This window comes from Culex quinquefasciatus, chromosome 2 (assembly GCF_015732765.1).
Source record: "Culex quinquefasciatus strain JHB chromosome 2, VPISU_Cqui_1.0_pri_paternal, whole genome shotgun sequence".
NCBI lineage: Eukaryota > Metazoa > Arthropoda > Insecta > Diptera > Culicidae > Culex > Culex quinquefasciatus.
The window spans coordinates 151,332,711-151,440,947 of NC_051862.1; the positions used below are offsets into that span (position 1 = coordinate 151,332,711).

General features: G+C 37.3%; 4 protein-coding genes and 1 long non-coding RNA gene across 5 annotated transcripts; 4 read left to right on the plus strand and 1 right to left on the minus strand.

Moving 5' to 3' along the window:
* The first annotated feature begins 7,697 nt into the window (after positions 1 to 7,697).
* Positions 7,698 to 14,236, plus strand: LOC6045161 (neuronal acetylcholine receptor subunit alpha-2). The gene is made up of 8 exons (XM_038258298.1): positions 7,698 to 7,721; positions 8,557 to 8,711; positions 8,770 to 8,814; positions 8,876 to 8,985; positions 12,976 to 13,361; positions 13,427 to 13,579; positions 13,634 to 13,818; positions 13,878 to 14,236. Exons 2-8 carry the CDS (start codon positions 8,691 to 8,693, stop codon positions 14,109 to 14,111), a joined length of 1,134 nt encoding a protein of 377 aa, XP_038114226.1. The 5' UTR covers positions 7,698 to 7,721; positions 8,557 to 8,690; the 3' UTR covers positions 14,112 to 14,236.
* Positions 14,237 to 21,303: 7,067 nt separating this feature from the next.
* LOC6045160 (protein bicaudal D) lies at positions 21,304 to 87,817 on the minus strand. The gene is made up of 10 exons (XM_038250502.1): positions 86,881 to 87,817; positions 42,693 to 43,058; positions 36,822 to 36,959; positions 36,588 to 36,745; positions 36,220 to 36,527; positions 35,965 to 36,158; positions 35,690 to 35,901; positions 35,158 to 35,624; positions 34,917 to 35,091; positions 21,304 to 26,461 (listed from the first exon to the last, which is right to left on the minus strand). The coding sequence occupies exons 1-10, from the start codon at positions 87,088 to 87,090 to the stop codon at positions 26,302 to 26,304; spliced, it is 2,388 nt and encodes a 795-aa protein (XP_038106430.1). The 5' UTR covers positions 87,091 to 87,817; the 3' UTR covers positions 21,304 to 26,301.
* Positions 52,311 to 53,811, plus strand: LOC6045157 (tubulin beta chain). The gene is made up of 2 exons (XM_001862523.2): positions 52,311 to 52,889; positions 52,948 to 53,811. Exons 1-2 carry the CDS (start codon positions 52,368 to 52,370, stop codon positions 53,794 to 53,796), a joined length of 1,371 nt encoding a protein of 456 aa, XP_001862558.2. The 5' UTR covers positions 52,311 to 52,367; the 3' UTR covers positions 53,797 to 53,811.
* Positions 87,818 to 87,892: 75 nt separating the features above from the next.
* LOC119766109 lies at positions 87,893 to 88,852 on the plus strand. The gene is made up of 3 exons (XR_005276946.1): positions 87,893 to 88,030; positions 88,575 to 88,687; positions 88,754 to 88,852. It is a non-coding gene; the product is annotated as an uncharacterized LOC119766109 (long non-coding RNA).
* Positions 88,853 to 92,892: 4,040 nt separating this feature from the next.
* LOC6045156 (protein ref(2)P) lies at positions 92,893 to 100,359 on the plus strand. Its single transcript, XM_001862522.2, has 4 exons — positions 92,893 to 93,481; positions 98,065 to 98,620; positions 98,754 to 100,015; positions 100,078 to 100,359. Exons 1-4 carry the CDS (start codon positions 93,301 to 93,303, stop codon positions 100,221 to 100,223), a joined length of 2,145 nt encoding a protein of 714 aa, XP_001862557.2. The 5' UTR covers positions 92,893 to 93,300; the 3' UTR covers positions 100,224 to 100,359.
* Positions 100,360 to 108,237: the final 7,878 nt, after the last annotated feature.

Here is a 108,237-nt window from a genome sequence, read left to right on the forward strand (position 1 = left end):
AATCGAATAAGTTGAAATCTACGCTCTACTCACCCTTCAAACTAGATGGATTGGCGAGGCTTCGTTAAACCACAACTTGTACGCGGTCATACGGGCAACTCGAATACGCCGGGTCGTTTGGGGGCTGCAGCTGAGCATTATCAGCTAGCGATTTTGCACCGCTAGTTCCGGTCTGGACCGCAAAAACACCACATCTCCAGCCTCGACTTCGTTGAGCTGGGTGTGGCAAATCTGTCACCATTGCTGCCACCCGGGAACTGGAATGTAGGTTTTGATGGAATCGATGGAAATCGCCTTGCAGTCGAAAAGCTGTCGTAACCGGAACCAGTAGTCCCAGACGGCGGATGATTACGGGTGTGCTTGTAGTTGAGACACTCCTACCGGCTCAAAATCTAAGCATCTGACGTGGTTCTGGCGATCGAGATGCATTTCTGCTACACGCTCACCTGTTGCAGCCGGTCTTAAGAACTGCACACGGTGCCATCGCAGTCGTTATTTTACCGGAACGTTTCAAAAACAAAGACTTTGTAAAAAATGTTTCTGCCGACTGTATGACGTTTCATCTGGCTTTTGTGTTTTTTTTGACATTCTGTTTTGCATGTCTGTTCTGTTGGATGAAACACATGGGCGTAGTAAAAATTGGGTTTCAAAACTATTGCTGCTAGGGCTTGCGCTGTTAGCCAAACCAGGGATGTCAGATGCACAAATTTGTACTTGGGCAGATTTCTTTAGGTGATTAATTGTTTATTGATTTGCTTGACTTTTTATCTGTAAGTTCGACAAATCTTGAATTTTCATATCTTGCTTTTTGAGGTTTTAAAATACCCCTGACTCAAGGCGGTTTCTTAAACATTCAAAAAGCTAAAATGGCAAAATTTGAATTTTGAAATTCTGAAATTCATGTTAAAATAAATCTAGGTCCTTTCACAAATTTTACACAAAAACGCTAATTTTTACTCAATATTTTTCTCAAATATTGTTAAATATATTTACTTGGGTTTGGGACCATTCATAAACCACGCGGACACTTTTTTGGTAATCTCGAACCCCCCCCCCCCCCTCCTCCCCCCTCGTGGACAATTGCCCATACAAAATCATTTTTGTACGGAGCATGGACAATCGCCATACCCCCCCCCTCCCTAAAGTGTCCACGTGGTTTATGGATGGTCCCTTTATCAAATTTTAAATTTCTAGATTTTTTTTAGAGGTCCTGCAAACAAAATTTAAATTTTGACATAAAAAAAGGCCGATTGCCAACCTTTAATTTGCGTGTGTGACATTGCGTGTTGTAAGTATTGGAAAAGCGTGACAAAGGGGGGGAGGGGAGGTAAATTTTGGCTGATTTGAGCGTGACGTACTTTATGGATGAAGCCTTGGTCAGGAATAGAGTTATCTACGTGCGCATGTATTGCGTGTTTGTACACGAAGGGTTTTTAGGTTAAAATTTGTACCCGACAGCAAAAACAAATGGTAAGCTAGTGTGCGTGAGATGAGGCTTAGATAGCTCTATAGAGTTATCTACGTGCGTATGTATTGCGTGTACGTACACGAAAAAGATTGAGGTTAAATTTTGTACCCGCCAGCAAAACAAATGGAGTGCTAGTGTGCGTGAGCTCGGGCTTAGATAACTCTATAGTCGACTTTTTGCCCATGCAGCAAAACTTGTTCGTCGATAATACTGTCACTGCCATCGGCATTGTTGACGAATGAAACGAAAAGAAAGCGCTGACAAAAACAGAGCAACAATCAGAACAGGAAAAAACACAAAAAAGCATCTATAGATTTCTTCAAAAAACATTAAAACACATCAAAAGTAGTTTAAAATTGTGGTCAGAAATTAAGCTGCCAGCGGCCCAACGGCAAGCAGTCCAAAACTCCGATCAGCCGGTGTTTTTGGAGAGCCCAGAAGGAGATGCGGAATTTTCTAGATTCAGTTAATGGAATCGATCCGGCTGGATTTTTTTAGATTGTGGACATCTCCAGCTTTGTGCACTCGAGGAAGAATGTAGAGCGAAATGAATCAAAATTAGCTCAACCTCAAACTGTCCCTCTTGTCCCGGAAGAATCTCCTCAAAGTTCGAATCGCACGCGCACAAGGGGTAGAAGAAAGTGGTTTGATGCTTCCGAGCGTATTCTGCGATGTCGACTTCCGGATGCCCGAGGTTGGTATGGACAATTGCGTAAGCTGCGTTGGTTGGCTGACCGGTAGAAGTCAGATGCTGATACTTAAGATTACGGCCACTCCGGAATGGTCCAGCTGATGGGAATACGTTGGCAGAAAATGAGAGGTTCCGCGTGGAAGCGCTAAAAAGGTTGGATACTTTTAGGATCAAGATTAGGCAAAATAACAGTCAAAACTTTTTGAAAAATCTAAAAGCAACAATCCTAGCAAAACAATGCCAAAGGGCCATTGTGGGTTTGTAAACAAAGAGTGTATCCCTTTCATTCCAGATGTTAACATCCTCTAGCGTGAGCAGGACACACTCTTTGTTTACAAACCCACAACGGCCCTTTGGCATTGTTTTGCTTGAATCATCGGTGGACTTGTTTTCACGTCTGACTTTCTCTTACTGATGTTACACCCGTACACCGCTTCCAAGTCGCTTATCGTTACAAGCACAACTAAATTTGACACGAAATATACTAATTTTAAATCGAATCAATCTATGATTGTTTTTGAACGACCGCTTCCTAACAACAACACACTTGAACTGTTTTATTTTGATTAGCTGTCACTTGGCAGTCGCAATGAAAATTTACATTTATTTCAAATTTACATTGACTGTTATTTACATTCTTTCAAGATTTACATGTTTCAGATTTGTAAATAAATGACAAAAGCTGTTCTGTTTACATCTAATTCACAGATTACATGCGATTAATTTTTACATGATCGCCTTTTACATCTGATTTAGCATTTTACATATGATTTTATTTTTACATGTACCAAGTTTACATTTAAAACATAGTTTACATGACGTGGAAATTTACATATTTTTTTCTGTGTAGAAAACCCTAAACACAAAGGGTATTATGTGACCTGCGAACGACTACTCAAATTTAACTAATCTTGGGGCTTTGAACACGATTAAGACCACTACAGACTTCCAAACAGACAATGTTATTCAAACCAAGATGGCGGCCAAGATGGCGGCTGTATAGAAAACCCTAAACACAAAGGGTATTATGTGACCTGCAAACGACTACTCAAATTTAACTAATCTTGGGGCTCTGAACACGATTAAGACCACTACAGACTTCCAAACAGACAATGTTATTCAAACCAAGATGGCGGCCAAGATGGCGGCTGTATAGAAAACCCTAAACACAAAGGGTATTATGTGACCTGCAAACGACTACTCAAATTTAACTAATCTTGGGGCTCTGAACACGATTAAGACCACACACTTCCAAACAGACAAGGTTATCCTCTACAACCCAACCCCGCCTTTAGACGGGCTTCGATTTAAAAAATCGCCAAAAATCCATTGTTCAACAAATTTTTGATCTTTAAAAAGCATTGGAAAGAAGAGCCCTTAAATTTTAAATACTGTGTGGGTTGGAAGTACTTGATTATTGTGAGTGACTTCGTCAATGTTTTTAAAAATGTATTTTTAAAATGCTTTGGTTGTGTTTTTTACTAACATTTCCTAGACTTTAAGTAAAAAGAAGAATGCAGTATTTTTTCTAGTGCCCCAGACTTTGCCTCTTAACATTTATTTACAATTTAAATGATTATGGTGCCATTACAAAGCAGAAAATGTTGAAAACATGCAAAAATAAATAAAAAAGTTACTGTAAAAACATGAAAAATAAATAGGCAAAATGTAATGATAGGAGGTGGTAGAAAAGACGAAACTACTACCTAAAACAAACATAAACCTAACAAAAAATAATTTAAATTAAAATACTTAAAACGAAACAAGAAAAGATAAAACAAAAGAAGTGATGTTTTTCGTAGAACAAAAGTTGCTCAAAATGATAGAAAATTCTAATTTGGCTTCACAAATATTGATGAAATTATTTGAAATGAATTGTTTTTTGTTTTTTTACTAATTTGGTATTTTAATATTTTAATGTTTTAGTATTTCAGTATTGAAGTATTTAAATATTTTAGTACACTCAATCCCCGGTGGTTGGTTACTTTTTCGTTTGAATCTTTTTTAGTTTTTACCCCGTTGGTTTGACAAAGTCGAACTAAAAAGTGACGAACGGTCACTTTTTTCACGGGACTCACACATACTATCAAACAAAATGGTAGTAATTGTAAGCACTGTGTGAAAAGCGTGACAAACTAAAAAGTGACCCCTTTCAACAGTTGGTTTCAAATCATCGGGATTTCAGTGTGTTATAGTATTTTAGTATTTTCGTATTTCAGTATTTTAGTATTTTAGTATTTTAGTATTTTAGTATTTTAGTATTTTAGTATTTTAGTATTTTAGTATTTTAGTATTTTAGTATTTTAGTATTTTAGTATTTTAGTATTTTAGTATTTTAGTATTTTAGTATTTTAGTATTTTAGTATTTTAGTATTTTAGTATTTTAGTATTTTAGTATTTTAGTATTTTAGTATTTTAGTATTTTAGTATTTTAGTATTTTAGTATTTTAGTATTTTAGTATTTTAGTATTTTAGTATTTTAGTATTTTAGTATTTTAGTATTTTAGTATTTTAGTATTTTAGTATTTTAGTATTTTAGTATTTTAGTATTTTAGTATTTTAGTATTTTAGTATTTTAGTATTTTAGTATTTTAGTATTTTAGTATTTTAGTATTTTAGTATTTTAGTATTTTAGTATTTTAGTATTTTAGTATTTTAGTATTTTAGTATTTTAGTATTTTAGTATTTTAGTATTTTAGTATTTTAGTATTTTAGTATTTTAGTATTTTAGTATTTTAGTATTTTAGTATTTTAGTATTTTAGCATTTTAGTATTTTAGTATTTTAGTATTTTAGTATTTTAGTATTTTAGTATTTTAGTATTTTAGTATTTTAGTATTTTAGCATTTTAGTATTTTAGTATTTTAGTATTTTAGTATTTTAGTATTTTAGTATTTTAGTATTTTAGTATTTTAGTATTTTAGTATTTTAGTATTTTAGTATTTTAGTATTTTAGTATTTTAGTATTTTAGTATTTTAGTATTTTAGTATTTTAGTATTTTAGTATTTTAGTATTTTAGTATTTTAGTATTTTAGTATTTTAGTATTTTAGTATTTTAGTATTTTAGTATTTTAGTATTTTAGTATTTTAGTATTTTAGTATTTTAGTATTTAAGTATTTTAGTATTTTAGTATTTTAGTATTTTAGTATTTTAGTATTTTAGTATTTTAGTATTTTAGTATTTTAGTATTTTAGTATTTTAGTATTTTAGTATTTTAGTATTTTAGTATTTTAGTATTTTAGTATTTTAGTATTTTAGTATTTCATTAGGATTTTGTATACAGCCGCCATCTTGGCCGCCATCTTGGTTTGAATAACATTGTCTGTTTGGAACTCTGTAGTGGTCTTAATCGTGTTCAGAGCCCCAAGATTAGTTAAATTTGAGTAGTCGTTCGCAGGTCGCATAATACCCTTTATGTATAGGGTTTTCTATACAGCCGCCATCTTGGCCGCCATCTTGAATGTCTGCGTCTCTTTGAAAATTCCGCCTATCAACCTTTAAATTCGGATTCAGCTGGATCGATTTAGTCTAATTCATACTTTGTTCATTTTGTTTTCTTTGTTTGACAAAAATATCCCAAAATTACAATTTTATGCTTGCTTTCCTTAGTGGCAATACCGGATTAGGCCCTTTGGCCATGTCGGTTGGAGACCACTTCACTAAAATGCTAATAACTTTTGGGGTTAACTCGGATCGTCTTGCACTCTTCTACAAAGTTGTTGGGCATTAAATTTCACATAAGAATATCACGTTTGGCAAATTTTGGACACTCGCAACGCCACCTACAGGGAGAATTACGAAACTGTGCCGTTTCTCCATACATTTTGACGATTTTTCCCATACAAACTTCATGCCCGAGTATCAATGGGTTAATGTTGACCGATTTCGCTCAAATTTTGCACAGAGGCTTAGAATACCCTAGGGATCAGTTTTCGGCTTGTGGAGCGAGGTTTTGAAACATTTGCCCATATTCTGGGCACCCTACTCCATATGCATTATTTAGCATGAGGAACAGTATTGCTAAACATTTTAGTAATATTCATTAGTATACTTATTAAAACAGTGGGGTGGCCGTCTTACCCCGCCTGGCCGTCTTACCCCCAGCTCCCCTACTGGAAGAAAATATTCGAAAATCTGTCTCTTTTGAAGAAATTTTCTGATCGATTTGGTGTGTTCAGCAAAGTTGTAGGTATTTCTGAGGACTATTCAGAAAAGCTAATTTTTAAAAACAATCTATAGGAATCTTTTTTTTTATTTTTGAATTTTTTTAATCTGATCTGATCTGATCTGTAGAGAACAACAACTCGCGAAATTTTGCCGCCAAACTTAGAAAAAATGCGTCTTTCAGAAAAAAAAATCTTGCCCAAAACATGTTTTCGAGTACAGTTTTTAATGTTGGGTTAATGTCTGGGTATCATCAATTTTCGTTATTAAAATATGCAACTTTTGGTACCCTAACATGTATAGGTCATCGCTAAAATTGTTAAAGTTATCGCAATTTTAGTGAAAAAAGTTGATTTTTTGCCAAATTCGTTATTTTTCTGGTTTTGCGCGTGGCGCGTCGAAAAACTCAGTTTTTATTTTCAAAAAATCATATCTTGGAAACGTACAGTTTGACATCGCCAATTTTTTGATAAATTATGTGAAATTTTCCGAGGAATGCGATAAAAATATTTTTAGATATAGGCTCTTTGGTCCAGACACGGTCGAAACGCCATTTTAAGTTTTCATATGACTTTTTCAAATGTTAAGCAAGATTTTTCAAACTATATTTCTCAAATAGCCGAACTAATTACCTTTCTTTTGCGTCTAAGACAGCTAAAATCGGATAAAATGACGCGGAGATATAATTTTTTGAAAAAAGCGGTTTTTGCGAAAAATTACGAAAAATGCAATTTTCCGAACCACCCTAGCAGGATGTAGGTCACCCTAATGGCCAAACAAAAAAAAAATACGGGTCTAATTATTTTGGCCAAGGAACTCCCAGAAAAATTTTGAGCCCGATCGGAGAACCTTTTTTTCGGTTTAGGCTCTTTTCAAATGGAATTGCTGCTATATATTTTTTGCCTTCCTCACCTTACTGAGGAAAGGCTATAAAATCACTCAAAAAAATGAACTTATTAGTTTGACCTCACGTATACAAATCGACTCAGAATCATGTTCTGAGCAAATGTCTGTGTGGATGTGTGTTGGTGGGTGGACAAAAAAATTGTGTGATTTTGACCGTTTTAGTCTCATTCGATCCGTACAAGTGCTGAAAAGTTCAACTTTTCAGCACCCATTTGAGTGCTGAAAAGTAGAACTTTTCAGCATTTATTTTGAAAAGTGTTGCTATTCGATTCTGTTATTTTTGGTACAGAAAAGTAGGCTATTTCGTCGTTCAAGAATGACAGGAAAAGTAAGTAGTTTCACGACGGAATTGCAAAAAAAAATAAATTAATTCATAATCTTTCAACCAATATCCGATCAAGTACCTTAAAACCTAGCATCGCAAGACTCTTCTTCCACCGAGTGAGAGAGTGTCCGTGGCAATGTTCCGGGGGAGTCCGTTGCATACATCGGTAATACGCCGTGTGTTTGCGCTCATAAACAAGAGGAAATTACCTAGAACATGCTATAGCCCGAGACAGTTGTTGAGTGAGATAATCAAGCTGATATAGATTAGCGAATCGCCCGCTCGCTCGCTGACTGTTTGTGAGGGTAGAACAATTTTATCCCGTACGGCGCGTACTGCATGTGTGTTTTTGTTTGTTAGTACACCCTCTACGGCTGGAAGAGTCATTAAGCATGGAGTTGGCTTTTTACCGTTGTTTAGACAAATTGACTCGAGAATGTGTTCAATCCACTTGTCTGTGTCGATTAGTTGCCTGCACGATTCGCAAGGGTCACGTGCAGAATGAGTTAAGTCACTTGACCAACTATTACCCAAGTAGGCTGGAGAATTGGACCAAAATTAAGGGTCTGTTTTTCCGAGTCAAGTTCGTCGTAATGCATCTACCTTAAGTAGGTGGCTTGTCTGGACATTGAATGAGCTGAGTTTTACATATTGGAAAAAAAGCGTCTGGGTGATACTTACAGCATCAGGTTACATTATGCAAAGCTGTTTGTATGATTTCGTTGAAACATGGAATGAAAACAAATCTTATCGGTAGCAGACAAATTACAGAAAACAGATGGTTAAGACTTGAAATTCCACCATCAGACATCAATACTCCCACCAAATGCATCAGTTGCAATTCGGAAGAGCTTCATGGGTGTTCACAATGTCGAACAAATATTTAACTTCTGTTCTTCTAATCTCAGTGATTTTCTCAACTGTTGTTCTAATAACTGGTTAATTTATTCATTTTTAACTATCACGAGAAAATTATAAAACACTTTGATCTTGTTCAACAGATGCCACTGACTGCGATTCCGATCCAGAGCATGCCGAAGGCCGACTTAGAAAGCAACTACTGTGTAATTCCTACAATCGAGACAACCGCCCGGTTAAGGATACCAAATTTTCGGTGAACGTTTCGATCTCACCGATGCTGATTAGTTTCAATTATGTTAGTATTTTAAATCCTCATACGATGCCAAATAACTTCTTAATTTGAGTTTCTATAGGATAGTGACGATAACACGCTAAACATAAATATGGCGCTAATGATGGTGAGTTTCCAGATAAAAAAATTAATTGCTCAAAAATGTGATCTGATACGTTTTTTTGCAGCGCTGGACAGACGAATTTCTCAAATGGGATGCAAAAGATTATGAAAATATAACCAGCTTGATCGTGCGGACAGATGAAATTTGGATCCCTGACTTTCGACTCTTTTCATCGTAAGTAAACACTCATTTTTTATTCTAAATAAAATATCAGCAGTTCTAGATGAAAGTTAACCCTTGCAGATGGTAACAACAAAATTCATGCCATTTCAATAACAAATACTGTTAAAATAACAGAAAATGTTGTGGAATCTTCTTGAAAAATCAATATTTGCATAAGGGTTTAATAACAGTTAATGTTATCATAACAAAATTTGTTATTTGTCTGATATTGGTTGAAAGCCAAAACAACTTTGGTATAACATTTTTTGTTAAGAAAGAATACCTCTAACTGTTATTGGGATGATCGGATTAGTTGTTAAAATAACAAAAAATAATAACAAAGATTTGTTCGAAGAATAAATAAAAGTGTTATTAGTCTGTTATTACAATAACAATCCAATAACAAAAAAAATCATAACAACGCATAGCAAATCTTGTTATAAATAACATAAAATGTTATCAGCCTAGTATTTTAGAATATCAAAGCATGTTATTCCCATGTTAGGGGAACAGCATCTAATTCCAGCATGCCTCTAATGTTGGCAGGTCAGATCTTTGACATTCAATAAAAGCTAATAAAAAGCGTTTTCAACTGAACTCGAGTGATAAATAGCTCAATAAGAAGTGAGCAAGCAAGTTTCTATCAAAAGTTTAGCAAAATTAGCTGTTTAAATAGTGAAAATCAGCAAATTGGATGGAGTTAGGAGCGAGTGCTTTACCTGCCAAACATACGAGAGTTTCCGCTATTTCCGTCTACTCCGGAAAGAAAAAAATGCATCCATTTAGCTCAAAAATGTAGTTAGGGTTCTTTGGCCGAAATAATTAGACTCGTATTTTTTTGTTTGGTCAATAGGTGAACTACGCCGTGTTAGAGTGATTCAAAAAAATGCCATTTTCGTCGATTTTTACAAAACCACTTTTCTCAAAAAATCATAATTTCGCTCCATTTTAACGTGAAGACTTCCATCATTATAATGATTTTTCCTTCAAAGATATAAATTTTGCGTCGCTTTCAATATTTTGACAAAATACCTTCAACAAGTTTTTTTAGAATGGCTTCATCCATAAAGTACGACACGCTAAAATCAGCCAAATTTTTACCCCCCTCCCCCCCTTTGTCACGCTTTTCCTATACTTATAACATGCAATGTCACGCTTGCTCAGACCCCCCCTCCCCTCCTATAGCGTGACATACTTTATGGATGACGCCATAGTGCCCTACACATGCCGATTCCTTTTGGTAACGATTATCCCATTCCTTGTTAAGTTATCAAGTTAATCAATGATTGCCAACTAGAACGTCAATGACTGTGCCACAAAATTATATAAATTTTGAAGCACAATTGATTTAGATCAAAAATTCCTTCAGTGGCCTCAAGAAGGCAACAACCGGCACATTCTGATTCCTTTTGGTGCTGAAATTCGTTAAATTGAATTTAATACACAATTTTTTATAGTGATGATTAATTTTCTTCGAAAATGATCAACGCACAGTGGGGCGAGGTGGCAATCTAGCGGGACAAAAATAATAGCGCTCTGGGGTTACGTCCAAAAGCTTCGGTGTCTTCAGCAAAGTTGCTTAGAAAAATCAGGGCTACATTTTGAAACTAAAATGTTGTCCCAATTTTGGCCGCATAGGTGGCGCTGAAATCTAACTTAAATGAATATTCATGTCCTAAGTCCAATCCTTGTGAAGTTACAGCGGTTTCAAAAATAAAAATGTTGAAAAAAAAGGTTTATTGATGGTTTTTGACAATTGCTATATGACAGACTTGTTTTTCCAGTCTCGAAAATATTTTTAACAAAAAGCTCGTCATTGAAAATTTTTATCAGATACTCTCAATTTTATGTATTTGCCTCTCTCTCAGCAACATATTATACTATTTTGGAAGTCCAAAACTAAATTTCAATATTTTTGGAAAATGATAACCCTTCCGGTTTGTATCTCCGTGGAAAGTAATGTTCATGTTACCAAATTAGTTAAGGGCTAAAGGCAAAGGGCTATATTTTCATTTTCCTTTGTTTTGTCAATTTTTCAAACAAAAGTATGATTCGACTATTTTCTGTCATTCACTATGACCTAGTGCTATTTTTTGAAGTTTTTTTTTTAATTAATGTATTGTGCTTAAACATAAATCAAAATATTGAAAGTCTTTTTCAATAAGGCGTTTTAGGTTCTCGAATTTATCATAATTTTATTATTGATTTTTTTATTTGGATTAAATTTAGCTTTAACTTTTGCTATGATCAATTTTTTGACATCGCAATTCGGACGCTGAGTTAAAATTCCACATTAATTTGGTGATATAAATAAAACTTCATTTCTGAAAAAAAAAATCTTTCAGAGGCTGTGAGCATGCAATTTCAATACATTTGAAGCCAATTTTTATGATTTTGCTAATCTTTTCGAAAAAATATACTTTTACGGGTAAAAAAGTAACTTCCTTTTTTATCTTTAACTTTTTCTGAAGCACCCAGACCGTGGTGTAAGGGTAAGCGTGGTTGCCTCTCACCCAGTCGGCTTGGGTTCGGTCCCAGACGGTCCCGGTGGCATTTTTCGAGACGAGATTTGTCTGACCACGCCTTCCGTCGGAAGGGGAAGTAAATGATGACCCCGGTCTAACCAAGAGGGTTATGTCGTTAGCTCAGTCCAGGTGCAGGAATCGTCTCCCTGGGTTCTGCTTCGGTGGAGTCGCTGGTAGGCAGTTGGACTAACAATTCAAAGGTCGTCAGTTCGAATCCTGGGGTGGATGGAAGCTTAGGTGTGAAAAGAGGTTTGCAATTGCCACAAGAATTAAGCCTTCGGATACCTAGTTTCGAGTAGGAATCTCGCAATCGAGAACGCCAAGGCAATGCTGTAGAGCAGGGGTGCCCAACGTTTTGGCCCTGCGGGCCAGATCTGATTTTTCGGAAGCAGTGGCGGGCCGGATTAAATGTTTGATAAAAGTTGAAAAAGTAAACACATTTTTTCAATTTTCATATGATTGGGCTCTTTTAAAGCAAATACATAAAAAAAAACTAGTGTTGCAAATATGATTCATATACCTTGATTTTCAAAATGAAAAACAAAGATAACATTCAAAAATGTGTTTATTTGACTTATTTTAATTTTTGCTTGTTTCAAATTGTATAGATATTGTTTTTGTCGATTGAAATTAAATACCTTGATATATATTATTTTTATATAAAAAAAAACATTCAAATGTCAATGATCGTTGTAACTTTTGAAGTTTTTGTTACATTTTTCAATATTCAGCGATCTATTTCAGTTTGAATAATTTGATTTTAAAGCTTTTTTTCAAAAAAAAAACTTTATCACTAAATAGTTGTTCTGGAAAAATACATTAGTTTTGCTTACTTATTTATTTAAAAAAAAATAGAAAAAACTTGAAATTGAAGTAAACACAGTAAACACTGAAAAAAGTAACATTTAGTATCTTTTTGTTAATTTTAAGACAACAATCCAAGTTTTTTCACAAATTTTCACAATTTTACGAAATCGATAATTTTGTTCTCCTGCACAATTTTCAGTTAGAAAATATCAATATAAAAATTATAAGATTAAATTCAAACATGAAGAATGTTCTTATAATATGTTAAAACTAGATCTCATGCTTATTTTTTTAATTCAGACAATAATTTTATTTATTTAATACTTCATAAACAGCCTTAAGGGCCGGTCATAGAAATATTTTAAAAAGCCGTCGCGGGCCGGATAAAATGGTTTTACGGGCCGGATCAGGCCCGCGGGCCGGACGTTGGGCAGGCCTGCTGTAGAGCGAATAATTTGATTTTTTCTAAAGCTTTTTAAAATCATGACCTTTTTTCTTGACTTTGAAAATTATTATCATCGGCTTAATGTTTACCGAAATTGATGGTTGAATGATTTGTTTATTTTTTATTAATAATCAATAATGTGGTTAATTTTTAAGATTTTTGAATAATGTAAGTGAAAATTATGTACGGCCGTTGCTAATATTGTTCAAAATTAATGTCCCCTAGCTACTACAAACCGGACACCGAGATGAGCTGCACCAACCCGCGCTGCTTGACCTTCAACGATGGCCAGGTTACGTGCGTGCCGGCCTGCGATTTTACAGCGCGGTGCGAGGCCGACTACACCCGCTGGCCACTGGACTCGCAGCAGTGCCGGCTGTACTACGGCTCCTGGATGGAGCACTCGGACGAGGTGGACTTTCACTCGCGGGTCAGCTATCTGTGGTCCCATCAGACCAACGCCAACACCCAGTGGCGCATCGTGTCCAGCAAGGTGTCCAAGCAGACGTTCGCCGGCAAGGGTAACGTCACCTACCCGACGCTGGTGTACGACTACGTCATCGAGCGCCACTCCAGCTTCCATCTGGCGGCACTGTTTACGCCCATTTTAAGTGATTATCTGGAGTTTTTAAGTGTGTTATATGGGTCATGATTTAAACGTGTTGATTTATTTCAGTGTTGCTCTGCTTGAACCTCTTCATCACGTGGGTCAGCACGGATTGCCTGGAAAGGAAGGTTCTGCTGGCCGTTTCAATCTTTTGTCACTTCCAGTTTATGGCCCTGCTCAAGTGGACGGTTCCCAAGAGTGGTGACTCTGTTCCTGGATTATGTAATTATACATAAATTCATTATTTTAACTCAGCTCATTCAACATTCTTTTCAGTGCTCTTCTTCCGCAACTCGCTGATAATCACGTGTTTGCTGCTGATCCACACCGCAATCGGAACGTGGGTCAAGAAGCTGAACCGGGCACCGCCTGCTTTGGTCACGCTGTTAACAGGCACTGCCATGAAGAACAAAGTAGGCGAACTGTTTCTGGCTGGGGACTATATGAACGTTGAGTATAAGGTGAGTCATCTTCACGTAATTTTTAAAATTTAAATTTCAATATTGTTTTTTTTTTACAGAAATCGGAAGTTGAGCAAAAACCTGCAATCGACTCGGAACACCACACGGTCACCTGGGAGGCGTTCAGCAAAGTTATGGATCGCGTGCTGTTTATCGTTTATCTGGCCTCGTATGGTCTGTTTTGTGTGATGTACATTTCGTTTCAGTACGCCAAGCAAGATAACTACGAGCTGCACATCCTCGGATACAGAGATATCAATCAAATTGAGGAAATTTTCGAAATTGATGGGTAGAATAAATATTAAAATCTGGCATGGCATGATAATAAAAGAAAAATACAAAGTTTTCATAGTAAATATCGAGTAAATCGAGTGTAGACTTTTTCACAAAATTTAAAATAAAATTAAAAGTGAATCAACTGTTCTGGTAAAAAAAAAATTTCTTTTTATTAATTTTTTTTGTTAGAAAATCGAGCACATTTTCTGTGTTGGTCCAAAATATTTATTTTATTTTACAGACATTATTTTGTAGAAAATATTTTGGTTAAAAAGATAAATATAAAAAGAAATATTCACTTTTTTTTTACATTGGCAATCGAACGATTACAACCGAGCCACGTAGCCTAGTGGTAACTCTACCGCTTCGCAAGCGGTAGATCGGGGTTCAAATCCCGGCTCGGACCAATACAACTGGTGAAGGGAGAAGGGAAAACTCTTCTGGATTCGATTGCTTAGTAAAGGGAAGGTAGTGTATCGTCACAAACTGGACCTTATCAAGACACCTTAGGAAGACAACCTATGGAATGTTAACATTAACCTTAACATGTTAACATTAAGTTGATTATTAATAAACTGTCACTGAACCCGCTTTGTAAATGCCGGTCCCGATACTCTTCACTGGTGTTCCCCTCAGTAACAGGGAAGAAAAAAAAATCGAACGAATAGTTACTGAGATATTGTCACACAGAAAAAAATCATGGTAATATTACATTTGGGAAGGGGTACATCTTTTATGGCACAAAAATGTGTAATGTTACCACTATTCTGGTGTAATGTCGCTATTTCAGTCTAAATTGAGGTAAAATTACATCATAAAGAGGTAATATTCAACCTACCAAAATTACACCTTCAAATTTACACCATTTTCTAATGTACAAACAATTGCAATTGTTTGTCGAATAAATTAAAATTACCTAGAAGAAAAAAAAATACTTAACCTAAAGACCTAACCCATTCTTTAGAAGGCCTTCAATTATAACAATTTCAAGAAAATCCATTTTTAAACCAACCATGAATCTTCAGAAAGCATTGCAACATTTGGATCGTGATTTTACTTGTTTTTATGTGATTTTGCCAATGTTTTGAAAAAAAAGTATTTGAGCAGTTCTCTCAGATTTCGGTCATTCGATTTTTTTTTTGTATTTTTTAATTCGGCTGAAACTTTTTTGGTGCCTTCGGATGCCCAAAGGAGCCATTTTGCATCATAAGTTTGTCCATATAGTTTTCCATACAAATTTGGCAGCTATCCATACAAAAATTATGTATGAAAATTCAAAAATCTGTATCTTTTGAAGGAATTTTTTGATCGATTTGGTGTCTCCGGCAAAGTTGTAGGTATGGATATGAACTGTACTGAAAAAAAAATGATACACGGTAAAAAAATATTGGTGATTTTCAATTTAACTTTTGTAAGTAAAACTTGATTTTTAATTATTTCATTTTTTGATATGTTTAAGGGGACATCTAATGCCAACTTTTCAGAAATTTCCAGGTTGTGCAACAAATCTTTGACCGAGTTATGAATTTTTAAATCAATACCGATTTTTTTCGACATTTTTTAACTTCATTTTTCGATGTAAAATCAAATTCAAATCAAAAAGTACTTTAGTGAAATTTTGATAAAGTGCACCGTTTTCAAGTTAGATCAATTTTTAGGTGACTTTTTTGGAAACAGTCGAAGTTTTTCATTTTTTTTTAAATTGGTGCACATGTTTAAAAAAATATTTTTGAAAAGCTAGGAAAATTCTCTATATTTTGCTTTTTTTAACTTTGTTGATTCGAACCTTAGTTGCTTAGATATAGCCATGCAAATGTTTAAAAACATAAAAATTGATGTTTTCCAAGTCTCACCAAAACAACCCACCATTTTCTAACGTCGATATCTCAGCAACTAATGGTTCGAATTACAATGTTAAAACATGAAACATTCGTTTTTTCCGATCTTTTCGAAAAAAAATATTTTCAAAAATTTAAAATTAAGATTCACATTTTAAACGGGCCAAAAATTCAATATTACGCCCTTTTTAAATGTTAGCCTTGATAAAAAAAAATTGAAAATATTGTTTTCGAAAAGATCGGAAAATTTCACGAATATTTCATATTTTAACATTGTAATTCGAACCATTAGTTGCTGAGATATCGACGTTAGAAAATGGTGAGTTGTTTGGGTGAGACTTGGAAAACATCAAATTTCATATTTTAAAACCTTTGCATGACAATATCTCAGCAACTAAGGTTCGTATCAACAAAGTTCAAAAAAGCAAAATATAGAGAATTTTCTCAGCTTTTCAAAAATATTTTTTTCAAAAGTGGGCAAACATGTGCACCAATTTAAAAAAATGAAAAACTGCGACTATTTAAAAAAAATCGACTAAAAGTGGATTTAACTTGAAAACGGTGCACTTTATCAAAATTTCAATAAAGTACTTTTTGATAGAAAATTTAATTTTACATCAACAATGAAGTTGAAAAATTTTTGCGACCACTATTTCGATTTTTTTCAAAATCAGTATTGATTCAAAAAATCATAACTCGGTCAAAGATTTTTTGCACAACCTGGAAATTTCTGAAAAGTTGGCATTTGATGTCCCCTTAAACATTTCAGAAAATGAAATAATTAAAATAGTGTTTTTTGCAAATCAAGTTTTACTTACAAAAAGTTAAATTAAAAAACACCATTTTTTTTTAGAGTGTATCATTTTTTTAGTGTAGCCCTTATCCATACCTACAACTTGCCGAAGACACCAAATCGATCAAAAAATTCCTTCAAAAGATATAGATTTTTGAATTTTCATACATATTTTTTGTATGGAAAGCTGCCAAAATTTGTAAGGAAAATTATATGGACAAACTAATGATGCAAAATGGCTTTTTTGTGCATCTTCTGGTATGCACAATCATGGACACTATTTTTTAAAATCGAAAACGGGATTTTTAAAGCTAAAATTAAACATTAAGTGACTATATCTTGAAAACGTTGCAATTTATCAAAAAATCTGTAAAGTACATTTCAAATGCAAATTTGATGATACATAAAAAATGTAGTCAACAATTTTTTGATTATGTCGGCAAAAATCGCAATTCGCAATTCGCAATTATCAGTGTAAGAACGGGCCTTGACCGATCTTATGCACAAGGTTCCCGACGAACACGCACTGCCCTTACACCTACATCTCACCCTTGCTCTGAGTCAGTACGAGCAGCACGCTAGAACACGCTTTGAGTGTTCGTGCCAGGCATGCACACCTTCTTTTCCGGTTACGCATTTTAACTCGGCCGGGGGTGGTACATTAAGTAGGGTTTGATGTAAGTATAAGCGCCTAACCATTTATAGTGTGCCTATCAACTTTTATTAAAGCAAAAAACTGTTTTATTTTTAGTTTGAATTCAAAAACTAATTGTTATTTACTGTGTATTGTTTTCTCCTGAAATCTTCCATATTGTTGAGTCGTGTTTATCTGTTGCTATTTCTTTTGTCGCGGTGTTTTATTACAATATTTTGGTTCTAAGCATTTTATAAAAGTTTTTCAAAAGTACAATAGTAATATTTGTGTTAATCCTTTAATCATTCCATAAATTGAGTAAGGGTGAAGTTCCAAAACAATAGACAGTGAAGGAAATATACCACACAGAAAAAAAAATCATGGTAATATTACATCTGGGAAGGGGTACATCTTTTATGTCAGAAAAAAGGTGTAATTTTACCTTTGGAAATGTGTAATTTTATCACTTTTCTGGTGTAATGTCACATTTTCAGTCTAAATTGAGGTAAAATTACATCATAAAAGAGGTAATATTCAACCTTCCAAAATTACAGCTTCCAAATTTACATTATTTTTTTCTGTGTAGGTAAAGAATCAATAGTAAACGAAAGATAGTAATTTATGAAGTAGATAAAGAAATTAACAATAGATAATAAATAGAGGTAACAAACAAGCTTAGATTGTATTGAGGGCAATTTACAGGGAAGATGAGGAATTATTCAAATAGATAAATAAAGAAAAGGCATATGATAAACAAAATTGACATCGCTGCCAAATTAAGGGAAAGCAGGCAGTTTGTTACAGCAGCATCAATTGGTAAAACAGAGTGAAAAGCGTTGGTAAATAAGAGAATCAAATAAGTAAAATCGAAATCAAAAGGAGGATAGTAAACAGAAGCCGTTTTAGAAAATCTGTGAAACAAAATAAACAGAAGATAGCTGTTAGCTGAAATGGAAAGAAGAGAAACCCCGTTCTGCGATGCTCAGGTACATCCACAGCAGTTGACTCAACATACTGCGAATCAAAACAATACCGTCTACAATCACAAATTACTTCCCTTTCCCACATTGACGCGCCCCTTTCTTCTAGCCGTCTCTACTCTGACCCTCGCTGGTCAAAGGTTTACGAGTCGTTTCCACTGGCCACCAGCTAGGTTACACCTTGTCATCATGATGACTAAACCAAGCCAACGTGGAGGTAAGAAAATAGGACACTTGCAAGGAACAAGGACCATGCTGTTTTGTCCAAACAGCACTACGAATGTAGTTGGGCTCCTTCCAGGATGTTCCTCGCCTAGGTGTCAACCGACGAGTATCATCAGTATCATGCACCCTTGGCCTGCATTATGTCGGCAAAAATCTTATCTATACTTCTCTATGGCTCAAAAGATGCGTTTATTTGCTTCCTAGAACATTTCAAAAAAAAAATCGAAAATGAGAAAAAAATGAATTTTGGAGATTTAAGGAGACAAGGGAAATTCTCCACAGTATCCTCAAGTAAATTCCGCCTAGTAGTCGACGGTCTATGTTGCTTCTCTTTGCGTGGACTCAATTTCAATTATGCCTACGAATTATGTAATCTTGTAAAGTAAAGAGCATTCAATAACATGCATTCAACTTTAAATGTCGTTCTATTCTTGGTTCTATATCAGTCTAAGTCCCTTTTATTTTTAAATTATAATATACTTATTCAGCAATTCCATTTGAAAAGAGCCTAAACCGAAAAAAAAGTTCTCCGATCGGGTTCAAAATTTTTCTGGGGGTTCCTTGGCAAAAATAATTAGACCCGTATTTTTTTGTTAGGCCATTAGGGTGACCAACATCGTGCTAGGGTGGTTCAAAAAATGGCAATTTTCGTCATTTTTCGCAAAAACCTCTTTTTTTCGAAAAATCATATCTCCGCGTCATTTCATCCGATTTTAGCTGTCTTAGACGCAAAAGAAAGGTGAGGAGTTTGGCTATTTGGGAAAAATAGTAAGAAGTTTCAAAAATCTACCTTACCATTTGAAAAAGTCGCATGAAAACTTCAAATGGCGTTTTGACCGTGTCTGGACCAAAGAGCCTATGTCTGAAAATATTTTTATCGGATTCCTCGGAAAATATCAAAAAATTGGCGATGTCGAACCGTACGTTTCCGAGATATGATTTTTTCTGATTTTTTCTTCGTTTAAGACAGCTAAAATCGGATGAAATGGCGCGGAGATATGATTCTTAGAAAAAAGTGTTTTTTTGCGAAAAATGACGAAATTGCCATTTTTCGAACCACCCTAGCACGATGTAGGTCACCCTAATGGCCAAACAAAAAATACGGGTATAATTATTTTGGCCAAGGAACCCTCAGAAAAAAATTGAGCCCGATCGGAGAACTTTTTTTTCGGTTTAGGCTCTTTTCAAATGGAATTGCTGGTACTAATAATTTGTTACCAACCCAGAGCACGGAGGATCGAGCCCCGCCGTGAGCTTATATCATCGATAATTACATTAATTTTAGAACTGAGTCCTGAATTTTATCTCGTTGGGAGCAGATGGGAATCAAACCTAGGAACATTCGCATACAAAGTAAAAACATCGTAGCCATTTAGCCACAACTGATTCACCTTCAATCACGTTTTTGCAACGGGATTTTTTCAAACATTGCTATTTTTTTAAACAAATACATAGATCTAGTGTTTTTTTCTCAAAATTTATTTTCCTTAAAAGAGCACTCAGCTAGCAAAATCTAAACTTAGAACATGTACCTTCCCTGAAAAGGCTTATGAATTGATCTCAGTTCAAAGGTTCTCCAACTCTCTGAATTGCAAATGTAACAACTGTTAAATTCTAATAAACACTAATTCTGGAGTTTTTTTTAAAGGTCCTAAAACCAAATTTTCATTTTTTGCTTTTTGGGTGTTTTTGAATACCCCTGACTCAAGGCGGTTCTAAAAACACCCAAAAAGCAAAAATAAAAAATTTGGTTTATAGGACTTTTTCTAAAAAAAACTCCAGAGTTCAATTTGTTGGGTGGTGACGCGCGGTCAATTATGTGGCATTGTGTGTGAAAAGAAGAGAATTTTGCTTCGTGTTCCATCCTGGTTAGCTTGCCCACAAGCAGAAAAAATCGGTTCAATTTGTTGGGTGGTCACGCGCGGTCAATTATGTGGCATTGTGTGTGAAAAAAAAAAAAGAATTGTATTTCGTGTTTCATCCTGGTTGGCTTGCTCAAGTCCTTCCTACATCATCGTTGATCGGGAGGCACGACGTCGCGTGAATTGTTGCATCAAAATAAGTTTAAGTATTACTGTAAATGACTGTAAAAAAGTCCTTCCTATATCATCAATGTCGTCTGGGTAATCGTGATGAAAAATTACATTTATTTAGTATTTAAATACCTGTGCGCGTGTGTTGGAGTGCTAATTAGAAAGACCTTCCCATAGCATCGTTGCTCGGAAGGCTCGCCGACGGATTTGTTGTGAAAGTCCTCCCCATAGCATCGTAGCTCGGGAGGCATCGAAAAGCCAATACCTTATCCTACTAACCCAAAAAAAATAATCACGTGATGCTTGAAGGAGATGCTGTGGATTCAACGGTCTCAAGCGGTATCAACAAGTATATAGCGAAAAACTATGTGCTTGATGAGTCTGCAACTTCAACTATCGGACTAACATTCCTCCCTTTTGTTGAACTGCAGGCTTCTTGGGAGGGCGCCGGTATTGACTAATAAAGTCGGGGTCTTCAGGGGTTAAACAGTGAACGGATGGTTGGCTCCCACTGATCATTTTTGATTCATTGTTTAACTTCAGCTGATCTGTCAATAACGGAGTAGCAGCTCATTGGCAGTCAACCATGCTCATGCTCATGCTCATGCTTTTTCTAAAAAAAACTCCAGAATTGAATTGAGAAATTTTGAACAAATATATTTTGAGGGACTTTCTTTCAATTCTACCGAATCAAAAACTTCAACCATTCTTTTATCACTTTTAAGTTTACTTTTCATTTTCTCTCTCTGTGTGTGTAAGACTTTTACAATATATTGGTTTTACTTTCTTCTTCTGCTCCATCTTTTTTTTCTGTTCCATTATTACACATTACGTTCATTTTTAATGAGATACAATAAATTAATATAAGTTAGCAAATGATATATTTATTCGCCACACACGCACACTCATTTTTTTTCTCTCTCTGTGACTGCATATTTTAGGGAAGTGGAGTAGCGAGGGGTAGAACGTTGCGTTGCTGCCAAACTTAGAATTGCTTTTTTTTTAACGAACACTACAAGCTCGTGTACGGCTTTACACTAACAATAGTTAATAGAGTTAACCAAATACACCTAAAAACGAACAGCTCGAAAATCAATCAAACTTTCGGTATGTGTTTTCAATAATATACCTACGATAATGATAATTTTAGCAGCGTGCAAAACTTAACCTTTTCGAGAACCGTCTCTTTTGTCTCAGGTGAGGATCAATCGTCTTTAGAATATCTCTTCTTTCGGTTTGTGTGTGTATTAATTTCAGTTTTGTTCAACCTTTGGGTTGGTTTGTTTAAGAGGGTGGGGGATTAATCGTTATCGTGTTTTTTTTTTGTTTTTTTTTTGCTCAGTTCTTTGTGGGCGTTTGTTTTCTCTATCTTTTTGTTTTGCGAATAAGTTTGTGTTGGTTGAAAAACATGCATAACGTCTACTATTTTTTTAATGTTATTGGTTGGATAGTTTCTATTTTCTGTGAATTGGTTTAAACAATTACATAATCTGTGTGTGTTTTGGCTTTCTTACACGCTACGCTTGTTCAAAACTTCGAAACTTGACTCTAATCAGTAACTCGTTTTTTAATGTTAACAGAGATGGACTTTTTTATTTGTTTGCAAAGAAAGGGGAAGGACGTTTTGGATAATCTCATACTTTCCATTAGTTAAGACAATTGCTAAGCTGTATCTACAAAAGGAATCTCATTTCGTTTTTAAACTGCTTTTAAGGTAGATTTTTCTCGAAATGCTAGTTAGTAGAAGTAAAAGTGGGGAAATATTTTCTACTTGGCGAGAAATGTACTAGGTAATGGCCAATCGGGTTATTTTGATACTTTTTTTTAACTGTGTGGCTACGACTATCTCAGTAGGTTATCGCTACTAAAACCGCTCTCTCTCTCTAGAAAGTAGAAAGTTTGACGACATTTTCCTTGGAAAGAAAAAACAATATTTTTACAAGCCTTTCTTTCCACACGATTTCTACACAAGCTTTGTTGGTTTGGTTGGTTGGTTGGTGTAAAAAGCTCACAACAAGCGAAACTTAAAAAAGCTCACCGAACATATTGTTGACGTTTCGGCGCCCCCGTGATCTTCATCAGGGTAGACCTTTCAAAGAAGCTCAAAATTAACGCAAACAATTGATCGTTTTCACACATGATATTTTTAAGGATGGTACTTTTTGTTTTGTTTAAGTCTAATTCAATAATCAACGAGCATTAATTTACACAGAACATTTTGGATGGTTTTGGTGCTGATTTTGCTACTTACACAAATGTTTCAGATTGCGCACACTTTCTCTCGCAAGTTTGGTTTTTGAGTTTTACTTTTACTTCGATCTCGTAAAAAGGGACGGTGATTAACATTATTTTCGTTATTTTATTGGTTGATTTTGTTTTTCTGCTGGAAAGCGACGAACCGCACCGTTGGCTTGGTGTGGCCAGTTCGCTGTTTTTTATTCGCTTTCCACTGATTTTCACAATTCAATTAAAATAAATAAATGGCTCGGTGATTTCCTTCGTTTTTCTGACCTTGCTTCCTAATTCACACTTATTGTTTCTTCTTCAATTGGTTTCACTTCACACAGATAAATTTGTTCTTTGTTTATACTCCTAGCTCTTAGTCGGAAATTTATTACTTTTAATTTGTTTCTTTGTTTCAGTTTAATTTTTTGGACGCTTCTGATTAGTTTCACTTAACGTTTTTGTTTCTGATATAGAAAAAATACAACTTTTTTCTTTCTTCTTTTTAAAGTAAGGACAGAATTGTGATGCTTTGCTTGTGTAACTTTTTTTTTTTGTAACGATGTTTGACACACTAAATTCTTTCGGTATTTGTTGCTTTGTGACACATTTAGTTACTTTTACTTTCTTTGATTAACAAACATAAATCGAAAACCAAAACAAAAGAGTGGTAAAATTATTCGATTTAATGTTTTACTTTCTAACCGGATCGGATCTTAACGATTCTAAAATACAGCAAAACAACCGCGTAAAAAGCTCGCATTTTATTTCCAAGGAATAGTCTTTACCTTTTTTTCCTTTAAGTGTTCAACAGTGTTGAGCCCACTGAGAACAAACTAAGCTACGTGATTTTTTGAGTGTGTCTACGATAGTTGAGTTACATACTACTGTTGTTATCTAGAGCAGGCTTGCTTGCTTGGTTGCAGTTTAAAAAGCTACTCGTACGAAAATTATGCACTTTTTTTATCAACATAAAAACTCTTTGAAACTATTCCCGCACTTGCAGAATTGCGAACATAAGAGCGAGAAAATTTTGAGAGAAGAAAACAATCATCTCTCAAGCAAAATTGCGTTTTCGTAACTGAGAGAGAGAGAACAAATTTCTAATTTTCTCTCTTTTGCCAATTTATACAAAGAGAAAAATACCTCGATCACATTTTGAGAAAAGATAATAATCTTCTCTCCAGCGTAACTGCGTTTCCGTAACTGAGAGAGATAGAGAGAGAGAGAGAAGGATTTTCTCATTTTCTCACTTTTGCTAATTTACACCGAGAGAAAAACTCTCTCTCATTCGAGGCAAACATTCTCTCAGAAATTTAAATCTTTTCCTCGATCGAATTTGGAGTGCATGATTTTTATTCTTCCTGGCAAAATTGCATTCTGCTAATGGTGAAAGTTATCTCTATATTTAATAGAATTACGTCCTATTCGGATTTTGAGTATTTTCGCCGATAAAAAGTTTGCAAAAATGTTCTCTCTCAGTTTTATTCAACCAGTATTCTCGCTCTCCAAATGGCTTGTTATAACGCAGCTTTTTTTTAGTAAGCTAGTCACTCTCTCGATCAGAATCTCCTCCCAATACTCTCTTGCAAAATAGCTGAGAAAAGGTATAAATTTTCTCTCAGTTCAAGAAAAATTCTCTCTCAATTTGAATTCAGAGATTTTCACTGAGAGAAAGGTGGTAGTTTTCTCTCTCAGTTTAAGATGATTTACTGCATTTTGAGATTTTTGGGAAAGAAGGAGTAGATCTCTCTCTCTCAGATTTTAAGAGGATTTTATTCTCTCTTTCTGGTGGAACGCAGTTAAGTTACTTTTTGAAAGCAAGATTAATATTCTCACAATTCCAATGAGAGAAAAGTGCTTTCTCTCAGTTTTGAAGAATTGCGTTGCGTTGTAGTATTTGCGAATATTCTCTCTCCGGAAGATTTACGTTTCCGTACTTTTTTTTTAAACAACTTTTCAAGAGAGCGAAATTTTTTGCAATCTTGCAAAAATTCTCTCTTTCGTGCAAAATTGATTCTCTCTCTCTAGGATAAAATCACGTTTCCGTACCATTTCGAACTAAAGAGTAAAAATTTCTGCATCTTTGCTATTTTTTTATTTATTATACGCATTTCTACAAACATGGGAATAGTTCCAATTGAGTTGCATCAAAAAGCTAATTAAACCATTTTCCGAATGCGCCGAAAATAATTTTGAAAACTTAAAAATGTGAGCAAATCGACGACATTCGGCTCCTTTTGCCTCTAATTTTTCTACTCAAAATCTACCGCTCCAGTTGGCATTCAAAATTGAGTTGCAAAAAGTAGCAAAAACGGAGCAAATTTTACTGACATGCTAATGTTTTGTTTCCTCTACGATCTGAATCGCGTCGCTCGGACGCGCCCTACAAAAGATTTGGTCCGATGTTAGAAAATAGGAGCTTTGCGATCGACGGACAGCTGCTCGTCGCTTCGCACCAGTATTTTTTATATTCTCTGCTTGTACCAATCGATAATTTTACCAGCAAAAAACTGATAATTTTAAAACGAAAAAAAACCCTCTAAAATCATTTGTAAAACAAAAAACTTTTATTGCACAAGAAGACAAAAAGAAAAAAAAATATCTACAATTTTGCAAATTTCATCATTGTAACGTTATTGTTTGACAATAAATTGTTTGTTTCCTAACAAGAAATATTTTGTGTTTGTTTGTTTTTCTACATACGAGTCTGTCTGTGTCTGTGTGTTTTTGTCCGACTACGCTCGGTACCATTAAAAAGTTATAATAATGTTTTGCTTGCAGCGCGTACAGCTTGTCGTTTTCATTAATCTTCCCCTTTTTTAGCTTAACCCAAAAAAAAGAGAAAAATAATAATGATGCATGTGTGTGTGTGTTTCTGTGTAATTGGTTAAATTTTCCTTGCCTGTGGTTAGTCACACCGCGTCGCGCCGTGTCTCGTGTTACAATATATTATAATCTTATCAAAATAATTTAACGATATATACTTTCACACACTCGTCCGACCTCGTCTTTTTTTTGCCTGCGTGCGTCCCGTCCTTGCTTTGCCCCTCTGTCTAGGTGGGGCAAAACGGGACACCGCACCGCAGCTTAGCTTACAAATATTATTTAAAAATATATGCCTCACATCACACATCGCTCTCGCATTCATGATTAGTCCTGGTTTCATAGGTATAACGGCTTGTGTATAGTACAAAAAGGAGGCGCAGGTGAAACACATGTGCCGGTCCGTTTTTTTTCTGGACAACTCCGGCTCCGGCCAACAACGTAGAATCGCGCAACGAGAGACAAGAAAAGAAAAACCTAACGAACGAACAATCAAACAGGAAAAACCGAAACGTCTCGCTCTCTCTCTCTCGTTTGCTTGGATGGATGGATGAGAAAATTTTTGTTTGTGTTTTTTCCTTGGACGATGGACCGTTTACATCTTCAGCAGTGTGTAGAGGAAGGCTAGGATCTTACGCTGCACGCTCACCTTATGTTAGAAGAATGCCTGGTTCGGATTGTTGGCGCCGCCGCCGCTGCCGGCGTTGCTGTTGTTCGGGTTCTGGTTGCTGCTGCGGGCGGGGACACCCCGCGAGAAGGCGGACTTGCCACCACCTCGGGCCGGCATCGCCGGTCGCCGCACGTGGCGCATCTCGCTGGAAAGAGAGAGAAGAGAGGGGAGATTCAGAATTAAATTAATGCTAAAAAGTAAATAGTTTTTTTCTGTGTGTGTGGATCAATCGAACAGCTCACCAGACTAACAATCCAGAGGTCACCAGTTGGAATCCCTCGGGGGACGACAAAAATATCCAACTTTCAAGTTGGTATTTTGTCGCATTCTCCTCGTGACATACCAACAGACCCGAGAGGCATGTAGCAAAGGAAAACGCAAGACACCAGCTATTGGTACTAGCAATAGTGACCTAAGGGTGTCTCCACAGCTGGTGGCAAACACAGAAGCAAATCAAATTTGCACCCGACGGCAAGCCCATCGCTGTAGGTACAGTCATCCCACATATTCGGAACACTTTTATGATAATTTGTCAATAGCATGCCAAAACTAGCTTTTCTGTCGACCTTACTATTTTTAGAACCTTCATTTAGACATTATCTTGCTATTTCACTAGTAAAAGTAGTACTTGTTGAACAAAAAACTTCATTCCAAGACTATTTTGCCCAGAGCAGCAAAACACTGCCTCCAAATGGCCTGTTTCATAATTGTGGGATGTTATTGTGCCTCCCACTATTGTGGAACACCTGAATTTAACTGATATTTTCACAAAAAAAGTTATCAAACCATGTATGAAACATCACTAAGCTTGAGCTTCATTGGTTTCAGTGTGAGAAGTCATTATTTGGTAATAAATATGTACTCCTGGAGAGATCCAAAGTTTGTTTACATTCGTAAGAAAAAAGTGTTCCGAATTTGTGGATTTCAAGGGCCAAAGTAATTCTTCAAAAACTTCATATAAAAGTTAAAATTTGCAGATGTTCGATACAGCATTCGAAAGATCGCAAGAAAAGCTTTCGAATGAAGGTAAAAGCGAATCATTAAGTTCAATTATCGATTTGCTATGATTTTTCAACCATCGGCCGATCTGTAAACCGTTCCGAATATGTGGGATGACTGTACCTGTCGTGGTAGCAAACTTGCTTCCAGTTCATAGCGCTTTCACTTTGCAAAATGCTTAAAGCTCAAAAAAACAAAACAAAAATGTTTTGCGATCAAAAAGAGCGTTCCAATTTTTTATTGTCGTGCTTGCCTCTGAAAAATTTTGGACGATTTTTCTTACACACGCAAAAAAATGTTGGAACAATGTTTTCGTTTGCAAAAAATACAGATTTGAACAAATCGAGTTCTGCAAAGTTCTAAAAGGTATAACCACATATTAAAAAATAGGGGTCTCCTACGAAAGGCCAAATCGCGAAAGGCCGAATTCTCGCAAGGCTGAAACTCACAAAGCAATCCGCGCCCTAAAAGGTTTGTTGCTGTTTGCTATTATTTTTTTAAACCATATTTTTGTAGCGAAAATTGTTTTCGAAATAATGAAGGTATGATTTTCTAGTTTCGATTTATTTTCCACAAAAATATGATGGAAATATTTGTATACATTTACGTACTTTTGAAATGCTGAAATTAATTGCACCTACTTACTCGAATGCATATTTCCCATATAATCGGAAAAGATAAACATAGAATCTAGACTTTGGATAATCGAATCACGACAAAAAAATGTTTTGTATTTTATTATTTTCGTACTTTTAAGTCAACCATTTTTGGTCGTCATCTTCAATTTAAAAAATCTGAATCATTTTAGAGTAGTTAATGGCTCGACAATTTTAAATAAGACGAACAATTTTTTTCGTGATTCGATTATCCGAAGTAAAATATCTCCGAGGCCTTCGGATAATCAATTGTTTAAAGTTCTTCCTATGACGGTCGTCTGTTCTTAATTCTCACCGACATGCTCATGGTTGCGTTTGCGTTCTTTCAAACTTTTGAAAGTTGATCTTGAAATTTAGTTTTTTTACCCACGCAAGTTTTGGCTAACTTTAAAAAGAAACGAGTCGTACATTTATCTGAGATTTACCGAGTTGAAGTTGAATTTTTTTTTATTCAGTGAAACCTTTGTTTCCCTGCTTGAATGTTTTCTGTCGTCAAGGTAAGTGTTAAACTAAGTATCGGAAATATTGCTCAAAAGGATACTGAAATAGCAGTTTATGCCACAAGTTGCAAAAAGAAGATTTTTTCAGCACGTGACAGATAGGGGAGTTGTGCAAAATTGACTCAAACTCAATGTAGAAAACGAAGAAAAAAAAATGTTTGGATTGAGCTACACACATTTTCCAAAATGTGCTCCAAAAACCTCCTAGAGATTTTTTTTTCTTTGTTTGTATGGAAAACACTTAAAATTTATTGAAAAAAAAAAATGTTTTTAATGCATGATTTGTTTAATAAACTTATCAAATACAAAACCCTTATTAATTTTACGTTAAATTTATCGTCATATTATTTTACAATCAATTGTTTAAAAAAGTGCGTTTAGGAAGACTTGATCCCTGCCTTTTTACAGTCGTTGGAATCGGCCTTATGCTTGATTAATTGGTTTGGTTTACGTGTTAGAGTTTATTGGTACACGAGAGATCAAATTGCCAAACATAGTTGAATATTTAAGCTTTCAATTTATGCAAAACGTTAATAGTTTTGTGAGAAATGACAGAGTTATGTGCGATACAAAAAAAGGGGATCAAGTTTCCCCACTATCCCCTACGATCGAGGTTTTGGATAAATACGACGAGTGTTGAAAAAAAAACAAGATTTGCAACGAATAAACAACCTTTGAGAGCGATTTTAAGTTAAACGTCCATATGTTAAGTCAATACGTAGAAATAAAAATTAAATTAAAAACATTACTTAATCCACCCTTAGGTGGTTGGTGCCTTCCTCACATTTAAAAGGTAATGCTATCCAAAATAGGGCGGACCTTTAAGTGTTCTATCAATTTGACTAATTATTCATCTCATTATTATTTCAGGGCACTTATGTGCTTACAACTTATGATAGCGTAGTCAAATCTGCAATTCAATTTGTGCCCGTTGGAAAGGCTTATTAATTATCTATCCAAAGATAGGTCGCATGATATATTTGGACAACGTTTTCATCAAAATACCTGAGATCTGGCCTCCAAAAAGTGTATAAATAACACTTAAGAGCTTATAACTTTTGATAGGGTTGGCAGATCTTTTATGTTTTGAATGCATTGGAAAGGTCTTTCGATTACCTATCCAACGACAGGTCGCATGATAGATCCGGACATCGTTTTCATCAAAATATCTGAGAACCGCCCTCCAAAAAGTGCATAAATATCACTTAAGTGCTTATAACTTTTGATAGGGTTGTCAGATTTTCAATGTTTTGGACGCGTTGGAAAGGTATTTTGATTACCTGTTCAACGATAGGTCGCATGATAGATCCGGACAACGTTTTCATCATGATATCTGAGATCCGGCTTCCAAAAAGTACATAAATAACACTTAAGTGGTAATAACTTTTGATAGGGTTGTCAAATCTTCAATGTCTTGGACGCGTTGGAAAGGTCTTTTAAATACCTTTCTAAAAATGTATAACATGCCGGGTTTTCTTACAAAAACCACCCTTTTTACAATCTTCCGGACTTTTGTTAAAATCGTTTTTAGCATAACTTTTGAAGTACTTAACTAAACTGCATAATTTTTAATACCGACTTATGGGACCCCAAGACGGATCGAATGACGCCAAAACGGACAAAATCGGTTAAGCCAATGTTGAGATAATCGAGTGACAATTTTTGATCAACATCCCACCACACACACAGACATTTGCTCAGAATTTGATTCTGAGTCGATAGGTGTACATGAAGGTGGGTCTAGGAGGTCTAATTGAGAAGTTCAGTTTTCGAGTGATTTTATAGCCTTTCCTCAGTAAGGTGAGGAAGGCAAAACTATACCATTATTCAATACAATACAATTCAATTCAAAAGTTTTTATTAGTAAATAATCAATTCACAGTTACGTAAACTACTAGAGTTTTAGTGTTCCATTGAACTATGATCTGTACTATAGTACATTTTGATGTAATTGGATTTTCTAACAATGGATTTTCCAAGAGAAGGAAAAAATATTTTAAAAAAAAGTAGAAATTTTCTGCCTTTATATAAAAAAAATATTAAATTTTCCTTAAAAATTCTCACAACATTAAAGAGAACATTCCTAAGCACAACTCTACCACAGTAAATTTAAGGTTTTGTAAGTTTTTCTGAGTTTTTCTGAATATTTAATTTAGGCCAGTTCCTTCTTTAATATTTGTGTAGCATTAGTAAATTTTAATTTTGAAACACTAAATGTTAATAAATATCAAAAAGAAGGCTATTTGTAACTTAGGGCATTCTTCAGAATCTAACGATCTTAGCCACCAACTTTGTGGAATTCGCAATTCGCAATTTTCAGTGTAAGAACGGGCCTTGACCGATCTTATGCACTAGGTTCCCGACGAACACGCACTGCCCTTACACCTACATCTCACCCTTGCTCTGAGTCAGTACGAGCAGCACGCTAGAACACGCTTTGAGTGTTCGTGCCAGGCATGCACACCTTCTTTTCCGGTTACGCATTTTAACTCGGCCGGGGGTGGTACATTAAGTAGGGTTTGATGTAAGTATAAGCGCCTAACCATTTATAGTGTGTCTATCAACTTTCATTGAAGCAAAAACTGTTTTATTTTTAGTTTGAATTCAAAAACTTATTGTTATTTACTGTGTTTTGTTTTCTCCTGAAATATTCCCTATTGTTGAGTCTGTTTATCTGTTGCTATTTCTTTTGTCGCGGTGTTTTGTTACAATTTTTGGTCCTAAGCATGTTATAAAAGTTTACCAAAAATACAATAGTAATATTTGTGTTAATCCTTTAACCATTCCATAAATTGAGTAAGGGCTCAAACCTCACTTGTTTGAAAAAAGGGTGAAGATTGAAAACAATAGACAGTAAAAGAGAATTTATTTTATAAAAATCAAGTATCAATAGTAAGAGAATGATGAGCGTATTTTGAAAAATAAAAATGAGAAGCTAGATGTATTAGATGTAAAATTAGACAATAGTTAATAAATAGAGATACAAAACAAGCTTAGATTATAGAAAAGATAATTTATAGGACAGATAAAGAATTATTCAAATAAATAAATTCGCAATAAAATGAAAAAATAATAGGCGAATGATAAATAGACTTGATATTACTAGTAAATTAAGGAAAAGTATATTTTTAAGGCAAAAAAAAAACAAAACAAAGTTTGTTACAGCAGTATCAATTGATAGAAAAGAGTGGAAAAGCTTTGAGAGATAAGAGAATCAAAAGTTAGTAAAAATTAAAATCAAATGTTGGATATTAAATAGAAGAATTAGCGAAGAATTGGGAATCAGAAGAGCAAAATAAAAATAGGAGATAGGTGGTAGCTGAGAATGAAGAGAAGAGAAACCCCGTTGTGCGATGTTTCAGGTACATCCACAGCAGTTGACTCAACATACTGCGAATCAAAACAATACCGTCTACAATCACAAATTACTTCCCTTTCCCACATTGTTGCGCCCCTTTCTTTTAGCCGTCTCGACTCTGACCCGCGGTGGTCAAAGGTTTACGATCCGTTTCCACAGGCCACCAGCTAGGTCATCATAAAAACCAAGCCAACGTGGAGGTAAGAAAATAGGACACTCGCAAGGAACCAGAGCTATACGGTTCTGATCAAGATAATTCGGATGATCTAACAGAACTACGGATGTAGTTAGTTACGCTCCTTCCAGGATGTTCCTTACGTGGACGTCAACCGAAGAGCACGCAACAAGGTCAGTGCCATTGCATGCTCTTAGGTATCAATCCTTGGCCTGCATAGCCACCAACTTTGTGGAAGACACCAAATAGAAAATTACCTTTTAAAATACAGATTTTCGAACATTTTTTTCAATTTCTTCGAATCTATTGTTTGTTTGAACAAAACAAATTTATGAAAAAAGTTTCATCCAAAACAAAAAATTAAAATCGAAAAAAAATGAAAATTCAAATTACTCTTGCATTTAGAAACCCTGAGGAAATTTTGATTGCAGGTCCGATCATCTCAACCACCGATACAGGACAAGTTTTATACAAATCCAATACCAATAATTGAGAATGCTGTTTAAAAAATATCACAATTGAAATTAAAAAAAAAAAACTAACTAAGAAATTTATTGATAATTCACAGATAAATGGAATTACCCTTCTTTTTGTTTTTTCCTCATCATCTCACGTGGCATGGAACTTTCAAAACACTGGTTTTCGTTCAATCAGATGGCTGATTTTGCAACAAAATGGAGCAAGAGTGGAGATGCCCTTAATTTCAAACAGACAAAATTAAGGACACAATTTAGAATTTGACTCAGGGCAAAAATATAAAAAATGGTTTAGCGTTACAATGTCGAAAGCAAAGAACAAATCTCGGGTTAGTTTTCACAATGTCGTAAGTGCCATTTGTAGACTTTGCAGATTTTTGATCTTATTTTTTTGTTTAATTTACGAAATATCAACTTCGAAAATGCTCTTTGCTGAAAACCCATAAAATTTCTATCTTTCTACAGAAAAATCAAATAAGTTTTGGATGGCTGTAATATTGCCTTGAATATCACATGAGCATGAGCATGAGCATGAGCATGGTTGACTGCCAATGAGCTGCTACTCCGTTATTGACGGATCAGCTGAAGTTACACAATGAACCAACAGATGAGTAGTGGGAGCTAATCATCCTCACCAGAGCTGAAAATGTCAGGGGTCCTGACGCAAAAATCGGCGACGCATACACGAATTTTTCAGATCCATTCACTAAACCGCAAAACCGTGACATAAACAAACCCGACTCAGTCGTGAGTGCCCCAGCTCACTGAGCAGCTGCAATGCGAAACAGTAGTCGACCAACGCTCATTCGACGTTGCACGCACACACATAAAGAAACAAGTTTTTACACAAAAAGTTGGTATTTATGCGTGGAAATGTAATTTTGAATATAAGTTATGGTTGTTTTAAGTGTTTTGCACAGTCTAAAACCATTCAATTGTTTAAAAATAGTCAAAATAGTGTTTAGAGAGGATTTTACGAGTCAGTCATACGACACGAATTGAGTGAGTGTAGCTCATTTTTTCACGTCTCTTATTCTCCAGCAGCCGACCGGCACGAGTCAGGCGGCAGAGGTTGAACGGACACAGTAGGCTTCCAGTCAGATGCTAGCAGTGAACTGACATTTTGGTTTGCTTCATGTGTACGCTGGGTTGGAAACATTTTGCAGGCCTGATCCTCACTGTATAACCCCTGAAGATCTTTGCTTTAAGTCAATACCGGCGCCCCCCCCCCCAAGGAGATGCAGTTCAACAAAGGTAGGAATGTTAGTCCGATAGTTGAAGTTGCAGACTCATCAGACACAGAGTTTGTCGCTCTATACCTGTTGACACCGCATGAGACCGTTGAATCCACAGCATCTCCTTCAAGCATCACGGGAAGTGGGGGAATTGTGTTAGTAGGGGAAGGAAAGGGAAGGTCAGGATTCATCTTGGTAGATGATATGACCAGAATGTGAACCATAATCGTTGCCTTCTGAGCTACGGCGCTATGAGAAGAACTTATCATTCGCGTATTTTTTACTTCAAACCGCCGGCGTGCCATCCGAGCAACGATGCTTTGGGATGGACTTTCAAAACGAAATGAAATTTGAATTAACGCATTATTCGGTGACGTACAATTTAAACTAGATCCGGATTTATCATTGGTAGATGATATGATCAGAAAGTGAAACATTATCGTTGCCTTACGAGCTTTGACGCTTTGAAAATAACTTAATTATATTCTCAATCCCGTATTTTTTAGTTCTTACCGTCGGCGTGCCATCCGAGCATCGATGCTATGGGAAGGGCTTTCAAAACAAAATTAAATTTTTAGTAACGTATTATTCGTTATCATGTCAACCTCATGAATTTCATGAAGTTCTTCGCGCACGACTTCTTTACAACCAACTTAACCACGAATTTACCCAGTCCGGACCGCAAAAAAACGGCTCAAAAACAGAAAGATAATATATACACGACGACGCGAAGCCTTCTATCATTAAATTCAAGAAACTTCACTACTTTGCCGCGGATTATCGCGCGTCGATTCGCCAACTGATCCCCCCCACGAACACAACACGACTGAGGGCCAAACTCTCAAGGCCACGCGACACATCTTCTAGCACTTTCTCGCGGATTCTCGCGCGCGTTGATTCGCCAACTGATCTCCTCCACGAACACCACACGACTCTGTAATATTGCCTTGAATATCACGACCAAAAACCTAGTGAAACCGAAACTTTGGGTTCCTTAACACTAATATCACATTACAGTTATTTTGAGGACCCCTGAAATGTGTTTTACTCATTAAGGCGGCCAGACCTACTGCGTTACATTAACCATATGAAACAGATTTTGTGAACGGAGCCACATGCCACAAAATCAACCGGGGAAGAAGGAAGCGTGGACATACCGTACCAAACGCTCCGTCCCTTAAAATAACTACTATTCACTCACCGATCCATCTCCAGCTCCTCGAGCTTCTGGGTGAGCCCCAGCTTCTGCTGCACCGCCAGCCGCAGCAGCTGGTTCAGAGTCTTTTTCTCTTCCTCGGCGGCCGACAGCTGGTGCGTCAGCTCATCGACCTGCGTCACGTACTCCTCGCAGCGGGCGGCAAACATCGCCCGCAGACCTACGGGAAAAAATGGCGGGTTGAGTACTTCGATGGAGAGGTAAGATATTATAAAGGGGATCGTACTGGAGAAGGTGGCGGCGTCCTCCTTCAGGATCCTCAGCTCGTTGCGCAGCTTGGACATGGTGTCGCTCACGACCAGCTTCTCGTTCTCGTACTTGGACTTGAGGTTGGTGAGTGCCACCTCGGCCGTGTTCTTGTTCGACTTGAGCACCGTCCGCAGGGTGGCGATCTGTTCGCGCTTCGTCGACAGCAGACTCTTCAGCTTGATGATCTGCTCGTGCAGGTCGGCGATCTCCTCCTTGGCGTCCTTGTCGCCGGCGGCCACGTCCGACACCTTGTCCTTGTTCAGCTCGATCGTGTGCTCGACGGCCGTCTTGAGGTACTTGATCTGGTCGCTGATCGTGTCGACGTACTTCTTGATCTCTACGGCGTCGCTCAGCGCCTGCAGGTCCTCGAACACGTGCGGCCTCGAGGTGAGGATGTCGGACTTGAGCTGGGACTGGATCGCGGACAGCGAGTCGTTGTCGAAGCTGTGGAAAGAACCAAGATTTGAATAGAAGAGAGACCTTAAACGATCAACGAGACTTCCTCCCACCTCAGATCGTCGTTCTTGTGGTCGAGCAGGACGCGGTTCGGCGTTTCGCCGTTGACGGTGCACACCAGATGGTACAGCTGGGCGAGGTCGTCGCTGAGCGAAACCAGATTGCTGCGGGTCGAGTTCAGGCTTTGGCCGGCGTTCTGCGACAGGGTCGTGAGAACCTGGACGTCACTGTGCAGGTCCAACGATTTCTGCTCCGAAGACAGCAACTACAAAGAGGGAGAGAAAGGTTAGTTCTACGACTCAATGACACGCAAGTACACTGGTGTTACCTTGTTCTTCAAATTGGTGATTTCGTTGCGCAGCACGGCCATCGCGTCCGAGCAGTTGAGACCCTTCTGCAGCTCGACCAGGTCGGCCTTCAGCGTGTCGATCTCCTTCGAGCTGAGCGTGAACCAGTTCGAGTACTGCAGGATCGCCTCGTTCAGCTTGTCGTTCATCACCTTGTCCTTGTTGTTGGATACGTCTGAAAGAGAGAAATTTAGTTAATCCTCTACCAACCCGACCAACGTTCAGCCAACACTCACTGGCAAACTTGTCCTCGGCGGCGATCTGCTTCTTGAGGTTCTGCAGCGCGTCCACGTGGGCCGCCAGCAGCGTCAGCTTCGCCATAAAGTTCTGCATCTCGTTCTGGCTCTTGTCCAGGTTCTGCTGGGCGTCGCGCAGGTTCGCCGTCAGGCAGATCTTCTCGTTCTCGATCAGCTCCAACTGCTTCTCGAGCTTCTTCAGCTCGTTCAGATGGATCTCGGAGAACAGGTCGACCTTGGTGCCGTCCGGCGACTTGAGGTCGGCCGTTTCCGCCTCCAGCGTCTCTAGCCGCTTCAGCGTCGAGTCCCTAAACAAAAAAAACAGTCCGTTGATAAAAATCCAAAGCGATCAGCAACTCAGTTCATACTTGAGCGTGGGCATTTCGTCCTCGCAGTCGCTGCTGTTGAGCGTGCTCTCCTCCATTCCCCGTATACTGATTGCCAGATTGCTAATGTTGTACATCGATTCCCGATTGATATGTGTATCAAGCTCCTTCTTGAGCGCGTACTTGGTCTCGCGCTCAATCTGCGGCAACAAAGAAAGCGATTGTATGTTTAGTATTTGTATTTGCAGTCTACAAATTAACTTAAAAAACACTCACTTGCAACGCGGTCAGCGCGTCCTCCATCTGCTTCTCGGCGATCTTCTTCAAGCTGGCCAGTTCCTCCACCTGCGAGTTGAGCAACTCGATTTCTTCGCTGAGCCGTCGGATTTCGTGTTTGGCACCTTCAAATTCCACCTGAATGCGAGTAAGTTGAGAATTAATGTGTACCAGTATTTGTTTTAATTACTGATCAAAGCAGAACCGTGACGTTTTCTTGAAAGTCATAACTTGGTGCCCAAATCTATCATTTTCGATTTCTGACACCAACTAAAAAATTGTCGAGTTGGGTAGTTATTCAAAATGCATTTAGGTGTTCATACTTTTGACAGGGTTGCCAATTTAACTAAAATTAGAAGTGCAATCAACTGAAAACAAATCAAAGTAAATTTTCCTGCAACGATTTAAAATTTTAAGTGTTTTGGGAGTTTTTTAATTTTAAATTGTGAAATTATGATGTTTAGTCTTATTTTTTATTTAAAAAAAAAACATTTTAGTATTCCAATTTCCAATACAACTGAACAATTCTGTACAAAATCGGCAGATTTCACGCATTTTTTTTTTGTATTTTTAGATTTGGCTCAAACTTTGTCTCTTCGTTTTCGTAAATTGACTTTCTTTTGTATTTTTTGTATAATTTAGATGAAACTTCGTCCTTGCATTGCCTACGTCCAAAGAAGTAATTTTGCATCAGTATTTTTTTCCGTACAAGTCTCTATACATTTTGGGTTCTGGTCATAAGAGATGAGTATCTTGAGAAGGGATTTTCTGATCGATTTTGTGTCTTCGGCAAAATTGTTGGTTATGATAAGGACTTAAAAGTAACAAATAAGTTTATGGTAAAAATCTCTTTTTTTATCATTAAAAGTTGAATTCCCAAAATACGTATTTTAAAATTTTTGTTTTTTTTATATTTACATGGTACAGTCATCCCACATATTCGGAACACCCACAAATTCGGAACACTTTTATGATGATTTGTCAATAGCATGCCCAAAGTAGCTTTTCTGTCAACCTTACTATTTTTAGAACCTTCATTTGGACATTATCTTGCTATTTCACAAGTAAAAGTAGTACTTTTTGAACAAAAAACTTCATACCAAGACTATTTTGTCCAGAGCAGCAAAACACTGCCTTTAAATGGCCTGTTTCATAATTGTGGGATGTTATTGTGCCAAACCACGTATAATACATCACCAAGCTTGAGTTTCATTGGTTTCAATGTGTGAAGTCATTATTTGATAACAAATATGTACTCCTGGAGAGATCCAAAGTTTGTTTACATTCGTAAGAAAAAAGTGTTCCGAATTTGTGGATTTCAAGGGTCAAAGTAATTCTTCAAAAACTTCATATAAAAGTTAAAATTTGCAGCTGTTCGATACAGCATTCGAAAGATCGCAAGAAAAGCTTTCAAATGAAGGTAAACGCGAGTCATTAAGTTCAATTATCGATTTGCTATGATTTTTTGAACATTGGCCGATCTGGAAACCGTTCCGAATATGTGGGATGACTGTAGTGCTTTTTTCAAATGTTATGTGCCGTTCTCAAGTTATAGCCATATATTATCAATTTCTTCTCGTTTTTATGCACTTTAAAAATACTTCTTGAAAAACAAGGGACATCCAAAAAAATATTTTGCTAGGCTGAGAAAATTTCCTACAGACAATTAGTTTCTGAGATAATACCTCACAAAGAATTCGAATCGATTTCAGTGTCATTTAATTAAACCTGTAATTTTCAACTGACGATCTCTCGGAAACTACACAGTAAAAAAATCATGGTAATATTACATCTGGTAAGGGATACATTTTTTATGTCAGAAAAAATGAGTAATTTTACCTCTGAAAATGTGTTATCTTACCACTTTTCTGGTGTAATGTCACTTTTTAAATTGATGTAAAATTACATCATAAAAGAGGTAATATTCAACCCTTAAAATTACACCTTCCAAATTTTCATAATTTTTTAGTTAAATTTTCAATGCTAAAAAATAAAACTTTAGTGAAAATTTCTAATATTTTCAATAAAAATAATGTTAAAATCAAGCATAACTTTTGAAAACGTCTACAAATAAATAATGTACTCTATTTCATATCTTAGACCAAATTTTAAAATTTCTGATCAGATACCATTGGGAAATGAACTAGCCTACTGTCAATACACAAATGGTACTTAAATACAAAAAAATCTGTTTCTTTTGGACCTATTTTTACATCGTATTTTCATATTATTTGGATATGTTGGGGACAAAAAACGTTTAATATTGACTTGAAAAACATCAGTTTTTCGATTTTTTAAAAATAGTTCTCACAAATAAAAATTTGAAAATAAAGACTAAAATTTAAAAAAAAAAACCATAATTTTGAATGCATATTTAATTTTTTATAAAAAAAACTGATGTTGAAAAAAGTTGGGTAAAAATCTTTTTTTTTTCCAAAAACCAATATAAAAACCTCAAAAATAAAAAATACGGATTTTGGGAAAAATATTTTGAGTAAAAACAAGTTATCTTAAAAAATTGTCCATTTTTTCCGTTCTCACATTTTTTAGTTCTTATTAGGGTTTGTGAATTTTATCGATTTCGCGGACAGCGTGAAATAACACAATTTTCATGAAATGCTAGGATTTTCTGTAATCATTGCCAAACATAACATAAATGTAAATTTGGCAAAAAAATATGTTTGCTTAAATCATATATTTTCATTAAAAAATTGTATTGTATTTCGATTATCTTAGCAATTTAAATGAAATTTGCAATTTTTTTGCATTTTCCAAATTTTGAGCTTTGGGACCACAAAATGGATAAACACCCGTAGTATTCCGGGATTTTTTTAGAAGACTTTATTGATATTTTGTATTTTTTTCTCAGTGTAGTATGTTACTTTGAAAGTAAAGAAAGCATTTATGTATGGGTAATTCTCCGCCAACTCACACAGCAGTTGCCCCGACCCCTCTTCGATTTGCGTGAAACTTTGTCCTAAGGGGTAACTTTTGTCCCTGATCACGAATCCGAGGTCCGTTTTTTGATATCTCGTGACGGAGGGCGGTACGACCCCTTCCATTTTTGAACATGCGAAAAAGAGGTGTTTTCAATAATTTGCAGCCTGAAACGGTGATGAGATAGAAATTTGGTGTCAAAGGGACTTTTATGTAAAATTAGACGCCCGATTTGATGGCGTACTCAGAATTCGAAAAACGTATTTTCATCGAAAAAACACTAAAAAAGTTTTAAAAATTCTCCCATTTTTCGTTACTCGACTGTAAAAATTTTGGAACATGTCATTTTATGGGAAATTTAATGTACTTTTCGAATCTACATTGTCCCAGAAGGGTCATTTTTCATTTAGAACAAAATTTTCATTTTAAAATTTCGTGTTTTTCTAACTTTGCAGGGTTATTTTTAGAGTGTAACAATGTTCTACAAAGTTGTAGAACAGACAATTACAAAAATTTTGATATATAGACATAAGGGGTTTGCTTATAAACATCACGAGTTATCGCGATTTTACGAAAAAAGTTTTGAAAAAGTTGGTCGTCATCGATCATGGCCGTTCATGGTCACCCGCGACAGACACGGACGACGAAACAAAGAGAAACGCAAAAGTAACTTTTTCAAAACTTTTTTCGTAAAATCGCGATAACTGATGATAAGCAAACCTTATGTCTATATATCAAAATTTTTTATTGTCTGCTCTACAACTTTGTAGAACATTGTTACACTCTAAAAATAACAAAGCAAAAAAACACACGAAATTTAAAATGAAAAATTTGTTCTAAATGAAAAAATGACCCTTCAATGTAGATTCGAAAGTACGATTAAATTTCCCATGACATGTTCCAAAATTTTACAGTCGAGTAACGGAAAATGGGAGAATTTTTAAACTTTTTTAGTGTTTTTCGCCGAATTCTGATCGCCATCAAATCGGGGCTAATTTTACATAAAAGTCCCTTTGACACCAAATTTCTAATCACCGTTTCAGGCTGCAAATGATTGAAAAACACCTCTTTCGCATGTTCAAAAATGGAAGGGGTCACCCTCCGTCGAGATATCAAAAACGGACCTCGGACGTGATCACGCACAAATCGAAGAGGGGTCGGGGCAACTTTTCCCGATTTCGTGTGAGTTGGTAGAGAATTACCCGTATAATTGCTTCAATTACCGTTAACCGGGGTGACTTTGATAGGATTTCAATTTGTTTTTGGAATATTTTCTAACAGGTAAGGTTTTTCTCAAGATTATTATTTTTAAAACATGTACTGGTTTAGGCCACACAAAGTCCATGCACTATTTTGGAAAAAAAAAATTGTTTCAATAGTGTTTAGAAAAAGAATTACGTTAAAAATTCTTAGTTTAAATTCCGGGGTGACTTTGATAGTCATAGTTTTTCTTGTTGAAATCATATTTAAGATGTTCAAACTTTATTTGTACGTTAAATGTACCATCACTAAAGTAGCTGATATAGTTTTTAAGAAAAAAAAATCAATGTTTATGATTAGTTAACTAAGTTTATAAGCTTTTTAACAAAATACACATAAATTTTAGGTAAAATTGTTAAAAAGTCGGAATTTTGTCTGAAATTTGTTAAAACTAGTTATGTTTATAAAATAATCGATTTATATTGCATTTTATACTGAATTCGAAGAACGAATCACATGTTTTCACATTTTGTATAAAATTTGTTCTACTGAAAATGTCTATAAATCTGGAGATTTTTTTAAATTATTTTTCAAAAATACATATTATTTGTTATTTACAAACTTATTTAACCTTCTCCTAGTGGAATTTTCCAAAGAATCCGAAAATCCATTCCGCTTTCCGATTCAAAACCATGTTCATTGAGAAAATTATGACTCTTTGAGAAGCTTAAAATAATGACTTTCATCAACATTTTCTTAACTATGATAAACTAACTTTTTAAACTTTTCAAAATTTTATGAAAAGTTCTTTTTGATGTACTTTGAACACTTCTCTACCACGGTCAGTATGATTCTAAACCATTTCGTACGTATTTTAATTGTACTCTTTATTTTGCCGAAAAATTGCAAACCTATCAAAGTCACCCCGGCTACCAAAGGCACCCCGTTTTACGGTACAATAAATTCAAATCCGTAAATTTAGTTTTTAGTATCTTTGAAATGTTTTGTAAAAATAAAAGTACAACCAATTGAAAATCATCGATATCTTAAACTTAGCCGAAGATACCAAATCGTTAAAAAGTACCTTCCTTAAGATATAGTTTATTTAAATGTATGTATTCTTTTTTGTATGGATAGCTGTCGAAAAGATTTATGTGGGAAAACTAATTATCCAAAATGGCCTCCTTGCACCCAGTATTTCAGTATACCGTAAACTGGGGTGACTTTGATAGCCCGGGGTGACATTGATAGAAATTTGATTTGGCCACTAATTTTGATACATCCAATGTAAAAGTCACATTTTTGCATATATGTTCGATAATAAGCTATCCCTGAATGCTTACATACTCAAAATTCTCAAAAATGTTTAGAAAAACCTATCAAAGTCACCCCGGGCTATCAAAATCACCCCAGTTTACGGTACTCAAAGAGTTCTTCCAATAAAAAATAAAGTTTATAAACTTCCCGAAATTTGTTTATTCTTAGGAGAAAAAGTTTACTGAACATAAGAGCAGTCGAAAAAGTTTACATAGAAAAATATAATCCCTGAACAAATTTACATTGAGTTTACTTTCTATTTGCAAAATATTATATTTTTTATAATATTTTTAATTTCAAGTAAAAACAAATTTGCTCTATTGAAATAATTACGACCTTGACACGGTTCTGCTTTTCAAATCCCACTTCAAAAAAAAGCCCTTTTCCCAGTGACCCTCCTCCAAACCCCCTCCTTACCTGCGAGCTCCGCAAGCTGGACACCTGCTTCTGCAGCGAGATGTTCTCCTCCTCCAGCTCGCTGTAGTCGCTGAGCATTCGCGTTTCCCTGTACTTCATGTCCTTGAGCTCGGCCTTGAGCCGGGCCCGTTCCGCCTCCGCCCCGGACTTGTCCCGGCCGATTTCGGAGTTTTCCTGCAGCATGCGGTCCCGCTCGTTCGTGACCCGCTCCAGCTCGTGCCGCAGCTGTTTCGTTTCGCTCTCGAGCTCCAGGATCTGCAGGTTCAGGGAGGTCTCCATGGCGGCCGACTCGTTGAGCAGGGCATCCTCCTGCTCGATGCCACTTTTGTTGGTGACCTGTTGTGTCTTTTGGAATTTTTGCAGCGCCTGTTTGAAAAAAAAAGAACAAGAAAAAGAGAACATAAGTGCAAAGCAATTTCCACGTGGTTCAAGTGATGATGAATGTTCTCTTCCGTGTTTTCCGAGTTTTCCCAACCCCCTTCTCAAGCTGTCCCATTTGAACGCCGGAGCGGAGCCCATTTTTCATCGTCATCATCATCAGCGCCGCAAAATGAGAAAAAGCCGGCTCAAAGTGTGTGCTTCAACGCCTTTTTCAATCGCAGCTCGAGCAGCAGGTGCGACACGACGACGGATGAAAAGGATCCCTCCCTTGGGAAAAGGGTGGCTTTTGTGGGTGGATGTGCTGCAGTTTGCAAAACACTTGCCATTTTTGCAGCCTTTTCGGTTTCACAGAACGAGGTAAAAGCTTTCCCTGACTCTCACTCGTTTTGTTAGAAATTGAAGAATGATGTTTCTTCTGTTCGCAGAACATCAGCTAAAATGGAAAATGGAACAAGCCCAACCCCCCCAAAAAAGGTTTTTAATTCAAACGAACTTTTTTTAAGAGCGCTTCGGATGGTTTTGTTTAGTATGAGCATTATGGATTTGTAGGAATCTTGCAATTGTTGATGGGAAACAGATATTTTAGATAATGTTTCAACAAATGAATATATAAATCACATTTTTTACAGCATAGCATTCATCGATTCCACAACTCGACAATTTTTTAAGATGATGTCAGGTCAGTAAATGCTTCAGTTTCGTCAAGGTATGACAGATTTGGGCCCCCTCAACACTCGCCAATTGACAGAACTGTTTTTTTTTTTTGTAAATTGCCTGCCAATAAATAAATAAAAAATGCAGTATAAATGGCATGGAATTTTCTTAACCAACCATGCACACTCCCTTATTTTTGCTTACCTTACAGATAAACATGCCTAAGATGATTTAAAACCATTTATCAGCGATGAAATTTTAAAGTTATCGCAGTTTTAGTGGAAAAAGTTGATTATTTGCAGATTTTGTCATTTTCCCGATTTTGCGCGTGGCCCGTCGAAAAACTCAGACTCAGAAAATCGGATGAAATGGCGCGGAGATATTTTTTTCGAAAAAACAAGGTTTTTTTGCGAAAAATGACGAAAATTGCAATTTTTTGAACCACCCTAGCACAATGTAGGTCACCCTAATGGCCAAACAAAAAAAAAAAAATACGAGTCGAATTATTTTGGCCAAGGAACCCCCAGAAAAATTTTGAAACCGATCGGAGAACTATTTTTTCGGTTTAGGCTCTTTTCAAATGGAATAGCTGCATAATTGTTCTAATGTAGGTGAGCTAATTTTCTGAGATTTCGGTCATTCGATTTTTTTTTGTGGTTTTTAATCCGACTGAAACTTTTTTGGTGCCTTCGGTATGCCCAAAGAAGCCATTTTGCATTATTAGTTTGTTCAAAAAAATTTCCATACAAATTTGGCAGCTGTCCATACAAAACTGATGTATAAAAATTCAAAAATCTGCATCTTTTGAAGGAATTTTTTTATCGATTTGGTGTCTTGCTCAAAGTTGTAGGTATGGATATGGACTACACTTAAAAAAATGGTACACGGTAAAAAAATTGGTGATTTTTAATTTAACTTTTTGTCACTAGACATGATTTGCAAAAAAACACTATTTTTATTTTATTTTTTGATATGTTTTATGTGACATAAAATGCCAACTTTTCAGAAATTTCCAGGTTGCGCAAAAAAGTTTTGACCGAGTTATGAATTTTCGAATCAATACCGATTTTTTCAAAAAATCGAAATATTGGTCGCAAAAAATTTTCAACTTCATTTTTCGATGTAAAATCAAATTTGCAATCAAAAAGAACTTCAGTGAAATTTTGATAAAGTGCACCGTTTTCAAGTTAAATCCATTTTTAGGTGACTTTTTTGAAAATAGTCGCAGTTTTTCATTTTTTTAAATTAGTGCACATGTTTGCCCACTTTTGAAAAAAATATTTTTGAAAAGCTGAGAAAATTCTCTATATTTTGATTTTTGAACTTTGTTGATACGACCTATAGTTGCTGAGATATTTCCATGCAAAAGTTAAAAAAACAGGAAAATTTGTGTTTTCTAAGTCTCACCCAAACAACCCACCATTTTCTACCGTCGATATCTCAGCAACTAAGGGACCATCCATAAACCACGTGGACACTTTAGGGGCGGGGGTATGGCGATTGTCCACGATCCATACAAAAAAGATTTTTTTTTGTATGGAATATTGTCCACGAAGGGGGGGGGGGGGTAATAGATTTCCAAAAAAATGTGTCCACGTGGTTTATGGATGGTCCCTAATGGTCCGATTCACAATGTTGAAATATGAAACATTTGTGAAATTTTCCGATCTTTTCGAAAACAATATTTTCAAAAAAATTAAATCAAAACTAACATTTCAAAAGGGCGTAACATTAGAAAATGGTGGGTTGTTTGGGTGAGACTCAGGAAAAAAAAATTCCTGTTTTTAAACACTTGCATGGCAATATCTCAGCAAGTAAGGGTCGTATCAACAAAGTTCAATAAAATATAGAGAATTTTCTCAGCTTTTCAAAAATATTTTTTTCAAAGGTGGTCAAACATGGGCACTAATTTTAAAAAATGAAAAACTTCGACTATTTTCAAAAAAGTTACCTAATAAAGGGCTATAACTTGAAAACGGTGCACTTTATCAAAAATTCACTGAAGTACTTTTTAATTGCAAATTCGATTTTGAATCGAAAACTGAAAAATTATTGCGACCAATATTTCGATTTTTTGAAAAAATCTGTATTGATTTAAAAAATCATAACTCGGTCAAAATTTTTTTGTCCATTCTGGATTTTTCTGGAAAGTTGGCATTTGATGTCCTCTAAAACAAATCAAAAAATCAAAAAAAAAATCAAAAATAGTGGTTTTTTGCAAATCAAGTTTTAGTGACAAAAAGTGAAATTAAAATCACCATTTTTTTAACGTGTACCATTTTTTCAGTGTAGTCCATATCCATACCTACAAAAATTCCTTCAAATGATACAGATTTTTGAATTGTTTTATGGACAGCCGTCAAATTTATTTGGGCATACCGAAGGCAGCACAAAAGTTTCAGCCGGATTAAAAAACACAAAAATTAAAGAAAAAACTAACTTAATCCACCTATGTGGTTGATGCCTTCCTCACTTTTTACCAAAAATTAGTATATGAGTGGTTTCATCATTTTTTAGATCCAGAAAAAAAGAACACAATGTATAACTTATGTGGTAATAACTCGATACAGGGTTGTCAGTTCTTCAATGTTTTGGACTCATTGCAAAGTCCTTTCAATTGCCTAACCAACGATGGGTCGGATGATGGATCCGGACATAGTTTACATACATTTGAGTGAGATCCGGCATTAAAAAAGTACATAAATATCACTTAAGTGGTCATAACTCGATACAGGGTTGTCAGTTCTTCAATGTTTTGGACTCATTGCAAAGTCCTTTCAATTGCCTAACCAACGATGGGTCGGATGATGGATCCGGACATAGTTTACATACATTTGAGTGAGATCCGGCATTAAAAAAGTACATAAATATCACTTAAGTGGTCATAACTCGAGACAGGGTTGCCAGATCATCAATGTCTTGGACTCATTGGAAAGGCCTTTCAATTACCTAAACATCGATGGGTCGTATGATGGATCCGGACATAGTTTACATACATTTATGTGGGATCCGGCTTCAAAAAAGTACATAAATATCACTTCAGTGGTCATAACTCGAGACAGGGTTGCCAGATCATCAATGTCTTGGACTCATTGGAAAGGCCTTTCAATTACCTAACCAACGATGGGTCGGATGATGGATCCGGACATAGTTTACATACATTTATGTGAGATCCGGCTTCAAAAAAGTACATAAATATCACTTCAGTGGTCATAACTCGAGACAGGGTTGCCAGATCATCAATGTCTTGGACTCATTGGAAAGGCCTTTCAATTACCTAACCAACGATGGGTCGGATGATGGATCCGGACATAGTTTACATACATTTATGTGAGATCCGGCTTCAAAAAAGTACATAAATATCACTTCAGTGGTCATAACTCGAGACAGGGTTGCCAGATCATCAATGTCTTGGACTCATTGGAAAGGCCTTTCAATTACCTAACCAACGATGGGTCGGATGATGGATCCGGACATAGTTTACATACATTTAAGTGAGATCCGGCTTCAAAAAAGTACATAAATATCACTTCAGTGGTCATAACTCGAGACAGGGTTGCCAGATCATCAATGTCTTGGACTCATTGGAAAGGCCTTTCAATTACCTAACCAATGATGGGTCGGATGATGGATCCGGACATAGTTTACATACATTTATGTGAGATCCGGCTTCAAAAAAGTACATAAATATCACTTCAGTGGTCATAACTCGAGACAGGGTTGCCAGATCATCAATGTTTTGGACTCATTGCAAAGTCCTTTCAATTGCCTAACCAACGATGGGTCGGATGATGGATCCGGACATAGTTTACATACATTTGAGTGAGATCCGGCATTAAAAAAGTACATAAATATTACTTAAGTGGTCATAACGCGAGACAGGGTTGCCAGATCATCAATATCTTGGACTCATTGGAAAGACCTTTCAATTACCTAACCAACGATGGGTCGGATGATGGATCCGGACATAGTTTACATACATTTAAGTGAGATCCGGCTTCAAAAAAGTACATAGATATCACTTCAGTGGTCATAACTCGAGACAGGGTTGCCAGATCATCAATGTCTTGGACTCATTGGAAAGGCCTTTCAATTACCTAAACATCGATGGGTCGGATGATGGATCCGGACATAGTTTACATACATTTAAATGAGATCCGGCTTCAAAAAAGTACATAGATATCACTTCAGTGGTCATAACTCGAGACAGGGTTGCCAGATCATCAATGTCTTGGACTCATTGGAAAGGCCTTTCAATTACCTAACCATCGATGGGTCAGATGATGGATCCGGACATAGTTTACATACATTTAAGTGAGATCCGGCTTCAAAAAAGTACATAAATATTACTTAAGTGGTCATAACTCGAGACAGGGTTGCCAGATCATCAATGTCTTGGACTCATTGGAAAGACCTTTCAATTACCTAACCAACGATGGGTCGGATGATGGATCCGGACATAGTTTACATACATTTAAGTGAGATCCGGCTTCAAAAAAGTACATAGATATCACTTCAGTGGTCATAACTCGAGACAGGGTTGCCAGATCATCAATGTCTTGGACTCATTGGAAAGGCCTTTCAATTACCTAAACATCGATGGGTCGGATGATGGATCCGGACATAGTTTACATACATTTAAGTGAGATCCGGCTTCAAAAAAGTACATAGATATCACTTCAGTGGTCATAACTCGAGACAGGGTTGCCAGATCATCAATGTCTAGGACTCATTGGAAAGGCCTTTCAATTACCTAACCATCGATGGGTCAGATGATGGATCCGGACATAGTTTACATACATTTAAGTGAGATCCGGCTTCAAAAAAGTACATAAATATCACTTCAGTGGTCATAACTCGAGACAGGGTTGCCAGATCATCAATGTCTTGGACTCATTGAAAAGGTCTTTCAATTACCTAACCAACGATGGGTCGGATGATGGATCCGGACATCGTTTACATGCTTATAATTGAGATCCGGGTATTTGTTAAAACACATTTTTATACATAACTTTTGAACTACTTATCGAAACTTCAAACAATTCAATAGCGATGTATGGGACCCTAAACAAAGTCGAATGCATTTGGTTCGATCAAAATCTGTTCAGCCAGTGCTGAGAAAACTCAGTGAGAATTTTGGTCACATACATACATACACACACACATACACACACACATACACACACACAGACATTTGTTCAGTTTTCGATTCTGAGTCGATATGTATACATGAAGGTGGGTCTAGGAGCTTTTAATAGAAAGTTCATTTTTAGAGCAGGATTATAGCCTTACCTCAGTGAGGAAGGCAAAAGACCGATTCCGTAGAGAACTGCTTAGGTATAAGGCTGTCTCCACAGCTGGGGCCAAAAATTGGAGCAAATCAAATTTTTTAAAAAATTTTAAAAAAATAGGAAAATAAAATAACTAAAAAACTAGGCCAACATCAACCTATATCTTTTGAAATATTGATGTAGTTTGGTTCAAAATCGTTAGCTATTTCAGAAAAACTAAAAATATTCAGAACTTTATTCTATATTTTTTAGGAAATGGGTTTCTTTTTTTTTTTTGCGAAAACCTAATCAAAGTCTTATGTGTGAGATAAACTTCCCCTGCCTTCTTCAGTTTGATTTTTTTGGCTTTTGGAACATTTATGCGAACATGGGCAGTACAGTTTTTAAACAATGAATTGTTTTCAAAAAATCTTAGTTTTGACGAAATAATATGTTTTAATTTTTATTTTTTTGCGGTACTGTTTATCGAAGTTTTATATAAATTCCAAATATTCTCGATCTGTTTCACTCATGCTAAAAATGATTTTTAACGCAGGAAAAATCATTTTCAATACCTAGTTTTCGTTGAGTTTTCCTCAATTTCCATTGAAATTTATTTTTGCCTCCTGATTTTTCAAGACACATATTTTTAAGAGTTGATTTTTTTGCATTTTTTCAGACATTAAAGATTTACTCATTCCAAGATGTAATATCACCATGATTTTTTTACTGTGTTGTAGGCCTTTTTTCAAAAAGCAATAAGGCCGTTTCAAATATTTTGTTTTTTTATGTCTAATCAACTGAAATCAATTTGAAACACATTTTTCTGTGAAATCCCGTTATACAATATGAAAAATAAAATGTTTCGGCTAAAAAAAAGTTCGTCAGTACTAAGATATTTTTGAAACCAATGATTGCAAAAAAAAAAACTGGGCAGGTGTAAAATGCATTTTAAAAACTTTTTCATTCAAGTGTTAGTACCATGGCTTGTATTTTTTTTTTTCGCGAAACGTTTGTGTCCCCGGTTGCATGTTATTTACCATCAAGATATTTATGTGTCAAACTCCAAAATAATATCTCAATTAGAACTTTTTTCCCCATACAAACTACACCTTCGAGTATCATTGGGTAACCGTTGACCAATTTTGCTTATGTTCTACCCAAAGTTCTAAAAACAATATTCAGCTTGTGGAGCAAGGTTTTGAGAAAAAGTCCCATTTTGTGGGCACCCTAGTGGACATTAAGTTTTCCTAAAAAGTTCACAATTGCTTAGAATAGTTTTATGCTAAGACGGGACGGCTGGATAGAGTTTTCTTTTTGAGTGTTTACGTTTGTATTCTTCTTCTGTTCTTTTGCAAGAAAATGATTCAGATAGCTTGACAATTCAAATTTTCTTGATGATGTTTTTCAACTCAGTGCTCAAGCACGCGACTTTTTCTTTGGTTGATATGTTGTTTAGTTTTTCTTCGCAGATTTTTTTTAATTTGGCTGTTAAAATTTGTGATTAGACGTGGGTGGAGAATCCTGAGTTTATGTTCCATCATTTAACGGTGGATCCGTTCATAAGGAGCTGCCGGATACAAATCACTAGAAATGGTTGGCAATTCAAAGATGACTCGAGGTAAATGATACGATACGATCACGACGAGTCAAAAAATGTTCACTTCTTCAACTTTTAATGTGTTTTTTTATATGAATGATTTTTAATTTTCATTTGGGATCAGCAGTGCGGTGCCTGTGTGGACGCGTAGTTCTGTTTTTTCGTGTTATTTTCCGTCTCTTTTGTGTCGCTGTTCGAGTGCATGGGGTGATTGGTCATTATAATTAAATAATGGCATCAGTAGTGCGGTGCCTGTGTGGACGCGCAGTCCTGTTTTTTTTCGTGTTATTTTCCGTCTCTTTTGTGTCGCTATTTGTGTACATGGGGTGATTGGATTTCTTCTTCTTCTTTTTTCATTTATTTTTTGTTCGCGCGTTCGTTGGCCGATGAATTTTATTTTTGTTCTCTTTATATAGTTTTCGATAGAAACGATCCGATTTTGTTTTTTGAGACAAGCAAGTCGTATTGCTGGATTAAGTCCTTTCCATATCATCGAGGATCGGAAGGCACGTCGACGGATATGTTTTAAGGCTTATGATATAAAATAATTTTAATGAATGAAGCCCTTCCTACATCACCGTTGATCGGAAGGCACGCCGACGGAGAATTTCTGGAGAATCGCGGTCGAATCAATACTATATTTAAATCCCTAGATAGGTATTTTCCGCAGCCGGCTGCCTAAGATTTTTAAAATTTCAACCGATAAACAAATTGCTCATGGTCGCATCACCTACCACAGTGAATCCTGACCTCATACCCATCTTACTAACCCCTCAAAACTCATGTGATACTTTGTCGGAGACGCAGTCGATTTGGCGGTCCCATCACTCAAGTATCGGCTAACATTCCCATCCACTTCCCCGTGTCTTACCACTGGTCGTGGCCGGCGTCGGTATTGATCAGCACGATAGGGACCTTTGAAAATTGCGAAGGGGGTATGATTGGTTCCTACTTTTCATCTGTGGTCCACGGAGCAATGTTTGGGGGTCCTGGTCAATAACGAAGTAGCAGCTACGGGTAGACAGCAATGCTATGCTATGCTATGAATGATTTTTAATTTTCATTTGGATTTGAAAAATGCAATATGATTTAAATGCGTTTTCTTACTTCAATCTAAAAAAAAATCGTTCACTTCAAAGAGCAAGTTTGTTTTTCAATTTGTGGAAACGTGTTGAAATGAAAAGGTGCGAAAAAATCAAATAGGCTAAACTGTGGCCATTTTTTTGTTTGCTTTTTAAATCTAATTCTACGATGTTGTTCCGTCACGCCACATTTTAATTTCACGGGAAGCATGGGTTCAACATTGTTCAATCTAGATGACATTTTTATGTAACGCGCAAAAAAATAACAATAGTTTTAAATGGGCAAAAGAATCGTCAGTTCGTGAAATGTATTTTTTTAAATAAAAATTCGGTGTACGATACAAACAAATGCCTTTCAATTGAAAATATTTTAATCAATCTACTCAATCTACTTTTTCAACTCAAATTACAATACTTCGCATTTTCTCCTCATAAGAAAGGACTGGTTTAGGTTGACAGAAGCGGCCATGTTGAAAGTGATTTAGTTTGACAATAGGTTTTTTTCTCTTTGTTTATCCCATCCCAGGTTTTATGATTTTGAATTTGGTTTTAAGATTTTCTCTGAAATGAAGATCACCCAAGCAGGCCACACCATGATTAGTGTCAAATAAGAAACATTTCGGACTTAGAAAATCACCTAAAAACAATCCTTTTTCGATTCGCAACCCACCGTTCAAAATTCCCCGTAATGCGTGAAATCATCGCCATCCATCTGGGCCAGTGCGGCAACAAGGTCGCGCAAAGCTTCTGGGAGACGCTGTGCGAGGAGCACTGCCTGAACGAGCGCGGCCAGTTCATGGGGAAGCACTTCCTGCCGCTGCAGCGGATGAACGTGTACTTTGACGAGGCCCCGTGCTGCAACTTTGTCCCGAGGGCGATTTTTGCCGACTTGGAGCCGGGGACGCTGAACGGGTTGAAGTGCAGCCGGTACGGGAAGCTGTTTTCGCCGGAGAGCATGATCAACGGGGTGCTCGGGGCGGGCAATAATTGGGCCCGGGGGTACCACACGGAGGGGGCGGAACTGCTGGACAGGATCGTGGACGTTACGCGGAAGATGGTGGAGGGGTGTGACTGCTTTCAGGGCTTCCAGCTGGTGCACTCGATAGGGGGTGGGACGGGATCGGGGTTGGGTACGCTGTTGATGGAGAATCTGAAGGATGACTATCCGAGGAAGATCATCAACACGTTCAGCGTGATTCCGTCGGCGAAGGTGAGGACGGTATGTTGGGTTTGAGGAGGTTTACTGATAATGGTATGTTATTTTGTAGGTTTCCGAAGTGGTCGTCGAGCCGTACAACGCCGTGTTTACGCTGAGCAGCATGATCGGCTGCAGCGATGAGACGTTCTGTCTGGACAATGAAGCCCTGTACGATATTAACATGACCACGCTGCGAATTGAGAAGCCATCCCTCGATGACCTGAATCATCTGATCTCGATGGCAATGGCCGGAATCACTTGCAGCTTCCGCTATCCGGGTCAGCTGAATTCGGATCTTCGCAAGCTACTTACAAACATGGTTCCGTACAAGAAGCTGCACTTCTTCGTGCCCGGAATCGCTCCCCTGACTTCAATTGAGAATCAGTGCTACAGGCAGCTGTCCGTGGCGGAACTGGTCAACCAGATCTTCGACGAACGCAACCTGATGGCAGCTTGCTGTCCAACCAAAGGCAAGTACCTCACGGCGGCCGCCCTGTTCCGGGGTCGTGTCTCCACCCGGATCGTGGAAGAACAGATGGCCAACATTCAGCAGAAGAACGCCAACTGCTTCAGCCAGTCGATTCCGAACAACGTCAAGTCGGCCATTTGCGACATTCCGCCACATGGGATGAAGATGGCAGCCACGTTCATAGCCAATACCACAGCCATTACTCAGCTGTTCAACCGGCTGTTGGACCAGTTTGGAACCATGTTCCGACGGAAGGCGTTCATCCACTGGTACACCGGCGAGGGCATGGACGAGCGAGAGTTTTCCGAGGCCGAGCAGTGCGTTCGGGGATTGGTCAAGGAGTACGAAGAGTACGACGAGGGAGGTCTTCCGGCGGGTTCAACTCGGGGTTCGTTTAAGGGCGGCTCGATGATGGGTTCCACCAAGGGGTCCGTTCACAGTATGAACTGAGCTACGTATAATAAAGATGGATGGTTCAACTTTGAAGTTTCCTGAATGTTTCCAAAAATCACAAACACGCATGATAAAGCCGTAGACATAATTCAATCGTTTCTATCAAAAGCCATTAATCAAGCTTGTCTTCAACATCCCATCAAATTCATTCAAACTTGTTGAATCTAACTCATGTTTGAAGAACCAAATACATAACCGCTCTCACCCCCTCTCAAACCACCCACTTCAAGGATTAAACCGTCCTACATTTTACATAAAGCACTCCCCCCATCACCACCCAGCAAGAGCCAAAAAGCTGTTTCTGAAACGTGTTGGCGAAGCCCCTCCGCGTATCCTCTTCGTGCACTCGTCCGGAACGGAAGCGAACAAATTCAAATTTTATGGCGAATTAAATGGTCGATTTTCACCTTTCTCCTTCCTCTAGAGGTGAGCGAGTTCTTGTGTTCCGACGAGTCATTCTGGGACATGGCCACACCTTGGTCCAACAAATGAAGGGGGGAGGAAGTCCATAAAAACCATCCGTAGCCGTACAATAATACATCACAAACACCACACCCCGAAGGAAAACGGAAGGTGCCAGAGAGCGACCGGCGGCGCGGCGACCGAAAGCCAATCCGGGGCCTACCCAAATTTTCGGTGGTTTGCTTCTTTTGGAAAATTCACCTCAATGGGCACACATGGGTGAGGTCACGACGGTGGTGGTCGAGGTTGGTTATTTATGTTATTGAATCATTTAATTGACCTGATTATTTGTAAACGCAGAAATTTATGTCATGAGCTCGATTAAAAAATATTTTTTTGTTTAAATAAATTTTACACCCTTTTTTACGGAACATTTCGGAAGGTCATTATGTTTTTTTTAAATGTCCATAACCCAACTTTTTTGCCAAAAAGCAAAAAATAAATAAATGGTTTTTTGAACCCATTAAAAAAATAAACTATAGATTTATAATAATTTAAATATCTTATGGGAAATGGGACGACCATTCCGGTAAAAATATTTTCGGCACAGAAAAATCATCAAAAAAATTCCAAAACCCCTTTTTTCAAAAAAAAATATAATTTTGGAATCGCTGGGGTTCGAGATACACCAATATTTCAATTACGAAATACAAAAATATTTCAAAACTCAACTTCTCAAAAGTCATTCTCGAGGCAACTGGCTCCATAAACACAGAAATGGCTTATGTAGGCCTAACATGTTTACGACCCGGAGAGGGTCGAGTAACAAAATGCCTACGAAATTCCTGTTTTGGGTCTGCAGTTGTTCATGGGTGAAAAATGATTTTTTTTTTTACATATAAAGTACCAGGCGTGGCACGCAAACGCAAGGTGGCTCAGTCAATGTCTGCAGTTTTTTGTGAAAGTTTTTTTTAAAAAAAAAAAGGTCCTATAAACATATGAAACACAATAGCTTATATAACTTATTCAAAAAAAAATTCTTCTGCATTGAACTATTTTTGACATTAGTAAAAAGTAGTTTTAAATATTTTTTTTTAAATTTTATTGATTTTTTTTTTTGCAGAGAATCCAGATTTTCACCGAAAGAAAATTTAGAGTGGTATATTTTCTTTATTAGGAAGATGAAAAATAACTTTCTACTTATAAATCTCGATTTAGATTTTTAATATTTAAATCAACAAAAAAAATAAACCGAAATAGTAGTTTATGCAACAAGTTGCAAAAAAAGGATTTTTTCAGCACAAGTCGTACATTTATCCAACGAGGTTCACCGAGTTGGATAAATACGAAGAGTGCTGAAAAAATCAAGTTTTGCAACGAGTACCATACAACATTTTTTGCAATTCCAAAAAACACACACTGAGTGAAATTTTATGTCAAATTTTCATATATTTTGTCAATAAATCGTTTAAATCAAAAAAATGTTGAAAAGTGTTACTTTCCGAAACAAGTGCTGAAAAGTTCAACTTTTCAGCACCCATTTGAGTGCTGAAAAGTAGAACTTTTCAGCATTTATTTTGAAAAGTGTTGCTATTCGATTCTGTTATTTTTGGTACAGAAAAGTAGGCTATTTCGTCGTTCAAGAATGACAGGAAAAGTAAGTAGTTTCACGACGGAATCGCAAAAACATAGTTTTTGAAAAGTGTCTCACTTTTTTGAAACCGCATTTTTTACCCTTTTCCCCTTTGACAATTTCATGAGCAGTCTTTGTTCTACAAAAAAACTTAACTTTTCTTGCAAAGAACACTTAGTTTGGATATTTTCAAACGCTAGATTAATTAAAAAAAAGCAGAGGATTTCGCAAGATTTTAATTGATTAAAATTTAATTTAAAACCATTGTTTCCAAGAAAGGAAAAATGAGGTGAAAATGAGGGCTTGTTAAGTGAAACTGAGAAAAAAATCCAGAAATTGTTAACTTTAAAGTGCAAAAACAAATAAATCGAAAAAATATCCAAAAATTCCTATAACATGACAAAAACTTGAATCAAAACATAATAAGTCATTTTTGATTCAAATAAGTTTTTGAACCTGAGTCAAAGCGGTTTCAAAAACACCCAAAAAGCAAAAAAAAAATAAAGTTTTGTTTATTGAAACTTTTGAAAAAACGTGTTTGATAATTTCAAGTATTATAGTTTTTTTTATTTTCAAAAAATCATAGCCCTATCCTAAACTCTTAAATTCATGTTTGCAAATTCGTTTAAAAAATACTGACTTTTCCTGTGACAATCTCCAGTTGCGAAATGGCCTATTTAGGCCAATCCACATTTTATTGCAAATTTCCCATTAAAATAGAGAAAAAAAGCTGAAAATCGACATTTAAAAAAAAACCATTGTACGTTAATTTATATACTTTCACTCAAATAAGAAATGTTTTTTTTTTATGAATTCATTGATATTTGGCATACTTTTTGCTTTAAAATTTCGAAAGTTGGGCTAGAAAACTTAAACCTATTTTTTATGATACTCATAGAGATTCAACCTTCTCTTTATAAAATTTTATGATATCAAAAAGAAGGGTACATTTGATCGAGGGCTAGAAAGCTTATAGAGATTCTCCCATCATTTTTATAAGATTTGGTAGATCAGGTTAACTAAATAAAATGCTTCGTAAAACTAATGATTCCGTGAAAGAAAATACTTGATGGGACAATTATGCTTGGAAGTATAGTGATGGGACAAAATTGCGGTAGCTTTTTATGAGTTTCTAGAGTACTAGATTTTAAGTGAAGTTTCTAAAAGTACTCTTAACCAAACTTAAAAATGTTAGAAAGTCTAAACCATCTAAAAATAATATGGGACAATTATTCGTAGAATGGCAGCATTCTTTCTTCTCATAAAATACACTCCTTTTTCCAACTATAACCATTTTTGTGAAAAGGAATTCTTTGGTTCTGGCAAATTAATTTCCGGGGAATGGAAACAATATCACTTTAAAAATTTTAATTTGTTATCGCAAAAAAAAGTTCTTTAAATCTATATTTAGTTTTTTGATATGTTCAGTAAGCCATTGGTCGCAACGCTTGGTTAGAGCGTATCCCAGACCTTGTACCTTTCCCCCAAACTTCCAATTCCAAGCGAAACTTATTTGGGGATACAGTGGAGATTTTCCCTTATCCACTTAAAAAAAGTGGAGCATCAACGTAACGTTAGGATAGAGCTGGGAGCGGCCGGCAATAGGGGGATGGCGTCGCTATTTTTAGACCACGTTTTTCACTTTTTCTCATCGAAACCGATTATTTTATCGACTTAATTTTGCTGGGCGAGATAGGACGCCGTATATTTTTAGACGATGACTCAGCACTTTCCACTCTTGCACCTCAAAAAAAACGTAACGCGATGTAACGCCACGTCCCTATTGACGGCTGTGTTGGTATTAAGATTCCGAATAAGGTGGATTGTTTTTGCCTTCCTCACCTCACTGAGGCAAGGCTATAAAATCACTCGAAAAATGAACTTCTTAAATACGACTCCTAGATACACCTTCACGTATACCTATCGACTCTGAATCAAATTCTGAACAAATGTCTGTGGGGATGTGTGTAGACATGATTTTTTTCCACACGATTATTTCAGAACTGGCTGAACCGATTTTGGCCGGATCCGCCTTATTCTGTTCGTTTTGGAGTCCCCTAAGACCCTATTAAATTTTATTCTGTTTAGTTAAGTATTTAAAAAGTTATGCCAAGAAAAAGATTTTTGTAGATACAAAAAAGGGTGATTTTTTGCCTAACCTCAAAAGGCCGGGTCTTTTTGTTTACGTGCGAGAGATGCGAAACGCCCGGTTGCCACATTGCTTCAAATGAGAGTCTGCATGTTTTCTGGAAAAGTCTGTATCAGGTATATATTTTTTCATAAACTTATTTTCATTATTACTTTGTAAATGTGAGGAATGCACCACCCACCTAATGGTGGATTAAGAAACGTTTTTTTCTCAATTATCAATTCCTAGGCAACTTGTTTTGGAAAACCTTCACATATATCTACATGGCGAAATCCAGGCTGCATTCCGCTAAAATCACCGTCTCCAAGCGAAGCGAGGCAAATCTGTATTTTTATGATTTTGGTTTTTTATTTTGGTATTTTTTTATGATTTTGGAAATTTAAGATTTTTTTAAGGGGACAAAAAAACGAATATAAATATTGTGTCGTCGTGCATACAGTTTTGATTTTTGGAAAGAATCAAAATCTAACTGAAGAAATCTTTATTTTGAAATAAAGATCGAATTTGAAATCGAAAAAGGCGCTTATTTTTATTTCTAAGAGGCATTTTGAAGAAAAATTAATCTGAATACTCTGAGAAAAATAAAAAGGGTGCCTTTATATAACAAAAATTGGCAGCATAAATTTTCGCAGTGCCTTATACAATATTTAGCTAAATATGTTTAAATCAACAATTTTTCAAATTTCTAATCACACAGAATTACTACTTCAAAAGCCCAAATCACTCGCAAATAAAAAAAAAGATAGAAAAAAATGGTTTTGTATGAGATCAAAGGCAAAAATAATTCAATTGTCCACCCAAAAACTAAGCATATTAAATCTGTATTCTTACATAGGGGAAATCTACCCATTTTAATCCTAATAAGCGGTCGTGTTTGAATGATGCTGGATAATCTAGAGTCTCCCTTGAATTTTACTGAAACCAAGTACACCAACGAGTAGAGCAAGTTTTTGTGAACATTTCTGTTTATTTTCACTTTCACTAAAAGTTATTCTATTTCTTTACCAAGCATTTAACAAAAAGAAATTCCCAATGGTATTCTAATCGAGGCGAATGCATTGGGCCACGCCCATTTTTCTAATATCGGCTTAGTTCTTTTTTCTTCCAACACTCTGTCGAGTGTTGCCATTTGCGCTGACAGTTCAAACGAACACTCACGAAAAGTGGCATTTATAGGGAAAGTTTCCTGGCATCGCTGGCTGTGCTGCTGGTGGTGTTGACGGCCAGCCTTTGTTCTTTTTTGCCTTCGTCTCTCGCTCGGTTTTCTTCAGCCTTCGAGTGGAATGCAAAGTGAAAATTGAAACGTCAAACGACTTGGCGCGTTTGTTTTTGATGGCGCTTGCTAATTTATTACATTTTTCGGGATTATTCTTCAAGTGAGTGCCTTACTAATGATCAAAAGAACATGTTGCCGGTAGTTGGAAGCAATTTCATATCTTAAGCGCCGTGAAAAGTAAGCGAAAGTGAAAAGTTAATTTTGGCGATATTCATTAAGCGTTTGAGGGATTCTCGTGTGTCACTGTGTGTGCCAACAAAATGATGAGAAGTGGTCTCGCAAAATACAAATTATGATCAAAAGTGCATTAAATGTGATCTTTTTGGCCAGTAAGTGGCATACATTTGCGTGCTTACTCGAGGCGGTGCTGTTGCTGGTAAGTTTATAGCCCAAATAGTATTTTTGGAGCTTTAATCGAGCATCAAACTCTCCATATGACGAAGATAGGTGTTTGATTGGAAAGGGTAGATTTCCCCTAGATTGTGAATACCTAATTAAAAGTTTCAGCTCAACAGGACGATGGACGATCCGTTTCGAAGTACGACCGTCAAGGGGGTCTTGACCAGCCCATAGGTCCTCCAAGTCAGCCACAATGCCCATCCATATTCGAAGTTCGAGAGTTCGATCTCTCCGGGGAAAATCCATCAGGCACACATACAACACACACACATACACATCGAGTAGAGCTCTCGACGCTCTTGTGCAATTTATATCGGTACGCCATTAATTGGAGGTGCAGCAATTATATACGACGAACGACGGGACGGCCTTTCTCCAACATGAGGGTGCTTCTTCGATGACTTCCCGCTGGAAATCCATCATACCTATGTCGGACGAGCCTGCATCGAGGGCGAACTGAAAGGACCCTCGAGCCGGGCTTTGCAGACGAGTTAGCAGAAGGATTACGCGAAGAATGAGAATCCATTATCGATTGGAGGGGGAGCTGAGCCATTTTAATTTTACTAGGTATATTGAAAAGAGTGAGAATGAACGGGTGATTAGCCAAGTCTTCCTAATTATGAGTTATGTGTAAAGAATAAGGACAATTTTTAGATTTAAAGATCGATGCAAGATTGAAAAAATATATATAGATTTGAAGTTGTTTGGTTTCGAAATTGGAAATCCCTGCCTATCATCTACCTCTTGAGAACTACAAATTCACAGAATTCATTCCAAAAATAAGTCTCGTGCTTATCGCTCAAATTCAACTCAAATCGTCAAGTGCAACACTGTTGTTGTTGTTTATGTTTCCACTCGTGAGCTCCGTGACCGATTCCCCGCTCACTCTCGATTGATTTGACTCGCTGCAGCACACGCCACCGCGGCCACGCCGAAAATAGTGTGCATTTCTCCTACTCCTCCTCAGCTGGCATATTTACGAAACCCGGGCTTCACTTGATCTGCGCTGCTGCTTTGTTGCAACTCCGCGAACCACTTAGCCGATTAATATTAATTGATGGCAAGCCCCCACGGCGCGGCCTCTCGACACCACTCACTTTACCGGGTCCCAATCGGATAGATAACAGATTTGGATCCGCTGGTAAAAGTTAAGGACAATGGGTTAAATGTTTTGGAAAAAAATACAAATTTCAATGAAGAAACACAACAAAAACTAAGTTTTTGAAGAGACAAAATACTGAATTTGATTTGAAGAAACATTTAAACATTTCCAAAATTTGCCACAAAAAATCCATCAAATTTGTCCACAGTGCACACTGACTGCAACAGCAAAAAAAACAGACAAACCAAATAAAGCTATTTATTAATAACTGAAGTGGCTTCACTCTGCATTATTTTTTCGTGCCTCGTTGCCCCGATATGTGGGCTTGTTTGCTTTGTCCATGTTGGTCCGTGTGGTTTAGTGGTGAATAGATAGATATATGGTGAATGACTCTGGCGATTTTGTCGGTGCAGCAGCGCCGAGCTCAATCAACCGTCAAAGCCATTGAACAATTTTCCCATCTTTTATTTTCTCTTTCGCTCTGTAGGAGGTGGTTAGTGGTGCCGTTTTCGAACTTGCGTGGGTCGTTAGGAAACACTTTTCCACCACCCACCCCCGTAATGATAGAAGAGACCACTTCCGAGAAATATGACGCGTTGAAGAAGTTATGAAATGGAATGTAAATATTTTTCACGTGGAAAGAAAAGAGGCCGAGAAATGGTCGTAAGGCTTAGAATGACTTTTAAGTGCTTCGCTAACGATGGGTTGGGAGTTATCCTTGAACTTTAGAGTTCTTCAAAGTAACAAGAGTTGACTGTTGACACTTATTCAAACTGAGAAAATCACATTTTTTTATGATATAAGGCTGGTACAAATATTTTTAAAAGTTTTTGTCACCCCCCCCTTCAAAATTGGCCCTAAAAATCAGGGGGTAAAAAAATATTTTTACAATAAACTTCAAAATTTCAATGAAAATTCAAGTGCAACCAGCTGAAATCAAATTAAAATGCATTCTTCTGCGTTTAAAATCATTTTTAGCATGTTTGGGTTTATTAAAAAATCTTAAATTTTTTTGAAAATTTTCGATGCAAAATCTTTTTTTTCGATACAATTTTTATTTTTGTCAGATCTTAGATTTTTTGAAAACTAGAGATTGCAAAACAACTGAACTAGTGTAAAATGTATTTTAAAACACTTTTTTCATTTAAATGTGAAGACTATGGCTTGTTATTTAAATTTTTATATTTTTATTTTTTTGCCCCCCTTGACCTCGGCCAGGGCCGAGGGACAAAAACTTTTTTTAAATATTTGCATCGGCCTAATAAAAAATGCACAGTGGTCCAGACCGCAAGTGAAAATTGATTTTTCAAAAAATTTAAAAATTCAGCAGAGTTGTTGCAAACGGAAAGGGTAGGGTTAGGTTGGTTGAAAATTAGGGTAGTTCACGTTTAGGGTGATTTTGAAAATCTAACTTTTCAGGAATATTTTTGGATTTTTTTAGTCTTCTTCCTTCTACGACCAAATTTAGAGAAAGTAGCTGAGAAAACCTTAAAAAAATCAGTTTGTTGAACGTTGCAATCCAGGGTTAAGTTTTAGAGAAAAGTGGATTCAAGGGTCAAAAGTTACAGCTGAGCAATTCTCTACGAAATCGGTCTTTTTTCTTCAATTTTAATTTTTGTATTTTTTAATCCGGCTGAAACTTTTTTGGTGCCTTCGGTATGCCCAAAGAAGCCATTTTGCATCATTAGTTTGTCCATATAATTTTCCATACAAATTCGGCAGCTGTCCATACAAAATGATGTATGAAAATTCAAAAATCTGTATCTTTTGAAGGAATTTTTGATCGATTTGGTGTCTTCGGCAAAGTTGTAGGTATGGATACGGACTACACTGGAAAAAATAATACACGGTAAAAAAATTTGGTGATTTTTTATTTAACTTTTATCACTAAAACTTGATTTACAAAAAAACACTATTTTTAATTTTTTTATTTTTGATATGTTTTAGAAGACATAAAATGCCAACTTTTCAGAAATTTCAGGTTGTGCAAAAATCACTGACCGAGTTATGAATTTTTAATCAATACTGATTTTTCAAAAATCGAAATTTTGGTCGTAAAATTTTTCAACTTCATTTTTCGATGTAAAATCAAATTTGCAATCAAAAGTACTTTACTAAAATTTTGATAAAGTGCACCGTTTTCAAGTTATAGCCATATTTAAGTGACTTTTTTGAAAATAGTCGCAGTTTTTCATTTTTTTAAATTAGTGCACATGTTTGCCCAGTTTTGAAAAAAATATTTTTGAAAAGCTGAGAAAATTCTCTATATTTTTCTTATTCGGACTATGTTGATACGACCTTTAGTTGCTGAGATATTGCAATGCAAAGGTTTAAAAACAGGAAAATTGATGTTTTCTAAGTGTCACCCAAACAACCCACCATTTTCTATCGTCAATATCTCAGCAACTAATGGTCCGATTTTCAATGTTAATATATGAAACAATTGTGAAATTTTCCGATCTTTTCGAAAAAATATTTTGGAATTTTCAAATCAAGACAAACATTTTAAAAGGGCGTAATATTGAATGTTTGGCCTTTGTGAAATGTTAGTCTTGATTTGAAAATTCCAAAATATTTTTTCGAAGAGATCGGAAAATTTCACAAATGTTTCATATATTAACATTGAAAATCGGACCATTAGTTGCTGAGATATTGACGATAGAAAATGGTGGGTTGTTTGGGTGAAACTTAGAAAACATCAATTTTCCTGTTTTTAAACCTTTGCATTGCAATATCTCAGCAACTAAAGGTCGTATCAACAAAGTCCAAATAAGCAAAATAGAGAATTTTCTCAGCTTTTCAAAAATATTTTTTCAAAACTGGGCAAACATGTGCACTAATTTAAAATGAAAAACTGCGACTATTTTCAAAAATCACTTAAATATGGCTATAACTTGAAAACGGTGCACTTTATCAAAATTTCAGTAAAGTACTTTTTGATTGCAAATTTGATTTTACATCGAAAATGAAGTTGAAAATTTTACGACAAAATTTCGATTTTTGAAAAATCAGTATTGATTAAAAATTCATAACTCGGTCAGTGATTTTGCACAACCTGAAATTTCTGAAAAGTTGGCATTTTATGCCTCTAAAACATATCAAAAATAAAAAAATTAAAAATAGTGTTTTGTAAATCAAGTTTTAGTGATAAAGTTAAATAAAAAATCACCAAATTTTTTTGTGTATTATTTTTTCCAGTGTAGTCCGTATCCATACCTACAACCGAAGACACAAATCGATCAAAAATTCCTTCAAAAGATACAGATTTTTGAATTTTCATACATCATTTTTGTATGGACAGCTGCCGAATTTGTATGGAAAATTATATGGACAAACTAATGATGCAAAATGGCTTCTTTGGGCATACCGAAGGCACCAAAAAAGTTTCAGTCGGATTAAAAAATACAAAAAAAAAATCGAATGACCGAAATCCTAGAGAACTGCTCAGCTATTTTAGCGTAAAAAAGATGCAACATAAATTTCTCGAAAAGGCGCAAGCTAAATTTTAAGCGCCAGGTTGCATTCGAAAGAGGAGATCCAGCACTACAAACGTTGAAAAAAACCTCCGGAGTGTTTGTCTTTAAACTCGAGATATCATTATTTGAAAATGTCTAATTTGGATTTCATCATTTGAAAAGTGTATGGGGCCACCCTAACGAAATTCGAAAACTGTCCAACTAAATATTTTTCCATGTAATTTTGCCCGTTGAAACTGAATCTGCCCTCAAAATTGAGCCAAAGTTTCAGAAAATCGATTTTCGGTCAAATTTTGGGTATATACGTTAATTTTCGAAGATTCGAATAATTGAGTCTGGACTATAGTTGTAAAAAACAAACTTTTGGCAACTTTAGAATTAATGAGCAATTCCAGCTCAAATCAGGAATTTTTCTGGTACTTTTGTACTCGACCCTTTCCGATTTCAATGAAGCTTTCTAAACATGTTATCCTAGGCCTATATAAGCCATTTTTGTGTAAATGGAGCCAATAGTACTCTAAAATAACATTTGAGAAGGGCGTAAGGTACTTGAATATTTTTGTATTTTGCAAATTAAAAAAATACTGTATTTCGAAGCCGTTGCATCGTATCAAAAACTGGTCAAAGACTAACTTGTAGGAAAATGGACGGGCTTTCCGAAAAAAAATACACTGAAACAAAAATACACGCCACTTCTATGAGATTTTTCAGTTTTTAAGTTTAAAAGTTAAATTTGATCGCGATGTCACGATTTTTTTCGCTCAAATTTTTTGAGGAAATAGCCTAAAATGTTGCAAAAAGACTCACGAAAAATGCAGGATGATATGTCTCTCCTAAAAAAACACAAAAATCATTTACTACAACTATTTTTTTTGAAAAGTGGTCTAAACGTCAACATTTTTCAGAATAGATAGTGGGAATCGATGCCCCAGACAATTTTACGTAAAAGTCTCCATATTGACCATTGCCCTAAGTCCAATCCTTGGGTAGATACAGCGGTTTTAAAAATAAAAATGTTCAAAAATAGGTTTTTTGGTCGTTTTTGGCAAATTTCTATATGACAGACTTGGTTTTTCAGTCTCGTAAATATTTTCACCGGAAAGCTCGTCCAATTTCCCATAAGTTTGTCTTTGACAGCATTTCAATTAAATGTATGGGCTTACAGATATAAATTTAATTACATTGCTCATAACTGTAAATAGAATATTTTTTTCAGTGTGGTAGAAACCTGGATAGTAAATAAGCTTACGTAAATAATAAGACAAGTCAAATTAAAAAACAGTCAAAGGCAAACTTATGGGAAATAGGACGAGCTTTCCGGTAAAAATATTTACGAGACTGAAAAACCAAGTCTGTCATAAAGAAATTGCCAAAAACCATCAAAAAACCTATTTTTTCAACATTTTTATTTTTAAAACCGCTGTATTTTTCCAAGGATTGGACTTAGGACAATGGTCAATATGGAGACTTTTATGTAAAATTGTCTGGGGAATCGATTCCCATTATCGATTCTGAAAAATTTTGATGTTTAGACCACTTTTCAAAAAAAAAAAAAAAACAGATGTAGTAAATGATTATTGTATTTTTTTTTAGGAGAGACATACCATCCTGCATTTTTCGTGAGTCTTTTTGTAACATTTTAGGCTACTTCCTCAAAAATTTTGAGCGAAAAAAAAATTGTGACATCACCATCAAATTTAACTTTGAAACTTAAAAACTGAAAAATCTCATAGAATTGGCGTGTATTTTTGTTTCAGTTATTTTCGAGTACTATTTTTCTCCATATACACAAAAATGGCTTATATAGGCCTAGTATAACATGTCTACAAAGTTTCATTGAAATCGGAGAGAATCGGGTACAAAAGTATTAGAAAAATGCCTGAATTGAGCTGGAATTGCTCTAATAGAAAATTAGCTAAATATATGTTTGGACAGAAAACTTATTTGCATAATGAATTCAACACAACACAACACAAACAAAAAAAGGTGTTCAATTTTCAATTAAAGTAGGCATTTTAAGGAATAAAACATAGCCCTGGTTAAAACTTCAGCAGAATCAGTGCAGATTTGGCGATTTTGTTATACAAAATTAAGATTTTTTTTTGTGATTTTTTCTAAAGTTATCAAAGAAAGTGGTTCTTCAAAAAATAAATAAATAAAAAAATAAATAAATAAATAAATAAATAAATAAAAATAAAAATAAAACAAGGTAAGCGGCAGTATCTGGTTTGTTATTCATTTTAGAAAAAAAAAATCCATTTTCAAGCAGTGCACGAGCCACAACAAAGTCAGTGAGTCGTATGCAAAACTTGATGAACTTTCTAAAAATAATACTCTCAAAAGCACACTATTTAGTTTTTTTTAGTATAAAACGATAATCGATTATCACTTTTTCAAAAACTTTTTCGAAAAATTCTGATAACTCGTGAGGAATACATGCAATCTTCTCATGTTTATAAATCAACATTTTTTTATTGTCTTCGTAGAACATTGGTACACACATAATTTTAAAATGAAAAATTGTGTTCTAAATAAAAAAAATGATTATCTGAGTGGTTGCCGATTAGTACATTAAATTTCCAATAAAAAAAACATGTCTCGCGATTTTTGACAGTTGAGTAACGGAAAAAGGCAGAAATTTTTTAATTATTTTCGAGCTACAACCACTGAAAAACGTGTCTTAGTAAAAATCCAGCAAAATTAAATTAAAGTACTACCCTACTGTCACGAGATATCGAAAAATGGACCTCGGATTTGTGATCAGAGACCAAAATTATCCCTTAAAGAAAAGTTTCACGCAAACGGGACAACTGCTGAGGGAGTTGGCGGAGAATGACCTAATGTGAATATCGTGTTTGGTTTTAAAAATTGTTGCGAAATTGAAATGCATATAAATTAACAATTTATATTTACAAAGTAAGAAAAAAGATACTATTAAACATCATTGATACTGATCAATCGAACGTTGCATTTGCATTGCAATCATCGACACCCGGCAAAAATTGCACTTTCTACCGATGATCGATATAAAAATTAACCCCCAAAAACGACTAAAACAACAACAAACAGCAAAAAGGCGGCGGCATCGCCACCAACTTTTATATAAGGATTACTTTATAGGTTATACATTTTAAGCGATTTTCAATCTCGCACAAGACCCAGGAGCCTCTTCGCCGCCGAAGCCACACTTTAATTGCATAATTCATTTACGGCCACTTTCTTTCGCTTGCCTGCGCTAATTTCTATTTTCTGTTTTCATCTTCTCGTCATTTTTTTATTTTCCTCTTTTTTGCGAAATCGCGAATTTCTGCGAAAACCGAACCCGAGCAGAGTGTAGAGTGCATCCAGTAAACCACAACGAAAACGGCTAATTAGCAAAAGGCCGCCGCACAAATATAGAGGCGAATGCTGCCAAGAAGAAGAAAAAAGGTTCCAACAGAGATTAAATACGCCACCACAACCACAGCCACCAACATCCTTCGTTACGTTAAGGATCGTGAGTCTCCATGGAAAATCTCAGCATTCCCACCATGGAGTGATGTGATGAGGTAGCATCACAACATGCAGAGCTTTGGGTTTGCTTGTCTGCACAGGAGTTGGATGCCGACGACGGCGGTCTGGACCAAGATGATTCGTAAAGGTGTAAATCTCTTTTGTAAGTCTGTGTTTTTTTTTTTTGTAAAATAAAAGATTATTTTCACAAAAAAATATTTTTCTCAAAATCTAGAGAGTTTATTTTTTTATAAAACACTCTTGGGTTGGAACTCGGAAAATCAATACAATTGACCCACAACCAGGGAGCAAGAGAGAGAGAGAGCACCCACTCTGCAGCAACGCAACGGGAGCAGACTGTGCAATATCATCACCGGATAGCAAAGCTTTAATAAACTTCACATGACTGTGCAAACAAGCGGTTATACGATGAGGTGAAAATGGGTACAATGTGTGATAGATGGATGGATGCTGATCAACTTTGTTCCAATTTTGAGCCACTGCTGCTGAATGCTCTGCAAGCTCGAATGTAAAAGTGTGATCTTTGGATTTTTTCCTTTATTTACCAAAAGGAGAGTTGTTGTTCATGTAAGCAAAACAAATATTTTTTAAGTGCTTTTATCTCCTCATAATAGTAATGTAATAATCTATCTTTTTTTAACATTTGAATTATAAAAAAAAACATTTTTTTTTTAAATTAAGTTTCATTTCTATTTCCGATCTGTGGCACAGCCACAAAGTATTTTTACCAAAAAGTCAAAGTGTGCCCAAAATTGAAAACAATCAAAATATTGTTAATACAGACCAGACGCACTCATCCTATGGTTTGATTATACGAAGCTCTTCACATACTTTTCAGACTATCGAAACATGGAAAAAAAATCTCATTTTTTCAAGTTGACTTGCGTTCAGCGTAGTGTTATCTAAAGAGCTCATGGCAGCCTTTGTGTTAGATTAAATCTAGATTACTTTCTTTTGGATCTATTGGACGCTATTTTAAATTACAATTTCCCATATCACTTTAGTACAATTTAGACGTGTGTATTGTATGTGACGACCAGTTAAAAATTAATTAGATTCTGCATAGGCAAATTACTACAAAAAAATCTTCATAAAATAAATACATTTCACTTTTTTTTAAACGTTATAGTTATTTGTTTTTTTTTTATGCCATTACAAATTTTGGTTTCAATTAACTTATAAAACCGATCAATTCAGAATTCATTGCTTAATGTTAAGGCTGGAACAAATGTGATTAAAAGTGTTTGCCCCTCCTTGAAATAAAAATTGCAATTGCCTTTATTTAATGTATTTTCAATCAAATACCGGCTTTTAAAGATTTTAAGACTTTAAAGGAGGGGTAGGATCGAAGTAATCTGGGAGCGTGAATGGACGTATTTTTTTCCGCTGTCATATTTTTGGAACTTAAAAACGTTCTATTTCATTGTTTAAAATGTTTGGCCCTTTTGAAATGTTAGTCTTGGTTTAAAAAAATTGAAAATATTTTTTTTCGAAAAGATCGGAAAATTTCACGAATGTTTCATATTTTAACATTGAAAATCGGACCATTAGTTGCTGAGATATCGCATTAGAAAATGGCGTGTTGTTTGGGTGGGACTTCGAAAACATCAATTTTCCTGTTTTTAAAACTTTGCATGGCAATATCTCAGCAACTAAGGGTCGTATAAAAAAAAAAAAAAAAAAAAAAAAAAAAACAACAACAAACAACAAACCATCCACATTAACGACCCCCGGGTCGTTTGTGGTCTCTATTGCAAGTTTCTGCTCGAACCTAGGAGTCCGAAGGCTTGAATGGGGAGAGCACCCAAACCTCTTTTACTCCAAAGAACCTTCCACCCCAGTGTTTGAACTGACGACCTTTGGATTGTGAGTCCAACCGCCGCCTGCGATTCCACCGGAGTAGGCTTGGTTTGGTGTGTTGTTTGTACTTATGGCATGGAGACGACTCCTACACCTGGAATGACTTAAGAGCGAGTTTTTCACCAATGTGTAACAGGTCGTATCGAGGTGCTCCGATTTGGATGAAACGTTCAGCGTTTGTTTGTCTATACATGAGATGAACTCATGCCAAATATGAGCCCTCTACGACAAAGGGAAGTGGGGTAAAATGGGCTTTGAAGTTTGAGGTCCAAAAAACCTAAAAAATCTTAAAATTGCTCGCATTTCCGTAAAACTTCATCAATTCCAACTCTCTTAGATGCATTCGAAAGGTCTTTTGAAGCACTTCAAAATGTGCCATAGACATCCAGGATTGGTTCGACTTTTTCTCTTAGCTTTTGCAAATTACTGTCAAAAATTGATTTTTTTAAAACCTTAATATCTTTTTGCAACAGCCTCCAACACCCATACTCCTATAGGTCAAAAGATAAGTAATTACATGGACTATAAGCCTATGGTATTAACTTTTTGGCCAATCGCAGTTTTTCTCATAGTTTTTCGATTTTTCTTGAACAAACATTTTACAACGTCAGTTTTTGGCCGGTAGGCCGCCATAGCGGCACTTTTTAGTCTCAATTTTGTCATATTAGGAATCCTCGGACAATTTCACGTAAGTTAGAAGTGTTGGAGTTGTAAATTTGATTGGAAAAATTGCCATTAAGAATGAATTAAAATACTTTTTAACAATTTGTTTAATTAGGGGTAAAACAGGTTTTCGCCTACTTGATACAGCATTTGACGTATTGATCACAGGGTAAATAAGATCTATTTCTTTTTCAAAATGTTTTATTTAATTATATTTTAAATCAAATTTACAACTCCAATACTTATAACATACGTGAAATTGTCCGAGGATTTCGAATATGACAAAATTGAGACCAAAAGTGCCGCTATGGCGGCCTGAAAAAAAAACGTTGTAAAATGTTTGTTCTAGAAAATCGAAACTATGAGAAAACTGCGATTGGCCAAATCAATACCATAGGCTTATAGTCCATGTAATTACCTATCTTTGACCTGGGAGTATGGGTGTTGGAAGTTGTTGCAAAAAGAAATTAAGTTTTAAAAATCCATTTTGACAGTAATTTGCAAAAGCTGAGAAAAAAGTCGAACCAATCCTGGATGTCTATGGCACATTTTGAAGTGCTTCAAAAGACCTTTCGAATGCATCTAAGAGAGTTGGAATTGATGAAGTTTTACGGAAATGCGAGCAATTTTAAGATTTTAGGTTTTTGGACCTCAAACTTCAAAGCCCATTTACCCCACTTCCTTTGTCGTAGAGGCATGAGTTCATCATGTATACAAATGAAAGATCCAAATCGGAGCACCTCGATACGACCTCTAGAACAAACCGAGCAATATTTACAAATACTGCCTCTTAACGGCCTAACAACCAAGGCCGGGACCGACATTTTACTTCCTCATCCGATGGAAGGTTGGAGCAGATGGGAATTGAACCCAGAATCGAAGGGTCGTATCAACAAAGTTCAAAGGTTCAAAATATAGAGAATTTTCTCAGCTTATCAAAAATATTTTTTTCACAAGTGGGCAAACATGTGCACTAATTTTTAAAAATTAAAAACTTCGACTATTTTCAAAAAAGTCACCTAAAAATTGAATTAACTTGAAAACGGTGCACTTAATCAAAATTTCACTAAAGTACATTTTGATTGCAAACTTGATTTTACATCAAAAAATGAAGTTGAAAAATTGTTGCGACCAATTTTTCGATTTTTTGAAAAAAACGTTACTTAATCCACCAGAAGGTGGTTGCTGCCTTCCTCCTGAAAGCTTTGGCTAACGCTTACTTAGTAAAGACACTATACATCTGAGTGTTGCCATCTATGATAAATTTAATTATTCATTTGAAAGCACTGCAGTATTTGTGTGCGTGCACGGCGTGCACTGAGCGGAAAGTTCCGACAGTTATCCGCCGGAGCTTTCAAATTATGTAAATAATGACCCTTTTTAGTATCAACCAAAACAGTTTTTCTAACATAACTTTTGAAGTACTGCACCAAACCGGATGAAATTAAAAAGACTTAAAGGACCTGAAGGCGAATCCAAAAACATAGATCCGGACAAAATCGGTCGGGCCAGTTCCGAGAAAAGTGAGTGAGAAAAAAAATTCTACGTCCATCCACACGCACAGACATTTGCTCAGAATTTGATTCTGAGCCGATATGTATACGTAAAGGTATACCTAGAAGGCTTTTTTAAAAAGTTCAATTTTTGAGTGATTTTATAGCCTTGCCTCAGTGAGGTGAGGAAGGCAAAAAACAGTATTGATTAAAAATTTCATAACACGGTCAAAGATTTTTTGTCCATTCTGGAAATTTCTGAAAAGATGGCATTTGGTGTCCTCTAAAACATATAAAAAAATGGAAAAAATTAAAAATAGTTTTTTTTTTGCAAATCAAGTTTTAGTAACCAAAAGTTAAATAAAAAATCACCAATTTTTTTATCGTGTATATTTTTTTTCAGTGTAGTCTTTATTCATACCTACAACTTTGCCGAATACACCAAATCGATCAAAAAATTCCTCCCAAAGATACAGATTTTTGAATTTTCATGCATCATTTTTGTATGGACAGCTGCCTAATTTGTATGGAAAATTATATGGACAAACTAATGATGCAAAATGGCTTCTTTGGGCATACCGAAGGCACCAAAAAAGTTTCAGTCGAATTAAAAAAAAATTAAAATTCTGAAAAAACCGATTTCGTAGAGAATTGCTCATAAATCAAAATATTCTATCGTTAAAAAAAACATTTGTAGAGATTTCTCTTACCTTTCAAACCCTTTTTGAACTTTGTTTATCCGTTTTTATTGTCAAAAGAGGTTCAAGGTCAAACGAAGTTCGCATAAAAATGGATGACTTTAAAGTGGAATATCTTTTAACAATTAAAACGGATTTACAAGGTTCAAAATGGGTTTTAAAGATAAGACATTTCTCTACAAATCAGTTAAAAACAAATATTTTTAAAAGATCGATCCACCTATAAGGCCAGGTCAATAAAAAATCCGTCCCAAAAATATGAAAATTAAATAAAAACGCAATTTTCTTCGATAAAATATTTTCATTTGTACCGATTCTGATTCAGGTCGCTAAAACACAACATTCTACGTGTAAATCATCGATGGGGTATCTCGGTTTATAATATTCTGCTCCAGCCACGCCGTGTAACAGTAATGATGTATAAAGCATTTTGTGAAACTTTTCACCAACAAATTTTGAAATTCAGACTAGAAATTTGAAATTTAGTTTTTTTTTGTTGCTTTTTTTTTGTTTATTCAACAAAATCATGATATCCATATCCGGATTACATCAAATTGACCATTTTTAAGTTCACTTTAAACGTTTCAAATGAAATATTTACAATCAAATGATTGTTTAACTGTGTTTAAAAACGTTTAATAAAAAGTTCCTGATGTTGAGGTTAAGTAAGGCCGCTGCCAATATTTTTTAAAGTTTATATCCCCCCCCCCCCCTTCAAGATTAGTTTGAAAATTAAGGAGGCAAAACAATATTTTTTATAAACCTACAAAGTTTCAATGGAAATAAAAGTCTAATCAACTCAAAACAATCTCCGCTCTTTATATAGTTTATAAGTTAGTTTTAAGGTATCCCTTTTCCCTTTTGTACATGTAGGACCGCCTACATTTGAAATCACTGAATAGCGAAAGCTACAATATTTCATGAATAAATAAAAGTTGCTAGTATTTAAAATTGAGGTGAAAAGTCATCGATTGTGATTGGACACTCAATAATATTTTAACTGAATGAATGTACATGGAAAAGAAAACTGAATAAATATAAATAAAAAAAAAAACTCAAAACAATCTAAAATGCCTTTTTCTGCATTGATAATCATATTTAGCTTGTTTCGGCTCGTTTAAAAATATCTTGAACTTTTATGAAATTAGAATGTTTAGCACCACCAAAACTTTTTTTTCGCACGTAAATAAATTTAAAATGCATATAAATCAGAGGATGTTTTTGAATTAGGTTTGAATAACACGTAAAACTTGTAACATAGAAATTAATTTGCACTATTCTTAGTAGTCCAAAGATCCCAAAAATTCATTCCGTTTTTTCATCGATTTCAATTCATTTTCATAGAGAAATTCGCAACCAGGCCTGCAAAATGTTTCCAACCCAGCGTACACATGAAGCAAACCAAAATGTCAGTTCACTGCTAGCATCTGACTGTTAGCCTACTGTGTCCGTTCAACCACTGCCGCCTGACTCGTGCCGGTCGGCTGCTGAATGAGAATGAGAGACTTGAAAAACTGAGCTACACTCACTCAATTCGTGTCGTATGACTGACTCGTAAAATCCTCTCTAAACACTATTTTGACTATTTTTAAACAATTGAATGGTTCTAGACTGTGCAAAACACTTAAAACAACCATAACTTATATTCAAAATTACATTTCCACGCATAAATACCAACTTTTTGTGTAAAAACTTCACAGAAAAAAAAATCATGGTAATATTACATCTGGGAAGGGGTACATCTTTTATGTCAGAAAAAAGGTGTAATTTTACATCTGGAAATGTGTAATTTTACCACTTTTCTGTTGTAATGTCATTTTTTCAGTCTAAATTGAGGTAAAATTATATCATAAAAGAGGCAATATTCAACCTTCCAAAATTAAAGCTTCCAAATTTACATTATTTTTTTCTGTGTTGTTTCTTTATGTGTGTGCGTGCAACGTCGAATGAGCGTTGGTCAACTACTGCCTCGCATTGCAGCTGCTCAGTGAGCTAGGGCACTCACGACTGAGTCGGGTTTGTTTATGTCACGGTTTTGCGGTTCAGTGAATGGATCTGAAAAAATCGTGTATGCGTCGACGATTTTTGCGTCAGGACCCCTGACATTTTCAGCTCTGTTCGCAACAATTTGAGAGTATTCAAATAATTGGACTTATCAAAAAAAAATCAAATCATCCACATTAACGACCCCCGGGTCTTTTGTGGTCTCTATTGCAAGTTTCTGCTCGAACCTAGGAGTCCGAAGGCTTGAATGGGGAGAGCACCCAAACCTCTTTCTACTCCAAGTAACCTTCCACCCCAGTGTTTGAACTGACGACCTTTGGATTGCGAGTCCAACCGCCGCCAGCGATTCCATACGGAGTAGGCTTGGTTTGGTGTGTTGTTTGTACTAATGGCATGGAGACAACTCCTACACCTGGAATAACTTAACGGCCTAACAACCAAGGCCGGGACCGACATTTTACTTCCTCATCCGATGGAAGGTTGGAGCAGATGGAAATTCGACTTATCAATGTTCTCTTAGACAACTAACTTTTAAAACATGTAAAATAATATGTTGAAAACTTCTTTTCGGGGTTATTGAACACTCCTCTACCAAGATCAGCATGGTTCCATACCGTTCCGTTTGAATTTAATTCTCATTTTTCATTTTGTAAACAAAAACTTGAAGCTAACAATGTCACTCCGGTTCGCGGTTTCGTAATAATCAAATTTGGAAAACGAATACTGAAAAAAAATTGATTGGCGAAGTCTACATCTTTATAGGTTGCAACGGTTAAATCCTAGCAGTAGTCTTTCGAGGTTTTCACAATAACTCTCCATTTGCCCAATTTTGTAAGCTAATGGATTAACGGCCAGGAATCGATAAAGTCTGGCGATAACTCCGATGTCAATTGGGTGTGTTGCCACATTTCACCACCCCCCAAAACGATTGACTGCGTGTGCAAGCTTACGCACAGCGCCCATCGAAAGAGGTAGAAAAATCGAGGCCACCCCCCAGTAAAAAAAAACACAGAGAAAAGGATATCATGTTTCGCCGTTTGTTGATCCAGCCCGTTTGTGTCATTATTTTACCAGAAAGGCTCGGTCCTTTTGCTACCGTTTGGAGCCCGAGCTTATTTGCCAAGCAACGTCGACGAAACCCACGCTGAAAAAAAATGCGCCCCAGCATATCTCGACCGAGACACGAAAACAAGCTTATCAAAGTGGAACCAGACGCGCCCTCGCGAAAGGACTGCAAGTGGTGATTTATGCTTTATTTATGTTAGTTCTCTATTTCTATGCTTTCTTGTTGGCTTGCTTTTTGGAAGGATTCTGTGTTCTACCGCTGCGATGCCCTAATCTTTTTTAAGGAATGACTTGAAAATTAAATTAAACATTCTTGATATTAAAATTGAGCTTAATTATAAGGTTTGAGGGGAAAAACTTCACAACAAGTTTGATAACAAATCTGGAACATTCAGCGTTAAAATGTGGCCCAGTCGTAATCCAATTTCGTCATGTGCTAATCTCTTTAGATAGAAATAAAATTGAAAAGCAAAAAAAATAATCGAACAATCGTTATGTCCCTGCTTCGCTGTCGTCCCGACATGCCACATATTTCACCGGTGCAATGTGTGTGTGTGTTTTTTCACTCCTTATAAAATTATGCACATTTTGATGAGTTCGTCGATGATTGGCGATTGCAATCGGCCAACGCGGCCGTAAATCGCGCGCAGCGGCCTCCAACCAGGCTCCACTGTTCAGCTCCACGCCGATCATCGGTCTGACAGATGACGTGATCTGTATTATTTTGCTTGCTTTTACTTCTTCTTCCTCTTGCTCTCTAAACTCCCATGTCATGTGCACCATGTGTGCTCTCTTTCGGCTGTATCGAGTTCGCGCGGTTGTCGAATTTTGAGGGGGGTTTTTTCAGTTTTGCACACCTGAGTGCACTTTCCATCATCATCAGCACACAGTCATCGCGTCACCACCGTCAGTAAAAGCAGTGTTGGCAGGCTACAGAAAGTTCAAAACTGCAATATTATGTATAATTTGGTATCGCAAAAAGTTGTCTTACACGCGGCGTGTTACACGCCTTTGATGTTGAAATAAAACGCAAAAGTTGAAAATATGCTCAAAAATTGACATAACTGAAAATTCGTAGGACAAAAAAGCAATTCTCTACGAAATCGGTCTTTTTTTTGGAATTGGTGACCGAAACATTTTTGGTGCCTTCGGTATGTCCAAAGAAGCCATTTTGCATCATTAGTTTGTCCATATAATTTTCCATACAAATTTGGCAGCAGTCCATACACAAATGATACATGAAAATTCAAAAATCTGTATCTTTTGAAGGAATTTTTGATCGATTTGGTGTCTTCGGCAAAATTGTAGGTATGGATAAGGACTACATTGAAAATATAAGTTACACGGTAAACAAATTTTTGGTGATTTTTTATTTAACTTTCCTGCTGTTCTACGCATAATTGTCCCATGTCATTTTTTGATGATTTTGACTTTTTGACATTTTTAAGTTTAGTTTGACGTATACTTTAAGAAAAATACATAAAATCTAGTACTTAGTTCGGAAACTTATTGAAAACAACACCAAGTCTGTTTGTCCCATCGTTAAACTTCTACGCATAATTGTCCCACCAAGTATTTTCTGTCACGAAACTGTCAGTTTTACGAAGTATTGTGTCTTGTTTATCTATTGTATAGCAAGATAAACTGCTAACTGGGGCGACTAGGGACACTTGGGGCGAAGAGGAACCCACGGGACAATTATGCGTAGAAGCACAAAAATCAGTCGAAAAATTTCAATCGCGTTTTTCTCAGTTGCACTTTTTTGAACATGGGACAATTATGCGTAGAACGGCAGATTTAGGTCACTAAAATTTGATTTGCAAAAAAACACAATTTTTATTTTTTTTATTTTTTTGATATGTTTTAGGGGACATAAAATGCCAACTTTTCAGAAATTTCCAGGTTGTGCAAAAAATCTTTGACCGAATTATGAATTTTCGAATCAATACATTTTTTTTTCAAAAAATCGAAATATTGGTCGCAAAAATTTTTCAACTTTATTTTTCGATGTGAAATCAAATTTGCAATCAAAAAGTACTTCAGTGAAATTTTCATAAAGTGCACCGTTTTCAAGATATAGCCATATTTAGGATTTTTTTTTAAATAGTCGCAGTTTTCCATTTTTTTTAAATAAGTGCACATGTTTACCCACATTTGAAAAAAAAATTTTTTGAAAAGCTGAAAAAAATCTCTATATTTTGCTTTTATCAATTTTGTTGATACGACCTATAGTTGCTGAGACATTGCCATGCAAAGGTCTAAAAATCAGGAAAATTGATGTTTTCTAAGTCTCACCCAAACAACCCACCATTTTCTAACGTCCATATCTCAGCAACTATAGGTCCGATTTACAATGTTTAATTAAGAAACATACGTGATCTTCCGATCTTTTCGAAAACAATACTTTTAAAATTTTCAAATCAAGACTAACATTTCAAAAGGGCCAAACATTCAATATTACGCCCTTTTAAAATGTTAGTCTTGATTTGAAAATTTTGAAAATAATGTTTTCGAAAAGATCGGAAAATTTCACAAATGTTTCATATATTAACATTGAAAATCGGACCATTAGTTGCTGAGATATCGACATTAGAAAATGGTAGGTTGTTTGGGTAAGACTTAGAAAACATCAATTTTCTTGTTTTTAACCCTTTGCATGGCAATATCTCAGCATCTAAGGGTCGTATCAACAAAGTCCGAATAAGCAAAATACAGAGTTTTTTTTCAGCTTTTCAAAAATATTTTACTATTTGCACTAATTTAAAAAAATGGAAAACTGCGACTTTTTTCAAAAAAGTTACCTAAAAATGGCTATAACTTGAAAACGGTGCACTTTATGAAAATTTCACTGAAGTACTTTTTGATTGCAAATTTGATTTTACATCGAACAATGAAGTTGAAAAAATTTTACGACCAATATTTCGATTTTTTGAAATAATTAGTATTGATTAAAAAAATCATAACTCGGTCAAAGAAAAATTTGAAATTAAATATGTCTTTATTGAACATTCTTATAATAATTACATTTCTTTTACATGATAAGTGGTATGGCCTAATGCTCTTCATCTTTGTTGTATTTTTCGTTTTATTATTAACTGATCACATTTATTTATTTGCTTTAAATTGTTTTACATTATTGCATTGAATTGAATACATTTGGGTAAAAAAGAAAAAAAAAATCACTTTAACAGCTAATCCTAACCTAAAACTAAAAAAAAAAATCCATTGAAATATTCAAAATCACTAGAACGAGTAAACTACGAACTGTATTTTAAGATGAATGCTCCAAGAGTTCTTACTTGTTCCTGGCGAGTTTTGCACCCACGCAGAGTTGTTGTCATCTCGATGAAAATGCTCAGAAGTTCTTGTGGTGAAAACAGATCACTACTACCTTCACCCGTTGATGTTGGTTGGTTTTCCCTCGGTTGCTGACTGAAGCCTGGAGGTGTTGTATGCTCTGCAACTCTTTGCCGCTGATTCAACGGCAATGGCTGCAGATTTGGAACCACTCGAACAGATCCTGCTCCAGGTGACGCCAAAGCAGGAAAATCCACGTCCGTGTATACTGGTGGTGTTTTGCGACGATTTGGTTGGTGCCTCGTCGTTGCTTGCTGCCGAATTTTTACAAACTCAGCACGTTTTGGGCAGCTTCGATTCTTGGTAAAATGGTCGCCGCCGCAATTGAAGCATTTCGCTTCGATGTTCTCGTTGATTGTTTCGCAAGCTTGTGTTTTGTGCTCACCTCCGCAGGTTGCACAACGACTCTTGATGAAACAGTTCCTTCCACCATGTCCAAACTGCAAGCAGTTCGAACACTGTGTCACGTCACGGTGCACTGGACGATAACGTTCCCAAGTCACGATGATGTTGAAAATTGCCCGAACTGCTTTCAGCTCAGACGGCGTTGTCGATCCTTTCTCGAGATGAACCAGGTACAGTTGATCACGATACTTGATGTCCTTGTTGTGCCTCGTCATCTTGAAGACTTCGATCACGTTCAGCTTAAGAGATTTGAGCTCTTCTTTCAGCACACTCACATCCATGTCGTACAGGCCTCGGAGGACCTGCTTCATGGGGCGTTTACCTGGATCGTCATGGCTGTAGTATTCAATCTTTGTGTTGTTCAAGAAATCCCGAACGTAGTTGTAATCCTTTCTGGTAGGTAGCAGAATTTTGAGTCCATCAGCACACAAGCGAATGGAAGCTCGTAAAGCATCAGATTTGATAAACCCGGTCAGCCACTTTCGCACCGAATCCGATGATGATGTTTTCACAAAAATGGGTGGCAACTTTTCCCGTCGTTCAAATTCTTCTTTCTCGCTCACGTCCACAGGGAGGGTAGCGAACTGGTTTCCAGACGAATTTTGAGCGTCCTTGCTCAAACTGCATGGCTTTGCAGGTAGCGCTTCGGCATTCTTTAGCTTCTTAAAATCTGCCGATCCTGCTGGTGAGGACCGCCTCTTTTTTTTGCCCTGAGGCATTTTTGCACTTTTTAAGCACTTTTCAGGAGCTAAAATCCAGGACTACCTCACTGAATGATGGTCCACAAAGGAATGTCCCTCGGTCAAAGATTTTTTGCACAACCTGGAAATTTCTGAAAAGTAGGCATTTTATGTCCCCTAAAACATATCAAGAAAATAAAAAAAAATAAAAATAGTGTTTTTTTGCCAATCAAGTTTTAGTGAAAAAAAGTTAAATTAAAAATCACCAAAATTTTTTTACTGTGTATCATTTTTTTCAGTGTAGTCCTTATCCATACCTACAACTTTCCCGAAGACAGCAAATCGATCAAAAAATTTCTTCAAAAGATACAGATTTTTGAATTTTCACATATCATTTTTGTATGGACAGCTGCCAAATTTGTATGGAAAATTATATGGACAAACCAATGATGCAAAATGGCTTCTTTGGGCATATCGAAGGCACCAAAAAAGTTTCAGTCGGATTAAAAATACAAAAAAAAATCGAATGACCGAAATCTGAGAGAACTGCTCAAAAGTATTTGGCTTTGGCTGAAACAGCCAACACTGAGCAAAACTTACACAGCTCAACGAAGTGTTCTACACATGATCTGGCCCTGCTGTACAGAGCACTCAAATATCAATCGCAAAACACTTGAAATTTCGGTGATTGGCCATGAAATAATGTCAATAGCCAAACACTTGAATTTAAAATGGTGTTGAAAAAAAAAGTACGTCAAGCGATTTACAGGTTCTCGCTTGCTAGTCGTGCACGCTACCACTGCGCCGGCCGGCCAGTTGAAGATGGGAGTGTTTTTTGTGCTATTGGTTCTTGCCTCGCTTCTAGCCTTCGATGAAAGTCGCGCAAAAATCAATCAGTGAAACACATTAAATTCATGTGGATAATCACGTTGACTTTGAATAGTGCCTGTTTTGGGTAGATCTTAAGATCATTTTCAAGTGTTTTGCTCATCACTTTGAATAGTTCAAGACAGTGGCGACGCGTGGCCAAAATGTTTACCTGTTCAAACAATCTTTTCAGTAGTTTTCAAGTTTTTTAGCTCAATTATATTTAAAAAAATATCTTTTATACATGATAAAGAGAAATTAGATTATGTTAGCAATATTTTTGTGAGAATTATTGATCACATGATTTTTATTGAAATAGTAACTTTTTCAAATTACAGCAATGATCATCCTTTAAGAAGTGTAAAATTGAAATGTTTTTTTTACATTGTAGTTTTCTATAATTAGCTTGTTTTGTAAATGAATAAAAAACTAAATCAAAACTCAAAAATGAGGCGTAATCCAACCACAAGTTTTTCCCTGGAGTTTTCTTTAGAATGACTTCTCTTATGTTCCATTGGATTAGATTAGAGCAAAAATTATTAATTATTTTCAAATCTCACTAAGCAAACCTTCCGGATGTTGACCATTCTAATGCTGAAATCACGTGCTCTAGTTTCTTGACCAAAACAATTAGGCCATAAAAATGTATTTTACGTTTCTTTTAAAATTTCCCTAAAAAACTAGAAGAGAAAAAAATAATATCGATGATAATAAAAAAATTAATTTAACAAAAACTCGTGCAATCGATTGGACGTTTAACCTTTATTTTTGCATTGATTTTCAAAATGGCCTTTTTAAGCGTATAACAAATTTTGAATTGATAGTCACAAATAAAAAAAAATAGCCATAAATAAGTATAAAAAGTCTGAGATTTTTAGTTTTTTACTGCGTCTCATATCTCAATATAAATCCATAAATTAAAATAAAAAACATCACTTTATAAAATTTTCCGAAAAAAAAATTAAACGATCATAACTCAAGAATTCAAACCAAGTAGACATTATTTCGACAGCTTAATTAAGCTTTGCTTTGATTTTTGTTTTTGTACAAATAACTTTTGAAGTAAATTATTGTATGCTTGGTAGGTTAAAGATTTCGTTCTATTTTCTTCCAAATTATTTTGCAAATCTGTCGATATGAACTTGCTTGCTCACTTTTGACAGAGCTATTTATTACTTTATTTCAGTTAAAAACGCTTTTTTGAAGCAACATGCCGTTCTACTATTCATAACAATTTAAAAAGTTTTACTAAAATATTTGAGCAAGCACGCCAAATCGTTTTGGAATCATGAAACAGCCAAGCTCATTCGAATCCATAGAGCTCTCAATGAAAATCTAACGCGCACTGAAAATCCTCCCAAGCAGCCACCAACCTGTTCGGATTTCTCCATGCACGAGTTCCCATACAACGCATCCAAAAATACACAGAAAGCCGCCCCTATATGTACACGCTGGACGGTATGAATGTGGTAGTTCAGGGTGTGCATGAAAGCTTTTGCACAGTCGACATAAAAGCGCGCGAGCCGAGACGCGAGCAGAGAGCAAAGTTCAAAGAGAGAAAAACTCCAGATTTTGCTCTCTCCTGCTCGCGTCTCGGCTCGCGCGCTTTTATGTCGACTGTGCAAAGCTTTCATGCACCCTGAACTACCACATTCATACCGTCCAGCGTGTACATATAGGGGCGGCTTTCTGTGTGCGTTGTTGAACTCGTGCATGGAGAAATCCGAACAGGTTGGTGGCTGCTTGGGAGGATTTTCAGTGCGCGTTAGATTTTCATTGAGAGCTCTATGGATTCGAATGAGCTTGGCTGTTTCATGATTCTAAGAAGAGTTGGCATGTTCGTTCAATTATTTTGATGAACATATTTTAATTCTTTCTTCATAAAGAAATCAAAATGATCCACCTGTCCTATGAACAGGTTGAACAGGTGGACGCGACGCCTCTGGTTCAAGAAGGTGGGACAAATTCATGAGCAAAACAATTGAAAAGCTTGAGCCACCCGAATGAAAATAACATGTTAAAAAATACCAAAAAGTCAACCGCCCAAACACTTGCATTTGATAGTGGTTTGGATTGATGTTGAAACACAAACCAATTAGATCTACGATGTGACTTTATTCAATCATTCAAGTGTTTGGGCACTTGAATAAAAAGTGTGGCATATTTTCAGTGAAGTTTGATCTCTAATAAGAATTTTCTTTCAAAATGTTCTGACATCAATTTTCATCCGTGGTGTAGGGGTAAGCGTGGTTGTCTCTCACCCAATCGGCTTGGGTTCGATCCCAGACGGTCCCGGTGGCATTTTTCGAGACGAGATTTGTCTGACCACGCCTTCCGTCGGATGGGGAAGTAAATGTTGGCCCCGGTCTAACCTAAAGGGTTAGGTCGATAGCTCATTCCAGGTGTAGGAGTCGTCTCTCTGGGTCCTGTCTCGGTGGAGTCGCTGATAGGCAGTTGGGCTCACAATCCAAAGGTCGTCAGTTCGAATCCTGGGGTGGATGGAAGCTACGGTGTAAAAAGAGGTTTGCAATTGCCTCAACAATCAAGCCTTTGGACACTTATTTTCGAGTAAGAATCTCGCAATCGAGAACGCCAGGGCAATGCTGTAGAGCGATTTTTTTTACGTTTATAACAAATTGTATTCTTTATTGGCAGGAAGAATGCTAGGAATTTTCCCGCCCAGAGCAACATTGAGATTTTTTACGTTTTTCTACACTGCCGCTCTAATCTTGTCCGTCCCATATGTAAAAAGTAAGTGCTGAGATAACGCTGTGAGAAGCCCAAAAAAAGTTTCACAATTTTTCCCATTCAAAACCAACATTTTCTATATAAATTTTTATACAGTTAATTCGATATCAGTCTAAAAAACACCACTATCATACATTTTGTTTAAAAAATTACCAATTTGATGGTGAATTTTTGAAATTTTCAACAAGAGACCGACTTGACTTTATTTGTCCATAAATAAAGGCAGGTCAGTCATGGTATCAAGGTAGGCTTGAACATTTACACCAGAGGTTTATTTTTTCTATTCGTGATTTTCCCTTGAAGAAGGAAAAAAGCAAATAAGGTTTGGATTATCGTTTTAAATATTCAAATATTTCTTCAGAAATGAACAGATAATGATATTTTTATGCTTTACGTATTCATAAAGACAAACTCTGTAAAATTTAAACAATTCTGCATCCACTCAAACGATTTGCGAGATATTTCTATATGAGGAACTGACTTGCCTTTATTTTGCATATGGGACAGCACGAAAGTCATATTTATTTTGGAAGTTTTAGAACAAACAGTGGGTCTCGTGGCGCAGGGGTAGCGGCTTCGGCTGCCGATCCCGATGATGCTATGAGACGCGGGTTCGATTCCCGCCTTATCCACTGAGCTTCTATCGGATGGTGAAGTAAAACGTCGGTCCCGGTTTCTCCTGTCTCGTCAGAGGCGCTGGAGCAGAAATCCCACGTTAGAGGAAGGCCATGCCCCGGGGGGCGTAGTGCCAATAGTTTCGTTTCGTAGAACAAACATTGCCTGTTCATTCAATAGGCTGAAATAACATGTAAAACAAGACTTTTGTGAAGTTAATCTCATTTTTGACAAAAATACATATGGGACGGACTAGATTGGAGCGGCAATACATTACTCGTAACTGGATTAACCAAATTGGATGAAAATTTAATGGTTATATAAGTTAACATTAAGCATAAGCATAACAACTCAAGAAAAATCATTCAGTTGAAATTTAGAATAGAGAAAATCATAATTTGCCGATGAATTTGCAAAACAAAAAAATCCCAGCTCCCGGGAATTGATTCTTAAAATGAAGCCTAAATTTCCGAAATTATTGTTCACAACGATTTAGCTTATTTTTCTGAGCACAATGACCCTCTGAACGATCGCAAAGGATTTAAAATTGATTTTTTTGCGGACCTTCTTGCCAGAAAAGCTCATATTTGACAGCTCGTTCCAAGGGAACCATAGTTGATCCATTGAAAAAATGTTGTCTTGTCAATTTATTTTTTCGCATTAAAATGAAAAAAAAGTGATCAGAAATGTGTATTTAATCGTGTTTTTTAAAAGTTTATGTACAACTTACTTACAAATTTACTTATGGCCCAATTTCCGAGAAATTGCAAAATTCAACTCTCGATTCCCGCACTGCCGTTCTACGCATAATTGTCCCATGTTCAAAAAAGTGCAACTGAGGAAAACGCTATTGAAATTTTTCGACCGATTTCTGTGTTTCTACGCATACTTGTCCCGTGGGTTCCTATTCTCTCTATATGTCCTTAATCGCCCCAGTTAGCAGTTTATCACCCTTATTTGTGATCCTCTTGCTATACAACAGGTAAACAAGGCATAATGCTTAGTAAAACTAATAATTCCGTGTAAGAAAATACATGGCGGGACAAATATGCGTAGAAGTTCAACGATGGGACAAACAGACTTGGTGTTGTTTTTGATGAATTTCCGAACAAAGTACTAGATTTTATGTGTTTTTCTAAAAGTATACGATAAACTAAACTTAAAAATGTAAAAAAGTCAAAATCGTCCAAAAATGACATGGGACAATTATGCGTAGAACGGCAGCGCACCCAAAGGAAAAATATATATCAAAAGCTGCAACAGTGGATTTGCTGCAGAAAATGTTACATTTTATAACAATTTCTGCAGTAAGTTTGTTCGATTCCTTAGACAAAAATAAGTAACTGTGAAAATTTTGATCTAAATCGGTTAAGTAAACTATGGATTGTTAAAGCTGGTGAAAATCTGATCATGCAAAAATGTCTTTTTTAAATCGCCAAAGAACTCGTCCGGGTTAACTCGGATCGTTTTGCGGTCTTCAACAATGTTGTTTGTCATAAAATTTTACATAAGAATCTTACACTTGACAATAATCCGACACATTTAACCGCAGCTGATGGAGGAATAAGGTTTTGTTTTTTTTTTTTGCTTTTTATTATCCATTTTTTTCAAATTTTTCCATACAAACTTCAACGATCAATAGCAACCCTTAACTTTTTACCATTTTTCTGGTTTTTGTTTGTTTTTATTATAGAGGTTTTACACAGTTTGTGCATTCGCCTCTATTTTTCTGGTATTATGTCACTTTTTCAGTCTAAATTGTGATAAAGTTACATCATTAAAGCGGTAAAGGTGGAGTAACCTTTCAAAATTACACCTTCCAAATTTATAACCAAGAAGGCTGTCAGAAATAAATGAATTAACAACAACCTTCCAAATTTACACAATTTTTTACTGTGTATTTGACTCAGAATTGGCACAGTTAATTATTTTTACCTTAAGAATCGAATTTTTTTTTCCTTGTCACCCTAATGGGTAAACAAAAGACCTTTTGAATAATTGAACACGATTGAAGATCTGACAGCCCTCTCAAAAGTTATGAAAACTTTAGTCTTTTTATGCACTTTGCTGAAGGCGGATTATTGATATTTCGATGAAAATGATATCCGGATCCGTCATGCGACTCGTAGGTAATCAGGATACCTTTTCAATGAACCCTGCATAAGGAAGATCTGACAACCTTATTTAGGGGATCATCGAAATCAATTAGGTTTTTTTTTTCTTTTATTATGTTTTGTATTATTGATCCTCGGTCCTGACCTGGTCATAGCAACTAAAAGGACCTAATAATAATAAGTCACTTCCTACCTAATGCTATGAATAACTAAGATACTGAAAGTGCCGATGTTTCTATTTTGGATAAGATTACTTTGAAACCATTTTATAGAAAGTTCTTTGTTTGGCAGACGGTAAATAAACCGTAAGCAAAAAAGGTATCAGGCCCGACATTCAAAAGGCGGATTCAGTAAAAGTTTATTACTTATCAACACATTGTTTTGCTTAAAACTGGAACATTATTTACGTTTCCCCCGCTGAAATCTGGCATCCCTGACCGCGAACCATCATCATCATCACCCTCTTTGATTCCCGCACACATTCCGTCACCGTGTAGTAATCGATGACCCCGTCGCTGGCTGACTGACGATGGCTAGCCGATTCTGTCCCCTCTTCACTTACCTCCTGCGTGATTTCCAGCTCGTGCCGTGCATTCTCGTACAGCGCTTCCAGCTCCTCGCACTTGGACTGCAGACCCTGCTTCTCCTCCAGCAGCCCGAGCCCGTACTTGGCCGACTGGATGTTTTCACTGCTGGCCTGGTCCAGCTCCCGGTTCAGCCGCTCGATCTCAACCTGGAGCTGCTGCAGCTCGGCGGCTGTCGTCGCGGCCATCTTTAACGGGGGCGCGGGCAGACTTCCGGAACGCGGATTGCGATGGCGAGTGGAACCTTTTTTCTTTTGGGGGGCTCTTTGCGGAACTTTTTTCTTTTTTTTTCTGCCTAACTTAAAACATTACCAACACAAAAAAGGTATCGCGTTTTTCTTTTTTCGTGGCCACTTTTTTCCCCACTTCTCGGGCGCGTTACACCTGGCCGGACCGACGACGGCTCGAACCTGGACGAATTCCGTGCGTTTTCGTTGCTACCCACAAAAACCGTGTCAGGTGGAAAACCAGCCAAATTTCCACATTTCCAGCCGTGTCGTGTCACAATTTTGCTTTCTTCTGCTGCTGGCCTGGCAGAGCAGTTTTCACTCCACGATCTGACACACCAAAACTCTTCTTTTTCCTCTCTTCCCCTCTTGCTCCCCTTCTTCTGTCAGGTAAGCACACACATACGCACACCCGCACTCTCACGCACACCCCTCGCTCACTCAGTCCGTCTCTCTTCTACCAACACAGCAGCAGCAGGTGACAACACATCATGAAAAAATCGTCAAGAAAATCGTGTTGAGCCGTGGAAAATCTTTTCTTGCTGCTGCTGCCGCTGAAGTTGATGGCCGCTGACGACTGACTGACGGCGATTTTGGCTGGCCTGGCTGGAAAAAGTTTTTCACTGACCGTCACCACCCCCGCGCCGAGCGAAAGCGAAAAATTCCGATGGAGAGGCGACCACGAGCTAGAGCGAGTGGGAAAATGATGATGGTTGTGTGAAAGTTTTTCTTCGCGACGTGCGAGTTTCGAACCGGGAGCTGGTTGCAAACTTGCGCAAAGAGAAGTGTCAGTTGATGCGGGAGAGCGAGAGAGAGCGCTGGAGATTGTGTCAGTTGATGGAAGGAGATGTCAAAGATGACGGATGTCATTTGAGTGAGCAGCGGGGCGGCCAAGCAATACGTAACCATTTCCCCAGATACGAGAAATTCTTACAGAATTGGTTCTGCTAGAATCCAGCTAGAATGATTCTAGCAGGCCTGTCAGAATTCTGCTAGAGTTTTGCTAGAGTGTTCTACACTGAAAGCCCGACCATGGTAATTTTAAGAACATTTGCTAAAAATGCTGCTTATTAAATTAACTGCGGCTTTTTTGTAAAAGTAAACGCAAATATGGTAAAATGAACCATGCTTCCACAAAATTGCATGGTAGCAATTACGAAATCATTATCATTCTCTCCATATTGGAGGGTTAAAATTACCATACCGCTCACGACATAGTAAAACTGACTGCGTTAATCAGTCAATCCAAGCACGGAATGTTTTTAGCCAAAATACGTCGGTGCGTGTTCTCAATTTAACCCTACAATATGGTAGCAACTACCATGGTTGGGTTTTCAGTGTAGCAGAACAAAATCTGTTAGAACCACAGAGTTACTCTGTGTTAGAACTCTGTAAGAATTTTGTGAGAAATTTCTAGTAGAGCGAATATGACGCCATTTTTGCAGAACCGCTTCGTGGCGAATGTGATTGCCATCAAAACCATCTCATCGACAAACTTGTTCGCACAAGTTCATTTTTACTCTTCCGTTGAACAAAGATGCTGCACCACCTGATTTTGGTAAGTTAATCATGTGAGAGAATGGATTATCCAGATTACTTAACATTCCGCCTTTAATTTGAACAGGAAATGTCAACTGGGCTGACTTGGCCAGCTGGGAACTTCATGAAAATCAAATCCGTTCTTAGGAGCATCCCATGCCAAGGGAAAGGTAGGAAATTCCGCCATTTGTAAGTGGATCCGATGCAGCTGTCAGAATAGTTCTATAGAATATAGCTATAGCTAAATTCTAGCAGGATTCTAACAGAACCGGTTGATCTCGCCGGCTCCTGCTAGAATGGGTTATTGCTAAGGCTACCAACTGTACGGATTGTTTCCTTACCATACGGATTTTCGAACCTCTTCGCGGATTTTTAACAGGCCGGAATTTTTGTAGGGAATTTTACGCTCTATACGGATTTGTACGGAATTTTAACAACTTTTTAATCATTGAATTGCTTTTTTGATTTGGTCGAAGCTTTTGTTAACTAGAAATTTTTATTTTTCTGTGAGTTCGATTTAAAAAGGGAGAGTTTTTCGGGGTTTCCTCAATTCAAACTTGATTATCAATAATTCTAGAGTTTTTGAACTATCCCAGTCACGAAATATTCTAGCAGAGCTGATTCTGTCAGAATCCTGCTAGAACGGTGGAACATTTCTGCTAGAATGCTCTAAGAATATCCAGCCCTCTAAGAATTCTGCTAGAATCTTGCTAGAACCACAGACAAACAGACGGGACACTCGAATGCCGAACCATCGTCCTCCAAAAACGGTTATTTCAAATGCAATTTTGTTTCGGCATCCACTCACCCGGCGCTGATGGCGCTCATGGCTTTCTACCTAAGGTACTCGTGATTGAGTGTGTAGTAGTGCGGTTGTCAAAATCGTTATCTCTGACTCTCTCACTCCACTGACACTGACATTGTTTATGTTTTGGTTTTCCTGGCACGGTCCATTGTTCGTTTGTTATTGTTTTGGTTTTAGTGGCACGGAGTCATGCACTCACACTAATGCAACGCAAGATCGCGAGTACCTATGATATATAGCCTTGGATGGCCCTGCTGTCGTGACAGCTCGCCCGTCTATTCTCAGTGTGTGTGAAGCGTGGTGTGAAGCGTGTTTTTGTTTTTAAGTTGAGCGTGAGCACGTGCGAAGCAGCAAATGAGAGCACAAATGTTTATGGAATTCTGGAATTCTAACCGTGAATCACAATCCAGGCTTTCCAGGACAAAATTGGGGCAGTCTGCCTGCCGATGTCGAGGTTGCTGCTGAGGCGCCGGCTACTGCGGAGGAAGCCGGATCCTGTGGTGGAGTTACTCCTTCGGAGCAACCTGCTTACCATTCGTGGACTACTGCTCAGATTGCTGCTGCTGGTCGTCCTTTTGGCGATGTTGCGCCACTCAATCTCTTTTTCTAGTTCAGTTTATGTGGTTCTGTTTCGATTTAAATTTTGCGGCAGCGTTTTTTTTTTTTTAATCTTTGCCATTTTTTGCTTTTGTTGTTTGACGCAACTTAACTTCGCCGTGGACACGTTCCCCGTGGAAATTTCCAAAACGCCCATCGTGGGGATTATTTCCGGTAGGTTTGAACGATTTATCTATTTCGGCGGCCACTACTGATGTTTTCGTGACCAGGGGCATCTTGTTGATGATGGTGTTAGGTGTATTCTTTTCATCGAGTAGCAACAACAAAATTATTTCGATCAGCTGTTGATGTTTACAATCGTTTCGGCTTGATTGTCTCACGCATACACTGACGTGGCACATGACAGTAATGAGTTTGTATTGGTATGTTTGGGCTGCGCTTCCGCATCAGCTCACCAGGCAGCGCTGGCGTCGCCGTGATTTGGTGATTTGATGGAGGACGATGGATTTCAAAAATAATTTGTATGGAGAGTCACGTCTGTTTGTCTGTGCTAGAACGTCGTGACTGGGATTGTCTTTCATGTGTTGATAGGACCTTTAAAAAAAACTCTGGAATTGTTCTTTTAGAAATTCCTTACTAAATTTATTTATCCCTTTCCATAGGCTTTCTAAAACTTGTGAAAACATTTGAACATTTCAATTAACAAATCTAGAGTTTTTTTAAAGTTCCTATCTAGGGTCCTATAAACTGTTGTGTTTCACATGTTATAGGACCTTTTTAATTAAAAAAAAAACTCTGGAAAAGTGTTCGTTAAAACACTAAGAACGATATTATTCGTAAAAGCAAACTTGACATTTCGTAAACTTTTAAACGTTTAACAAAACAAATTAAAAACATAAGGATTGATTCAAATCACGGTTTATTTTATGAATACTTTTAAACGTGCAAGTCATAAGCACTCTGATAGCATTTTGTGCAAGGGGGTTGACACATCGAATATTTTCATTCGAATCATTCCGTTCATTCCAGAATTATTCCAGAATGATGGAGGAATGATTCCTTTTTCCAAAATTGTTCTTAATTTAATTTTTGCGTGTTAGCGCTTCTCTTCTGTCAAACTGCGACAAAAAGTAAACATGCTTCTTAAAACAAATAGTGTGTCGCTGAAAAATTTAATTGAATAATTTAATTGATTTTGTGAAATTTGTTAGCTGTGAAAACGACACAGTTTTATATTTTTAATTCTCAAATTTATGAAATTTAATTTATCTAAATAATTCATTGAAAGTTTGTGTTATACCATGGTGTCATATCGACGGTAACATTTCAAAAGGCATCATGTACATTTTGACACTTTTTGGGTTATTACATATTCTGAAAGTACTCCTAATAAGCTACCTCTCCACCAAAAATGAGCAAAAGTTACTTCAGTAAAGTCTGTTTAATAATGATTTGAAATAAAGTAACATGAACAAAATCGCTGCCATCAGCAGTCCCTGTTTATATAGCCCTGTCAACCTGTCAAACAATAGACTACATGAACCTCGTGACGAAAAAAAGCAACAAGAACAAAGCGCCATGTACATTCGGCGAAGAAAAAAGAATCATAACAAAGCGTCCCCCTCAATGACAGCAGGGTGATATAGACGTTTGTGATTTCAAAAGAAGTTATGTTTGTTTTTCTCAAATAAAATTACAGAAATAATGTTTTATTGAATTTGGATGATCAAGTATCAATAAAAACAACGTTTTCCATCGTTTGTTATGATTAGAACATCTTATTTTGCTTTTATATAAAAATGGGAATTGAAAATGGATGCTCAACATTCAAATGCGTTTTTCTCAAAACGCATGGTTTGTACATGATGCTTTTTGAAATGTTGGCGTCGATATCGGCAAAGTGTACGGATTTTTGTTCAGCACGAGTTGATAGCCTTAGTTATTGCATTTGAGCTAGAATTCTTTGAGAATTCTTGCTAAGTTCTGGCAGGATGTTGGCACAGTTCTAGTAAGAAGATTTAAGAATCCTGTGAGAACGCCGTGACTGGGTCCCAGTCTCGAAATATTCTGCGGGTTCTGCCAGAATCTTTTGAGCACTGACGAACTGACGTGCAGATTATTTTTTGGGAGATCTGTATTTTCTTGAAAATAAATCTGTATTTTATCTGTATCTTGTCGAATTAGAAGCCATAGAAGACATTTTACATTTTTTAACAACAGATTTAAGCTTTCATATCATATTAAATCACTAAATAGTTGAAATTTTCAAATATATTCATTTTGAAAAAATCTGTATAAACAGATTTTTGGGATCGAAAAATCTGTAAAATACAGATTAATAGTCAGGACCCTATGCCTGCAATCCCCGTTATAGTTTATATGGAATTCTAATAAGAATGTAACAGAAAAATCAGGCTTCGGGTCCAGACTGTTAATCTGTATATCTGGCATGGCTGGACGTGCCACCAAGAGTTCAAATTTGATAGCACTTTTCCATCTTCCTCCTCACTCACCCTCAGCGATCAGCGACAGGAAGGTGCTGTGTCCTATCCCTCGCTTAGACCAGCCCCAAATCGATGATAAAGCCACAGACTGTGGTTGAGGGTTTAAAAACGGTTATAACCGGCTATAACTCGCCCGTGTGTATGTATAACGATCTTTTCATTAAATTTTTCTTCAAAATAACATCATTTTCACTATTAAGTGGGCGATTTCTGGGTCCTCTACCCTAGTTCTTTGCGGTACGTAATGAAAGAACGCTCCTTTTATTCCTGTCAAAACGACATCGTTTCAAAACGTTTCCGCAGAATCAAAACTCGGTCCGAGAGAGAGCGAAGAGAAACAACCCCTTTTCACTCTCCCACCCAACAAAGCCACCTCACTCGACTTGTTTTTATTTACATCGACGACGATCGCACTTCAAGCAGCAGGTTTTAGAGGTTCCGTTTAGTTCAGGAGTGAGTCATTCTCCTGCAGGTACTGGAAGTGTCTGGAAGTGCACATCTGTGTGGTCGCACCCAAGAAAACTTCATTTTCTGCCCGATCATCGTTCTGTCAGCTGAGGAAAGAGAGCAAGCAAGAGCCCTTCGGAGTTGTGAAATTTGGCCCAAATAAAACCAGCTTGCTTGGCCACGGGGAAATCAGTCCCAAATTGTGAGCCGACCAGGAAGAACGCGAAACGTTAGTGAAAAGTGTGTAAAAGTGAAAAAGTTTGGAAATTTCGAAATAAAAGTGTTTTGAAAAAAACTAAAACGGAAAAGCAAAACAAAATGGTGTTTCCAGACGCGTTGAAAATTACGATTCTTCGTGAAAATGGCGAGCAGGAAAACTTCCTGATGTCCGTCAATCGGCACCGGGAGGTTTGCCACAGCTTCGACAACCTCCGGAACGAGATTGTGGCCCGCCATCCGGAGCTGCTCCAGCTGGACGAGGTCAAGTTCTTTTGGATTGGTGAGTTTTTTTTTTAACATCGGAAAAAGGTCTTGATTTTATAACTGCGCATTAGTTTTGCTGTGTTTTTCTCACACACCAAAACACACACACACACTTTTAGAAGAAGTGGGTTGTTTTTGTTGGGTTTTGGTCTTCGCAGGGAGAGAGTTTCTTGGCCCTTTGTCAGCATCATCTGTTTTGCAGTGGTTCCGAAAAATTATAAAATTCAAATTAATTTAAAACATGGAAATAATTTTGCATTTGAAAAACAGCATCGCAAAATGTTACAAACTGTAATTTTTTGTTTTTATCCTTGAATTAAATTTATTCATTTATTTATTGATTTAATAATAACAATGTTCAATCATTACAATTTTATTTAAATGAGTCAATTCAATAAATTGAGAAATCAGATTGCTTCAGCTTGAACAGAGTTTTTGTTTCAGTCAAGGTTTCGGTTAGTTCAAGTGTACCCGTCGAGTCGAGTTACAAACTAGCCAGCATTCCAAGCCAGAGACAGCAATTAAACGCTTTGATTACCTCAAACTTTGGCCGGTTTAAAAAATGTTAAATGAATTAAAAACACTTTTTTTTTAAACAACACTACATTAATTAAAAATGCTCGTAATGTTCATCGCAGAATGTCATTTGTATTCCCAAAGATAAAAAAAAAAATCATTAAAAAACTTATTTTGATTAATGGTTTTGCATGAAGCAAAAACAAAATGTGATAAAATGTATTGTTGTTTGTGTCTAAAATGAAACTGAATAAAAATTGGTTATAAACAGAATAAGACAGCCATTCATATATTCATTTTGCCAGTCATTCTTACCCAGCAAATCATGTTTTTTCATGTTTCTTAACTCGAACGTATGAATCAGGTTATGAATCATGTAAATTGTTTCGTTTTTATTTTTAGCTACTGGCATGATTGACATTAAAACTGTTGTGAGAGTTCTTGCACTGGTGTAATGTTACGAAATAAACGAATTAAAATAAATGATCAGTATCTCCATACAAATTTATTGCATATAGGAATGGTGCCATTCACAAATTAGTTAACGCTTTTTTTTAATAAACTATTGTGAAAATATGTTTAGTAATTTAAAAGGCCATTTAAATAATTCACCATTCAAATTTACCTGACTCCATTCGCAGAACTAGAATTTTTTGTTAAGAGTAAGACAATAAAAAAACGTTACTTAATCCACCTTTAGGTGGTTGGTGCCTTACTCTCATTTATAGAGTGATTACAATCCCCTAAAGTGTCCACATGGTTTATGGATCTCCCCTAACGTGATCGCAGCACCTAAGAGGTCCTTATAAAAATATTTAAGTGATGAGAAAAAAAAAAACAGACTTCCTACAGATTTTTTGTCAAGATTATACAGACACCGCCTTTCAGGAAAATGGCATCCCTCTCAAGGCTTTTTTCGTGGCGATCAGACGGGACCATTTGAGGTTATGTAAATTCAGACCATTTTTTAAAATGCTTGTAATTTTAGGTAGGTAAGTCAGATCTTGAAAACTCACAATCCACAAGAAAGGTCTTCTCACATGCTTTCTAAAAATATATAACATGTGAGGGTTTCATGAAAAAACCACCCTTTTTACCATAATTTTAATTTAGTATGAAACAGTTTTTTTTGACATAACTTTTTAAATACATGATAAAACCGCATGAATTTAAATAGCAACTTAGGGAACGTTAAGACGGACCGATTAAAACCATTCCGGCCAAAATCGGTTGAGCCTGTGACAAGATATTCCAGTGACATTGATTTGGTACACATGTCTACATACAGCCAAACACACAGACATTTGCTCAGCTGGTGATTCTGAGTCGATATGTACAAATGAAGGTAGTTCTAGGAGGTCTAACTAAAAAGTTCATTTTCCGAGTGATTTTATAGCCTTTCCTCAGTAAAGTGAGGAAGGCAAAAATACAAGAAAAGTTCCAGATTCGATTATTTCTGAAAATCGTGTCTAGATTGTAACTAGCATAGCATAGTATTGGTGTCTACCCGTAGCTGCTACTTCGTTATTGACCAGAACCCCCAAACATTGCACCGTGGACCACAGATGAAAAGTAGGAACCAATCATCACCCCTTCGCAATTTTCAAAGGTCCCTATCGTGCTGATCAATACCGACGCCGGCCACGACCAGTGGTAAGACACGGGAAGTGGATGGGAATGTTAGCCGATACTTGAGTGATGGGACCGCCAAATCGACTGCGTCTCCGACAAAGTATCACATGAGTTTTGAGGGATTAGTAAGATGGGTATGAGGTCAGGATTCACTGTGGTAGGTGATGCGACCATGAGCAATTTGTTTTTGGGTTGAAATTTTAAAAATCTTAGGCAGCCGGCTGCGGAAAGATACCTATCTAGGGATTTAAATATAGTATTAATTCGACCGCGATTCTCCAGAAAATCTCCGTCGGCGTGCCTTCCGATCAACGGTGATGTAGGAAGGGCTTCATTCATTAAAATTATTTTATATCATAAGCCTTAAAACATATCCGTCGACGTGCCTTCCGATCCTCGATGATATGGAAAGGACTTAATCCAGCAATACGACTTGCTTGTCTCAAAAAACAAAAATCGGATCGTTTCTATCGAAAACTATATAAAGAGAACAAAAATAAAATTCATCACCCCATGTACACAAATAGCGACACAAAAGAGACGGAAAATAACACGAAAAAAAACAGGACTGCGCGTCCACACAGGCACCTCACTACTGATGCCATTATTTAATTACAATGACCAATCACCCCATGCACTCGAACAGCGACATAAAAGAAACGGAAAATAGCACAAAAAAAAACAGGACTGAGCGTCCACACAGGCACCGCACTACTGATCAAATCGAGTCTAGATTGTAACTTGTATCAAACAAAAATGATCAACTGACATTTTTAACAATTTTTTCATAAATCGACGGCAACATTTCATAAGACATCATGTACATTTTGACACTTTCTGGATTATTGCATATTCTGAAAGTACTACTAATAAACTACCTCTCCACCAAAAATGAGGAGCCGAAAAATCAGGGGGCAAAAAATATTTTTTTCAAAAAACTTCAATATTTTTATGAAAATTTAAGTGCAATTAGTTAAAATCAATTTAAAATGAATTCCCCTGCGTTTAGAATCATTTTTAGCATGTTTGGGTTGATTTAAAAATCTTTTGAATTTTTGAAAATTTTCGATGTCTACTATCGCTAAAGTTATTTTTTCGCTAAAATTTTTGTTTTCGTCAAATTTTACATTTTTTGAAAACTGTTATTGCAAAACAACTGAACTAGTGTAAAATACATTTTAAAACACTTTTTCCATGCAAATGTTGAAACTATTGCATGTTATTTTAATATTTATATTTTTTTTTTTTTTTGCCCCCTCCCCCTCGACTCCGGCCAGAGCCGAGGGACAAAAACTTTTAAAAATATTTGCATCGGCCTAATTCTCACCCAAACAACCCACCATTTTCTAATGTCGATATCTCAGCAACTAATGGTCCGATTTACAATGTTAAAACATGAAACATTCGTAAAATGTTCCGATCTTTTCAAAAAAAATATTTTCAAAAATTTTAAATCAAGACTAACATATAAAAAGGGTGTAACATTGAATGTTTGGTCTTTTTAAAATGTTAGTCTTGATTTAAAATTTATGAAAATATTTTTTTTTTCGAAAATATCGGAAAATTTCACGAATGTTTCATGTTTCAACATTGTAAATCGGACCATTAGTTGCTGAGATTGAAAAATGATATTGAAAAAAAAAATGCGAACAATATTTCGATTTTTTGAAATAAATTGTATTGATTCAAAAAATTATAACTCGGTCAAAGATTTTTCGCTCATTCTGGAAATTTCTGAAAAGTTGGCATTTGATGTCCTCTAAAACATATAAAATAATTAAAAATAGTGATTTTTGCAAATCAAGTTTTAGTGACAAAAAGTTAAATAAAAAATCACCAATTTTTTTACCGTGTATCATTTTTTTTCAGTGTAGTCCATATCCATACCTACAACTTTGCCGAAGACACCAAATCGATCAAAAATTCCTTCAAAAGATACAGATTTTTGAATTTTCATACATCATTTTTGTATGGCCAGCTGCCAAATTTGTATGGTAAATTATATGGACAAACTAATAATGCAAAATGGCTTCTTTGAGCATTCCGAAGGCGCCAAAAAAGTTTCAGTCGGATTAAAAAATACAAAAAAAAAAATCGAATGACCGAAATCTGAGAGAACTGCTCAGTTGATCCTGATCCTGAAATGATGTTTTTTCCCAAATATTTTTTAATTTTCCCATACAAACTTTAACGAAATATAGGGATTTCCAAACCTTAAACGATTTGGCTCAACTACACAAAAAAATGGATTTGCGAAAACATAGAGATAAGGGTATGATAACAACCCGTGCTTAAAATATACTTTTTTAACTAGGTAGTTTTATGAACTATAATACTATTTGTAACATAACAAAAGATCAATTTCTCCTCCTCCTTTTTAAAGAAAACTGTATTAATTTCATTTAGTTAAGCTTTATACTAAAACACTCCCTTTCTCTCTCCCCCGCCCAGACGACGAAAAGGACGAAATCACCATCCTGAACCATGCCGACTACTTCGACTACATGGACTCGAACATCGGCGCGACGGCCTCCCAGAAGCGCCGTATCTACGTCAAGGGCGTCCGCAAGCCGGCAAAGCCGACCCAAGAATCCCAAGAGGAGTCCTCCTCGGCAGAAGAACCGGCCGCCGTCCCGCTCCGGGTGGGCTTCGTCGACGCCACCGACACCGTCCAGCCGGACATGCCGATCCACACGAACATCGTGTGCGACGTGTGCGACGAGACGATCCGGGGCCACCGGTACAAGTGTCTGCAGTGCTTCAACTACGACCTGTGCATGCGGTGCGAGGCCAAGTTCCGCCACAAGGACCACCTGGCGGTGCGCATTCCGACGCCGGAGCAGGGCCAACGGTCCGGCTTTCGGCTGTTTGAGCGGCTGCGCAACTACGCGGCCGACTTTGGAGCGGGCCAGTCGCAGTCGCAGTCCGCGGCGGAGGGCACAAGTGGTGGTGGGGCGAATGATTATGAAAACTCGAAGCGCACCAAGCGGCATCACTGCAGACATGGGTGAGTGTTGTTTTGGAGGGTGGTTCGATTTGAGCGGGTGGTTTTCAATGGGATTGATAAGATAAGATAAGGGGAAAAAGCACGGATGAGTCAGAAATGTATATTGAACATGTCTATTTTCTTCCCCTTACAGCAAAGACCGCGAGGAGTCCAAGGAGCGCCGCGAGGAGAAGGAACGCAAGGAGCGCAAACATCGCCGCGGCCGTTCGTTTAAGGATGTGCACGAAGAGTTCGTGCGTCACGCCCCGGGCACCGGTTCTGCCGGGTGCCACTGGCGCCGCTCCGGCGGACTTGGCCCGCAGATTACCCAGCTGCTGAACAAGGTCATCGACCCGGCCAACATCGAGGCGGCGTTCCTGTCGGCTGATGCCGCCGCGGCAGCTGCTGCGGCCGCCGCCGAGTCCGCCTCGGAAGCGGCACGCGCCAGCATGGCCAACTGCCCGCTGTTTGCGGCCGCTTCTGCTACGGCCACGTCGTCAGCAACGGCGGCTGACGTTGAAATGAGCGCTCCGGAAGCGACCCCGGCCACGGCTTCGACAAGCGAGGAACCACAAGCGAGACAGGCCGCTCCCAGCGCCGATCAGGAGAACGAAATCCCCGCCGTACCGATTCCCGATCTGTCCTGGCTCGCCCCGACCGCAGAGCGCATCAACAAGATCAACCAGACCTTTTCGCGAATCCTAGACCCGTTGGGCATGAACATTGAGATTCGCTCGAACGGCTCGACGCCGAAGCAAACTCAAACTCCAACGGAGGAAAAGCAGGACAAAACCACTGAAACGGCCAGCACGCCGACCACGAGCACGCCCAGCCAGACCACGCCGGCCGCCGCAACCAGCACCAAATCAACGGAAATGGACCCCGTTGTTGCGTTGGAGAAGCAACTCGGAGCCGCTCTGCTGGCCGACCCGCTCGTGAAGAACGATAAGAACCTGGAGAAGAAGCTAAAGGCCGCACTTGCCGACACAGACGAGGAGGACGGAACGTCCTCCGTTAGCAGCGTCTCACTGCTCAGTGACAACGAGGAAGCAACCGAGAACACCGAACGCCGCTGGACCCTGGTGGACATCCCGGACAAGGACGGCGATCAACCCCTGGTCCAGCCATCAACTTCGTCCACACAAACAACCCCGGCCACCCCGCCCTCGGTCCCAGAAGTCCCCTCCGCATCATCAGCCCGCAACGTCCCCGTCAAACCGATCGACTACGAGCAGCTTGGAATCGCCCTGAAGCAGCACCTGGAAGCGGAGAAGCAAGCGGCCAAGCCATCGTCCTCTTCAACCTCGCCACCAGCCTCAAAGGAGGCCTCCCCGTCGCCGAAGGCGGCAATCCCACTGCCGGCACCCCAGCCAGCAGTCGTGGTCCCACCGGTTGCCACGAGTACCTTCTCGCACCGTAAGTTGAATCACCCCCTCAATTTTCAGCACATTTCTAAACGAAACTCTCTCCCCTTTCAGGACCCCACGTGAACCACGCCGTGCACGCGATGATGGCGATGGGCTTCAGCAACGAAGGAGGATGGCTCACCCAGCTGCTCGATTCGGTCAACGGGGACATCCCCCGTGCGCTGGATCTGCTGACGCCGCACAAGATTAACCCTTGAAAGTGCTTTTGAATGATTAACATCACAGTTTATTTTTAAACACACCATTTGACTTTAACTACTGATCTATAACTATACTACTAACCACAGCACATGAGCAATATTTTACAATTATTCAGTAGTAAGAGAGTTACTGAAAAAAAACTACACGTAAATTTGATACACGCAGCAAAAACGGTGTGAGGTGATAAATGTTAGTTTCTAAACGTAGGAGTGCAAGGCGGAGTGAGTTTGGGCACAGCGTTGTTTTCCCGTTTTTTTTACATCAAATTAAACAAGATAATATTCGTACAGTTGAGAAAAGCATTGAAATTATCGCCGATTGGCACAGTATGTGATTTTAATTTTGTTCATTCAACTTTTTTTTGGATCCATTGAAGGCTGTTTTATGTTTGATTCCCCCAGTAGACTGTAGGCAACATAACTATGTACAAGTTCGTACCTATTCATATTTTATACACATTTATAACAGCAATTATCCGAAGTTCAATGATTAATAAACATGGAAAAATAAAATTATGTTGTTTTATTTATCATGCATGAAGAACACCCTCACAGAAACAAAAGGCTGTTTTGTTAAATTGAAAATTAAAATAAATATGACTTTTTTTGCGAGCATTCAGGTGTGGGAAAAACGGGAAAAACTCTGGAAATAATCGTTGACCTCGTTTTATTTTTTTATAAAATTTAAGACAAACTGCAACCAAAAAGTGAAAAAAATAACTAAACATTAAATTCCGAGATTTGTTTTCAAAATATTTGTTAGAATGGCAATTGAACACTAGTTTAGATAGTAGGCTATGATCTGGTTTGTGAATAAAACCTCACTCTTTCTTTGACACCGTTACTAAGCAGTTGGTTTTTTGTTTACTTTGCTAACGGTTATGGGCCCAGAAAACCCTAACCCGGTGAAGAAGTTTCTGGAAAATTTTGGAGCTCGCCGGAAGTGAAGTTCGTTTTGCGAGATGGGAGACGAGAAGCACTTGAAGATCAAGCCGTTCGATGGGACCGGTTTCAACACCTGGAGGCCTGGAGGTACCGGATGCTGAGTTACCTGGAAGAGCTGGAGTTGGAACATTGCATCGTGCAAGCGGTGGAAGAAGAGGCATTCTGGAACATCCCGGAAACGGACAGCGCGGCGGTGAAGGTAGAGAAAGAGGCGGAAGCAGGATCGGAAGTGCAAGAACGTGATTATCGGGGCAATTGCGGACGACCATCTGGAGTACACGCAGGACACGAATTCGTCGGAGATCTGGGATGGCCTGCATGACGTGTTCGTGAGGAAGAGCCTGGTCAACCGGTTCCAGCTCAAGTTGCAGCTGTTGGGCCTGAAGTACGATGAGAGCAGCAAGTTGGAGAGCCATTTCTTGCGGTTCGATCAAATGGTGCGTGAGCTGAAATCCGTCGGGGCGAAGTCGGACCGATCGAGAGACGTTTGAAGCGTGACTTGAAGAAAAACAGAAGCGTTGCTGTTCCACCCTGCCGATTGCTGGGATTGTCCAATTGAGGCGGAGTGTTAGAATGGCAATTGAACACTAGTTTAGATAGTAGGCTATGATCTGGTTTGTGAATAAAACCTCACTCTTTCTTTGACACCGTTACTAAGCAGTTGGTTTTTTCGTTTACTTTGCTAACAATATTAAAGTAAAAAGTTATAAGTAGTATTTTATGCAACAATTTGCAAAAAGAAGATTTTTTTCAATTTTTTTTAGCACGTGCATTTATCCAACGAGTTCGATAAATACGGCGAGTGTTGAATTAATCAAGTTGCAATTCCGAAAAAAAACCCTTTCAACGGAATTGTAAAGAAAATATCCATGTATTTAGTCAATCCACCGTTTAAATCAAAACAATGTTGAAAAGTATTACTTTTTGGACCAATTCGCAATTTTCAGTGTAAGAACGGGCCTTGACCGATCTTATGCACTAGGTTCCCGACGAACACGTACTGCCCTTACACCTACATCTCACCCTTGCTCTGAGTCAGTACGAGCAGCACGCTAGAACACGCTTTGAGTGTTCGTGCCAGGCATGCTCACCTTCTTTTCCGGTTACGCATTTTAACTCGGCCGGGGGTGGTACATTACGTAGGGTTTGATGTAAGTATAAGCACCTAACCATTTAAAGTGTGCCTAACAACTTTCATTAAAGCAAAAACTGTTTTATTTTTAGTTTGAATTCAAAAACTAATAGTTATTTTCTGTGTTTAGTTTTCTCCTGAAATCTTTCTTTAATATTTGTGTTAATTCTTTGATCATTCCAAAAATTGAGTAAGGGCTCGAACCTCATTTGTTTGAAAAAAAGGGTGAAGATTGAAAACAATGGACAGTGAAAGAAATATACTATTTGAAGTATCAATAGTTAGTAAAAGAAAGATAGAAATTTATGAAGTAGATAAAGAAATTAACAACAATTAATAAATAGAGGTAACAAACAAGCTAAGATTGTATTGAGGGCAATTTACAGGGAAGATGAGAAATTATTCAAATAGATAAATAAAGAAAAGGCACATGATAAACAAAATTGACATCGCTGCCAAATTACGGGAAAGCAGACAGTTTGTTACAGCAGCATCAATTGGTAAAATAGAGTGGATAAGCGTTGAGAAATAAGAGAATCAAATGAGTAAAATCGAAATCAAATGGAGGATAGTAAACAGAAGTCGCGTTAGAAAATCAGAGAAACAAAATAAACAGAAGATAGGTGGTAGATGAAATGGAAAGAAGAGAAACCCCGTTGTGCGATGTTGCAGGTACATCCACAGCAGTTGACTCAACATACTGCGAATCAAAACAATACCGTCTACAATCACAAATTACTTCTACCGTCTACAATCACAAATTCATCCCTCATATTCGGAACAGTTTACAGATCGGCCAATGTTCAAAAAATCAAAGCAAATCGATAAATGAACTTTTAAGTTAAAATGGTTCGCTTTACTTTCATTTGAAAGCTTTTCTTGCGATCTTTCGAATGCTGTATCGAACAATTACAAATTTTGGCATTTATATCAAGTTTTTGAAGAAAAAAAAATTACCTGTCACTTTTTGTAGATAGGCAATGTGCGTAAACAAAAATAAATGATTTTAAGTGGAGCACAGAAATTCATAAAAAAAATCTTTCTATTTCATGAATACTGAAAATTCAGTCTTAATATATAGCTTAAAAAAAGTTTAACGATTTGATAAACTTTACTCATAAATCAAACACGATTCAAGGCTTTAAGAAACAGAGTTTTTGGTAATAGCGGTATACGCACTTCGGAAGGAACTTTAATTTAACATGCCCTAATCATCATACATACCATACCAATCAGCATAGCGCACCAGGTACGCGTGCTGTAGCAAGAAGACGCTTCCATCTTTCTCGGTCTTGGGCTGCTACTCTCCAATTTCCCAGGTTACAGATCTTCCGGATATCACCATTCACTTGATCTCCCCACCGTGCGCGCGGTTTCCCTGCTCTCCTGCCTGTACCGCCAGCTGGTTCGGCGCGGTCAAAAAGCAGTCTGACAGGCTGGCTCTCGTCCATTCGGGCTACATGGCCGGCCCACCTGAGCCTCCCGATCTTCGCCTGGGTGGCGATGGTCGGTTCTTCAAGAAACGCGTGCAGTTCGTGGTTCATGCGTCTTCGCCACACTCCGTCAGACACCTGCACTCCACCGTAGATCGTTCGTAGCACCTTCCGTTCGAAAACTCCAAGGGCACGTTCGTCCTCCTGCCGCATCGTCCAGGTCTCGTGGCCATAGAGGACTACCGGTCTTATCAGTGTTTTGTACATCGTCAGCTTCGTGCGGCGTTGCACTCGATCCGATGTGAGGGTCTTCCGTAATCCGAAGTAGGCACGATTCCCAGCAAAAATACGAGTCCGGATCTCTTTGCTGGTGTCGTTGTCGGCGGTTACCAGCGATCCTAAGTACACGAACTCGCTCACCTCCTCCAACTCATCACCATCCACAGTTAGAGGGGTGAGGCTTGGGGGGCCGACATCCTTCGAACCCCTTCCTCTCATGTACTTCGTCTTCGTCGTATTCATGCCAAGTCCTACACGCCTTGCTTGTACCTTCAGTCGGGTGTATACATCCTTCACCGTCTCCGGGTTCCTTGCCACAATGTCGATGTCATCGGCAAAAGCAAGCAACTGGTAGGACCTGTTCATGATCGTGCCACTCGTGTCAATGCCCGCTCTTCGAATGATGCCCTCAAGAACGATGTTGAACAGCGAACAGGATAAGCCATCACCTTGCCGCAGCCCTCGACGTGATCCAAAGGGTTCCGCTAAATCCCCGAAACACGCACGTGACACATCACACCATCCAAGGTAGCCTTGATCAGCCGAATCAGTTTATCCGGAAATCCGTTCTCGTGCATGATCTGCCATAGCTGCTCGCGGTCGACTGTATCATAGGCTGCCTTGAAGTCGATGAAGATGTGATGTGTGGGCACGTTGTACTCACGACATTTCTCGAGGATCTGTCGGAGACAAAATATTTGGTCCGTGGTGGCGCGCGCGCCAGTGAAGCCCGCTTAGTAGGGCCCCACGAACCTCCTTGCATGGGGTGACAGCTGACGGCAGAGGATCTGGGAGAGGATTTTGTAGGCCGCGTTAATAAGCGTGATGCCGCGGTAGTTGCCGCAGTCCAGCTTATCGCCCTTTTTGTAGATCGGGCACTCGACACCATCCATCCATTCCTCCGGTAGCTTCTCCTCCTCCCAGATCTTGGAGATCACGCAGTGAAGCGCCCTCGCCAGTTTCTCTCCTCCATATTTGAAGAGCTCACCGGGTAACCGATCCTTGCCGGCAGCTCTGTTGTTCTTCAGCTTCCTGATCTCCCTCTTCACCGTCTCTAGATCAGGTGCCGGGAACTGTTCATCAGCTGCGGGCGCTCCAAGGTTGACTCCAACGCCGTCTCCGTCCGCTTCATCGCCGTTGAGGTGCTCGTTGAAGTACTGCTTCCACCTTTCCAACACCTCGCTCTTGTTTACGATCAGGTTTCCACCGTTGTCCCTGCACACGTCGGCTCGCGGCACGAAGCCTTTGCGGGACCGGTTCACCTTCTCGTAAAACTTCCGCGTTTCGTTAGCTCGGAATAGCTGCTCCATTTCCGCGCAATCTCGGTCTTCTTGCTGGCGCTTCTTAAGCTTGAAGACCGCGACCTGCCGATTCCGAGCCTGCCTGTATCGTTCCACGTTCCCTCTCGTCGCCTTGTGCAGCTTCCTGTCGTAAGCTGCCTTCTTCTCGGCGGTAATCCGTTGGCACTCGTCGTCGTACCAATCGTTTCGGCTGACTCGGATCGCACTACCCAGTGTGGCTTCCGCTGCACTGCCGATGGCTGAGCGAATACGGCTCCAACCATCTTCGAGCGAGGCTGCGCCAAGTTCCTCCTCACCTGGCAGATTCGCTTCCAGCTGCTGCGCGTAACTGTGGGCCACTTCCCCGTTCTGGAGACACGCGGTGTTGAACGGAGGGGCCCGACGGCTTCGGCGTTGGTTAAACACCGTCGACAGCTTTGAGCGCATGTCAACTCCAACTAGGTAGTGGTCCGAGTCAATATTCGCACCGCGAAAGGTGCGCACGTGCGTTACGTCCGAGAAGAATCGGCCGTCGATCAGGACGTGGTCGATTTGCGTTTTCGTCCGTTGGTCAGGTGATGTCCAGGTGGCTTTGTGGATGTCCTTTCGAGGAAAATAGGTGCTCCTGACCACCATTCCACGGGAGGCTGCAAAGTCGATGCAGCGTTGGCCGTTGTCGTTCGTGACCGCGTGTAGGCTTTCTGAACCTATTGTCGGTCGAAACATTTCCTCCCTTCCGAACCGAGCGTTCAAATCCCCAATGATGATTTTAACATCCTGCCGCGGACAGCCGTCGTACACATCCTCCAGCGTCGCGTAGAATGCTTCCTTCTCATCATCGGTCTTTTCTTCGTGGGGGCAGTGCACGTTGATGATGCTGTAGTTGAAGAAACGGCCTCTTATCCTCAACTTACACATCCGCTCGCTGAACGCCGTGAAGCCGAACACGCGATCCTGCATCTTGCCCCGCACGATAAAGCCGGTACCCAGCTTCTTGTCCGTGCCGCCGCTCAGAAAAAATCTGGAATTGGTCTGCTGACCTGGCCAGTTTAGCACCTGCTCCTCCTCTAAGCACACCTCCTGCAGTGCCACAACATCGAAGTTGCGAGGTTGCAACTCCTTCGCTAAGGCGAATTCGAAACCCAAGAAATTCAAAGACCTGCAGTTCCTTTTGGCCGATTTTAGCGTGACATACTTTATGGATGACGCCAATAGAAACTATGTTGGAAAGGTCGAGATAGAGCCATTTTAAAATGTTATTTCCGATATTGTCTAAGAAAATCAATAAAATCAATACAATTTCAGAACTTTAAAGAATATGCCTTTCAAGATAATGATGAATATTGCTTCATATGACTGTTAAGTATCTCTGGGACAAGTTAAAGATGGTTTGCTAATTTAGTTTTGGAGATACAGCAATTTTAAAGTGCTATTTTCGATTTTTTTCTAAGAAAATCTATATAATCGGCGTGAAAAAGTCGGAAATAGCATCTTAATACAACTGTATCTCAAAAACTACATTAGCAAACCATCTGTAACTTGGCCCAGAGATTCTTGGTTTTCTTATTGAAAATTGATTGTAACATCTTAAAAAGGCTGTGTCATGAAAACTACATCAGCGAATGTTTTCATTTTTTGCTCAGAGGTGCGTTATGGTGTAAGGAATCGATAGACACCAAAATCTCGGCACCGTGCCAATCTATGAATTTTTTTTTGGGAATTGCAACAAAATTTGAATTTAACACGTTACATGATTTTTTGCAATCCCGCTGTGAAACTGTCAACATTTCCTTGTGGAGAAACGAAACGGCATACTTTTAACTACCAAAAACAACAGATTTGACTTTTCAGCACTGAAATGGATGCTGAAAAGTTGAACTTGTATCGAGAAGTATTTTTTTTTTTCAATATTGTTTTGTTTTTAACGGTGAATTTACTTAACACATGGATGTTTGACATAAAACTCCATTCAAAAGGCGTTTTTCGGAATTGCAAAAAATGTTGTAAGCAAACGTTGAAAAACTTGAGTTTTTCAGCACTCGTCGTATTTATCCAACTCGGTAAACCTCGTTGGATAAATGTACGACTCATGCGGAAAAAATCTTGTTTTCGCAACTTGTTGCATAATCAACTTTCATAACTTGTCCAATCCTCTAGAAAAAAAATCCTTGCAAACACCAATTTTGCTAATGATTGTTTTTGATAAATTACGTCAATTTTTGCAGTTCGTGTGAATAAAACGTTTGACAAGACTTAATAGACCGATTCTTAGCGAAGCTACACCAAAATGTAACTTTTTTCAATTTTCAATGTGATTTTTTATATAAAAAAATTCGTTTCAATTATGATCTAATAATTGCAATGTGCTTTAAATGCGTTTTCTTATCTGAAATGCCAAAAATATTGACCAAATCAGGTCTGCAAGTCATTGAATGGGAGAGGAGTTTTTTCATAAATCTGCTCCTTTCGTTGTCCCGTCACGAAAACAAATGGCTGGCAAAAACTCAAATCTCAACCAAATCTTCCAGTTCAAGGAGCAAAAGATTCGTTTTTCAATTTGTGATAATGTGTAGAAGAGCAAAAGTTTTAAAAAATCAATCTGGCAAAACTGTGTCGATTTTTTTGGTGTGCCTTTTCAAATTCCAGTTTTACGATGTTGTCCCGTTACGCTACATTTTCATTTCAGGAGAAGCACAGGTATAATATTGTTCATTATGCATGTCATTTCTATGTTGGAAAATCAATTATCTTTTCAAATATGTCATAACATTGGGGGGTTTCTTCTTTAATTGTGCCACTACAGCCAAAACGCTTCAAAAAACTTGGGAATTTTTTGAAAAGGAGCCGAAGAATCGGTCAATAAGGGTATTTTTTAAGGTTGAGTTTCGAGCGCCCTATTTTATATTTTTAGATCACAATTGTTGCATATCTGAAACTCAACC

Excerpts from the sequence above, each read along its gene's own strand:
- LOC6045161 (XM_038258298.1), top strand. The coding sequence starts at position 8,691 with ATGCTGATTAGTTTCAATTAT. Across the intron at positions 8,712-8,769 it reads TGCTGATTAGTTTCAATTAT|GATAGTGACGATAACACGCT; the intron begins GTTAGTATTTTA and ends GAGTTTCTATAG. Across the intron at positions 8,986-12,975 it reads GACTTTCGACTCTTTTCATC|CTACTACAAACCGGACACCG; the intron begins GTAAGTAAACAC and ends AATGTCCCCTAG.
- LOC6045160 (XM_038250502.1), bottom strand. The coding sequence starts at position 87,090 with ATGGCCGCGACGACAGCCGCCGAGCTGCAGCAGCTCCAGGTTGAGATC. Across the intron at positions 36,960-42,692 it reads CCAGCTTGCGGAGCTCGCAG|GTGGAATTTGAAGGTGCCAA; the intron begins GTAAGGAGGGGG and ends ACTCGCATTCAG. Across the intron at positions 35,092-35,157 it reads GGACGCCGCCACCTTCTCCA|GTCTGCGGGCGATGTTTGCC; the intron begins GTACGATCCCCT and ends TTTTTCCCGTAG.
- LOC6045156 (XM_001862522.2), top strand. The coding sequence starts at position 93,301 with ATGGTGTTTCCAGACGCGTTGAAAATTACGATTCTTCGTGAAAATGGC. Across the intron at positions 93,482-98,064 it reads GGTCAAGTTCTTTTGGATTG|ACGACGAAAAGGACGAAATC; the intron begins GTGAGTTTTTTT and ends TCCCCCGCCCAG. Across the intron at positions 100,016-100,077 it reads CACGAGTACCTTCTCGCACC|GACCCCACGTGAACCACGCC; the intron begins GTAAGTTGAATC and ends CTCCCCTTTCAG.
- LOC6045157 (XM_001862523.2), top strand. The coding sequence starts at position 52,368 with ATGCGTGAAATCATCGCCATCCATCTGGGCCAGTGCGGCAACAAGGTC. Across the intron at positions 52,890-52,947 it reads GCGTGATTCCGTCGGCGAAG|GTTTCCGAAGTGGTCGTCGA; the intron begins GTGAGGACGGTA and ends GTTATTTTGTAG.